This window comes from Acanthopagrus latus, chromosome 5, assembly GCF_904848185.1.
Source record: "Acanthopagrus latus isolate v.2019 chromosome 5, fAcaLat1.1, whole genome shotgun sequence".
NCBI lineage: Eukaryota > Metazoa > Chordata > Actinopteri > Spariformes > Sparidae > Acanthopagrus > Acanthopagrus latus.
In genome coordinates, this window is record NC_051043.1 from 2002281 (window position 1) to 2139505 (window position 137225).

Genomic DNA, 137225 nt, shown 5'->3' on the forward strand with positions numbered 1-137225 from the left:
CTTCTGTGCCACAAACAAGTGTTGAATTAGACCCACTGGGACTGGAAGCTACATACGCTAACATCACCCTGATCCTGTTAAAATGGCTGTTGTACACCAGGACTCAGCATCTGGGACTGCTCAAACGTAGCATGGAAAGAGTACTGGAATAGTATTTTATTACAGTATTTTAGTGCAGTTTTATTACAGTAAAAATACAGTTAAATAAATTGTACTTGAGTAAAAGTAATAATACTTGTGTATAAATATACTTAGATAAAGGTAAATAGTAGGTAAGTTGTCATATGCTGATACTAATAATAATACTACTGTTGAATTAAAGAACAGCTTTCCCAAAGACATACTCATAAAGGTGCTGCCTCAAAAACACCTTGGAAAAACGTGAGACAACAGTATGATGCACCTGTAGAGTGGAGCTTCATGCACGCATTGTTAGGTACAAAATAAATCACTTAATATCCTTGATGTTCAACTCTACAATAAATTCAATCTCTAAAGAGGCACTTTGTAGCCTGTTCATACAACCAATTATCAGTAATACAAAAACAACCATCTTTATGTGTAGCTTCATCTGAATTAACTAGACCTGGGGCTAAACTTGAACAATATTTTTGCTTATTTTAAGATTTTTCATGTTTGACTAATTTTTTTTAGTATTGATTCAATACATACTGAAAACAATTTCTACACATTACACAATTAAGCACTCCTTGGTAAGAAGTTTTTCCATTTTTGTTGTTTTAATAAGTCATGGTGAAATTAGTTCAGAATATGAGTCTAGCAGCCTAAAGCTCCATTAGCCTCTTTCAGTCTCTTTTGACTGGCAAGCGGCTGAAACACACACACACACACACACACACACACACACACACACACACACACACACACACACACACACACACACACACACACACACACACACAGGAGCTCACCCTCACAAGCCTGTACATTAATAGAAATGATATCTCTTCATTAAAGAATCATCTTTCTGAATGGACAATCCCAGGCTTTGTGAATAGGTCTCCTCATGACCAAAACCACACCAATGCAATGAAAGAGAAAAAAAAAATGAAACATCCAAATTGCTACTTCAATCTCCAAGAGCTTTGAAGTGCTGTTTTCATCCCATTTTGACCAAAATAAATGTGTATATTTATTATAGCATGTGTCGGGAGGTTGCTAATGGGTTTGGAATAAAAGACAACATTCTGATTCAGCTGGGCGCTGGTGGCACGGAGACCCTTTTTACTTCAGCTCATTTTAAAACCAGTGCGCCGCTGCTCCCCTATCATTGGTTGATGAAGTCAAAGATGATGACCCACTCAGTGTTAATGCTTGTCTGCAGTTAGAAGTGATCCCCATGAACCAAATCAAAAGCCCGGCTCCCTGCTGAATGGATGCAGTGTCTTGCTTGGCTGCATCCAGTTAGGGATCACAGAAACATGGCCATGTGAAAGGCTGAGGGCGGCCGGCCAAGGCTGCTTTCTCCTCCTCATGAGCAGACTTCACTGTTACTGAGGGCAAGCTTATTCAAAAGCTGGGTAAAGTCAAAGCAGCTGAACAAAGCTGAGGAGCCAGGAAGGGCTATTGCTAGCTTAAAGACATTCTGTACTAATGCTGCTAAAAATGTCATGATGTTTTATTGAGGCTTTGAAACAAACTTGTAATCTCTTATTTACTTTAAGGATAACTTTTTAATTGAAAAGAAAAAACCCTGTCTGCACTTGGAAATGTAACTTGTTTTAGTTATGAGACCTTTAGAATAAACAACCACTGATTTCCAAATATATTAGATTCTAAATTACCAACAAAACAAATAATAATAAAAAAAAAAAAGAATCAAGTGAGCACAACACACTGAGGTCATGATTTAAAAGCTAACAAAAACATTATGTTTATACCACTGGATTTAGTCTAGTGTCCCAGTTTTGACAATATTATATCAAGATATGTTTATACAGAACATAAGAAATCTGGCTCTTTACCTCCCTTTGTATGATTTTATCAGCATCCAGGCTTCTGATAAACAGGAATCATCATTATGTGTTTCTCTTTTTTTTGCTGTTTATTTTATTTATTTTTATCATGTCTTCATTGAGAATAGCCTGCCATTCATGATAACAACTTGAAATCATTTGAATATTTCTCTGGTCTCTATGTTTGGTAACTGGAAAATAAGACAACCAGTAAATTAAATATGGCTGAATATCCTTAATAAGACTGGTACTGGTATTACCTACAGGCTTTTAGCTTAATTCTCCAAATAGATATGAATTACTTTGTTTATCATTATAATATTTCACTATATTGTTCTGAAAATCAATTGATGAGTATTTACAGGCCACAGCTAGAACAAAAAACTGTAACTTGTTCTGTCTGACAGGTTCTGGTTCCACCTCGCTCCAGGTGTATCTGTGAAGCATGGACAAAGACAACTTGTTTCCCATCAAGCCTTTAATGAGCTTGAGCAACAGTATGAAACTATAGTCAGGTAGTATATATATATATAATATATATTATATATACATCCTTCTCACCATTATTGGCACCCATGAAGTTTAAGTACATGATGTGGAATATCTTCTGAAAAAAATTCAAGTGAAACTTTTCTTTTCTACAGGGAACTTGTGTTTGATACAAAAGAGCAGATGATAAACAACAATTTAAAACAATAAATGATGGGAGGAAAAAATAACAAAAACTTAAAGCTTGCTGTGTCACTGGTATTGGACCCTTTGCTGTAAATCAATATGGAAACACATTGTGACTCATCTGCTGTAAATCACAAATGAGAATCACCTGTGATAAATTGTCTGTGCCCATGTGACATGAATTAGCCAATGAATGATGACTTCCATGTTTTAAAAAGCCATCTGTTATCCCCTGTTCCTTTGTCACAATGGTGAAGACAAAGGAGCTGTCTGAGGACATCAGAAGTGCAATAATTAGCAAACACAAGACCTCCAAAGGGTATAAGGCCATCTCCAAAGCCCTTGGTGTCGTATGTTGAGCTGTAAAATAAATAAACTAGGTCTTGAGCCATGGTTTTTATTGCTGCTAATGATCAGCACGCCGCACTCCCCGCGGACACACCCTCAGGCCCACTGTGCTGCTCGATGGGCTGCCCAAACTCATGCCTTTTTGCCATTTGTTCAAAAGTTACATCCTCCTCTTTTTGAAAGAAACCAACAATGGCTAGATTTGTGCATGAACCAATTAAGAATACTGCAGAAACTAGCGTATCAATGAGGTAAGTACACCTGGTATACTTCAAACTGGATCTTGAAATAAATGCTTTTTGAATAACCATAGTGTCAATTCCGAATGCTGCATCAGCACAACTTTCAACAAGATACAAATAATATACAATACTATTGTGACAATATGATGTCATTACTTCCTGGGTCAGACAACACTGACGTTAACATTAATATGATGATCTATACACACTATGAGATAACTTCAGTTTTAACCTCATCTCTCTTTCTTGGAAACGTATTACATGAACAGCTATATTATCAGTTAACATATTCCATGAACATTCTTTTATATAGATAGATAGATAGATAGATTGTGTCTTGACCTCTCAGCCTGACTTGGTGTGGTATGAAGCTGTTGGGCCTGGTTAAGGAGTGTTTATGCAACAACAAAAGGGAAATTTAGGTTAAATTTGGCTTGCTATCTAATGTTAGCGTCATAATTTGGGATAATTATTAATTATGATAAATAATATGATCCAATTTGCATTAGATCACCTCAGGGCACCAACCTTGAAGAAGGGAACAGATAGCGAGTTCTTGAGTTCTTGACAGTGTAGAGGTTGGCAACATTCACTCTTGTACGATATTAAATAGACAGCAAGAAGGTTCAAAATCTTTTATCTAACATGTTACAAGTGTGTGTGTGTGTGTGTGTGTGTGTGTGTGTGTGTGTGTGTGTGTGTGTGTGTCTGTTACTCTTCCACCGTCGTCCTGCCTTCAACTTCCCCTGTTTCCCAGCAAATCAGGTGGTTTGCCATATAATTTTGTGATTGGTTGGTGTGGTGTCTTTTTTCACCAATCGGAACGTGTTTTCTTGCTTGCAAACACTTCCTGGTTGCGGACGTTTTCGTGACAAAATTCAGTTTTTACCGTTTCTTCCTGCACCAGACACAAAGCAAACGTGATGGAAATGTTCGCAAAAAAGCGCGGCGGACATTATTTATCGTAAGTCCGGTTTTGGACGTGCCAGCGCATGTGTCGAGTCAGGAGGTGGGCCGTGTGGGGGTGGGCTAGCAGCTAGCTACACACGAACATCCACAGATTCAGATTCCATTTTGTTGTCCTCATGTATCTGGATCTCCTCAGACCGGAACAGACTCGGTCCGGACTCGTTTAGTCTCATTAATCCACAACAGTCAGTTTAGATGCACAGAACAGAACAGGACCGAACCGCCGGCAAAATCCCGGTCCAGCTCGCACAGTTGGAGGTATAAATCCGCTTGTTTCTTAAGGTATGTTATGGAAGTGAGCTCTGCAGTTATTGGCTCTGGTGCACACGTGGTGGCTATGGTTGACAATGCTAACGGAACTGGTAAAGCATTTATGAAATATTGATATAAAATATAAATATAAAAAGTCTTCATATCTGACAATATATACACTGATACCGATATATATATACTGATACGATATAAATACAAATAAGTCGGTCGGGCTCTATTTTGCACAATGTTCATTGTGTGTCCTTTAAGGAATTTAGATGGTACAAAATTCCAAACGGGCATGCAACTTAAAATAAGTGTATTGTGAGAAGCGTGAGAAAACCCTGCATGAATAAACTCAGTCCACTGCATACAATTTAAAGGTGGATTATTATAGTATGTAGAGAAGGAAGATAACTGGATTAAATGGAATTGTAGACTTAGAAATGTCACAGTTATGGTTAAGGTGTCCTGCTGCAATGTCCTTTGGGAGGTGTGCATAGGTGTGTTGGGCAGGGTGGTGCTCCCATTGGGCCATCCCCACCTGTTAAGAATTAACAAATCACATACTGACTACAACAATATTAAATTAAGTGAAACATAAATGGTACGACTTATAGATCTCAAGGATGCATGCACTCTCAGTATACATTGCTGATAGCCAGCTTTTTGTGTTATCCAGTTTACAATGTTAACATTGACATAAGTCTGGATTTTTGAGTTCTTCAGAGCTGGTTTAAAATAATGTTAGAGCAAGGGTGGGACATTTCACTTTTTGAATGTATAACTTTTGTCTCTTTTTTATGTTTTTAGTGTGTTGTTTTTATTATTATGTTTTTATTAAGTGCCCTTGAGTACCTTGAAAAGCACTATATATAATAAATGCATTATTATTATTATTATCATTATTATTATTATTATTATTATTATTATTATTATTATTATTATTATTATTATTAGCCTTGCGTGGTCTCTCTCTCCATTGACAAACCTTGGCATGACGTGGTCATGTCCGCCATCTTGAACTCTCTGTGAGGTCATCTTCCAAGAGATCATGGCGGCCATCTTGGCTCGCTGCCATCTTGTCTCTCTCTTCATCTGCCATCTTGGCCATCTTCATGACAATGGAGTTGGATAATTAGGGTCCGGGCAGCTAAGCTGGCAGGACACTATTGTATTCCTGGGAATTCTTTCTTTCTTCTTTCTTCCGAGGAAGTCATACTCCTCAAGGGCGAAAACTCACCGATATTTATAGGGGCACAATAAGCGTTTAAATTTTAAATACTTTTAAAAATACCTACAAAATCAACAGTACATGCTACAGTTTTGAAACTTTCTCCAAACTGTAGCCCCAATACTGCTGAAACTTTAGTTTACTTAAAGTCATTACAAATTATTATCTTCTCCCACAATTGTTGCTCAGTTGTCACCAGACTTGCTAGAGAGCATCTTCAGACCATCCTCCTCAAAAGTTGTTTCTTGGATTTTTGATTTATCAAAAATTAAGCCTACAGTGCATCAAAATGTTTGACTGTAAACAGTACTATATACATACACTATCAAATTCTTGCTAAGTACATTTTCAATCTTCCTGAAAAAAAATTGAGGATATTTTGGAGTCATGGTTGATGAAGTTTGGCAAATACCAGAATTTTATTTCAAAAACTGAATTTTTGAGAACATTTTGAATTCTGCTCTCATGGGAACTACTGGAGTCAATGTAAGAGTGGCGTTTTTAAACATCAGATTTTCTCTTATGAAGCAAAAACACTTAGAGTTAAAAACAAATCACCAACATTTCCATGCTGTCAAGATGCAATTTATGTATTATCAGATTTTTGTTCAGGTAACAGAATTTCTGACATTTTGAACATTTTTGAAATCTGCCTTGACAGTAGCTGCCCGGACAGTGACTCCGAGTCGACCAATGAAGCTTCACCGAAGGTCTCGCATCCAGCCAATTAGCTCAGTGAGTTAGGAGCTGGTTCTTGGTGTCAGGGGTTGTGGGTTTGAGACCCAGCAAGGATGATGATGATGATGATGATGATGATGATGATGACAGATCAAAATGTCAGATGTTCTCAACATGAAACACAATGGTCCTGATGGTGGCATCACAGCAAGCCTCCAAATTAAATAAAAACAAATAGCTTGGACTGGATGGGTGAAAGCTAATGAAGTTTTGCCCAAAGGTCCTGTCTCATGCCAGATTACCTCAGCTGTAAACCTGATAGTGGCACTACAACATTGAAAATTCATAACAAATCAACCATAGCTTCCAAACTTTCATCAAACTGTAGCTTCAATATTAAAGAAACTTTTCTACATTTAAACCTATTAAAAATTATGAAGTCCATCACTCAGTTTTTTTTTCAAAAGCTGTAAAACTTGTTAAACCTATTTCCTCTCTCCTCCTCTGATTTATCAAAAATTGAGCCTCAAAAACTGAATTTTTCACAGCATTTTAAATGTTTCTTTCATGTGAACAATTGGAGTCAATGCAATAATGACATAGCTAAACATCAGTTATTCACTTATGGAGCAAATCAATCATTTTTAAAAACAAATTACCAACATCTCCATGCTGCAATATGTGTATTTTCAGATTTTTGTCTTGATAACTGAATTTTTTACAGTGGTTTCAAATCTGCCTGCACAACAGTGAATGGCTTACTCAATTTGTGAAGCCACTGTTATATTGCCTCTTACCAATTAGCTCAGAATGCTAGATGACAGTCTTTGGTTCCAGAAGTTGTGAGTTCAAGCCTCAAGTGGTCCAAAATGAACATTATTGTCAACTGTCTTGTCTTCCTATTCTCCTGTTTGTTGCTCAGAATTGCCTAAATTTGCCAACAACAGCCTGGACCCGACCCATCGCTGCACAGCAGCTATAGTTTAAATGTATGTTTCTCAATAGACCATTTAGTTCCTACTTACCTGTTGTATTTGTGTTGACCTGCTAAAAAGAAAGTGGCAAATGCAAACATGTATTCACGGACAATAGAAGTCAGAGAGAAACATGGACATACAGAAAATGTGTATTTTAGAATATTAAAACTTTTGTACCTTCTGTTGATACTTTTGCAATAATTTCATTCTCAGTGAATGTGCCAGAGAGGAAGCATTGTGTCCTAGTGCCAGGCATCGCTAGCAGACTCGTCAAGAGCCACGATGACAGCCAGATGACAACCACTGTACAGTAGGCCAGGTGAAGCAGTGCGTCTTGCTTCTTCTGAGTGGTGAATCCGTGCTGGCCTGCAGAGTTGGCCTTCGTGGAACCAAAAAGTATTCAAAAGTCAAAAACTTATCAAAGGAATATTGTAAAATTAATGATACAACGGATCCATAAATATTAAATAAAAAGGAGTATTACAAAATAAATTATTATTCATATAGCAATCGCTGTGCTTTGCTTTTGGCTTTTAGGAATTTTTACAGTCTTTCCTCTCTTTTCAGACTTCGTTCTAGAACTTTTTTCAGCTTTCAGTATGAGGTGAAAAACATAATTCAACACCCATAAATGCTTCTTGGCTGAATGACTGACAGTGAATGATGAGCAAAATCCAATTTTCGTGGAGGTGGTGTTGCAAACTCGATGCTGCGGGTCAACAAGCTCCTGGATTCTCTGGCCACTGCTCTTTTTTGTTAAATGCTGGATTTAACCAAAGGCTACTGGTAGATTCCATTCACTCCAGAGTCTATGGAAAATGCCTTATTCACTCTGTTCAGGTTGTTCAGTGGCCCGGCCAACGTTCACCTTTGTGGAACTTGAGCTGCATATGCATCATGCTTATGCTATAGACTACTTGGATGGAATTATCATCCACAGGAACAGCGTGTCAAAGTATGTGCAGTCGACCCCAAGACTGCAGTCCTGGAGGCTGGCAGACTTCCATTTTTCACTAAACGCTTTCCTGTGAAATTATCACATTTACTAGGTAAGCAAAAGCAACACCAATTATGTCATAAGATGCATGTCAAGGACTCTTTTTTTATGTCCATACTGTTGTGCTAACAAGGCAATTGTATCACTCTTAGTAGCTTTTTAAGTCTAGTCTGTTTGGAGATAACATAATCATAACTCCAAGGAACAATGTCATCTGTGATTATTAATACATTTTCCCTGTTGAAGACAGTTATTGTGGTTGGACTCTGGGACATACAATATCGCCTATCACTGGATTTGCAATGAATTGCTATTAGGGTTAGGGTTAGGGTTATGCATACATTACTCATTTGAATTTTCCCATGGGGGATCAGACAAGGAACAGCATTGAACAAAAAAGCAATTGCCATCATCAAATTAACAAAAATATGAAGAGGCAAAACAAATCTTGGACATATGACGACAGACAACATGGATAAACACTAATGTGGATTTTCCCAAATGATAATTGGTGATGAGGTACCAAGCTTGGGGAGTAACAGAATACATGTAACAGCATTATGTAATGACAATACAATGAGAAAAGTTAACTGTGACTATCAGGTAAAGATATGGAAATGTTTATGTAATTACATTACAGATGCAGTCAGTAAAAAATGGGACTGCTAACAGAATTTAATTTTAAAATAAAGAATGTCATTCCATTCCATAACTGCATAACCTGCTCACACATTCATCTCTCACACAACATCACTCTGGTCTTGGGTGGAATCAAATGCACAAATAAAAGTCATCCTATTGGTATATATTGTCTCGTCTTTATTTGCATATGTTCAGTGTTGAGGTAATCCAAAAGTAACAGAGAGTAATCAATTTAGATTACTTTTATTTTATTACTATTTTATATTATATTCCAAATTCTTTAACAGGTAATTTGCTATTGTGGGGTTTTTGAGGGAGAATCAGTCCAAGGGTTTTTTATTTAATAGACTGTAGTAAGCAATAATTGAGGTGGGCAGGTAGGCTGAGCAGCATGGACTGGAGTCCATGGAGAAAATTTCCTGGTGGGCCTGAGACACTGAGAGCAGAGCAGATAGACACTGGAGAATCTGAACGTGGAGGAGGAAAAACACAAGCATGAGCTGTTGTGCAATCTCAGGAAAAACACTGTGGCAAAAACACTAGAAAACGTAGTGACAAATTTAACTGCATATCTCTGTTGCAGCAGACAGAGACACACACAGGGAGGGAGGTGAACGAGGATGGAGGGGGGAAACAAAAACACACAAAATCCCCAACTGCTACAGAAAGCACCATGACAACCCTCCCAACCCAGTGAGTGACAAAGGTTTTCAGAGTGATGCCAAAGTTGCATGGTTTCTGCTGCACATGTAATCAGACTACCAACACATTTTTTGTTTGATAGCTTTAGAACATGGCAAACACAAGCAACCCTGTTTTCTATGTCATCGATAAATAATATGCAATTTCTCCTATCGTACTTAAATGTCAATTTTACAGTGTTTGTTTTTAATCTGACCTAGGTCAGATAACTCTAACCCCTGCTAAAATATGATTGGCAATATAAGTAATATATAAAACAAATAAATAATATATAAACAAAAAAGCCACCACACTGCTGGTATAGTAACATCTACAATGTTACAGACACTTGGCATAAATTGTCCCAGTCTGTATGTTTCCATGCCCAAAATCATAGTTGATCTGATAGCTGTTGCACTATTCTATATGTAATTGGGCATGTTTGTCCATGCAAGCCAACACTCCCCCTGATGTAAAAGAACGTGAGGGTTGGTTTGCATGAACAAACATGGACAAAAACTGTATAATTTGCTGTTCTTATCTATTGTGCTAATATCTGCCTTTAACCCCTTTGTCATAATATTCACATAAGTGATGATTACTAAGCAAAAAATAATTGTGTTCATATTTTGTAAGAGTACTATTAGTCATTCCAACAGTATTGCAATATCGATATTAATGAATTTGCTAAAAAAAAAATATCCTGATATTTGATTTTGTCAATATCGGCAAGCCCAATTCAAGTGTATCTATATTTTCTTATAACCTATTAAAATGATCAATAATTCTGAATAGCAACAGAAATGGAAATTGTATTCTGATGTTGCCATATTGCCAGCCCAACATTAGGTTTGATGCTTTGATGATGTATATTCAGCTCTGTTAGTACTTGTAGCAACCTACTGTATGAGGCAAGGAAGGCAACTCAAAGTTCAGATATGAATGCTTTGGTCTGTCCTGGGGGATCAGGGAACTTTGTCCAATGACTGCAAACAGCAGCTGTGATGACATGCTGGTTTCTGTGGCCTGAAGAGCCATGCTGCCAATATATGAAATGCCTATAAGCTGCAAAACAGTATATGTCCATTTGTGGATACTAATTTATCTCCTGCCGTCATATCGAAGTCCTGTTACTGGGATAGGGAACATTTCCATCACATAAGAACCATATGCGATTGTAATGACAGGTTTAGCCAGCTATTAGTCAAGCCCTCCAATTAATATTTTGATTGTAAACCACATGAATATATGTGCAAATTGTCTTAATGGTTTTTCCTTGGAAGGGACTTGGAAGTGGAATAAGGCCCTTCGAGGTGTCCATTATCAGGAATTAATTGTCCTGGTGTAAATGTGGCAGATTATCTACTCAGGAAATCGGACTTGGGTAAAAGACATAAGTGTCCCAAGTTTTATTATTGTTTTTTATGTCACTCACTACTCAGGTAACTCTTTTAGTTAGTACTTTTGTATTCAAGTAGTTATTTTGAAAAGAAGCAGAACTTTTTGGCTACTCTATCCACCTCTGCTGAAGCCATGAGGGGAAAAAATGTAATTTATATCAATATAAGGCCTTCAGTGCCTTTCTTTGCTCTTCTTTTAATGAAGAAATTGTGTCAAGTTCTGAAAAAATTGCTGCCATAGCAGCAACCACTTCTTAGAGGGCCGACATTGTTTACAAGCTAGCAGATGCCTCTCACCCATAGCTGCAGCTTTTATTTTCTCAAAGAATGCTGATTGGTCCAATATTTTTTTGACGGGCCACAATTGAATAACTTGACATAATTTGGTAGTATAGATTTGCAAGATTATTTAGTGTATGATCTTGTAAGAACCACAAGATCACAGGTAAATATTAACAAGCAGATAACAGGTATATTTGTGAAGAGATTTTACTCCATTTTAACATGTATGAAACACCATGTCACATTCCTTCATACTAATATGCCTAACCTGCTGCCAACAGAGAGATGATTAACACCCGCAGCTGACAGCTTTCATGTAAACAATGTTCTCTTCTCTCACACAAAACACCTTTTTGTAGTGAGCATGGACAAGATAACTAGAGCTATTTATACTGTTCTCAAAACTTCTGATTTTATCTGTTGCAGTTTCTAAAGGGCTCTTGAACTTTCAGTGTTTGTTGAGATGAAAAATGGCAGAGTGCTGTGCCATGTTTGAGGTCTTCCTCAAGGTCTGCACTGGCTGTTTTTCAATTTGTCAATCTTGGCATCTTTATACACTATCTGAGCCCAAAACGTCAAATGTTGTTTGAAAAGTTACTTCCTCTGTTAGACCTTCATAAATTTTGTACCTTTTAGAGGGGAAACAAGAAGAGCATAAAGGACAAGCACAGCCCCCTGCTCGTTTAAGGGGCTTAATTTATTTCTGTTTCCATGGTAACTATCTCCTTGGTCTTTGCTAAAGCAGTTGCCTGACAGAGGTCCATTAGTAACTGTATCTTGTGCCTGTTAAGGAAATGTATGTGCATCAGTGCATACAGGCCAGTAGTCTAAACAGGGCATCTGTCAGATTGTCATTTTGCCACCTTTAAGTTATGGCTTTAAGTTTCCTCAGACAGAGGCTTAATTCACATGAAAAATTACTTCTCTTCAGGCTGGGGGAAACCTTTGCGTAAGTGATGAGAAGTCTGTTCAGTGTCAAAACTAGATGTCTGAAAGCTAAGTAAAACTTAGATTGTCCATGATATAGTAAACACGTAAAGTAATATCAAAGAAGTGAAAATGGGTTTTATGTCTACAGTTCTATATCCAAAATGTCATGTCTCATCAAGACCAATTCACTGGATCTGAATTGACAAGTTGAACATATTTGGTTGACTAAAAGGCTCCTACAGATCACATCTCAGGCAGAAAGTCCTAAGCATTAGGGACTACATCAACAAACCAACTGGCAACTGTATTATGTGCATCTTGTAAGAACCAAATTCAATTTGAGGTCAAACATTATTTGCCATTATTGCAGGTTGATATTTACTGATATGTGGGTTTCTATTTTTATTAACAGTTTTTTTATGTATTCCTTATCTGTTACTCTAAGACATACACTAGTCCCTTTAGGACAGATTGTTGACACTTAAGGGCACTTTTCCAACCCTGTTGTGGACCATGCAAATTGAGTTGTGGATTAATATTGTTGACTTTTGTCCCAAGATATACAGCAATATTCTATTTTTATTTTTATTTTTTTTACCAACTGTATTATGTATCAGACCAGTTAAACCTTTCTTTGGCTTTCGTCTCAAATCGGAGTACAGTCAAACTTCTTTTCTCGAACAGTTACTCAGGTAGAACTAAAGGTAGTCATTAAAATAATAAGAGTAACTTAAAATAATCAATAAAAAAATTAAGAAAATGTTTGTTTTTTGTGATGTTTCATCATTGTATATTAATAACATGTAACCTAGATGACAGGTTCTTCCTCTCTGTCAGTCAGTTTAAAATCTCGCGGGGTTAGGCCGGTTCTCGCGTGGTCCATCTGGGCCAATCACGGTGACGCTGTTCTGTGATGTCACGGGGTCACGTGGGATGGCGCGACCAACCGCGTTTAAGTATAGAGCCTGGTGTTCAGTCTCGGTAAGAGCGGTGGGGAAGCTACGGGAGAGACGAGCTACAGGGCGGATTAAACTATATTTTTCCGCTGCTTTCTAATTGTTATGATGGCCGACTGTTAAGCAGTCTGTTAACTTATAGGAGCCTCTTATATTTGCCGTGCGGAAATCCGCAACGAGCGAGCGTGTAACTTGCACGGAGACTGGTGAGGTCAATTGTTTGTAGCATTAGCATTAGCCTAGCCAACGCCATTCATTTCAATAGACGTGGTTAGCGCTTGGTTGCTAAACTTGCATGGTTTCTCCAAAAATTAAAGCTGAGGGTCCTGCAGTGAATGAATTGTGCAAAAGCACATTGCTGCAACGGAAATGAATGTGTTTTGAATTATGGCATTTGTAACGTAATGGATGTATTTTTTTAAGCTTTTGAATCATGACATTTGGATTTGTATTGATATGTGGTTGAAACACGATTGCTTTATGATATTGTAAATATGGTTTATGATTAACAAAACATGTTGTTTATTTTTCTATTGCTGAATCATGAACATTTGAAGAAATGTTCTTTAGTTCTAGTTATAGTGCTTTGGTTGAATTATGTGCGCACTGGATTAATATTTATTGATGTATAGTGTGACTTATGGAACTATGGTCCTGTTCTCCAGGCCAGATTCTGGATGGATTACTCTCCCCCTTCTGCCAGGTGGGTAGGCAGCTCCCTGTAGCCCACAATGAACTTTCACCCCACTCGCTACCCCTTGCCCTCCACACACACACACACTCTGCCCCACACACTCTCTCACCCATACTTCCCCCTGGACTCAATTTTAACCCAGACATGGGTTCTTCATGAACTGTGGGTGGGCAGCCGGGTTGTGAACTATGTTCAGTGAGCAGACCTTTTGGGTTTTTTGTCATGTTTGAATTGTCATTGACTACATATGATTGAGCGAGCAGCTACAAGAGTCATTTGGACTGGCCATCCAAAATGAGTATTCAGAAATTTTCCACTGTACACATTTAGCACTTTGCCTGTTGTTGTTTGGCCTGTTGTGGGTGTCAATGCATTTTAACCTCAGTCTCTCGTTTACTCCCTCCCAGCCCGTAGCCTGGTCTTCTGGTCGTGGGTCTATTTTGATGCTGCATTGTGGTTATTAGTCCTAGCCTCAAGCTAACTTGTTGTGGGTGCTACAAACAGCTTTGTTCACTTCTTTACATCAACCTGAAAAAAAAAACCCTGTGGTTAAAACATATCAGTCATGTCAATGTGTATTAAGTAATTTGTCTTTTCATCAGGTCACACCAATAAGCATAGCCACTGGTTATGATGGTTATGATCTACTGACTTCATACTACTGCAGCCCACTGCACTGGGTGCTGCTAATTCAACCATGAGTATTAGCAGCTAGTGCAATTTGAAAGTTGTGTCTGTGATAGGATTGATAAACAGAGCACCAGCAGACCTAGGACCAGCTGACCCTCATGGTTCTTAACGGAATGTGCATGAATGCATAAAGTAACAAATAAAAGTAGCAGCCATTGTATCCATATGTAGTGTGTTACTACACTCCTGGGTTATTTCTTCAACCCAATTTCTGGGTTATTTGTGTTGGGTTAAAATTATGGGTTATTTTTTCAGAGCAACCATTTTCTGGGTTATACGGATAATATTTTGACCCAATTCCTGGGTTGTTTGGGTTTCTGGGTTATTAACTGCTCATGAGCAGGCTGTTTATGTTTAAGTTATGGTGTACCACCCCTGTTACTATGAAAGTTAAATCTGAAATGACCTTGCTAACCCCAAATCCTGCTTCAGACTATGCACCTCAAATCCTTAATCAATTCAAGTCTTTTTAAAACTGCCCTCTGTACTCAGGCTTCTCTCTAAAGCCCCCCCCCCCCCCCCCAACCATGAACATGCACTGTCAAACAACTATCAAATACTGCTGATGGAGACTGAGTCCTCACATGTATTATTAGTGCATCATTTTCATCAAAACATCTAACTACAAGTAGCAACCTCATGTCTAATTTACCTGTTAGTAAACACCTAATATTATCATATGGAATATGAACAACAAACATAGCCATTGCTCGTACTGATAGCTGTCAAGCTAGCTTTGTTAGCATTCAGATGTTTTGAAAGTGTATTTTGACATTGTAACAGGCTATGGTAACTTTAAATATCACAAAGCCAAAACATAAAGATTAGTGGTGGGTCTGCTACATGTTTTTTTCTGTTCCCTCAGAGATTCACAGACGAACGTGAACATTGTATTGGACTCATGACAATACAATGTTTTGCATGCCACGAGTGTGCGACATGTCAAGGAGCAGTTTCTTTTCTCACAAAAGATGACATACATCAAGTACAATGATCGTAAGGCTCAAAGGATTGCACATGAGCAGTTATAGAAAGTAGAACTTGTGTTTTTTTTTTTTTTTTACATACAAACAGTGTTTGTACCGTGTATTGACCAGACATGTAACATGTAAATGCCCTAATCAGAATCACATTTTTTTGTGTTTTGGTGCATAACAATAAACACAGTAAGTAGAAAAATGCAAAGAAGGATGGTCGAGCTCTTATCCATAAAAATATCTAATTATGTTGCTCATCTGTTGCTTTACAGGCCAGAATTCAAGGACTATGTTTAGAGCAATCACATCAAGTGCTGAACTCTTCTGTATTTAATCCTTATTTTGCCTTATATCAAAATCTTTTGTATAAAAAGTCTTGAAAATGATGAACAGCATGAGCGGCATGAGCAGACCTGAAGCCTGCCTGACTGGGGTCAAAGAGGTTGTTTTGTGAGAGACAGGAGGACAGTTGGTTGTAGACGGCGTGTTCCAGCACAGCAAATTGAGAAGAGTTGAATTCTTGGTGTTCACAGGCTGTAAATTGACATTAACTGCCAAAAATTAAAGATGATCTGAAATTAGGTCAAAAATGCCCACATTATAAGAATCAGTATCTGCAATCACCACTACTTTATATTTGATATGTGTGCATGCATGCAGGAACACTACTATGATCCTCAGGCCAACACTGGCTATCTTGCATGAAGACTCAAGACAGTACAAGGCAACACCCATGATGCCTTCCATGAGTGTTCCAGGCCTGATTTCCAGGACAGTCCGACAACCCAACGAGACTCTCTTTTAACTGGTGATCAGCTCCTTGGTGAGGAGTGCAGGGGGGCTCTCTCCATAATGAGACACTCAATGGACACATCTGTGGTTAGAGAGAAGATGAGAGCCACCTTTGACTACAGACAGAAGAATATTATTTTTATTATAAATTATTTGAAAACTGACTCCTTCTAATGCAAAGTGCATTTTAGTAAGCTGTATATGGACATTTTTCCATTATGTTCAGGGACCATGTATCTGAAAGGTTTCTTGCGAGGTGGTCGTCAGATTTCAAGCACAGAATCATCACAGAATGCCAGAGTCTTCCCTCAAGTCCTTATACTGACGAGCTGCTGGCTGCCTCTGATCTTGAGGTCTAGAATGACTGTGGTAAATATAAAGTTTTTCTGTATCCAACATACAATCTGTTGTCCATTTCAATAATTTAAATATGCAACAGCCACCCAACACTAAATTTGTGGTCCTGAAATAAATTGATCTCTGTTGTCGTTTTAATAATGACGAATATGAAGTTGAGTTTTGTCATTCAAAAAAAACAATCATTTTAATTAAATGGTAAATGGTATCTGTAGTTAGCAAGAAATAATGTTTTACAATGCTTTTGTTGTCTGCTCTTCTGTTCCTGTTACATCTCCTGCCCCCTAAATCAAAAGGCCAGAAAAAAAAAACTCCCAAGATGAGCTCAGCACAGGCAGCCAATCATGTTGTCAGATTCATTAAGGTATGTACCATCAGCTTTTTGTACCACTGTGTAAGAAGTGTGAGGTGCAGATTGGACCGTAAGAGTAATTCTTGCTGTGTATCTAGTATGTTAAGCTAAGTATATGCATAATGTGTCATTCACTACATTCCTGGATAAAGTTGAGGCAAGGCAGCCTTTCCTCCTTTGCATCGGAGAGCAAAAGAAGAAAATCGCAAGGTTCTTCATTGTTGTGGACCAGAAAGCTATCCCATGCAACTCTCACACATCGGCGGCTGCTTTTGATGTGCTGTTCAAGACTAACTATGTCTTCAGCCTCTCCTATAATGAAGCACTTTCTGCAGTCTACACTTTCATCCAAACAACGATATACAGCATCGATGTTGGAACCACAAAGGAAACTAAAGACTGTTCATAAGAACCGTGATGAACTGGTCGATACTAACCAGGAAGTGGCCACACAAAGACATTTTGAGTTTGAATCTTTAAGTGAACAGCCAACAATTTCTGCTGCATCCATGTTACAGGTTCCCCCTGTAATTACACAGAACTCACTTGAAAGAATGTACAGTTCAGTTGTTTCACACTCTGGTTGTTCTCAAAGCACTATCCAAACAATAGTTTGTAGATGGAGGAAGTCATTAGTGATTAGTGAAAGTAGAGCATTGTTTAAATCAATTAGACAATCCCTTTTCAAAATTTAACACAGATGAAGAGACAAAAATCTGATGATGAAAAATGGGAAATAGTTGAGCCTAAAGAATTTGTCCTTGGTGTGAGAATGGATACACATAGAAAAGAACTACAGGTGTATATAGTCAGATTCCTGTAGGACAAGTGATTGTATGTACCCATTTTAGGTACACAGAAATCCATTTTCAAAAACAGTGAGATAAGAAACCAGGGCCACCAGAACTCCAAACACTGGCCAGTGAAAAATAATGCCTTGAAAATAGATAACAAGTAAAAAATGTTATAAATCTAATTGCACGTTAATTCCCTGTAGTTTGAAATGATTTCTGTGAAATCGTCTCGGTAGCTAATTACCGCTAATAGTGTTAGGAGATCCCGACCCGATCAAAGACAGAGACATCTACTGTGTGTGTGCGCAGCAACGCTGTGCCCTGGGACGTCAGCACACCACCTGCAAGCAGCTGCAGCGTGCACAGCTCTCTCGCTCCTGCGGAACGCGTGCCGCTCGCCCACTGCTGCTGATTGAAGGTTGTCACTAGAGTCGATAAGAACCTTTTTTTTTTTTTTTTGTTCCGTCGTGTCGAGTCCTGTTGGGACCGATGCGGACGTTGCACGCGGGCCAGAGCACGCGCTGGGTGTCGGTGCGGCTGCAGTCGCGGTCCGTTTATGTGAACGCGGCCGGTCCTCGCGCCGCTCCAGCTGCTCGGCGGTTAGACGTTAATACATCCATGGTTTGGAGCAGAGGAAAAAACAAACGCGTGGAAACACAAAATGGAGCTGAAAAATGAAACAATGATTAGTTTTGCATCAGTCTGTGGAAGCAGCCTTAGTCAATGAATGAGTGAGAACAACAGCTCCATCATATAACTACTGGAAGATAAAAGTAATGACTACATGACTACATGACTTTCCGTTTGTGTTGAGGCATATTTACCATTTGAACTTTTTTTTTTTTTTTACTTCATTGTTAAAGCACAGTGGGGCTTAAATAAAAGTTTGATGTGAAATTGTGTGTGTTATTTATTAAATAAAGTAGCCTAATGATTTTTTTTTTCTTAAATCATGGTATCGAATAAGTATCAGGAATCATGGAAATTTACTAGTATTGGTATCGTAGAAAGTTCCAGCCTTGATGGCTAGACTGCAGGAATTGACTGGGATATGATTGATACCTGACATTATCCTGGGCCAGTAGTTACAATGGCCCGCAGGGCAAATTTCCCTTATTGTCTACCCCTGGCCTCTAATTTGCAATTTAAAAATTTTAGAAACTGAAGGAATCCAACTTCCATTTATTGATGAACGAGTGTTTGGCTCTGTAATTCAAGTCACAGGAGATAATCTTGCTTTAAATAGTCTGCTCGGCTTTGTTGAATCTTTCAGTGCAACATACTGTCGGACAAATAAGGAAGAAATTCAGTCTGTTTTTTTCTGAGGACAATCCAGGACTTACTCTGCGCTCCAGAGAGCTTCATATTGAACATTGTAATGCACTAAGTGAAGATTCCGCTCTACCTACTGTTTATGGTGTTAAAAAACCTTGTGTGCTTGATTCATTACAGTATTTGCAGTGTACTAATTATTTTGCAGTTGATATAATGCATGATTTGTTGGAGGGTGTCATACAGTATGAGCTCAAGCTGTTTTTCCTGTACCTGCATAAAAATGGTTACATCTCTATGAACATGTTGTCAGATAGGATACAGAGTTTTAATTATGGACACATGGAATGTAAAAACAAACCGAGTCACTTAAAAATTGAGGACAACTTAAACTTAGGTTTAAATGCAGTTTAGTCATGGTGTATTCTACGCAATACCCCACTTATTTTTGGTGATGTGGTTGAAAGGGACAATAATCACTGGAACTTATTGCTCCTCTTGATACAGATCGTTGATAGTCTTCTCCCCTATCCTTACTGATGGGATGATATGTTACCTAAAACATTCCCTCTGTGACCACCATAACATGTTCAAAACTTTGTTCCATGATAAGAAATTGATTCCCAAACACCACTTAATGATACATTATCCAAGGAGTATAAAGAAATTGGCCCTCTTATACATATGTGGTGTATGCCATTTGAAGCAAAACACAACTTTTTTTTAAGAAGTCTGTAAAAAAAATGTAAAAACCTTACTAAATCTCTAGTAAAGCAACACCAGCGTCAACTGGCATTTTACTATGAAAATTATTATTTTAAGCGGTTTGAGATTGGTCCTTTAAAAATTAAAAGCAATGATAGCTTGGAAGGTGGAGAATTACTCTGTCATACATTATAATTAGATCCATGTTTAGATGTTTCAACTACATGTTGGGTCAGAAATTATGGCACAGAGTACCAGGTTGACTTGTTGGTATGCACTGGAACATCCCATGATGACCTACATGATGATATATATATATATATATATATATATATATATATATATATATATATATATATATATATATATATATATATATATATATATATATATTTTATACCATACCATTGAATCTTTAAGCCCAGGCTCAGAGTAAAGTAGGTGTAAAGTGTTTTTAGCTGATCTCACAGCATGGCTCCACGCATGGAAGTGGCTCTCCAGCTTTTAAATCCTGTGACATACTGGATTGAGCCATAGCACATTGTTTATGTACGCAGAGTTTAATAAGAAGGACTTGGAACAACTTTTAGTAAACTCTGTGTACACGGACGATGTTCTCAGTGCTCATGCTCATGTGTAGAGACCCTGGTGATACTACGAGCAAAGTTTCATGTTGTGTCAACTCTTCTTAGTGTTATAGCAAAAAATAGCAATTTTGATGCTGTCGTAAAAGTGCCCGTAGCACTCCCACCAAAAATTAGCTTGCCCAAAAATGACACTACAGTAAATCTTAAAAGTGCCTCTTTTGTCGTAATTATGATTTCATACAAAGGTTTGACTCATATTCAATCACAACAGCCTCGGTTGCTTTTTGGTGAGAGTTTCACTTTAAGAAATGCAACAGTAATTGTTGGTTGTATTTTGTATTATTATTGTTATTACTATTGTTGTTGTTTTGCTGCCCACTGCTATTATAGCTAATGTATTGCTGTGACACAGCTATGCATGCAGATGCGTCAGTCAAGCATCAGAGATAAGTTCTCTCTACGAAGCCTTGTTCTGATAAATTTCCAGTTGTGGGAGAGTAGAATTGATGAGGTGCGACGTCTCATAACGTCCCAGATCCAGCCATTGAACTTAATGAACTTGAGGGACGTCAACACCAACATTACAAAAAAAATGTGGCAGCCGAATCAAAATGTCACAGGCTGCAAAAGCAGGGGCGCCCCCATCATGTGCGATGCCATGCTGCCGGACAAGAAGAACACAATTTATCATTTTATGCTCAAGTTTATCTCCCTAACAAAGACTCAGCTGTGAAGTCTACTTTGCTTCCAGCATACCGGCACTGTCATTAACCACAGAGAGACAAAATCCTGCAGAGTGAATATAAATTAGGCTGCTGGTCCAGATCATATTCCTGTCTAAAATGTGTTCCGATCAGCCAGCTGATGTTATGCCGCCCTGTGCACATCAAAGACAACATCCCTGCCAGCCTGGACCCTCACCTCTACGCTTTCAGATCCAACAGATCCACAGAGGATGCCTCATCTACTGCCCTTTACTCAGTCTTCACACAACTGGAGAATAAGAACAGCAACATCAGGAAGCTGTTGACATCAGCTCAGGACTCAACACAATCTCACTCATGAAGCTAAACAAGAAAACTAAACACTCTGGGCTTGAACATAACGCTCTGCAACTGGATATTGGACTTCCTCACGAGCAGACCCCAAAGAGTTTGGATTGGCAGCCACACATCTTTTAGATTAGTGCTCTACACTAGAGCCCCCCAGAGCCATGTGGTCACATCCATGTCTGTACTCCCAGATATCAGGAGAAGCCTGTTGACACCACATTCATCGAGCCTTGTTATGAATAACAATGAGAGTTCCTATCGGAAGGAAATCAACATCAGCACAATGGCAGAATTGGCAGAGTTAAAAGAAATCCTGAAGCTCACAAAATTCAAATGTGGTGGAAATTTAAGCCTATAATAGGTTGTGGCAATTGATTTGGCTCGCTGGTGCCCCTTAAGCTCAGCCCCTGGGAATACTTTCACTTGCACGTGTGAAATTTGCACTAAACTTAACACATCTGATAAAAGTCCCGGCCTGAACACATTTATGCAAATTCTCAGTTACAGTCAAAGCACTTCCTAGTGACTGCAGAAAATGTCATTTTTAAACACTGTGGTTCCCCTCCTAGCCAGATTACCACGTCCAGCTCAAATATGGTCAGAAAACTCCTAAGACCTTGATGATCTTGTACTGTTAAGATTGTGAGCTTTCATTGAGGGGCGTTGCCATGGAGGGGCCGCGAAAGACAGTGTGTCATTGCGATATAGAAAATTGTTCTAGCTCTCCTGAACATGTTCAAATCCACTCCAAATTCCACACCTGAACATGCTGTTATGCCAATATACAAGTACAGTCATAGCGCCTGGTGGCAACAGGAATCGAGACATTTCTCTACTTCCAGGAACTCTTAAAATACAAGAATTATTCTTCCTTTCTTTCCCCCAAATAAATTGCTATTTTGAGCGCCTTATCACAAACTTGAAATTTTGCACCGAAATTAAATTGTGGTGCAAAACGCAGCCTGGGAATGCTTTCATACATGTGTGAGATGTAGTACACATGTGCATCACCCTTAGATGTACAAAAAACTCTCTGGTGCCATGACCTGAACCCAACAGGAAACTGGTCATTTTGAATTTTTGTGCTCATTAATGGTGATTATTAATTGTTCTTTTTGTTATCATTATTAGCAGTAGTAGTAGCAGAAATAATACTAGTAGTATTTACTATCATACATCTTTGACCTTAGTATTTCTACTGCATAACTGCTGCACTGCACTGGCTGGGGTGGAAGAGGGAATAAGAAGAGATGGAAAAAAAATATATATATCCCTACGTGATCAAGGGGGGCAGATGTGGGGCAACCTCGACTTTAAATAAAAGATGCTGCATGTGCTTGTGTAACATAAATTATCCTAATAATGGCATTTCTGTATATGTTATTTACATCCTTACCCGTAAACTAAAGCACTAGTATTAGAAATGAAATACATTTAAATACATCTGAATTAAAAAAGAAAAAAATAGCACCCCTGCCAACAACACCCTGCCTGCCCATGGCTCATAATCTATGTCGCTCCTTGTTTACTGTCATTCCCCTGCTGGGGCCCAACCTTCCAGCTGCTCTCAATCAAACACAGACAGCGATACACCCCTAAAGCCACAGAGGGCAAAAAGAGCATTTGTGTCACATTTTTTTTCTTTTTAATAACAATGAAAGGTTAACATTTTTTGGGACAAAACATTTCGGTTGGAATTTAAGTAAATACCATAAACTACTGTGAAACTGATGTCGATTTATCATGGAGGAGATCAAGTTAAAGGATTATATCTCTCTACAAGGACAGATGCTCAGTTTGATCAAGGCATACTGCACAGGCCTATCAGTGTTTCAGTCCGGGAAGTGATGAGCTTCATGTCATACAGCAGATCTGGAATCAGCCGTTGTCTGATTTGTGATTCTAGCATGGCCATGTGATTTGGTGAGAGGGCATGAAGTTTGAAAAACATGTACAAGCACTCATGTGGCCCACATTGCAAACAAACACCCATACAACATTAATTAGTACTCTATGAGTATGAGTTAATGAGCAACTCTGAGATAAAGAGCACAGCCACACTTCAGAATAATGGCTGCTGCTTGCAGCAACAAATTCAAAGCAGAGGATTTAGCCAACACACATACAATGGCTTAAATACATTTGAATTAGGCTTAATAACCACTTAAATTGTTATAAGGAGGATGGAAATATTAAATACTAAATTGATATTGTAAACTACTGCAAAACGTCATTTGGAGCTCCAGACCAATGTAAACAGAAGTGAGACCACAGCTGGCTTTCCATTTGGTGAGCAAAATAAATAAAAGGAATATTACAATAATTTTCAGTGCGTTACAGCTCCTTATTTACAGAAAGCTAACATAGTCCGCAGCTCGAAGACAACGTTAAACTCCTGTTGAACTCTCAGTCAAATGGTAATTGTGTTTTACAAACACAAAATCATATTAAATTAAACGTATCAATTATTCATACCCCAGAACTATGATCCATATGTCTTGCTAGACATCCGTCACAGGCAGAACAACTGTATACAAATGTTAAACAAATAATAAATTACAATTAAACAATTAAATGATTATGTTGCCATAATAAATGGTCTGCAGCCCTCTGCAGCATTAGACCACCAGATGAGCGAAATGAACAGGGGGTCCAGTATTTTTCCGTGAGTAAGACTATCATCATGTTTGAAGCATGATGCCTGCATGTCCCTGCTCCCCGCTCACAGAGCTTCCTGGATGTGACGGGCTGGAGGAGGTGCGATCTGCAGCAGGTCGGCCGGCGCGCAGCTCGACCTTCAGCCCCGAGGATGACGCGCTTTGACAGGCAGCTCTGACACGGTATCACCCTCCGACTGCACTGCTGATATAAAGGCCATTTACTGCGCCGCGATTCAACACATTCAGTACATTTCCATTCAAAATTGATTCAACAAAATGACAGAAGAATGTGTCCGTCCCTGTCGTAGGCCTGCTCCTCAAAACGGTCGCATATTGATCTTGTTCGTGCTATCCATGGCGCTTTGGAGGCGTTGTTTTGCTTCCATCTGACTTCTCTGATCAGATTAGAAACTGGATATAATCCTCGCTCACAGAGCGATTTTCAATATGACTAAAGTATATTCTATTGGGCGAATTTGACAGATGTCTAAACCTTGTCAATCTGAGCCGCGTGATGCTCGGACTGCTGTTAGAGCTCACAGTGTGGATGTGATCCACAGACAACATGTTCGCACACGAGAACGGTAAATTCGGGTCATAGCCTACATTTCCCCCTCCGTCACAGGGCCTATATGTTAGGATGTAATAATAACTATTTTAAAAAGGCCTTACGAATAAAGGAACATTCTGATACACATTTTAAAACAAAATTAATGATATGCGTCAATTTAAAACATGTTCACAATTAATGAATTATTAATCAATAATCTAATAATATTTAAACAAACTGCAATGCCTTTGAAATCCTACACGCATTACTGAGCGGGTTATGTGTCGCACGAGTGTATTCTCTTGCCATAATAATTTACCATTATAACAGCACATATGTTCACCGTGTTCTCATATTTCTGTCATCATCATCATCATCATCATCATCTCTCTCTCTCTCTCTCTCTCTCTCTCTCTCTCTCTCTCTCTCTCTCTCTCTCTCTCTCTCTCTCTCAAGGCTTATTTATGCTCGGGAATCTTCCGCTTCTCAGTGAGACATCTTCCCTTCACACACACCCAGCAGACAGTCCAAACACTCCGGGCTGCGTTTAAACACAACACCAACTTGGCAAATCCTGTTCAAAAGTCTACAGAGCATGTATAATAGCGAAGTAAGCAGGCCTGTGTAAGCAGCATGAGAGGCAAATTACAACGATCTTGAGCTTCAATTCCTAATCAGTCATCTGCTTGTCCTTCATGGGGTCGCTGTCCTCTGTCCGTACAGACTGTATTTAGGTCGGGATGGCTGAGAGTCTGCAGCGGCTGGACCGACTATCACCTCAGATAACTGATGAAAAGTCAGCGGAGAGACACCGACGGGGCAGCCGCCCTTCAAGACCCAATGAGCTCCCTATACAGCCTGTTCTACCAGCTGAGAGTCCAATTAACGACCGTACAGAGAAGACGCACAGTTAGGCAAACACAACGCGCCTCGCAGAAAGACCCAGCTGTTCTCATCAGGAGCAGCATCACAGCGGAGGAAGCGCTGGCAGACCGAACGCGCTCATGTGTGGAGCTTCACTGCCCTCTGCTGGACACGCTGCAGCGAGCAGCGGGACGCTGTCTGCAGACACTTGGCTTCTATGCGCTTTGAATGCAATGCAAAAGTCCGTATTTCTTAACATTACTGTGCGGATTTCACCCGTTTACCGCGTTTGGGTGCAGATGACACAAACATCTTTGGCTTGACTTTCTTGACCTGCTTTCCAGAAAATAAAGTGAAATAAGGCTGAAAATATTCTAGCTGCGTTTGTGGTAGGTCGCTTTGATTTATCTCACGGAAGAATTAGGAAAACGGTGAGTGAATTTGCAAAACCAGCAGTGGAACAAGGCTGTACAGAGATTTTGCTTAACATACAAACAAGGGCATTTCAGATGGCTATGATTCCCCTCTTTGACCTTATAACCAGCAGCAATAATATTGGCTATTTCTGCATGTGTACTAGTTGCCTATACTTGACTTCGGAAAACACAAATTATTTGTCAAAATACAGAGAGATGGATGAAAAAAAGACAACACTAGGTTACCAGATGTTTTGTGTCCTGCTACATTCTTTTTCAATAGATGTTATTTTAAGAATCTTCACATCTTCGCCCTGACTCTAAAAATCACTGTCACAGAGTAAAATGATCACACCGTATGCATGGCTGTGAGAGCTGTAATATAATGAAGTCCCCTCACCCATACAACATTTATTCTGATAACAAAAAAACAAAAAACTTTGATAGTGCTCAACCCACATCATCAAATCAAAATGTCTCAAGCAAAACTGAGCAAAAAAAGAAACATTTTGTTGATCCAAAATCTGAGCCAAGCATTTTCTCATCGTGCTTTTACAGTCAGTGGGAAACAGATGCAGTTCCCGGCTCAAAAAACTGACTTCCTGGCTCAGATTTTGGATCCACAAAGTGTTTCTCTGGGATTTGGATTTACCCAAACCATGGAAGGATGGTGCAAAGTCATGATTATTAATGATGAGAATATTGTCAATACTGTCTACTGTGTATATTGGTTCAATAAAGACAAAACTGCGTAAAATAAAGGCAGTTGCAATTCTTGAATGTAAAATGCAATTCTAACATGTCATTGAGTGTATACACTCCTTTTGTTTTATGTAATTTTAGAAAGTTACTCAAACACAGAATCTCAAAGGGAAAAAGAATAACATAAATCCAACAAGCACTTTTTGTGTGCATGCATATAATGAGAACTGAAATCCCATATTCATTTTTTCAAAGCCTCCACTTGATATCATGGTCCCCAGCTGTTATAAAAAACTCAAGTAAACACTCAAGTCAATTCTGACGAAATAAACAAAACCAGCTTTAAATGAGAATTTGCCAACAACCCCCTGAAAATGCAAAATATTTTGCGTCCAACAAAAGCCCATCTTGAAACCAAAGAAGCCTGAATTAGCCGGTTGCCAAACACATCATATCAACCTTAACTCTAATTTCCACTGTTGACACTGCACTCACACTGTGAACAACAGTACGGACTGAAGCCTTTCCTACAAAAATTCAAGGAACAAACAATGTGTCAATAAAAAAAAATCAGTCAATAAGCTCATCTCTGACATTTAGCAGACTCGTTTGTCCAAAGCATCTTACAATAATTCATACACTGACGGCGGCTGAACAGCACATCAGGAGCAGTTTGGGGTTCAGTATTTTGCCCAAGGACACATAAACATGCAGACCAGGGGAACTGAACCAGCAACCTTCCGAAAAACAAGACACTGGCTCTACCCATGAGCCACAGCCGCCCTAACAACCAAGTGCTTTGTGTGCTTTTGTAACCAGAACATAAGTACAGCAAGGTCACAGTGTAAAACTGGATCAACCTGAAGACAACATAGACAAACGTAAAGTAGTTTACAGAAAAATACACTGCTGAATTGTATAGAGCGTGTGTGTCTTAAAAACGGTTGCTGCTAACAAGTGTCTGAATGAGACCACAGCAATTGTTGGGGACAATAAATCTCATCGTGCTGAACAAGGAGGCTTTTATCCAGGAAACCAGGATAATGTTAACTCTGTAGTTATCCTCCACAAACACATCCTCCCGACACCACTCTACTGTGGATCCCACTCATCAGTACATCCATTAATAAATGTTTGTCCATAAGTTTGTTGTCCTGGTTTTCTGTAATATGACATTCATTTGCTCATCACGTTCCAGCTCTGCTTTACCTAAACTAGACCCTCACCTGTCTAATCAACAAGAGGTTTTAATGATGCTATAATTATGACTGTGAATTATATTGCTGGTCTAATGATTAAAAGCAGCTGTGTTCATAGCTTTCATTTATGGTTTATCATTATACATATAGTATAGTGTATATTATAACATTCAATGTTTGATTTGATTTGATTAATATTAATATCTTCCAACAATATGGATTATAATGCCCCTACATCTTTTCTACATCTACATGTGATACTGCTTTGAACATTTTCACACAAAAAGCCAGATGTGGCGTTTTCGTGTAATTATATTTCAATTATAGGTCATTTTATACCCACAAAGTTGCTCCATGTTTTTTGGAATTTAAAAATACAATTTAAATCAAAAGGTTTTTTTTTCTTGTTTTGTTTTTTTGTTTTGTTTTGTTTTGTTTTGTTTTGTTTTGTTTTGTTTTGTTTTGTTTTGTTTAAAATGCATTGAGACTTTCGAAATTACTTGTTATCTATTGATTTAAACCTTCTTAAACTGAATTAACTTTTTTTTTGCAGAGTTTTTGCCGGTTGATTATTTCTTTTGCTGTTTGGACTAACTGCCAAGTGCGTTTAACAGTAATATCGCCTGCTTGTTATTTGAAAATGTTTAATAAAGGTTCCTTACTGAAAATGAAAACTGTGGCTGTCGTTTAGTGGGTCACCAACAGGGGTCGCTAAAAGACACGGAGTGAACACTGACGACAACGTGAACAAGAAAGTGAAACTAGAGAGCAGACGGACAAGAAGTGCAGAATGGAGGTAGGTTCCGAATACATTCACATTGAAAACACGTTGTTAAACGAAAGGAAATGTGATCCGTGAGAGCAGGGCTAGATTTTATACTCGCTGTAGGTTTGGTTTGGTAGTTTAAGCCGACTAGGTTTGCGTTTGAGATTTGGCTGAATGGTGTTCTCGGGAAGACGGCAGGTTTATTTTGTTCAAGGTAATGGTGTATTTCTTCGATGACCTGAGTCAGAGTGAGGAGGTAAGAGCCCTGGCCGTTTCTGCCCGGGTCAGGTACTTTCTCCTCGGCACTGGTGGCTGTTCGACAAGACAACATGAAGACAACAAACGTGTGGAGCAGCAGGCGTTACTGCGTGCTCACAGCTGTTGGTGTCGTTTAGTTGAAAAAAGACGTGAGGAAATCTTCGGTTAAACCTCCGGTTTGGGTGCCTTAACTTAGAAACTTCAAGACTTCAAAATAAAATACAAATAATGCTCGCAGATCTAAATAAACAATCAGAATGAGTTTCCTGGGCCCTCCTGTTGTCTTTTTATCAAGAGATGCAGTGTGATGACAGATGGTAAGTGCAAACAGAGAATAAGACAAAAGAAATGAAATAAATATCAACAGACAACAGTGGGGATACTGTGTGTGTGTGTGTGTGTGTGTGTGTGTGTGTGTATTTGAAGGTTTGTTGAAAAGCTGACGGCAAACTGAATTGTTGGCATTGTAATATGTGAAGTAGTATTTTTTTGTTTGAGGATTTGAAATATGCTCTGGCTGCAAGCTAACCTACATTGAAATTGCATTGCATTGACATACCACATGCAGTCTACAAGCTTGCTGATTTAATTTCCAAATCATGATTAAAAAAATTAAAAAAAAACAGAAGACATCAACCTTAAGAATTTAACAAGAGCCTTTTCTTATAATAGTGTATAGTACTGTCATATTTTGTTGTCATACTTGAGAGATACAGACTGGGAATATTGTTCTGGTGTACTTGTGGCAGATTATTGAATCAGGAGATGATGGTTTTTTTTGTTGTGTCACAAATATAAACAGATGTCTGTTGTTTGCCCAGGTAACTTTGTTAGTCACTACTTTTGCACTCTTACTGAAGAAGAGTATTTTAAGTGCATATTAACTTATCCTGATGACTTTTACCTATACTGGAGTAACTCTGTACATTTACTTAGTGCAGTTTTTGGCTACTCTACCCACCTCTGTCCATCATCCATCAAGAACAGCCCCCAGACCTAAAGGGAGGGGTGGGTGGATGGGTGGGTGGATGGATGGATGGATGGATGGATGGAAGAAAGAAAGAGCGACTGTGGCTCAGTGTTAGAGCCAGTGCCTTGTTATCGGAAGGCTGCTGGTTCAATTCCCCTGTTCTGCATCTCAGAGTGTCCTTGGGCAAGATACTGAACCCCAAACTGCCCACCATTTGATGCAGCAGAGCGAAGTGTTCGCACTTGGGCATCTGGTCCGACCAGTGTTTGGAGGTAGATGGGTGTAGTTCTTTTGAAGGCTTTGAAGGCCATCATCTTGAATCAGATTCGGGCTGCAGCCATGTATTTGTTACCGATTGAATGAATGAAAATAGGGCACTATTTTCAATCTTTTGCTCCAGTGTATTGTGTGCTGAATCTTTAATTGGTGTCCTTAATCTGCTGAATTCCAATATGAGAGTAAACACTGTGCAGCCTTTTTATTTAAAAAAGTTAATAGCATTACTTAATTAATATTTAATTTGAACATTTGCATTCATGTTTGTGGACATACTGTAAATATAAGGTGGTGTGCTCTGCTGTGTTATTAACGTTGGAGTCAAGCAGCAGGAGCAGTCTCTCTGTTAGCTCCAGAGGGCCATTGTTGTACAAGATGCTGAGCAGAAGCAGAGTTTGTTCAACATATTGAATGCTGTGGTGTTTGTTTGTTTGCTTGTTAGCAGGTGTCAGCTAGTCTCGTTTGCTATGGCTGACCACTGCTCTACTCCATTAACATCAAATTTTAACATCTTTGATGGCAAAAAACTTCAAACAAATGTGATCAGCTCAGTGTTCGGCCTGCAGAGGTGATTACTAGACACTAGACAAAATACATGCTTGCAACTGCTGCCTTATCTGAAGATGAACTTCAAGATAATTTCAACATGATCTCTAATGTAAATTGTCCAGTGTCAATTTTTGATGTCTGTGAATAGATTCTGAATTGTGGGAGCCCAGATTTTGATGAAGGCACCTGGACTTGTTTCAGTTTCTTGAATATGTTTCACCTCTCATCCAGTCTAACTGGATAGGAGTTGCAGGCTATACCCCGTGTGGAAGTCAATTCCAATGTGAATACTCACCCCTTCTTTATACGTTTTGTGGGAGTAGTAACTGACAGCCTGTACAGGTCCAGAACAGTATTCTTGCATTGTTCCTCACAAACTCTGACAGACTGGCAGAGTAGATGAGTAGAGGGAGAGTGAGTGGGTAAAGGTGGTAAGAGGGAGAAAGGACATTAATTGAGGCCATAATACGAGAAAGAAAAAGGATGGAGATAAGGTGTCCTGGAAAATGAGCATGAGGAGAGGGACCAGAATGCAGCATGGCTGAATGTTATGGTGAGATTTGAGATATGGAGATTTACTGAAGAGCAGATGCAGAAGGCAAAGAGAATAAGTACTGTTGAAAAATGAAAGCATCCAAAGTTGTGAGAGTGAGGAGCAGAGGGGCTGGTGAACGCAGCAGGGTAATTGTTGGACGGCTTCTCACGGTTGGTGTGCAGAAGCTGGTGGTTTGAGAGGGCGGAATAGGGTATAAGAAAGTGCTTAAAGAATGATGGGGAGCTGAGAAAAAAAGACTGAACCATTTGACTTTGAAACAAAGGGCCTCCCAGAGTAAGTACACTACAGTGAGAGTTTGTAATTGTGATGTAATTTCAGGTCCAAGCAGCTAAATCATTCACTGCCAGAGATATAGACCCAGGAACAGTGCTAATCACAAGTCAGTCAGTCTTGGTTTTATTTCAGTAGCACCTTGCTATACTGCATATAAATCTGGTAAATTAAATATTTTTCTCAGTAAACTGCTACATTTTTATGAATAAAGTAAGGTCTTAGGCCTAAATGAATAGAGACCCTGAATGTTAAATGATATTAATTGAAAGGCTCACACTTGTGCTGTACGCAGTAGACGGCACACAAAAAATGATTAACAATACGATGAATAAAATGTATACTTTGTACTGTACATGTAATAATTATAGCTGCAAGCAGGCCACGTGCATCGGTGCATGCTGCTGTCATGGTGTGCTGCGTAGATGTATTCAGGGCAATACCCTGTACCAGTGGCGAACCGTCGCTATGGACAGCACTATGAAATCATGGTGCATTACAAATCTTTCAGACATTGACAAATAAATGCATGAGCATCATCAATCTACAATACAGTTTCAAAAGTTACACAAAGCTGGTAATACAAGGATTTTTTTAAGTTGCAATGAAGTGCAAATGCCTCTCTATGAGCAATTATGCATGGTGCAATGAATACCTATGTCAAATAAATTGACGTCACAATTTTTATTTCTAGGTTGTACTATACCTCCTTAATTCTCCACAGGAAAAGGGACAGACAAGTGAACATGGGGGGAATAAAAACTTCTGATACACACTTCTGATACGTTTGATACATTGATTGATTGATTACATATTGAATTAAAGGCAAATTGCGCTGGGACAACCTCTGCAATACAAACTAATTCCTGAATGCCCACTTGGCCAGTAATCTTGACATAATAATCAAGGTGTCTTATAACATAGGCCTACCTAACATGAACACGAAGTCCGTTCATCGGTCTGTCTTTGTGAAGTGGGCGATGGCGGCGTCGTCAAATTTGTCCTTTGATTTGAGCTCCAAAAGAAGTCCTTTCTCTATGGACATCAGTGCCAAAGCTCCCAGGCGATCCTGTCCAGTACTGTTCCTGGAGTGCGTCTTGATGCGCTTCAGAGCCGAGAAAGACCGCTCCATGGAGGAGGTGGACACGGGGACGGTCAGCACCAGGCAGGTGAGGTGATACAGCTGCGGCATGCTCTCAGTCGGCTCTGTAAGAGTCAGAAAGAGCAGCAGGTCTGGTGGGCTCCTCACCTCAAAGTTTTCCATGTTGTACATGACCGTCAGTTCAGTCTTGAGCCTGGGGAGGTCAAAATGCAGCCCCTAGTTTTCTGCGAGACTCTGAAACTCAGAGGCAGGGAAGTTTTCTATGTATGCGGCAAACTTCTTGGGGTCCAGAAGGGCAACGAATATGAGTTTTTCATGATCCTTGAACCTGTTCCTTAGCTGAGTGAGGATGTTGTCCAGGATTTCACTGTGCAGCTGCTGGTACGCTGCGTGCACATCTCCAACTCTCCGTGCCCTGCGCCCGCTGGGAACCCCAACTTCACGCACAGCGTCCTCATAGATGGAGTCAAATTTTGCCTTTTCTCTCTCAGTGGTGCTGCAAAAGTCCTTGATGCTGGACAAACAGAACTGCATGTCACACTCCTTATTCTGCAAGATCCCAAAGAGCATGTCAAAGTAGGTGAACACGGAGTTGAATGTGGCGAGGAGAGAGCAGAACTCGAAGCCCATCAGCAGTGCAGTGTATCCATCAGCGCTGTGTACAGCATCAGCATCAAAATCATTGTGGATGTCAACAATGAATTCAAAGAGCTCCAAGAGTTCTTCTCTCCACTCATACACAGTGCAAACCAAACGTGATGAAAAGTTCCACCATGTTGGAGTCACTCTGGGCAGTCTTCGCTGGCATATTTCATCCAGGAGTTTCGTGCGTTTGGCTGACCTTGTGAAAACGGCAGCGAGGCCACTTAGGTGGGAGAAAAAATGTTTGCACTCTTTGATTTTGGCTGCACTCTGAGACATGATGAGGTTCAGAGAGTGCGCATAACAGTGAACAACGAGAGCTCGTGGTATTTCCTCCTTTATTTTAGCTTAGACCCCATTCAGTCCAGAGGCCATGACTGCAGCTCCATCGTAACACTGGGACCTTATTGGTGCAGGCACAGTCCTCCAGAAACTCCAAAACTTGACGAGCTATGGCTTCTGCGCGCTTATCACCACTGACATCACCAAACTGGAAAAAGCGCTCCTTGACACCACCGTCAGTGGTGTAACACAGGACATATGACATACTGAGCAGTGTTACTTATGTCAGTTGTCTCGTCTACCATAATGGAGACAAAAGGCGTGTTCCTCACCTCCTCCCTCGTTGCTTTGGTCATTATATCTGCCACCGATTGAATCAGGTCGTTCTGAATTTTGCTGGAGGCGCCAATGAAAACAGTGGCTGAATCCAGATGACAGTGCAGAGGGCCCCGCCAAAAACTACAGAAGCTCCAAATAGTTTTCGGAATCTTTACTCTCATCATGTCCTCGAAATGCCAGTTCTTGCTTTCCAAGAAATGTGACGACATTGATGAGACGTTTCAGGATCTCTCTGTTCTGCCTGACCTTGTTGTTGTGGGCTGTAGTATGATTACAGCAGTGTTCATCGAGCTGAAGATCTCTTGTGTCCCCAAAAGTTTTCAAAATGACCGTTGTTTGCAGGTGTGCCGCAGAATCTTGATGTCGTAAGGCTGACAAATCCACCTCTGACCCAGGTGGATGACTTACCACAGTTGTAAAAAGTAAACAGCGGTACAGCCTGTTTGTTTTCTTAAAGCCCATCATCCATGGATATCACTGATAATTTTCTTGAATTGTCTTGAAATGCCTTTCCACTTTCTTAACTTTCTTTTTTTTTTTTAATTCCAGTTCTGGAGTTGGTCTTCCGTTATTTATCATTTGAAGTTTTTCTGTGAAAGGCTGCCTTGAAAAAGGTGATGCTATCAAGCTAGCCACAACGTCGCTCTCGTCTTCCACCATTTAACTCTCTCACCCGCTTTCACTACTCTGCAGAGATTTGATGTTCTGACTTAATGAAGGCCTACGATCTTTTGTTTTATTCCTGCCCACTTGAAATCAAATCGTGATTGGTCGATTTGCCCATCACTCTCCACACCAAAACACATAGCTTGGCCTTCCCCCGGGAAGTCCCAACCAATGAATGAGCCAGCTAACCAGGCCTTAATAGAGACAAATGATTCTGATTGGATAACAGGTTTTCAGGACATGAACTTGACAGTAAGAAAAAACATATTTTTATTGAATACTATTATAATAATAATAATAATAACAATAATAATAATCATAATCATAATCATAATCATAATCATAATCATAATAATACATTTATTATTATTTCTCTTTTTTTAGGCCTTCTCTGAAGGCATAGAAGGCCCTGAAGGTTCCTCACTGCCCTCTACAGATGCTACTTGCAAAGTTTGTTGTAAATGGGTCAAATGGCCTAGGAGGAGTTGGAAAAAGTAAGTTTATCATTTTTTCACACTGCCTTAGTGGCTCATGGGAAAGTAGTCACCTGGGTTTCATGTCATTCGGACAGACCAATGTGGAGACACGCAACACCTGTGTTTTGAGCAAAATGGACAGGAAATTGAATAACTTCAGTATTGTTTGGAATATCAAAATTCTTTTAATAACTTTTTGTCAAGAGAGTCCACAGGTGCCATTTGCAAAGTTTGGAAATGGGTGAAATCACCAGGGAGAAGTTGGGAAAAAGTAGGTTTGCGACATTTCGCGAATTTGCGTGGAATTTGCATGAATTTTTGCGTGTGCGACAAAGTATATGTGAGTTAGAAGCTAAAACGCACTTTCCTCGATTGTAGCACCACCTAGTGGTGGAAGTCGATGATGACAATAGTGGCAGGTGTGACGTATATTCCAGCTTTGGTGAGTTTTGGGGTATGTTCAGGCAGTGAAAAATGTGATCATTTGGGACAAAAAAAAATCGGCATTGGAAAAACAGTCAAGACCTGCTCAGGCCCTAATAAAAAAGCAAAACATTAACTGTGTACTGTATCTCTCGTGGGATGCAAATTTTCCACTCTGTAACTGGTCATAAGCTCTGAAGCTTTTTCCCCCCAAAACTTTATTTACAATAAGTAATAAAACTGCAGAGTAGCAGATTGAATTAATCATCCAAAGTCAGCAGTTCTGTGTTTCCAGAACATAATAAATACCACTTATGCCTGCGAATACGAGCACACATGTTGTTTTTATGTTAACTTTGTGGATTAAAACATATTATTTATAAATATACTTATCACAGCAGCACCACACTTTGAAGGTTTCAGACATACTTAAAAACATACAGTTTTAGTAGACAGTATAAGAGATGGTAACAGAGTGTGAGATTGACGTAAATGACCCTCACAAACCGTCACGCCACACCTACTGATCAATTTATCACATCAGAAAAATAATATGTTTTTTGATTACATCTAGAGGATAAAAAATATAGGCTAGATATCATTTTCATATTATTTGTCTACATATGATCTACTTTTGTTATAATATTCCAGCAGGTCGGACTGTTTCATTTCAGCTTGTCAACACAGAAAACCTTTCATGTTTTGACATTTATTACAGCATTTACAAAATATACAAAAATATCAGTGCAATAGTGAACATTAAAAGGCCAATCCATTTTTAGGGGAAAGAATATTCCATGGTGTTTTGTGCATACAAAATGAAGGCTAATTACTGAAACCATAGAGAACAATACAAAAATTACAGCAAGTGTAACAAATACTATAGCAAGTATTTATTATTAGACTCACAATTAACTGGGGGGTCTTGTTGATGACACCAGCTGCAGATGGGTATAAAGGTCATTGTTTGAATTCATCACTGGGGTGGCTGGACTGGAATTGCGGTCCTAAAAAGACAAAGGTGTGGCAGGATAATTAGTTTAGTTCAGACACATTGTTGACTGTTTATTATACAGTGTGAACAGTGACATGAACAGGCTAAGATCTATACAGTGTGTACTCTTCAGTGTTTTGATTTTCTTTTTGACAAGCCCTCTGTACTTATGACTAATAGGATGATGAATTTTAATATTGCAGACAGGATTTATTCATTATTTCACTCAGATGATGTCAGCACTCATAATTCATACAGCACAGTGCCATCTGCTCTCTTCCAAGAAGAAAGTAGGAAATAGTTGTGTACAAAACTGATGAGAGAGTGATTTTTGACTTATGCCAGAGAGAAGGGAGTTGCAGTCATCTAATCTTGAAAAGATGAATGTGTGAATGACTTTTTCTAGATTGGGGGGTGTGAGCATGTGTTTTATTCTAGAAATGGGTCGTAGTTGACAGAAGCAGGACTGGACCAGTTTATTGACATGAGGGATGAATGCCAGCTCTGAGTCAAAATGTACACCTAGGTTTCTTGCAGTGGGTTTTATGTTGACGGAGAGGGGACCAAGGGCTTTCTGATAGTGACTAATATGGTTTGGAGGGCTGAACAATATGATTTCTGTTTTTGTGTTGTTTAGCTGTAAGAAATTTCGGGCCATCCAACAGTTTAATATCTTTAAGACACTCTTAAACATCAGCTAGGCTTCCAGGGTCACTGGGCCTCAGCGTAAGGTATATTTGTGTGCCATCTGCATAGCAATGGAACAATACATTATGGTGTTTTATAATCTGGCCAAGTGGGAGCATATAAATAGATTGTAAAATCGGACCTAAAATAGAAGCTTGCAGTACACCACGGGTAATGGGAGTTGCAGTTGAGGAATAATTACCTGTGGTGAGCGAGAAGGTTCTGTCTAAAAGGTAAGAATAAAACCAACTAGAACCAGTATCCTCGATGCCATTCAGGTAGTCTAATAAAATTGCATGATGTTTGCACTTGGTATGACCCAAGAGGTTTTAAATGCCCATTTTTACCTGAGTGAGAGTATGAGTGTGTGATTGGTTGCAGGTGTGTTTGAGTGGTTGTAGGATGTCCCTGGGAGCTGATTGGTTCCTGCCAGGAAGACGAGGGTTTAAAGGCTGGCTCCTCTCCAGTTCCTGGAGGCTCTCCTCTGCTCTTCCAGACTGCCAGCATTGTGTGTTTGTGAAAAATATGTTTGTTGATAAAACTGTTGAAAAAGGCTTTGCTGCTGGTGGTGCTTGGAGGAAGAGGCGAGTCTCACACTCTCGTTGCACCAGGGTTTCCCCTAGGCCCTGGTCGTAACAGCACTTAAATCTAAAAGAATTAAAATTTGAATTACATTTTTAAATTGTCACATAGCAGAAACATGGAGTGCAAAGAAAAAACATGTTCACCAGACAGCCACATGGTTTTCACAGGGCACATGGTTTACAATACAATAAGTACAATAAGTGAAATCTTCAGCCACTTTAGACCACAATGTCTTCAGTTAAATGGGTGTGCTGATCTCCGTTTATATTACCTGTGTGTTCTGATGAACCAACATTTTGATTAATAAGGGATGGGATGTGTGTGTGTATGAAATAACTGATATTTAATGAGGAACATATTAATAACATAACCTGCAGTGATTCCAGCATCAGGGCATCTTTTTGCCGGCTGAAGCCTAAGTGTCGTTGTTAGTTTTAGACTGACAGTATCACAGTGAGATGAGATCAGGTGCTTTGCTGGCGCATCTTTGAGCACCAGAAAGTATTGCAGTAATTAAAGTCAATGATATAAAGTCAATGTCACAGTGTTTTACCTGTTATATAGAGGGCTCAGTATTTATATAAGTTGCATCTTACTATTTATTTAGTAAGGCCTGAGATAAGATTTTTCGAAAACTTCTCCCCTCCAGCTAGTAATGAGAAAATGTCTTTGATTTGTGACAGAGGATACTGTATACTGCAGCACCGGATTTATGTTCACTTTGAAATCGCCACATATGCGAACACCTCCACTTTTCACTTTTATAAACACTGGAACAATGGGTGTGGCCCAGTCACTCCAGTCAACCTTGGAGAGAATGTTAGATTTCTCCAGGCTTTGAAGTTCTGCATCAATTTTCGGACACAGTGCATATGGCACTGGACATGCCTTGTGAAATCTCGGTGTTGCATTGTCATCCAATTCAATCTTTGCTTTTATGTGTTTCAGCTTGACAATGCCTTTCTCGAACACTTTCGTATGATCTTGTAAGAGCTGAGACAGTCTTTGTTTAGAGCTACAGCTGTGGCTCTTAAGGTTTGTAGATATATTGAGGTCTTTAATTGCATGCCAATCAAGCTGGATCAAAAAGAGCTGGTCTATGGGTATAGAATACTGCCATAAATCACGCGTGCAAATCAAACATCCACGCGTGCATTTTTTTCCCCCCCGAACTCTTTTCCATGCACTCACAAGCTATTTTTTATCCTGCATCTCTGCCCCGTAGAGCAATATTGTGGCCTGCCAGGAGAAAAACAGCTCGCGCATGCGCAGACTGCTCACTCGTGAAAGCCTCCTCTCCTCGCTCGGAAAACTTTCCCCCTGCTCCAGCGCAAGTGAATTTTTTTTAGTGGGCGGTTTTTGTCAGTAAGTGGGCGGGCCTGGGGGCATGCCAATCACCACTGTATCCCCGAATATAATTGGTTGAGCGTATTCACCAATCGGACAGCAGGGTATGGCAACACCACTAGGTCAAACGGGACAAACCACACAGCCCTGAATGCCTGAATGACATGTATTGTGATTGCCTCTCGATATGAGAGCAGCACATAAGCCTATAGGAAGTACTGCAATATGTATTTAAGTATCTGTATTGTCTGTCAATCAAAGTAAATGATAAGGCAAGCTATGCTTTTTTTGGATACGAAGTTAACGTTACCTCCTTGCAGTCGGCCATGGTTACTGACAGTACAGGCGGAACACGAACAATTGCCACCACGTGCTGTACGACAATCTCATCATTTTACATTATTTCTTATTCTGCACATCAATCTTGTGTCTCTTTAAAAGAGTGTCCATGGCCATCTTTGCCTAACTAGTCTTTTGTTGTGTAGAACTGTAGTAGGCTAATCGTTGCCCCATTTACTGCATGAACTATGTTTTTCCCCTGACTGGGCTACACAACAGCTTATATGAAATCTCAGTGCCTGGTTCTGTTTTAATGCATGGATGAGTAGTTCATTTGATGTCACTTCTCCCGTCTTCTTTAATGCTATAAGAGAAATACAAACAGCATATAATACTGATCCCAGTCAGCGACGCTGTCTCCTACTGGACCAGGTCTGGATACAAGTTTGAGTAAATAAAAGCCGGCCTCAATTAGAAGTTTTCGATCTGAATCGCTGCTTGGCTGCATGTTCTTGATGAAATGCTTATTTATGTTTGGAAACATGTTGCTGTGTTTGCTGACAGCACTCGCTGCCAGTTCACACCTTTTTTTTCTTAACCCAGCACATCTGGACAGAGCTGTTCTGGCCTGACCACTGAGAGCTCGGACTGACCCAAGGAAAGAGCTGGAGCCTGTATGGCTACAGTCTTTGGCCGGAGCAACACATTCATTTATAAGTTTAATCGCTAGTAAACTTAAATGAATGTGTGCTCCAGATCCAGCTCTTTCTCTCTATACCTTTTTCAAACAGTAATGAGTTGGTTATATTATATTTTTCCATCTTTGCTGAGCATAACATTTTTTCAGAGTTTAATAAAAGCCTCCCATATAGAGAAATACCCTACAATATTGACACCTATCTGCATCTGGACATTGGCTTATGCAGTTGTGTTGCTAGGAGTGCAAAACATCCGGGGCTTTAGCTCCGCAGACAGTGTTGCCTCAGTTACCTTGAAAAAGTAATCTGATTACTGATTAATCCTTTAAACTCATCTGAAGCTTGATAGTACTTTGTCACCAGCACACAGCACAACCTTAATGTTCTCATCTTTAGCTGACAAACTCAAAATAATGACTGTATTTCCAGCTAGAAAACGCGCATCTCTCTCCTCCCTCCATTGTTGTTTGTGTTTGTGCGTGGTGTTACACGTGAGTTGTCCTCGTGCTGAAAACGTGACTTGTCGCAGACGTGACATCACTCCCCAAGATGCGAGAAGAAAGCAAAAATATATATTTTTACTAAGGAGAATGACAAAAATAATAGTAACGCACAGTGACTTGAATACGTAGCTTTAATCTGATTACTGGTTTTGAAATACTAACGTGTTAGATTACTCATTACTGGAAAAGTGGTCTGATACCGGCATCACTGCCCAGATAGTCTTTTTTTAACGGGGTTCAGGGGATTTTTTGAAAATTGGGTTGTTAAAGATGCAATTTCAACGTAGTTTGTGAGGGAACAGAAGACCAATAGTTGAGGTCCTCATCGTCATATTTTAATCACAAATAAATCAAATTTTCCCTCACTAGGCCTACTGAGTAAAGTTTTCATTAAAGATATTATAGCCTGTAATAAGACCTTTGTGCATAGGCTATTAGAGCAGGTAGAACATTCTCAGTTATAATGTATTGGCTTCATTGCCTAGCTACATTAGGCCTACAGCAGGTTTTGCATATATACAGCCGGCTCAGCTCAGAGCAGCTAGCAGAGTCCAAGTGAAGGTTTGCCAGCATGAGAGCGGCCAAGACGGTCATTTTGACTGTTTTCAAACTTATATGTGCAATAACTTTGGCTGTATTTTAATCTGGAATAGTTTTTTATATAAACTACATAAAAGACAAAGAAAATATGATACGTTTTACCCATTTCGGCCATAAGCGGTCATGATGACCGCACATCATTTCGCAGGGTTTCATTGTTACATTTTTTGAGCTTATTTGTGAATTTACTTGTAAGTTAATTATTATATAGTTGCATTATATAGCCTGGTTGGCACCATGGACAAACACAAACTGGAGTTCCCACCTCCGTGAAACAGCAAGCGGAGCTGTTCAAGGTGCTGAAGTGACGCGACTCTGACTGTGTATCAGGGAAAGCCGAGGAAGAATGTCTGCATCCTGAGCACCGTGTACGCAGGTGTGGACACCTTTAGTGGGGCGAAGGCAAAACCAGGGTCTGTGATGTACTACAACAACACCAAGTACGGCGAGGACATTCCGGACCAGATGGCGAGGGCGTACTCCGTCAAAAGCTGTACCCAAAGATGGCCAGTGTCTTCTATAACATCCTTGACCTGGCTGGGATCAATGCCCGCATCTTATTCAAGGAGCAGCAGCAGCAGGAGAGCCCGGAGGAAAGTTATGATTCAGTTATGCGTTTTGTTTTTTCAGAACTAGTAGGTAGTTTGTACAGTGTCTGCCGGCTCGCTGCTACGCAACATTTGGCTATTAGCTCTGCATTTACCTCAGGATAGTGTCTTGCCAGGTGGGCAGTAAGGTTTGTCATGTTGCAGCAGGCGAGTTTACAAATAGCTTTTGACATGTCCAGCTCTGCTTTTCCATTCAAAGCAAAACATCTTAAATGTGTCCACAATTTTGACTTAAAATGAGATTGTGGCGGTTTTATCTCTGTGCAAGTAATCTGCGATTCTCTGCTTGCTGTTTAAATTTTTTCCGCAAACAGATATGACATCACGTTACTAGATAGTTGAAGAAAAACATTTCACCATCTGCTGGAGAAAAGTGGTAACATCTTTCCACCTCGGCTTATAGACGTAGGCGAAAATGAAACATTAATTTGTTTTGTTTTTCTCTCTACCATTCAAGGCTTTAAAAACAAGCAGTTAAATCTTAAAATCAATTCGAAAACTCACAGGTAACCAGTGAAGGGCAGCCAGTGAAGATTGGTGTAATGTGGTCACATCTCTTAGTACCTGTTAAAAATCAAGCAGCAGCGTTTTGTGTCAGCTGCAGTCTTTGGATGTTTCGCCTGCTGATACCAGAATAGAGTGCATTACAGTTTAAAATAGAAGTGGAAAGTACCAGTAGACAAAGAGCAGTTGATAATGATGTCTGGACCAACCGTCTAAAATACAGCTTTTAAAAAACACGTGGGAATGCAGTGTGAAAGGCAGGTGGATGATTTTCCAAGTGCAATAGTACGTTCCAGGGTAGACAGAGAGAGAAGTTTCACTGAAATGGGTTAACATTGAGAGTGGGCAGGAGTCTACCATCTCTCTGAAATCAGTGTTAAAATGCTGCCAAATCTCCACTATTTTGTTAAAAAAAATGAAATTCTTCACATTTGTCTGGGGGAGGTTCAGCTGGCTGGCTGGGAAGAGGACCAACCACAGAAATAACAGATTTAAAAAAATGTTGGGACTATGTCCCTGTTTAGCAACCAGTTCAGAAAAAAATAGTTGTTTCATGCTTCTCTGATTGTACTCGGCGTGAGCGTCACTGCTCACAGGACGGGGAAGAGTCGAAGTTCGTTCGGTGAGTTGACCATTTTATTAGAGGCTCAGGCAGAAAATGTGGCTCAACACAATGCCAAAAGGGAACAGAAATGAACAGCCCTCACTCTGACAGCTGAGGGTCAGGTGCATCTACTGCCTCTGCTGCTGTCGCCGCTCCGGTCCTCTCACAGGACCCAGCCTACTGCAAGAGACCAGAACCAGGTTACAAGCGTACTTGTATAGCTGACTGATTACGTGATTCTGTCCAGCTGTCCGAACACCAGCTGAGCCACACCCCACTGCCACACTCTGATTTGTGAACATTTGCTCTTTTAGAGAAGCAAGGGAGACACTGAGTTGATCCTTTTTCTCTTCCATCCTGCATCATCTCTTTAAAAACCTTAGTTCTTTGTTCAGCCATGGCAGAGAATGATTTTTCAGCTTTTTAAGTCTGACTGGAGCTATAGAGTCTGTAATATTTGTGAGCTGTTAAAACCACTGACAAGTTCTACAGTGAGGCCATGTAGTTCACCTGTATTAAGAACCATGCTTGAGGACATAAAAGCTTGGCAGAAGTGAGGAATGGAGAGTGAATTTAGGGGGCAGGAGTGAATCAGTGTGGGGGATTTGGGGTCAGGAGAGAGGAGCAGAACCTGGAAAGCATTGCCTTGTGATTGGAGACTGCAAAATCAGCCAAGGTCAAGTATGTGCCCTTTGTCATGGCTAGGCTGCTACACATTGGGTCAAACTGAAAGAATCTAAAAGTTTCATAAAATCAGAGGTAAATGAGGAGGAAGAAGGGCAACAGACATGGATATTAAAGTTACCAGTAATGAGAACTCTGTCATATTGTAACATGATGACTGATAAAAGGTCTGAAAGTTCCATCCATCCATCCATCCATCCATTTTCGTCCGCTTATCCACCTACCCTCACCTATGGTCATGAACTTTGGGTCATGACCGAAAGAATAAGGATATAAGCGGCTCAAATGAGGTCTGAAAATTCCTGAATAAAACCAGAAATGGGTTTAGGGGATTTGTAAATTAAAACATATAAAAAAGGGAATTTGTTCTTTTAAATACAGCGAAGACTCTCAAAGGTAGAGAAGCAACCAAGCAGGACTTGAGAACAGTTAAAATCATTTCTGTAATTCTTGGCTTGGGGGAAGACTCAATGAGAGGGGCACATTCATCAGGATTAATCCAGGACTCTGTTATGATAAAAACAGTCAATGTTGTTTGTCATAATAAAATCCTGGCAGATAAAAGACTTATTTGCAAGGGACCTTACATTGAGTAAGCAGAAATTAGCAGTAAAAAATCAAACCCATCCTGTTTTTTCTTCAGACACATTCAGTGTCAGATTGTTCTGTTTGGTTGTAAACTCTCAGGCGGTTGGGTAGGGGCTGGGCAGTGGTGTGCAATGTGGCCTATTTCCCCACATCTGTAACAGCCTTCCAGGAACTGTCCAGGCAGCCTCCTGGTTCCACACTGTGGTTGTAGTGTGACGAGAACTCCCTTCCTCGTCACTTTCCCCATAATCAGTCCATCTCACCCGGTGTCTCATGGAGGAGGTATGATCCCCTGTGTTCAACACATGTTCAACCCACTCACCTTCCGCTATAGATATTACGGTAATATAGTGCCAGAACAACAACAAACAATTAATTCATTGATTAATGAAATAATTAATTAATTGAGCAATTAAATAATTAATTCATTGATTATTCACTTCATTTTACCATCCTAATTCTGATCGCATTGAAGCCTTAGAAAATCCATAGCGTTTCATCTGTCTGAATAATTAGTCCAACATAAAAATAAAAACAATATCTGGAGTTTCTGATGAGCAATTTCAAAACAAAAGCCCACTGAATAGTCAATATTTCCCTCTCTGAGGTGGTGTACTACTATCATCTCCACTTTACATCGCATTCAGAGATCGATACTTCTCACTGGAAGGATGGCAGCGAGCGGAGGAAACATCTGCTAACATGAGTTGTCCAAGAACTCTCTTTTCAGTAAACTCTGTGTACACAAACGATGTTCTCAGTGCTGGTGTTCATGTGTAGAGACCCTGGTGATACTACCAGCAAAGTTTCATGTTGTGTCGAGCCTTCTTACTGTTTTAAAAATAGCGATTTTGATGCTTTCATTTGATGCATGTCCCTTGCACTGAGAAGATGAGCTTGACCCAAAAATGAAGTGCCTCTTTTGTTGTAATTATGCTTTTACATGAAGGTTTGACTTATATACATTCACAAAAAAAGCCTTGGTTCCATTTTCACTTTAATGTATATCTTAATTCGAGGGAAATGTTGAACATATTTCAAATTTCAGAGGGCTTCAATTTTGAAATTCCACATCAGAACTTCTTATACCTACTATATACAGGCACCAGATAATAACTGGGGGCTAGTTTGACCAGGGATTGACGGAGTGGAGGCTGGCTTCACTGTAAACAGAGACATCCATCCATTGTTTTATGGGGTTATGGGAATTTTTGCTGGAGCCAATCCCAGCTGTCTCTGGGCGAGTGCAGGTTACACCCTGCCACCCTTGCCAGCTTATCACAGGGCCCTAACTGATGGCAGAGGATGCCATACAAGGTGCCAACTGCACATTAGGAGCAATTTGGGGTTCAGTATCTTGCTCAAGGACACTTCGACATGCAGCTCAGCTCAGCCCGGAGCTGGGATTTGAACAAGCAACCTTCCAATCACTAGCCAACCTGCTCTACCTGCTCAGCTACAGCCGCTGACAGAGACATGGTGAATGAAATTGCATGTTTTATGTCCTCACATTATGTGTGTGTGTAGCAGACAGGCCAGGAGGGTTACAGTGACTACACACCTAATTAGCTTTACATGGGACCTTTATGTTTACTTAATGGGCCATCGTCTATCAGATCACCCAGCCCCAACAAAGTGCATTGTCTCACTAGCCCCATTCATACTGCCCTTTGAGTGCAGAGATCCTGTGCCAATTCTCTGCATCCTCCTCAGTGTCAAAGTGCTGCTAGGGTTGAAATTTCACTGCGCCTCTGTTGTGCCTCCGGAGGTAGTATCAGAGGCACAGCATTGGCAGTGTGGAGCAGGGGCGTGTCGGTCTGATGGTGTTCACAGTGTGATAACTAAACAGATCTTTCACTTCACAAAATAAATAGAATTGTTGCTAATAATTCAGAACTAAACAACAGTAATGTAGTGACTGTCTTTGGCAGCTTATATGAGTAAAAAAATACTGCAGTTATTTGTGCAAAAGTGTCTGTCATCCTGTCTGTCCTACCAACTCTGTCACATTTCTGCCTGAAAACCAGCGTCTGTCCCCAAAAGCAGAGCCAGGCAGCTCTAGTAGTTGACTGACAGTGATTATGTAGCATGATTCAGAGCAAAAAAACTTTAACTCATTGTGTTTTTGTCTCCATTCGTTACTGTTGTTGTAGTTACTGTCTTTAAAAAAAATCCCCACGTAAATTTTACACTGGTGTGTCTTTACACCGGAGCTGCTTGGCTCTGTGTGAACAAACAATGGCGGAGAATTGGCAAACCACCACTGTGGAGATAATGTGCCATCTCTGTGTGAAAAGTGTGACTGAGAGGAAGAGTCTTGCATACTGTGCTGAATACAAGGGATTTTCTCTGTATTTACAATGTAGCCAGGATCTGCCCTCACCAGTATTCACATTGCATGATGTTTACCATTGCTATGGCAACAAGTGGCATCTGCCTTTTGTGCATATTAGCTAGTTTAGCCCCATTGTCTGTGGAGCAATAACACGTAACAAAAAATTACAATTTGGCTTATTTGAACAAAATTAATTACAGCTACCAACAGCCATAGTCCTTAAAACCTCTAAGGGGTTGACTTGGGTTAGACTGTCAAAATAGAAATAACAGCTTAAATCCCCCTTGTAGCAACATTATCATTAGTGACAGACAGTGTCAAGTATACAGTTACTCAAACAATGTAATGAAGATGCGCATCAGAGGGAATTTGGAAGTGGTTAAAAGCAAACTAAAAAATGTGTTATATACCGTATGCCTGTGCCTCTGGTTAAAGTTATACTCTGCCGCAGCTAATTATCAGGGATCTCAAAGAAAACATATACTTCAGGCTGTGTGTTTCACGATGTTTTTAGTGCAAAAAAACGGAACCGGCTGTCTGATAAAACCTTTCGAGAGACTGCTCATGTGTCTTGTCAACAAGTGATTCTGTGATTCGGTGTTAGTGCCTCTGAAGTTCCTGTGATGTTGACCAAAAATGTCAGTGTTTGTTCTTTAAAAAATAAAACTGGAGTTGAGAGGCATATCTCTGCTGGCATGTGAATTTTTTGTAGGCTATTATAGTTTGTTTCATATACACCATATGTTGATTGATATTCACTATGCTGGGTTAAATAGGTATAATGAGGAGTTGCTAAAGCTATTTTTTTAGCAGTAGTTTTACAAACTGCCAGGATGAACCACATGTAGTTTTACAAGCTATGCTTGCAAAGTAGCTTCCCCAACACTGGTGGCTAATAGCTAACTTCATCTGTCTTCTCTTGTTGCAGTTTTTCAAAGACATCACCATCACCATTGATGAAGCTGATTTCAAAGACCATGGTAGATTAATGAAGGTTCTTCAATCACATAGTCCAAAGAAAAATGGTTCCTGCTACCAAGTGAGAGGATCCTATGAAGAACTAGAGAACCTTTCAATCGAACTGTCAGCAGTGAGGGGTCGATTCATTCCTTCCAGACATGCACAAATCAGTCATCAGTATGAACAGGCATCAACTCCTGTCAAATCTGTGAATGTAAATGCTGTTGTTATGCTCTACATTGAGCAAAGGTGTGCAGAACAGCTTAACAAAATTTGTGGGAACACTTTTTCTATTGAAACACAGCCAGGCCTTGGAGCAGTGCACAATAACCCAAGTAGCACAGTACAGGTGACTTTCAAACCACAGCATTCCTCCATACTCCCTGTCCGTGCTGATTTTGTCAGACAGCAATTCATCACATTGTACCAGAGAACTGCTTCTGACCTGCAGGTTACATCTGTCTCTGTAAGTCCACGTGACCACAAAGACCTGCAGAGGAGATTTCCACTTCTCCTTCTTAGTCCCAGGCACAACAGACATGAAGTAACAGTGACTGGACCTTTTGTGTACATTGTTAAATTGAAAGAGTTTCTTCTACAAAATATAAAAAGCTCAAGCATGTGTCCCAGCAAAAGTCTAGCAGACACTCCAAACAGCACAGCTGGTCCTTCACACAGCAACAATCCTGAGGAAGAATCGTGTCCAATCTGTATGGAACCCATATTACCAATGAAGAAAAAAACTCTTCAGTGCAAGCATTCATTCTGCAGAGATTGCCTGACACAAGCCTTTGACCACAAGCCAGTATGCCCAACATGTGGAAAGTTATATGGCATTTTGAAAGGCACACAACCTGTCGGAGGCAAAATGCGTGTCACCAGAAATTCTTCATCTTTGCCTGGATATGAGAACTATGGAACAATTATCATCCATTATGATATTCCAAGTGGCATCCAAAAGGTAAGATTGCAAATATGACACTCTACAATTCCAATGTCTCTTTTGTCTTTCGCAACCAGTACTTGACATTGTAATCCAACTCAAGGTTAATTTACCAGGTTTGCTAACAGTCTTAAGGCATATTAGGAACTTTGGTTACGTGATGACAGAGGAAGTTCAGGAATCTACTGGGATCAACAGTCCCAGTAATGTCTACTGGGACTATTCACTTGAACAGTAAACAATAATAGTAAAAAATAAACAATATAATAAAAAGGTAAGAAATAGAAACAGACTTGTATATAAATAATATGTACACAGAGACAATCAAGATGGACGTAATCATACTAAAATGTCCCTTGAGACTGAAACGAGCTATTACGGACATAAAAGACCAGATCGGTGAAGATGAAGATAGAATCGGACATGTAGAGGAAAGAATTTGCATGGCTGAGGATACAGCCATATGACAGCAGCTGACGCTACAATAGCTGTTATGCCGAGATATTAACATTTTAAATTTAGGACATGTAGCAGATGCTTTTGTCCAAACCGATTTAAAGGAGAACTTCGGTCGATTTAATCACGCAGCTTCATTGCTCGAGCTCCCGTTGACTTGCCAGAAGACACGAACACATTTGGTCCAACCATTACAGGGCTCCGTGAACGGAGAGTTAGCATTGACAGCTAACAGCATGGGGTCAGAACATTTACACTGTGTCTTAACATGCTCCACATCTCACCCGAAAAGTCATGCAACATCAGCAGACACCTTACAACACAGCACTGTAGCGTGTATGACTCAAAATGAATTTAAAAAAGTAGTTAAAACAGTGTGTTTGTGCAAGGAGCTACATACCGGTTTGTTGACATCCATGTCTTCCAGGAGCTAGACCAAACTAGTATATCCATCGAGCGTGCGCTTAACAGGCTATTGTAAGGTTCATGGCTCATGACAGGCTGTAACATGGACATGTACATTATGAACAAAAAACGAAAATGTTTCTGTCTGCAAAATTCAAGTTTTCATCTCTGCCAGTGAGGGAGTAAGCGTACGCTCGACGGACAGCAATGAAGCTGCATGTTTAAATCGACCGAAGTTTTCCTTTAAGTAATTTCTACACACATTCACACACTGATGGTGGTGGCTGCCATGTAAGGTGCCGACCAGCACATCAGGAGCAGTTTGGGGTTCAGTATCTTGCCCAAGGACACTTCAGGAGGATGTGACCTCTCAGTGACTTTGATGACCTATTAGATTAGACTGAGGCAGACAATAGACATGGCTGTTTTTTATGAAAGATCTACTACACAAGCTATTCAAACTACCGCCAGTAATTAGGGCTGCATGTATCAATGCGGAGGTTATAAGCAGTACTACTGCATGCTTCCACACTTGAAGCTAAAGAGTATTATTCAGCAGGACTACATGAAAAAAAACAACTTTCAAGTAAAAAATAGTGAAATGGGGAAAAAAACAAAACAATACCAGTTCCCATTCAAAAGTCTTAATGCCAGCAAGTCTGGTAGTGCAAAAGATAAGATAGGAACAACAGAGCTGCATCAGAAACAACATGCCCAGCATGACAGTATGGAGCTGTGCACATGCCGCTGTTGCATTATGGCCCAAGTTCACCAGTTTACCTGAAATAAGAGGCCATCGTTTTGGGGTGAATTGCCCCTTTTAGTTGTTCACTTTAAAGTGTACTACTCCATTCTACTTTAGTCCAGCTATTTAGTCTCCTGAAACCTGTAGGTTTTAATTGGCACAAGATTTGGAAGAATATAACTCGGTACACCCAAACATCAATTACTCTCAGAATGTATTCAAAATTATTCCTTGTAAATATTCTCTTTTTGTAGAGAAAGATAGGTTTAAACTCAGGATTCTGTGGAAAATAATTACATTGTCTGAATTTATTCTGTTCTCAGAATTGTCCTTGCTTTATGTTGAAGGAATTGTAGCAGCATGACTCTCCTGCCACCTCAAGATTGACATTATTTTTTTTTTTTTTTTTTTCTGGCTTCTGTGTGAGTGTGCGTCTGTGTATGTTATGTGATGTCCTTATAAAGAATTTAATAAATAAGTTGTCACAAAAAAAAAAAAAAAACAACTGTTGTCTGAAAGCTTTGGAGTCACTTGAAAATATTCACATTAAGCAGGGAAACCTTGACTGTGTGTCTGCAGGAGGAGCATCCTAACCCTGGTCAGCCATATGAAGGTGCATCCCGTACAGCATATCTCCCTGACTCCCCAGATGGCAGAAGCATCCTGATACTGCTGAGGCAAGCCTTTGATCAGAGACTCATCTTCACTGTTGGTCGGTCCACCACCAGTGGCAGGAACAATATTGTGACATGGAATGATATTCATCACAAAACCTCAACACATGGAGGGCCAACACAGTAAGGACTTTTATTTGGTCAAATTGAACGGTATTGATGTGCATTACATACCATTAGAATGTCCCTGTTCCAGTGTCCATCAGCTTATCATTTCCACATTAGAAACTATAATTATAATTGTGTTCAAGTCACAGACATAAACCATTATGCCACCAAACCATTCAGCAGGATGTGTGACAGCATGGTTGACATGTTCACATCCTTCTGTCATAAACCCCTGCATTCAGTCTGTTTTTTCTTCTTACATCTTTGTATTGATGGCAAGAGACAGTTATTAATGTGACCTAAATTTGATCATGAGTACAGCAGTGTGATGTCATAAGAGGCACACTTTTTTCATTTTCATTGCGACTATTAAAATGTCCATGTGAAGTCACTGAATCGCTGTCCTTGTGTTTTCAGCTTTGGTTACCCGGATCCTGATTATCTCAGCCGAGTTCGAGATGAACTGACAGTCAAAGGAATTGAATGAGTTAGTCGAATGTGCTTGTCATCTGGGTAGTGTGTACAGTCAGATGACAATTCGCACAACACATACACTCGACACTGCTTGAACTCTCTGATTGAATTGTTGGCCACCACCACTTGCGACTTTTGCTGAAAAATAGTTGTATTGTATGATTTATGGCACAGAGGACTACAAATCATGTCATTTTAATGTACAAATTAATAATGTAGCATGGTCTTAGCCTTAGGTTGATTTTCCATAAAGTTCCCTTGACCAAAGGCTGGAGTTAGTCCTCAGGAACGTCCATGTACACTGCTCCCTTGGGATGGGTTAAATGCAGAGTACCAGCTGTACGTTGTATGAAATGTCAATGGTTCCGTCCTAATCTCAGTTTGTTTATCTTCTGTCCATCTTTTTAAATCCCAAATCAGATTAGTCAACCACAGATAGTCTTTTTCTATTTGTAATTCCTATTTTTTGTGGATTTATTTTATTTCATTCTCGTTTGAAATGGTCTTGTTTGTAAAAAAAAAAAAAAAAAAAAAAAAAATGTATATTTACAAAATAAACACTCACTTTGTATTGGTCTGTTCAATGTTTTTAAACCTGATGATGTGTTGGTGGTCTAATCTGGTGGGGACACAAAGAGTTGAATGGGCTATCTTAGGAGTAGCTTTTCAGCAGTGCAAGTTATCCGCGGACCTCAACATGAAGTGAATGCCTTGAAGGATGCAGGCCTTAAACCAGTCTCCTGCAGGGACACTCGTTCCTCTGTGTGATTGGTTCTTTTCTGCAGTTGCCAGCTGTCCAGTGACCTACAGGAGTATCAGTCATCTACTTGAATTTTTGTGCAAAAATAACAAATGGTGACCATTGATAAACTTTATTTTTTTTATACTCTTTCATGTGTGCTCCTTTCAAAACTCTTGTGTCATGTAACTTTCAACAGTGGCACTGAAAATTGGCGGTGTTAACAATAATCGATTCGGTGATGCATCGCAATGCGGGGCATGCACGATTCAGCATCGGTGTGGCAACGTGCCATAATCGGTTATGTCACTGTTTATTTTCTGACCTCGAGTGGACAATAAAGTTGTGAAGTTCCAATTACTTCCGGGGGCATTTCCGGAGCAGCATTAGGCAAGTTGCAATAGGCAAGTTCAGGATCAAGCTGCCTCAATCGTGATGCATGCTGGTTAAAATGTGTCCACGATGACCTTGATGGGAGTGGTTTCTGCTCCACATCCGATGTCACATGACCTTAAGTTATCACGGGAGCAAGGCGGCTGCAGTGCAGTTGCTCTATTGCTCTCCAGGTACTGCATGACCCTAGACCATCATGACGTCAGGACTTTGCCCTAATTGGCTCTCATCTATGTTGACGTATATGACGTGTGTTTCGATAAATTTCCATATCCATAAGCGCCTGTCCCTCTTTTCTACACAAGTTTCACATACTTTAAGATAAGTTGAAGCCGTGTGGCCACACCTATGGGGTAGTCAGCATGAAGAAAACTATAAAATCCTTCATGTAACACAACAACTGCTCAGTTCTGTCACTCTACTTGTGGTGATGATGGAGAAGTGGTTAACTGCTGTGTCCAGTGTTATATGTACTATCAAATGTATTTTATTCACTGTGAATTGTGTGGCTATAAGAAAATGCATCATCTTTTGTGTCTTTATGCTTATTGGTTAAATGTAGTCAGCAAATTCCCCTCAGCTGTGATATAATCATGCACCTAAGCACAGTTGTCATCATAATAATTGATAACTGTTGTAACTGTATTGTATTGTTATTGGGCAAGACTTACTATAATGTACCAGACAGACAAAGTTCAAATTTATTTAATGGTGACATTACAAGGAAAACAGAACATGATTATTTACAGTAAGACATTTAGGCTTTTCATCTACTCTTGATAACCCTGGACCATTAATATCCAAATTTGAAGTTGCTATTGTGACAAAGCTGTCACATTCTGTTGTCTCTAAATATGAACTGTCTGTATATATATATATATATATATATATATATATATATATATATATATATATATATATATATATATATATATATATATATATATATATATATATAATAAACTAATCAGATGAATACATCCTCTGCAAAAGACAGGCTTGACAGGGGTCTTGATCCCCGGTCGTTTGCATGTAACACTGCAGCAGTTCCACTGCTTTGATGGACTACTATTTTGAACATCTCAGACTGAATAATTTCCGAAGATAAATATGAGAAAAAGGCCAGCAAAGTTCTCATAGCATCAGGTAAGAAAGCTCATCGCCGTCGTTGTTGATTTTATTCAAACAATAATGGAATTTAAATTTTGGCCACTTCTTCCCAGGCGAGGAAGGCAAACACCGCAAGCTCAGCCAAGTCTTGTCACATCTACGGGAAGAGAGAGTGTCCGACTTCATAGCAGCGTTTGTAGCCCCGCCCCTGCAGTCGCCAGCGGATCTCGCTGATGCCATCTATGGCTGATGCAGTCAGTCAGCAGGAGTTCAACTTGAACGCGCCGAATTACATGTGCGGCCTGTAGCTAGATGCTAAGCGGCAGCACTAGACTCACTCAGAATTCCAGGAAGTTCTGATGTGGATTTTCAAAATAAAAGCCGTCTAAAATGTGACATGGTTGCTGATATTTACCTTTGATTTCAGATATACTTTAAAATAAAACTGCCTGTTTCCACAGACTCATTTCACTTCAGACTGATAGTAGTCAATGTCCAAGTTGCACTCAGATAATTCCAGGAGGATCTGATGTGGATTTTCGAAATAAAAGCCCTGTCAAATCTGTCACTTTTGCTAATATTTCCCTTGGATTTCAGATTTACATTAAAAGAAAACTACCCGTTTCCACAGACTCATTTCACATCAGACTGATAGAACCCATTTTCAGAGTTGCACTCAGATAATTCCAGGAGGACCTGTTTTGGATTTTCAAAATTAAAGCACTCTGAAAATTGAGATTTTTGATAATGTTTCCTTTTGATTCCGGATTTACTTTAAAAGAACACTAGCTGTTTCCACAGACTCGTTTCACTTCAGACTGATAGAACCCATTTTCAGAGTTGCACTCAGATAATTCCAGGAAGATCTGATGTGGATTTTCAAAATTTTCCAAATCCCAATAAAATGCATTTACATTTGTGGTGAAAATGTGACAACGTGTGGAAAAGTTCAAGGGGGATGAATACTTTTAGAATGAACTGTATATAGACAATATCATTTAAATTCAAATGAACAAATCCACATATATAATAGGCTAACTAAAGAATTTAGACAACGAAGCAAACTCTTTAAAGGAAGAGGGACTAGCACTGGTTAAAGACTGTAAAACTATAAGCACACAAGGCAGAAGATAAAAATCTGGCCAACACAGGCCAGGTGAGGGAGCACATGTGGCAGACAGACAAGGAAGAAACACTTTGCGACTGAAACAACAGGACATGGTAGTCTTCCGGGGTGGTTGGGTTGGTGAAATCGGCCCTGCTGAGAGGTGTTTGTGTCAGTCTGAATTTGGAGGGAAAATAATGCTTGAATAATTTGAGGTCAACTCTGAGGTTGAGTACCATCAGTCTGAAGTGAACACAGGCAGATTCCCTGCAATATCAATCTGTATTTGAGGGAAATATTATAAATATTTTGCATTTCACAGGGCTTAAATTTTGAAAATCCACATCAGATCTTCCTGGAATTATCTGCGTGCAACTCTGACATTGAGTACTATCAATCTGAAGAAAAATGAGTCTGTGGAAACAGGTACTGTTCTTTAAAGTAAATCTGAAATCAAAGGAAAATATCAGCAACAAAGCCACATTTTAGAGGGATTTATTTTTGAAAATCCACATCAGAACTTCCTGGAATTCTGAGTGAGTCTCTGAGGTTGAGTTCTATCAGTCTGAAGTGAAATGAATCTGTGGAAACTGGTAGTTATATCGTCTACAGAACTACATGAGTGACACTCTGAGTTGGAGTACTATAAGTCTGAGGTGAAATTTGTCTATGGAAACAGGTAGAGTTCTTTTAAAGTAAATCTGAAATTATAAGGAAATATTATCAACAATCTCCATTTTCAGAGTGCTTTAATTTTGACAGGGCTTTAATTTTGGAAAATCCACATCAGAACTTCCTGGAATTATCTGAGTGCAACTCTGGTTGGGTTCTATCAGTCTGAAGTGAAATTAGTCTGTGGAAACTGGTAGTTGTCTTTTAAAGTAAATCTGAAATCAAAAGGAAATATTGTCAACAAAATCCACATCAGACCATTCTGGAATTACACTAATGACTCTCTAAGGTGGAGAACTATCAATGTGAACAGAAATGAGTCTGCGGAAACAGGTAGTTTTCTTTTAAAGTAAATCTGAAGTCAAAGGGAAATATTAGCAAAAATGTCAGATTTTAGAGGGCTTTAATTTTGAAAATCCACATCAGATCTTCCTGGAATTACCTGAGTGCAACTCTGACATTGAGTACTATCGGTCAGAAGTGAAATTAGTCTGTGGAAACAGGTAGTGTTCTTTTAAAGTAAATCTGAAATCAAAGGGAAATGTTAGCAAAGATTACACATTTGACAGGGCTTTAATTTTGAAAATCCACATCAGAACTTCCTGGAATTATCTGAGTGTGACTCTTAATTGTGAATTTTCCCTTGACTCTGAGAACTTGCAACACACGGAAATAGAGTGGAACATTGTGCCTCTAAATAGAGAAGAAGATGACAGGATCATTATCTTGTTGACTGGAGGCATGTTATATAATGATTTATATGATCCTTTAAAGGGTAGGGTGCACTTCACATCTCCTGTTCCCCAAAATGGTGATGCTTCATTAACCATCAACGACCTGAGGCTGACAGATACAGGGACTTACCAATGCAAGGTGAAAAAGTACATCAGAAACATTATCCGGATTGTAATGGAAAGGCCAAGCAAGCCAGTATGTTACATGGAATGTGAAGCTACAGCTGGTAAGCGCATTGTGCTGAAATGTGGATCGTCACAAGGTACCCCCCCTTCTGAGATACAGATGGTCAGAGACAAGTGGAAACTAGATGTTGCATCGAGATGCCTTTGGTAACACTATTGATGGTACCTTGTATTTACTTAAGATCACAGAGCAGGACTGTGGAACTTACCACTGTACGGTTCAAAATCTTGTCGGTATGGAGGATTGTGAGGTTACAGTCAGTATTACATCACCACAGATCATAAGCTATGGACATGAAGCTATGGCAGCAGCTGTTCCTACCATGGTTGCGGTCATCATCGCTGCCATTACCCTGATTTGCTTCTGCCGCAGAAAGAAACAGAATGAAGAGTTAGTTAGCATTACTAACTTGCCTGCATAAATTACGTAGGCGAGAACGTAGGTGCTGAAGAGGAGTCCTGGTTATCTGCGCTCGATTGCTCTTCCTCAGCTACCCGGATGTCAGTCACAGTAAACTGAATTTGAATTTTGAGAACCAAATTTGAATTTTGAGAACTGAATTTGAATTATGTGAACTGAATGTGAAAATATATGGAGAGCTGAATTTTCCAAACTAATAAATTGAATTTCAAATAATGATATTCAGATTTTATTTTTTTTTTCAAATTAAATACAAATTCAAATTATTAGATTCAAATTCAGTTTTTAATGCATTCATTCAAGTTTAGCTATTCAATTTCAAATATTGACAAGTCAAATTCAGTATCTAGTGGCACATATTTCAGCCTAGTGGCTCGCACAGTGTTGATAGGAGATTTTTTCCCCCACTTTTCCTGGATCATTTTGTTTCCCATAATGTTTAATGATTGCATAACTAAATAATGACAAAAAGTACCTGTAAGACTATTTGTATTATTTATTCAAGAACCTTTAATAATACTGAACAAACTGAGCCATCCAGTGAACAGTATTTTGGTCAAAGATGTGATGATGACAAAAAAGTGATGTAACTAACAGCAAGATATAGTCAACTTGCAGTACTGCAGCAGGTATTCTTCTGGAAAAGAACTACAAAAACAAAACAATAATAACAATACAAATGTAGTCGAAAGTTTCTTAAGAATATAAATGGCTATATCAAAACCTAGATACAATCAGATTAGACTTTTTGTTTCCCCTTCAAAACAAAACATTTCCATTGTTCTCATACTGTTGCGCTGCCAGAACACCCCAGTAGTGCAAACCTGAGTGGGCAGGTTCTTCTTACAAGCGGAGAGAAATCTCTCAAAAGAGAGGGGTAAAAAAAAAAGAAGAAAAAAAAAAGATACATAGCTGACCTTCCCTTTATTGCTGTATTTTAATTAACGTATACATTATTTGATAACTACGTGTTAAATAGATTTTTTTTTTTTTAAAAAAACATATGAAAACTAAATTGGTATCTCCAGGACCACATTTTGCCAGTCAACCAGTCAGCTGAACAGTCATGTCTCCTCCACATCAGTGCTGCATCTTTCCTGGATACCACAGTGTGCAGAGTAACAACACTGTTAGCTTATTTAAGTTTCCTAAGGATGACAACATAAGGAAACGGTGGATCGTCAAAAGGAGCGACTGTGGAGAGTTAGAAATCACCACCAACACCTGTCTCTGCAGTGTCCACTTAGTTATATAGAGTTACAGACTGTCACCAGGTAAAGTCTGGATATCTGAAGAGTCTGTTGACGCTGGTCAGTGGAGCCGAACCGACCCTCTCCGTCTGGGCTTGCGTTCTCCCATCCCGCCGACAGCGCATGCTGTCATCTCCGCTGCCGGCATTATGTGCCTGCCTGCGACCGTCCCGCCGACAGCAGGTGCTCTCACCCCCGCCACCGGCCAGACTTGAGATTCTCTGCGCTGACCCGAACCGGACCGCGGGACGGGTCGGGCCGACATTTCCCATCAATAACCCTTGGGGCGGGTCGGGCCGGCACTTGATCAAGCATTTGTGTGTATGTGTGTTTTGTTATAACTCAAAATAATGACGGTACTTCCAGCTACAAAACGCGCATCTCTCTCCTCCCTCCACGTTGTTTGTGTTGCTGCGTGGTTTTACACGTGAGTGTCCTCGTGCAGAACGTGTGACTTGTCGCGCACGTGACGTCACTCCCCGAGATGCAAGAAGAAAAGCTAAAATAAATATTTTTGCTGAGGAAAATGACAAAAATAACAGTAAGGCACAGTGTAAGTGCACCATGGAGCTTGAGAACGTCCGTTATAACAGCCCACAAAAGGCAATCTCAAAAGTGTCTCCTAAACGCAATCAGCTGGGCTTACGTGAAAGAGTTTGGTTATAGTTAGAAACCAACAAGCACCACTGTGGCATTATTTCATAGAAAACCCCCTAAATTCAAGCCAATTGCTGGCCCTGTGGATCCAGAGGGATTACATCTTCAGTTGTTCGCTATTGTTTTAGTTGGGCTGTGGATTCCAGCATCCACATGAGTTTCTTATTTTTTTTTTTTAATTGAGAACAATTTAAATGTATATATTCATACTGAAGTATGTAGTTATTGGTCTTGGTGTGGACGACCCATTTTAGTATCAATTGAATGAAAGGTAACCTTCTGGTCTTGACTTGAATGACTTGACTTGAATGAAAGATCAGAGGTGTGGAAACTTAAAATGTTTTATATTCAGAAATGCATCCAGCTTCTATTTCAACACCATTTCTCATTTGTGCAAATGTCTTGATCAAGAATCTGCCTTTCTTTCTTGATCTAATCTCACAGACACTCCCCATCTTAGTGATGATGAAGAGAAGCAGCCTCCATCCTGTAAGGGAGGTCAAATTCAGCAGCATTAGTTTGATTGAATCCAAGTCCCTGAAGAAAGCCAAGAGGGTGCAGCAGAGAAACAGACCACACAGTTGTTAGAAAAAGGTAAACAAAGTACACAACTTCGAGCAGGCGTTTGTGCTCAGCCACAGCATCCAAAATGTGCGATCCACTCCAAATTATGAAAGTGATTTCATCAGCATTTGGTAGACGCTCCTATTCATTTTCTGTTCTTGACTAAATCACTAATAGTAATTTTATTAATTTAATCTAAATGATTCTCATCAAATTAGCCTTTGGAATGTTTGTGTATTTTTGGGACATTGTAGTTTCAACTTGTCCCTAAAGCAGCAAAATGTGACTTTCTGCAGAAAGCGATCTGATGGAGCCTCATCCCCAGAACACTTCGGCAGTTAACTAGCGTTACTGTTAATGCTCCTCCATGAACATATTTGTACACTGTAAACAAAGCACAAGTTCAACCTCGGGTGTAAATTTTAAGAGCTTAAACTGCAGAGCTTCTTTTGAACCACTAGATGGGAGCATTGTGCAACTAATATAAAGAGAACAGCTTGTTATTTGATTAGGATGACAGCACTACCAGTGGAAGTGGAGGTGAGTCTGGCATGGAGCAAGCCTAAAATGAGTGAAGTATATGCTTTCAATCTTTCAAAGAAAGATTTGCAAAAGCCTTTACTGAAATGACTACACTGTTGGTCTAACATACTAACATCTGGCTAAACTACCTCATCATCAGGGATTCAAAATACTTTGATTCATTAAGCCAATCAAGCAAATACTGAATGAAACATCATGGATATTATCACTGTGTTACAGTGCAGAGGACCAATTAATTTTTAGACCCCGTGAATTTAATGTTTCCAATGTATTTAAAGAATATTTTCATTTTGCAGTCACAGTTTGGTAAGGTTATGCAACATAAAAGTAAGAATAAGAGATAAACCTTAGGTATTTACATCACGCAACTTGTTAACATTTTCAAAATTCGTTAGATAGTCACAACATCAGTCCAGCTTCATATACCCGCCCATCTCCCATTGCACTATTGCATGCTGATGCATGATTATAGTCACCTGATTAAGGACTGAAATAGAACTGGGTTTGGTGAAACCATCTATAGTAGATAACTGTTACTACCGGACTGAAGACTGTCTTTAAGGTAAGAAAAATGAAAAGGGGGTTTTCGACTGAGATGGTATGAACCTTTTTTAGTGTGGTGTCTTGGACAACGTTGTGGATCTAGGGCATTATGTGACTCAGTGACATGACTTATTTTCTGTAAAGACTGGAGACCATTTTCTCTGCTGTTATCAGGAACGAGGCTGAACGATGGGGCTCATCCAGACAGTTCTAAACATGCTCAGTGTTTGAATGAATGGCACAACCATGTGCCTCAGGATCCTCTACTGCTTTCAGTTTTTATGATTCTCTTTGGTTCTTGCTCAGCTTGTTTTTGTCAGTTTTGTTGCTAAATCACTTTTGGACAGCAGCTTCATTACTCTAGCTCTAGCTTTTTATTTTTCAATCTGCCTGCCTATGTGTCTTGCATTTGGGTCCTCATTATAAAAGCTGTAATAATTGAATCATCATAGACTCTTATGACAGTAGGGTTGGGTACTGAACCCTGTATTTCTAATGGTACTGGCCAAAATACATCAGTACTACCAACTACCAAGTCATATCAAGTCGATCTGTGACAGGTATGTTATAGCACATCTTTACGTTAACATTATAGAGAGAAAGGCTGTGTGAGATGTCTCCCCAGAACTCAGCCAATATGCTGTGGACTTCACTATAACCAATTGTAGGCTATGTGAACTGCATACTTTCAATGAAGAAATATTACAAAATGCATTTTTTGATTCCAAAATAATTTTTATATAACACAGGCTTAGTTCCCTAGCTTGATGTTAACACAAAATGGGAATACTCATTAACACGCTAACAGAGGTTAGCATCGCTGATGAAAATCTACAGATTGTTTACAATGATGTTCACTGACATAAATGTTTAATTCACATACATACCTAAAGCAACATGTGTGCTTATATTTCCTGGTATATAATGTATTATTTATACTTTGAAAACAAGCTTATAGCTGCACACTTCACATTGTTAATTCAATTTTCTGCTGTAGCACTGTGACACTGAGCCTCTACAGCAAGCTCAGGGGGTTTGACTGAATTCAAAATGCCAAATTTAAAAATAAATTTGGTTTTAAAAATACAGCCACCACTAGTGGAGACGCTGTTAGCCAGGAGAGGGCAGCACATATAGAGCGTATATCCTGATGTTTTCTCATGTGTTTTCTATTGTATTTGTTTTTGTAGCAGTAGTTTGATGAGCAAGAACAGCTACAGTGCTCAGCGTAAATGAGTACACCCCCTTCGAAAAGTAATATTTTAAACAATATCTCAATGCACACAAAAACCATTTCCAAAACATTGACAAGACTAAGTTTTATATAACATCTGTTTAATTAACTTATAACATGAAAGTAAAGTTAATAATATAACTTAGAGAACAAAATTTTCAAGTTTACTCAGATGAGGGTGATGCAAAAATGAGTACACCCCACTGAGAGTCTCTGGAGCAAGGCTAAATTTTAGACTACAAATGTCTAATTTAACAATAATCAACCACAGGTGAGTCTAATTATTCATTACACAGGTGTCCAGCAGACAGTTGACTCCTTGAACCCCTTCCCATTTCATGCTGTTAGCAATGGTGCCACGTGGAAGAGAAATGTTTCAAGACCTGAGAAAGAAAATAACTTTTTTCACCGCAAAGGTGAAGGCTACAAGAAGATCAGCAAAGCTTTACTTATCAGTCAGAATACTGTAGCAAACATGGTACAGAAACTTAAAAAGATGGAACTGCAAGCATCTCACAGAGATGTCCAGGTCGTCCACAGAAGTTAACACCTCGACAGGAGCCTCTTCTGATAAGGAGGGTCGAAGAAAATCGGCATGCAAGTTCACTGCAGTTATCCAAGGAAGTAGAAAGCCAAACTGGGGTGACTATTTCCCATGACACAATACGGCGTACACTGCAGAGGAATGGCATGCATGGGTGCTGTCACCTAAAGCCCAGGCACAAAAAAGCCCACCTGGAGTTTGCCAGGGCCCATGTTGACAAAGATGAGGACTACTGGGACTCTATACTTTGGAATGATGAGTCCAAGATAAATGTTTTTGAAACTGATGGCTTCAAAACTGTACGGTGTCGCAACGGTGAGGAATACAAAGAAACATGCATAGTGCCTACAGTGAAACATGGTGGTGGCAGTGTCCTTATGTGGGGTTGCATGAGTGTTGCTGGTGTTGGGGAGCTGCGTTTCATTGATGGCATCATGAATTCACAGATGTATTGCTCTGTACTGAAAGAAAAGATGCTACCATCACTCCTTGCCCTTGGTTGTCGTGCACTTTTCCAACATGACAGTGATCCTAAACACACATCTAAGGCCACTGTTGGATTTCTGAAGAAGAACAGGGAGAACGTGATTCAGTGGCCAAGTATGTCTCCTGATCTGAACCCAATTGAACACCTATGGAGAATTCTGAGGAGACAAGTTGAGCATCACTCTCCATCCAGCATCCAGTCTCTGAAAGAGATAATTCTTGAAGAATGGAAAAAGATTGATGTAGCAAAATGTTTCCAACTTGTTCATTCCATGCCTAGAAGACTTGGTGCTGTCATTAAAAATCATGGAGCCCATACAAAGTACTAGATTTAGTAGTTTTTGTTGTGGGGTGTACTCATTTTTGCATCGCCCTTATTTAAGTAAAACTGAAAAATGTGTAATCTAAGTTATGTTATTGACCTTACTTTCATGTTATAAGTTTAACAGATGTTATATTAAACTTATGTATTCAACATTTTGGAAATTGTTTGTGTTTATTGAGATATTGTTTAAAATGGTACTTTTCAAAGGGGGTGTACTCATTTACGCTGAGCACTGTATATGTAGGAGTTTAGTTCACAAAGTACATATTTTATTCACACTATTATACATTTTATTTTCCACTTTTATGAGGTCAGACCATTGAGTTTAAAAGGACAGTTTAAGTTTATTTAAGGTGAAGGATGATTATTTAAAGGCTCAGTGCATGCCACATGTGTGAGCCTTTATATTAACATCATTTAATATTCAGGGTCTCTATTCATTTAAGCCTAAGATCTCATTTCACTTATTTTATCAATGCAGCAGGAACAGCAAAATGTAGCAGTTTACTAGAAAAGTATTTTATTTACCAGATTTATATGCAGTGTAGCAAGATGCTACAGAAATGAAACTAAGACTGACTGACTTGTGATGTACACTGTTATTGTAAATATGACTCATGATATATTGACTAGAAGTGGATGGTTTTACTGGTTAGAATTTAAATAACTTATTAGTAAAAAAAAAAAAAAAAGTTTGGTAAGAGTATGGAAGTAATACCAGGTGCTGGTATGGTTTCAGATGTGAATGGTACCCAACACAATATGGCAGCAGCACAGAGCAGCGCAGACTTTCACGCTGTGTTTATGTCAGAAACAATGGAGGTTTAATGTCTGAAAGCCCTGTCAGAGTCATGGAATTGGATCTATGGGGCTAATGCCTACAATGCCTACAACATTTTATGGAAGTCTATCCCATGGGCTCTACGTGGTCTTTGTTGCAATCATTCGCATCACTGCTTTGTTTCAACCATAATAATGCATAATGTGCGTTTCATTTAGCCTCATTTGCTAACTCTCTTCTTCACTCTGACTCTGCCAGAAGTTAGAGTGACAGGTGGCCAAATGAAACGCACATTACCTTGAGTAAACTTGAGGAATTCTTTTGGTCTGAACATTTTTAGGTTTTAGGAAAATTGGGACAACTCATCAAAATACATGACAAAGGTGTAGGTGTATAAAAACATTTTACTACAAATATTTTACATGTTAAATTGTTAAATTTGAGAGAGGGAAAGTCAAACCCAGTTTAATTTATTTACAGAAGTAGCTGCTAAATATATCCACAATGTGACATGAGGACTGCAGTAGGTCCAGTAGGACCCACTACCACTGACTTTGGACCACTTGGTCTTCCATTGTCTTACATGTCTCATTTAACTAGAAATGAAGGGATGAAAGCCAGATACTTAGCATTGCAGCTATCCTCTAACACATACGTAGCCCTTTCCTTTCAAATGACATTTTTTTCTTCTCCACCCTTGGCACTCCTACTCCTCTCAGAGCTTCCGTGTCATCCATTTTTAACGTAAAACAAAGCAGGTCACACAGGTAAGTAGGTCACTGCACAGCTGGAGTTCTTGGTCCATCTGGCTTCAGCACATGGTTATGTACTAATTGTATTTCCACTGTGCCAATCGCTCACCTCAGACACCTGGCATGTGCAGACAAGGCACGTTTCCCTGTGGGAAATTGGATCAATGTGCCAAGTTGCCTGTATGTTCTTTGACGCCATCATATCATATTTTAACATTTTCATCACTGGAAAAATTCAAGTCTTACTCATTGCAGGACTATTGCACTTCTTTTTTTAATTATATAACTTCTCTGGCTGCATAGCATCCAAGTCTTTTTTTTCTGTTATCTTGGACTCCTATTTGTCAGTCTTTGGCCTGATCAAGTTGTGTTGCATTTATTTCTCTGTGACTGTGTCTCAAGCTCTATGGAACTGTGGTATTTTGTGACTAATCCATGCAGTCACTGTTTTCACTGTAATGAGTTCTGTTAAGAGATCTATCCATATTAAGATATTTAGTTTGGTCCTGCTTTTCCAGTTTAGGAGGATGGTCCTCTTGGTGACAATCAGGGCGATAAGTTCTAATTTAATACCTTGGTTTGGAAGTGTGACATAAGATGGGCCACCTACTATCATTGGGCAGTGCCAGAGGGAAGCAGATTGAGCCATTACCTGTGTCTGAATGGCGAAAAGTATTTTTGGGTATTATTGTACCGATTAGTACATTCTTTAAAGAGAATGGAAAGCCAAGTTTTGGATTATGTCTTGGAATTGTGTGATAATTCAGTATTTTATGGTTTTGTTAAAAATCAGGGTTGTTCCGAACTGGTGTGTATTTACAAGTTGTTCATGTAGTTAGTGTGCAATATAAAATCTTATGGCCAGTTAAACACCATTAAAGAAGACTTTACTGTTTGTTTAGGGTTGATGATCATAACTGTTTGCATGTAACTCAGGTTCTATTAGTTCAGGCATCTTATTGTATTGAATAGACAATGTGTAGTTACAGCCACTAGAGCGCTCGCTATTAAAATACAACATAAGATGTTTGCAGACAGTGTTGCCAACTTGGCGACTTTGTGACTTTCTGTGACTCTTTTTGAAAAAAGCGACTAGTGACAAATATAGCATCTTTTTCTGGTGTTGTTGGAGACTTTTGAAGACTCTGACGTGAAAGCATGTATCATTTTTACACTTCTTAGCGCGCAGCAGATGCTGCTGCCATGGCCCCTTCCCCATCCCAAAGCACTCGCAGGCGGCCCAGTCCTAGCGCAACAGGACCTCCCAGCTTCAGTCAGAGCAGGAGATGTTCAGCCCTCCTATTTTAAGTGTTAAAAAAGACAGTGTTGCATTTTGACAAAAGGAAGTGAGGACCCAAACACAGATACACACAGGAGGCAGGAAATAGGGGAACAAAAAGCAAGCTCTATTAACCAAGCTGAACTACAAAAACAAGAGACCAAGGAAACCAAACAATGAGTCACTAGGGACAACAGAGAAAAGTAGCAACTAAGAGCTACACAAAGTGCAAAACTAAAGCAAAGTGCAAATCAGTGTGTCAGAGTAGCGAACAGGTAGACACATGATGATGCCGTGATGACGGCAGAACACGAAACGAAGGCCGAGCAACATGAACAACACGTGCCGAGGAAGACAAAGACAGAGGATGATGGACCAAGATGCAGTGACATGAAGACAGACATAACGCACTGACAAAAACAAGACGGAGAACAAAGCACCGACAAACCTAATGAGGGATGAGGAACAGGTGGAGAGTGGAGGGAAACAGCCAGGTAAATGAAGGAACGGAAAAACATCGGGAGGGAAAAACTCACAGAAGGAGCCAACAAGCAAGATGAGACACATGAGGGTAAAATTTCAAAATAAAACAGGAACGAGATCATAAAAACCCTGGGCTCTTAACAGACAAAGAAGCAAACATGAATAGAATCTAGTTGAAAAATCTTTCCTTTTATTATCTATGACCTAATAATTTTCCTGTGTGTAATGTATGCCTGTGTTTATACTCCTGAAAGTCCCTCTTGGAATTAAGCAGTGCTCTGGCAGACCCCCCAGAGTCCTACAACTCAGTGGTTCTCATGTTCAACAAGGGGCTCAAACAACTTCATAACACAGAGGTCAAGACAATAGAGCTGTTGTTACTTAGTCCTGTGGGCCTGAGTTTTTCTGGGGGGAGTGGTGTGATGGTGGAGGTTTTGAAGGAGTATGGCACATAGCATATTTCCAGTTAGGTGATGAAGATTTCTGTGAATGAGAGACAGCGGATTAGCAGATTTCCTCAGGGCGGATAGAGCTTTAGAGTCTGGCCGAGCTGCTTTACCAGGTGCTTGCAGATGGTTCCACTGAGGTGGGCAGTGGAGGTGGAGGAGCCCAGGCCCCTGCTGAGCTGAGGGAGGTGGAGCTGGTGAGCTGCAGCTGGAGAAAACAGTCACAGGGGATGGTGTCAGGACTGTCCCTTCATCTCTTAAAATGACTGGTGAAGAGAAATGGCAAATGCATAGAAAAATAAATATACATTTCATTCCATATCATGTTTCTGGAAAACCCTTAAGTGAATCCATTGATTGCAATTCCAAATTGTTGAAGCTTGTCAAATCCATCAAATGTGGCAGACATAGATTGGACCGTGGCTGCCGTACCCACGCCTTCACTGTCTGTTTCTTGTCCTCAGATTAACACCTTCGCCATCCACCCATTCTTCTGTGAAACACAATTCCAAGCAACCAACATTTTTGGTGCATCCATCTATAACCATGAGACTGAGCAGATGATTCCAGTTGCTGCTCAGTGTGCTCACAATCAATCTCCACGTTAAACTGAAAAGAGGCGATCAAGCAATGAACTGCTATTTTTCGTCTTGTGTTAAAGTACCTCATAATTATGACTTTTTTTTATATCACAGCTCTGACTTTTAATTTCATATCGTTATTCTTATTATTTTTAGGGGGCCAAGCCCAAGGGGCCGAGGGAATGCATATGCAAGCATACACGTTTCCTAGGACCAGCGGTGCTAGGAACCCTATTGTAATTTTTATTTTTCTCCGGCTAAAAGTGGTGCTGCAGGCTAAACTGTGCAAGTGGGTGTAATGCGGAAGACGTAGCTGGCCGCTGGAGCCACGTCAAACCAACCAATAGAAACTCTTCTCTCATCCACCCAGCGTAGGCCCCGCCCATCAAGTGCAGTTTAATTCGCGAGCAAAACTTTAGAACTTGAAAGCAAAGAGGACTGAATTGCAAGCAAGACGGTCATATGTTTTTACTTACAAACATTAGTTTTGATTAAAGTTGAAGAAATATGTTCTCTCATATTTTTTTTGTTCAAATTGCAACCTATTCTGTTTTGACCTAAGAAAAAAAAATATGATTGCCACTTACGCTTTTTTGCTCTCAAATCTCTTTTTTGGTTTCACATCTATTTTATTTGATTGAAGAATAAAGGAACAAAATTCCCTCCATAGATATTCCGGTGTAACCTTGACACCGAGTACGACCCCCCCAGAGATAAAGTTTGCAGACCGCTAGCTTACGTAGTTTTAGCATCCTCGGAAAGGTCCGCACAATACACTGCTGTAAATGGGTCCAAGTATAAATCGCTAACAAACAGGGTCCCAGCACATATTTGTAGGTATCAAACATTTGAGATCGTTGCTGGCTTTGTCGGAAAAAATACTCTGTGTCAAGGTGCGTTAGAACATGCTTACACCGGAATATCCCTTCAAGATTATGGACTCATGTGTCCACACCTGCTTCTTTTCAATATACAACCCATATAATGAGCCATCATGTTTATCCTATTCTTGCCCATCACGCACCTGTGCGGGCGGTGCGTGAGGCAGGCGGGCTGCCATCCTTGTATGGTCCGCGGTTCCTTCCTGGCAGCCTCAGTCTGGAGAGGACAGCAGCACGCAGCGCGGCTCGCTCCGCTCGTCCTCCGGCAGTGCCGCTGCGCTCCACGCTCAGCCTGCTTTTTTCTGGAACACTCCGTTTTTAACCGACACAAATACTCGTCGTCGGTACCGGCTGGAGGATTGTTTTTTTTTTTCTTTATGTCCTCCTCTGATGTTTTTCTACCTCGCGCGTTTCCCTCGCCAGTCAGTCGGTGGAATGGTCTGCGTTTTCTCTCCTGAGTCGTTTCCCCTTCAGCATGGGAACTGCGGTGTCTAAAAGGAAGAATCTGAGGAGTGATGCCATATCGTCCGTGGCCGCTAAAGTTCGGTGAGTAGCTTCGTCCGGGGTTCGCGGTGGCCGGGGTCGAAGCCCTCGAAAACCGCAAGGAGCAAATGTGCGCAATGGAGAAGTCTGCTCCGTCTCTCTGACTTTCTGCCATTTGTTCCATTTATTACTATGAAGTGATTATTCTTTATGTTTACATAGGCGTTTCAAATAGATCTTTTTCTCCTTTTTTTTTTTTTTAATACACTTTGACGAAGGATGAACTCCTCATGAATCCAGCTGATAAAAGAAACAGAAAACCTTGGATTCATTATTAATTGTTATTAAACCTTTTGGCTGTGATCTGGCTTTCATATATCTGTTTCTCCCATATTAACCGGCATTATGGTATGGTATTATAATAGCCTACACTATTGTGCACAGTGGCACATATAGACATAATTATGACTTATAAGGAAAGGCTTCGTTTGAGAGCTGAAACCATTATGTGTTTACTCTGTTCGTCTCTGTTTGACATCTTTAAACTGTCTAAGTGTGTTTTGGACTGTTCACTGTTTCACTATTGACTGATTTTTGTAGACAAAGTGATTAATAACATCTATTAATGGCCTGTTCGAAAAGATGTCAAAAATAATGATAATGGTAATAAGTAAAAAGGCTGCCAAAGTGAAAAGAATTCAAGTGAATAATTGATTTAATGAATCAACACAATGACCCGCATATTAAACACCATACTTAGCAAAAAATACAAAAAAAAAAAACCAACAACAACAACTTAGAATTAAGTAAAAGTGATTTCTGGCAGTCTTACACTCAGTTGTAGACTACTTCAGATTGATCTTTATATCTCTGCCTAACCATGTTAACATAATCAAAACATCATTACCACCAAAAATATCAGGAGCAAACCCCTCCATCTGACCCCTGTTCCGACTGTATTTTCTTTGTTTAATGACATACTTATGGACCTGGATTCACTGGACTTGTGACTGATTGTGACATTTAACTCTGAGTTTATGAGTCATGCAGTGAAAAGGATTGGTGTCATGTGGGTATTGTGTGTGTTCTCAGTCTGAAGGCAGGATGACTAATGTTCTGTGGTAGGAGATGTGGTCTGTGTTGCCCACTTACTGACCTCGGGAGGGAGAACACAGACGAATGAAGTATTTCTGCTCTCAGAAGTAGATCTGCTCGTGCACACAACGTATGACCTTTCCATCTACTTACACACTCAGCACCACACTGCCTTATGCATATATTCTAAAACTCTTTTTTTTTATTTCTTTATTTTCACATTAATCTCACAGTAACTCTCAGTAAATCACGATGGCTGCAGCTAGTGCCCTGAACACAAGGCAGCCTCGCTGCTGCACTCTCTGGTACTCTCTCTGCCTTTGTTCATTTGTTGTGTTTAAAGCTGCTCCTCGAGAAGATATTCGTTCAGTTGTTGTCCTTGTTTGTGGCTGTTTGTCTATTTGAGCACAAATACACTGAAAGCAATGTAAAACTGGAGTCAAATGACTTGTACGTATACACGGTACTTAGCCAATAAAGCAGATTTTGATTCTGTTCCTCTGTGTTCAGGCAGCAGTGAGTGCACTATTCAGTAAGTGCTGAGACTGAAAGAGAACTAGTTCCTCTACCACTGTCAGAACATTGTTAATGACAGACCAACCAGGGCTTTGTTGCTCGGTAAAGTTTTCTGATTTGGGATTTGTTATTAATGGAGACCTGTGAATCAGCATGTAAGAGCTAAACCATGGGCACCGCACATACATCTGACAATGCATAGGATTCAGGACACACCAGGTAAATTGGGACATCTATTCATCTAAGTGTTTGCAGGGATGTTAATATGTTCAAAGTGTGCATGCAAAAGAAGCTAAATTGCACTGACGTTAGCATCAAAGATCTCACTAACCATAGCATGCATACATTAAAAAAATCAATAACTTGAAACAATATTAAAATGGGATCTCTGATGAATTTTAACTTGCTTAGTCTTACATGCTCCATGATTCAGGCAACTGTCTGTCTTCCACTGTGTCAGTGATCAAACCAAACAGCCAATTAAAAGTTCATGGTTAGCATTCAAATGACAAGAGGAAAGAATGTATCAGCCACTGCCTATTTTATCCCTTTGTGGACTCGCATCATGTGCGTCTAGATTTCATGTGCACGAGTATTGACACATATTAAACATCTCTCTATAAAAACAAGGAATCTCTGTCTGTCTGTCGGCGTGTGTTTTCCTCAGATATCTCTGCGGATCAGAATCAGACTGACCTGAGAGTTTCCACAGGGCTGCTGCGTGGTTCAAGGGTGTGCACCGTCTCATTGCTTTACCAATTCCGCTATTATTGTCAACTGTAGCCACCATAGCCACATGTGCACCAGAGCCAATCACTGCAGAGCTCACTTCCACGACATACCTTAAGAAACAAGCGGATTTATACCTGCAGCAGTACGAGCTGGACTGGGATTTTGCCGGCGGTTCGGTCCCGTTCTGTGCATCTAAAGTGACTGTTGTGTATTAATGAGACTAAACGAGTCCGGACCGAGTCTGTTCCGGTCTGAGGAGATCTGGATACGCGAGGACAACAAAGTGATATCAGAATCTGTGGATGTTTGTGTGTAGCTAGCTGCTAGCCCACCCCCACACGGCCCACCTCCCGAGTCGACGGACGCACCGGCAGGTCCAAAACTGGACTTAGGGTAAATAATGTCCACCACGCTTTTTCGCGAACATTGCCATCATGTTTGCTTTGTGTCTGATGCAGGAAGAAACGGTAAAAACAGGCTTTTGTCACAAAAGTGTCTGCAAGCAGCAAGTTTGGTTGCTGAGGAACTGAGGAAGTTGTGTGAGGGACGCCGGCGGTGATACATGATGCGACAGAGATGGAAAGTTTTGAGAGTTGAGAGATTTGTGACATATAGCGTGTATGGAGTGTATAGTTAGTATGTTATATGATGTTTAGTGTGTAGTGTGTTTAGTGTGTAGTGTTGTCATTTTTTTGTGTTGTGAGTCAAAACAAGAAGGAGACGGCTGAATGTGGAACAGGCAGACCTTCAAACACAACCTCATTTGGCATTCATCCATGAAAAAGCTACATAATCTCCCACTTTTCTATAGGAATATATGCAAGTAGAGCAGCCACACTAGATCAAGTTGAGCAATTAGAAATAAGAATCCCTTTGCTTTTTTTTCCACTGAAAAGGTAGAAGACATATATTCATTTTACTTGATGGACCACATCCACATAATTATGAATCCAAGAGACAGGAACCGGCAAGAATGAGAAAAATAAGAGCCATGTGTAAGAGAAGAACCTGTGGAGAACTGGTCAGGTGATTGGTGATTGACGTTAGCTGATGACTGTGTCGCTTTATTTCTTAGTGTTTTAACATTTATTACATTCCAGGCCGTACCAAAACAAGCAACCATTATTCTACACTTGGACCATCACTTGTTTAATTGTCAGACCAAACCGTAATTTTGTTTATGGTATTCTACCACAGAGGGAATGGAAAGTGAGGGAGAGAGGGGCAGTGTTTCCTAAAATTTGAGACTATATTTTTGCATCAGTTATGCAAGAGTAAACACAAGCATGAAGTCCTGTGGACTTGTTATCCTCACAGGCCTGCACAATGTAATAATATGTACATAACTGTATGACATCTGTGTGGACTGACTGTCAACACTGCCTCATGTGACTGGAAAAAGCGTGGAGAATTTTTTTCCAAACTGAATTTCCCCCCAAAATTTTACTTGCATGTGGCAAAAAGTCATGTATTTACTTTTCAACCTACACACTGTTCCTCAACCTTGTTTGTCCAGACTTGGTATAAGTGTGCGCACTGGTGAACGACCTCAGCATGAGAAGTCACAAGCGGGCCTGTAGCTACCATTGGACACACCAAGATCATGTCCTTGGTATTTTTTCTGGGTCTTTGTTGAAAATGTAAATATATCCATTTCCAAAAATGTTAAATTAACGGGGCACTATGTAGTTTTGGAGAAGAAATTCAAACTTAGAATTTGAATATCTAAAATATCAATGAGGTAATAATACAAACAAAATGAATCTGTACTTTTCCATAATTGATTTAACAAACTGTTCCCAGGTCCCAGAACACTGTTTGAGGTGGCAGGGTCCAACACAGGTGCTTTATAGCTACGCAATGGGGCGTGGCCGGGCAAGCCGGTGGGTCTTAAAGAAATATCCAAGTACCCTGACAAGCAGCGGGGTCACATCCCCGTACATATGGAATATGTAACGGAGTGGAGAGATAGTCTCGAGACGATAGAGAACAGCCACTGCAGCTGTGCTCCTCTGCTCTGTCTGACAGTGGAAGTGATTTCCCTGCAAAAAAACAAAAATAATTAAGAATAATTAACTGAAAAATCCCATTATATCTTCAGTAATTCTAACTCTCAAAATGCATTAAGACTTCAAATAATTGCCCTCACACTCTCCTAGCAGAGCTAGAGGATATGACCTCAGTATTTCTTCAGTCCAGGCCCTGGTCAGAAGTGCAGCATAAAGTGTCTCTTCAACATCAGGGAGCTCTCTGTCCTGAGAAAGCTGAGTGTAAGCCAGGTTTGATTGTTTCCCTCTCTCATCCCTTTCCTGTTTTGTCTCTGCTCGAATGAATCGCACACCAGCCAGGTGGACAAACATAAATATGCTGTGAAGAATTTAAGACCAGCATGCAGGATTTTGGCCATATTCAGAATGTTGTCATTAACTTGAAGTTAAACATGGAACTAATTATTATACCTACAGTCAGGCCATCCAGTTATTTTCCATCACAGTATAAAAGAAGACATGTATTGTACAGTGTGAATTGCTCAACACTGCTTTTTAATACACCCAAGGGTTGTGCAGGGAAAAGATGAGAAAGGTCAAAAAGTTTTATGAGCATCAGCAGGGTCTCTTTGTCTTTTACTGTGCACTTAATTTTGCATTTAATATCTATGTTTTGTTTTGTTTTTTTGTCTCTGAAGTGGGTGAAAATGTGTTTTCCTTTATGCACTGTGTCTGAAGCACTTAGTGATGGCCCAAACTGCTTCTCTGTCCTATTTATTATTAATATTTCTAGAACAACACACCAAAACCAGGCCGTCTGCTTTGATCAGCCACTTGAAAGGAAACATAGGGAGCACTTTAGGGATAATGTTGGTTTTAATATTTCAAGAATGTTTGTCACGTCTGAAAGGAATCGCACAGCAAAGGTTTTCTGGCAGTAATTGTTTCCATTTTGGTGAAAATATGACTTCATGGTCTCTTCTACAAGTCTGAGTCAGCCTGTCCTCATCACTGCACAGATTAGCTTCAGCCATGAGTCAGTGTGGCTATTAGCTATAGAACATCTGGGTCCCCTCTCCAAAACATAAAAATGTTAGAAACATGTGTGGAAAGGCCATAGACCTCACAATTTTAACACTGACAGTGCTGAAACACAGTATTTAGCATCTATAAGTACAGTATGTTAGATTTATTGCAGTACTAATTGCCCATACAAGTAAGAATTCACTTCATGATCCTGGTTATAGAGCCTTGCATGATGAGGCACCAGCCTCCATTCAATAGATCCCAATGTCTTATGATCAAGTAGGACTCTGAGGTCCACTCACCAAGGTTTGCCAACTTTTCCTAACTCCAGGCAAAAGGCAAAAGGTGTTGCTCCCTCTGCAACAATGAAGTTAAAATGACCATAGACTTGTGTGATGAACTGCTGGGAAGGATTCTCTATTGTCTGCACGTCATAAGATAAGCTGTACCTTTATTGAGCCCCCATAGGAGAGAGTTCCATTTGGCATTGCAGCAGAAGGGAACGAACACTGAAAACTATACAATATTAAAAGTAGCAACATGAGGTAGCAGTTGACTAGGACATATATAAACTAATATAATATAAAATAAAAATATAATCAAATAAATAGATTAAGTACAATAAAATAGAAATGTTATATACTGTACACTTGTGCTCTGTGTGCATATAACTGGGCAATATTTACATAAATATGCAATTTGCAAAAAAAATCTTGAGGTATAAATATAGAAAGTACACTCATACAGGCAGGTTATATATGTGTAATATTCGTCAATAACTGTGACCCCCAGATTCCAGCTGGCTGTGGAATTTGTCATGGCTATGATGCGATACCCAGAGTTGATCATGGTCGTCCTACGCAAAGCTAATGTTTCCACCGGCCGGGACACAGCAGGGTCCAAGAAGTTCTCCACTCTGCACCACAAAGTCTCCGTATCATCTGTGATGCGGCCAACAATTGAGGAGTCGTCTGTAAAGCCTGCAAACTTCCCAAGCTGAAGCAGAACAATGGGTAGAGGGTACAATTGTCCCTGGAGTGAACCGGACAACTAGCCTTGCAGCCTAACATACTGTCAAGTACTTCATAATTCATATCACATCCTGGTCCACCTGCATCCCTTAGATTTTCCCTAGATTTTTTCAGGGACACTGTCCAGCCACTGTGTGTGTGTGTGTATATATAGTGAGGTGACATTGAAACCGTTTCAGTTATTCAATAGTGGTATGTATCAATATTTTGATTTCTTTCACAACAGTAGTGGGCACCATTTGGGCTGGGCTTTTTACATGTCATGCCAGGTTGGAATGTCCACTCAGAATGACTGTTTTGCCTGTGTAAGTGTCAACAATAACTTGGCATGGAAATTTTGTAATCTGAAGTTTTCCTCAAGAAGTACAGTCGTACTCCACCAGTCGTACTCCACCAGTCGTACTCCACCAGGGTGGAGATGTGTGAATTCTATAGCAGGTTCTCTGTGATTCACAATTGAGTATTAGGATGAACTAATTATAGTCAGGATGTCACTATTTCACTGATTAAGAGTGATTGGAGAGAATATATTTTTCATTAAGGAACAATTAAGAAATGTGTAAGCTTAATTAAAGTTATTGTTGTTTTTTATCTGTTTTGTGTTCACTACATATCAATAGTTGTGATTCAATTAATTTGTCATGCTTTTTAAACAGAGTAGATCAGTATTAGACAGGTAAAAATACTTTGTCATTTCTCTGTATAAAGGCTGTGACTTGGCTGGCAGTAAAGGGCCAAGAAGAAACGTCTTGCTTAAGAGTTCGACCAAATGACTTAAGTCACATGACTGTGTAAAGACAGTTCCCACCACATCGTATGTGTGTAGCATAAATTGACAACAATTTGCAACACTTAAATGTTGAACAACCACTTATTAACTCTGATTCCAATCCTCAGAAGTACACTCATGCTGTAATAAATAGACAAGTGCTTGAGGTAACTATGCGCTCAAACAATACTTGTCATGCACTGTGTGCACAAAGGTCTTTACATGCAGAAAACACATGTCAAGACACATGGACAAAAGCAAAACCACTCAGTCAAACTAGCAGAGGACCTTCTTTGCAGTGTGCCAGCTCTATCCCTTTCATCACTATGCCATTAGAGGTTAACATCTCCCAAGGCATCCATTTACTGCACTATCCATATGTGCTCCATATATACTGTACATTTCATCTCCCTCCTTCACATACTGAGTGAAGAAATGGGAGAAGTCTGGAATATGACCAGCTCATAAGGGAATAATATTATCTAATTTCGTAATAATATGTCTCCTCTCTGACCCCCCTCCACTCCTTATTTATTACTCTTTCCTTCCTAGTATGCCTCCTTTCTTCCTCCCACTTCCCACTCCCTTCTTACTTTCTATTTTGGTCTTATAAACACATCTTCCTTTTGTCACCATGTTCTTCCTCCTCCCCCTCCTCATGTCACATGTCTGAAAACATGCAGTAGCATAAAACTCTAAAAGCACAGAGCAAAGCGGCTGGTGCAGCTGCATGGGGTCATGACAATATGGTGCATAGCTGGATGGAGGCCAACTGTGATGTATTATTAAAAACTCTCTGACACGTGTTATATATTTGGTCTCTGAAAACATGTAACAGCCGGTAAGGGTAAGAAATAAATGGATGCTTTTAAAAACTGAGCTGAATGCCATCATAAAGCTTGTTAGATGAATATGTCCTGAGGAGCATGTTGAGCCTTTGCTGTGGTGAAATTTCACGAGAGCCACTGTGAGAATGAATATGTGTGTACTATATGAACGTGTGTTGGCATGTGTGTGTAACCTTTCTCCAGTCCTTGTAAGAACTCAGTCTCATCACATGCTGTACAGTGTGCCAGGCCTTTATATGAAGCAGGTTTGTATCGGAGGATAGCTTTTATTCTCTCTGATAAGTTTCTGTATAATTGGTCATTGGTACGAACCCTAGTTTAGATCAACTCCTGTTTGCTTTGTTGAAGTTACTGCATTCTGTTGCTAAAACAAACTCATACAGATGAATGACATGCTGGAAAAAAAAACAAAAAAAACTGCAATTATTTCAAAGATATTTCAATCTGATTCAAGATACATGGGAATGATCATTTATGCATCACAGTTTCCCTTTTTATTGAAAAAATCTATACCAGACAAATCTATGATGTACTTCATTATCATTTTTGTCACAAGTTTATATTTCTACAAAAAAAACTAAAGCTTCTGTGAGAGAAATAACAAGAAATAACAATAACCTCAATGGATTTACAAAGATAATATTACAATGGAGGATGTTTAAAGGACTTCCCAAACTTAAATAAATTCAAATATTGTTTTGGTATTATAAAATCCATTAACTGATATGAAACTGAATGAAGCTATGCAAGTAGCTAATAAAACAAAATGTTTATTCAACACATTAAAATGATATTAGTTTCTTGTAATGTACAACTGTGGACCACAGCTAATTTCTTTAAACATGAGTTTCAAGCAGAAGTGCAGTATAATATCAGTCTTGATAAGACTTCCATGCTCTTTCTTAAAAAAAATGTTTTCTGCACTTTGTCCACTGAACTCTGGCGTGTTTTGACATCCCATGTTTCTCAGTGCAGCATACAGAATTTATTTTAGAACAGAGCGAGGAGTCAAGTACATACAGCAGAGATGATTTCATTTACTTCTTGTCCCCTCCATCCTCCTTCTCTCCCATCATCCATGCTGGGAGGGGAGTGTTCAACGGGAGAATTGCTGCTGCACGTGCCACCTCATTTAATTACTCAGAGTGATGTAGCACGGAGGCGTGCAAGCTACAGCAACAACACAGCATCCCATTTCACAGCAGCTCCCTTGAGATTTAGCTCAGTGCATGAAGAAAAATATATATTATATGCATGTGCCCTATTTATTTTTCTACATGCTGGTCCTTGTGCAGTGTGTGTGTGTGTGTGTGTGTGTGTGTGTGTGTGTGTTGTGTGTGTGTGTTCGTGTGGAGCAGCAGGGATGCCAAGTTGCAGTGAGTGATTGACTTGAATGTTTTGCTAATGTGTGTGTGTGTGTGTGTGTGTGTGTGTGTGTGTGTGTGTGTGTGTGTGTGTGTGTGTGTGTGTGTGTGTGGCCTATGTCTTCTCTGATGTATACTATAAGGTGTTCATTTGGCCTATATCCTTATGACCCGTATTAATTAAAACATTCATTATTATGTAGGTGTTTCAGCATGAGATCTGACCATAAAACTAACCATTATATCTTACTATCCTTATTTAGTGTCATAACTTAGGAACATAGATCAGTGTCAGTAGCTGATGTGAGTGGCACTTGCCTGAGCATGTCCATTATCTTGGACATTAGGTATGACATCACACAGGAGACAGTCACTGACCTTCCTTCATAATGCAGCCCATACTGACATTCACACGGCCTTCAGCTTGTGAAGTAACTGGAACAGACAGTAAAACACACTCACACAATTCCCTAGTTTTCCAGTTTTGGGGACATTATATAAAATGTCCATCAAAACCATACAGACATTTGACTTAAGGACACCAAAAAAAGCAATGTATATAACAAAGGATGCCAGAACTCAGAGTCACAGAGAAAGTGGATGCAATATGTACATGCCATTCATTCATTGTCAGAGATAGTCCATGTGACCATAATCAAGTAAGGTGATGGGAGGACGGTGGCCAGAGACCAGAGGCCCAGACGGGTTGAGTTACAGAAGAATAAAATACAACACAGTAGATTATAGTCTGATACAATCAGTCTCCATGTTGATAGCTCTCCCTCTTAATATGTTGAATAAAGGGTCCCCAGATGTTGTGAAACGTAATGTGGGCATCATAGAAAGTGCACCAGATTTTTTAAGTTATAAAGACGTCACTATGTCATTGAGCAGCATGCAAGAAAATCACGCCCCGTAAAAGTTGCTGTCTGCAGCCCCCAGCATCATGGCCCATGTTTTAGGCTCTGCTTCAGCTCATTGCAGCATTAACTGCACCATGTGTGGCTTCATACAACCAGTCCAAGTCCACAGCTGAAGTTTGTCATTTGCAGGGTAACTCAGCAGTGAGTGGATCTGAGTATTATACAGTATGTGAGAGAGAATGTTCTGCCACATTCTGCATGACATGCCAGTTCCACACTGTTCCTGCCAGTATGTGTACTTTGTATACATGCCTGCATTTATTTCCTGGTTTTATTGCTGGCACGTGCAATGTCACAAGCCTGTATCTGGCCTATCAGCTGCGTAGGGGAGGTGAGCTGTAGTTTTCAAGCTGTTTTCCAGTCCTCCACTCTTTATGCAAGAATACTGAGAGGCAGCTCTTGAAGAGCATGCATTCAGCTTGAGACACAGATACGCTTACAGCAGCAGGCTGTCCAGGGATTACATGGGAACATTGCTGGCTGGCCACACTGGCTTCTTGTGTAGTGTGTGGTGACTGTGGGGGGGCGTCTAAGAAAAAATACTAATTCTTTTCAAGACTGTTTGACACAATTGTCCAACAGCAATATTAATAAATCTAGGAAAAATAAATGATTCCCTTTAAACTAATCATGGAACTCATTTTCTTGCAGCACCGCACTTTGAAGGGCAAATATTGACAGCGATACTATGTCCGTCCAGTGTACAGACTCAGCAAAGATACGGGGCACACGTTGGAGGTCAAAATGTCAGAAGTAAAGCTGATTGCCTGCATGTCCTTCAGCCGACTTGAAACGTGTTCCGTTACTGTCGCATAATGTTTGGGGAGAGCATTTTTGCCATGCTTTTTTTTTTTTTTTTTTTTCCCTGTGTTGGCTTTTAGAGAAACGAAGAAGAATAGATTTCTGGTGTGTAACATTAAGCAGAGCTAACGGAGCTAACTGCGAAGTAGCAGTGTGCTGTTTCTAACTCACGTGGTATCAGATCAGTAAATAGACTCCAAACTTGCCTATATCGATACCTGCAGTATCGGCAGCATTTCTGATACTGGTATTGGAATCAGAACAACTCTGTATTTTGAGAACCACACCATACGCATGTCACAATGAGGATATCCAAGACTCCGAATCTGTAGAGGAAGTGACGCAGCATCTTCTACAAGTTAACAAGCTCAACCACAGTCAGAAAAGAAACCACTTTGATTTTGTTCTAAGCCCGCTCACTGTCCTAAGATATCTGACTGAAGTTGCTTGAATCCCTCAGTTGGACACTCACTCACTAATTGCTCTCCCAGTGCTGCAGTGTGTGTTGCTCAACCAAACTCACTTGTCACGGTCTGTTGCTTTGCTCTACACTCTGTCTGATGTCAAAGAATTTCTAATATAAACCACATTTGCCTGATAAGGATTAATATTCAGTTATTACGTGCCTACAACTACTTGATTTTTTAAAGATAAACTACCCATTTGTAAATCAGTTCAGAAGTGCAGGAGGCATGTAATCTGTTTCTCTGTGAGTGTGAGAGAGAGAGAGAGATGGTCTCTTGAGCTCAGTGTGTGAGTGAGTAGGGACTGAGAGTGGGTGGCACTCGCTGATTTAGTGCAGCATGGGCAAGTGAGTGACTGGATGTCCTGATACCTGGCTGCCAACAGTTGTAGGAGTGCTTCGCTGCCAGCCTCCTGGAAAAGTGTGAGGCTTGGAAACCATGTTGACACAGCTATCAAACATTGTAATAACAGATTCCCTGTCCCACAGGAGCCCAAAAAAGGTTCCCCAGCACACAATAATGGAAGAAGGACCAGCTGTTAAACAGTGGATTTAGGGGTGTGCGATATGACGATATTAGATCGTGAAGGATTGGAACGTGTAGACAATCTGCCAAAGTGCAGAGATCGCAGGGATCGTCTAGTGCACATTCTATAAATTGCAGTTCTATGTTGATGCACCGACGCACCAGACGTATTACACTGTCAACTGACCAATCATAGCAAATTACAGGCAGTGACGCGCTTTCTTACCCACCCCCTTGTTTATGTGTGAAGCATGGAGAGGCATGGCTGACATCCAAATGGAGGAGTTGGTCTCTAAAAGAAATTCCACCTCCATTATATGGATTGATTCGGCTTTTCCCCAAGTGACAAAGTGCAAAGGTAATTTGCAAAGTTTGCACAGAGACGGTTCGCACGTCGGATGGCAACATGATGAACTTGTTTAATCACTCTAAGAGAAAGCATCCCAAACTGTATGATGAGAGCCAAACGACAAGGGGCCAGACAGCAACGCAGCCAGAGGCAGCAGGTAGCGTAAGACCAAAACAGACAACATTAACACAGGCATTTGATAAAGGCACTCCGCATGAGAAGACAAGCAAGAGGTGGAAAGAGTTCAAATAACTGTTGAGTAAAACAAACAAACTTTCATGTTTATGGAAAGCTGCTTTAACAGTCAATCAGTGTGACTTGTCTCACCTACGCTTTGTGTCAACGCCACACAAGGCAGATCAGTGGTGGTGGTTTTTCACAGTGACAGAGAACATTAACTGTTGTGCTTAAACAGGCACATATGAATGACGCCATTTCATGGAATTAGATTAATATGATTCAAATATGAACAAACCATTTACAAGAAATTAAACCAAACTCAACTGATTGTCTTAACTCATTCCTTCCTCATGGTCCACATGGATTTAAAATCATTCATTAGGCTGTATAACTTTGCCTTGAACAGATGACTTGTTGTGGCTTATGATTTTATTTTTTCTGAACCTGCACTCTCCTGCCACAATGGAGACTGGAAGTACCAGCACAACTTCAGTCAAAACTTTAAAGCTGATTCTGCGAGCGCTTGATTCACTGGGGGTAAAAAATCCCGCAACGTGCAGAACAGGGCTGACCTGTAATGGTCACAGAGACATTCCAAGGGCTCCGGTTTAAAGTGCTGTCAGCACCCAGATTGAGGGTGTTCTTCCACAAGTGGTCTAAATGTGATTAATGACGGTGTTGCATGTGAATTACTTGCGCTACTGTTGTACACCAACAGATTGTTATTCCTATTATTGCTGACTTGTGTTGCAAAAGCACTTCGAGACCTCTTACAGCCTTCTGTGGGGGTGTAAACTACTAGACTGGTAGTATATAATGACAGTCACCAATAAAGATAAAAGCCAGACTGCTCAGACAAGATTTTATATAGAAAGAGTCCACTGACATTTTGACTCTGTGTGTCTCTTCTCTATGTTTGACAATAGTGCTCATACGATAGTGCTGAGGGTTAACTGCTGCACTTGTTGTGTCTCTACAGAGCAGCCAGAGCATTCGGAGAGTATCTGTCCAATACCAATCCAGAGAACCGCAACAGAGCAGGTAGGTGGCACATGCACACACAAACACACGCACACACACACACACACACACACACACACACACACACACACACACACACACACACACACACACACACACGCACACATACAAAATCATTATCTAGCAGCTTAAACCAAAATCAGCAAGGAACACTAAAACTAAGTTATAGGTTATATAGGTTATAGAATAAATTAATGTAGAAATAAATTAAATTAGAATAGACACATTAACCGTACATCAGGAAGAAAAATAAAACATCTACTCCACGACTATCAATGAGATGCAGACTAGATTTGCATTTAGATGCATGTTACACATTTGTTTTTGTCAGTTGTCTGTTATAAAGCTTCCATTATGTCAAACGTATAGCCACTGTTTGTATTTTAGCAGCAGAAAATGCCTTCAACTGGTTGTTGGTCTCAATTCCATGTACTGGGATAGTAAATATCAAGGACTTAGCATGAAAATATGCACACAGCAGCATTTAAAACAGCATCATCACTGCATGAAAAGTGGGATTTTCGTCAGGATGCGGCACAGTAGATTAACATGGAATTTCAGGTTTGGGACTGCACGCAGCAATTTGCAGGCAACGCCGAAAACTGCTGTGAATTGTCGGAAATTGACGTGGGCCTTGCTTGGCAGTTGTCCCTCCATGACCCCCCTCCCCCTGATTCTAGGGGAGGCTTTAACATGTGAACGAAAATGCTGTCAGCTATACAAATGCAAATCAGGGTAGCAGGGGGAGTTTTACCCCAGGTGACCTTTTTCTAAAAGGTGTTAACTTCATTTTAAGAAAACCTCTGGTATTAATAGATCAGGCTCAGTATAGCCTGATTATAGATCCTTATATTTTAGCTTGAATTGATTTATTTAATGAAAGTATGCTGGATTAATTACTGTGTATGCCATTAGCAATGGCCAATGTTATGTAAAAAAGATTATTCATTCTTTTTCTCTCTCTCTCTCCTGGGAACAAGTTAAAGATAAAATGACATTTGTGAAGAAGTTAAAATTTGCATTAAATATTTTGAGATAACTAAGGTATTAATGTGTAGGTATTTCTATAATTTTAAGGGTTCTGAATGTTTTAAAAGAAGCTGAAAAGTAATTCTTATTACGTGTGAGAGTTAGTGACCTTTAAGAGTCTTACACTTCCGGGTAGACCGGAGCGTAAGTGACGAGGAAGAAGGAGCGGAGAGTTAATGGCGTCGAGCAGCTGATGGAGGACTGTGTGTGTCGTCAGTGTCGTGTTTTTAACGGACTGTGAACTGTTGTTGGACGTCGTGCTGTGAGCGTGTGAGTTGGACTCTCCATCGCAGTCGAAGTGTTTGTGTTTTATCGGACACCAAGCAAGTTCAGCCAAGCTAGCTAGCAGAAGCTAGGCTAGCGGCACGGCCTTTGTCAAGGAGGCCTGCGCTGACGGGAGGAGCTTTGCCGGGTCGCCACGGAGAGTGTCGCCGACGGCGGGTGCTTCGCTGCTGCAGAGGGACACGGAGGTTTATCGCTGCGAGCATTTTGTTTTCACAGACTAACCTCGCCTCACAACAAGGCCGTGACCTCCTATTAGCTCGGAGCTATGTTCGCAAGTCAAGATTTACATGACGCCATTGTAAGTAACTGTTACTGATTTGTCCCTCGTTTAATTCTACTGTGACTTACTGGGACCTTTGGAAGTGCGCCGCCATAGACTTGATGTCTGAAGAGGAAGACGGCACAAGATGGCGGGGTGTCAGGATGGATTGTGCGACCTCCATCCTTTCGCAGACGGGAGCTCACCGAGCTCTGCGCCACGCTGCAGACACATGAGAGGCGATTCCGAAGTACAGGGCAGCGCACTGCAGATGTCTGCAAAAACAGACAGTTCATGGTGCTGTAGGATTTTGGGCTTCTCGTGAGCTTCGTGTTTGTTGTGTGAGCTGATTGTGCTTTGTACATGCTGTGTGTTTGTGCTAATAAAGCTCTTTCTTTGAATAAACAACACCTTCCTGGCAAATGTTCCTTTCCTCAATAAATTCATTCATGTCCTTGATGATATCTATCTATCTATTAATTTTTACATTTTATAATAATCCAGGGTGACCAATCACAAGTGATTTTGCTTGTTTATGACGTGGTTTAAGGCGTGTATTAGTAGTAGTAGTAGTAGTAGTAGTAGTGGTGGTTTCATCCAATACTGAGTGAGGATATTCAAGCCAGCCCACACATTCTCTGGAAAGGCGGAGTTTCACTGCTATTCTTATGCTAATTAGAGCCGTTCGCACCTCCAGGAGCTCCACATACGTCGTGGTTTGTTTCCGTCAGTATGTGGCACAGACGAACGCGACGTTTGCTGGCTGTAAATTGTCGTTAACTGCCGAAAATTAGGGAGATTTTTGGGCGTTTATGGGGACGAAAATCCACTTTCCATGCAGTGTATGTTGCAATGAAATCAGTCAGTTTCAGTGGAATTATCACAATAAGACACCTGACAGCCTGTATTCTAGCTTGATAGGGAAGCTCTAGTGACTATATCTCTAGCATGTTCCCTGTGAGCTAGCATGCAGAAATGAGCTCTCAATCTAAATCAGTTCACCATCCAGCCCTGTGAGTTGTCACACAGATTAACTTCACCTCAAAGTATAGATCAATGTTGAAATTAAAAAAGTATTAATCTATCGCCACAACAATGATGTCCCATGTTTTGTTTATCCACAGCACAAACGTCATCACAAAACTTTCCCATTCCAGTGAGCTTACACTTTACAAACAGCTTACTGTGTTAATATGGTCATTGATTCTTCCCTGACCATCCTGGTCCCTCATGCATTGTACCAACTCATGTTTCCAAATCTTTCATCATCTCTCCCATTGTTTTTTTCAATGACTCAGCCAGCTCTCTTCTTTCCATTCTTGTCCACCGAAAAGGTTTGTTTGCTCACAAGTATTTACAACTCCAATCCCAAAGCTACATCCCAGAACACAGCAAACAATCTCTATGTTCATTTGTATTAACTGCACATTTTAGCTGAGCTAAAATGAATAAATCATGGATCATTATCAGCAGTCTCTCCTCTTTTTCTGCCGTATTTTTCTCCAGATCATCTGTTGTCTGACACCTTCCCTGGCCAGGATTGCGACTCCCCAGTCGTCAGCCAATTGCATTTCAACAATCTGCCACCACAGAGCCACTGTTTGCCCATAGCTAATCCAAACCTGTCTAGCGAAACCAATCCCAGTGCTCATCCAGAGTGTCAGCCTCAAATCAGCACTCTCCAGGCTCAAGCACCTTTGGGCACCTCCAAACGTCGACTGTCTGTTGAGCGCAGCCTTTCCACAGAGGAACCACCAGGTGCCAGAGTTAGAGAGAGGAGCGTAGTTGTGATGCCAGCCAAGGTGTACACAATTACCAGGGAGGCAGGGATGACCCTTGGGGACAATGGCAGCGAGGAGAGCCTTGAGCTGGAGGTGCTGAAATGCTCCGGGGAGAAGCCTCTGTCCCAGGATTCCGCCAACCACAACCCATCCTGCACCAGCCAGCCTTCCACCACAGCACCTCGGAATAGCCATCACCGTAGTAGCCATCACCGCAGCAACCATCACCATGCCCACCAGCACCACAGAGGCCAGCCGTCATCCTCACAGCCACTGCAGAGCTCAGGGAGTACCAGTAACATCCGGGACTGGGGGATGAGGAGAGGGGGGTCACGAGATGACAACACCCCAGACTGTGTGGCCTGCATTCGGGCTCCGTGTCAAAGCCAGCGCTCTTTGGACCTGGACACCTCACCATGGGATGGCGGGAAGCACCACAAGAAACTGGAGAGGATGTACAGCGAGGACAGAGCATCAACTGATGACAGGGGTAAAGTGTATATATTTGACATGTCAATGGCTTTATGGATCATGTGTTCACCTATGCTGCAATTTCTGAAATAATATTTTGAAAAATATTAATAATACGAAAGTTACCCTAAACTGCGCGTGAATAATGCAAACTATATTTCACCCGACTCACCCTCAAAGGTTCACTTCATCATGTATTCACTAGTAGCCTGCTCTAACTGTCAGGCCCTCGTTTGAATATTCTGCTGGCTGACAACACGCCTTCCTTTTGTTTTCTGTGTTTGCAGAGGACAATCCTAATAGCTGGTTCCCCAAAGAGAACATGTTCAGCTTTCAGACAGCTACTACCACCATGCAGGCGTGAGTATGGCATGGAAATCCATGTTCACGCCCACTCTGTAGATCACTGTGTCTTACTGCACCACCACTGGGTTGGCAGGAACGGATCAGACTTTTTGTTCCAAGACTTAAAACATAAATGTAGTGTTTTTTTTGTTTTGTTTTTTGAAAAAAAAAAAAAAAAAACAGTTTCCAAGAATACTTGATAATAATGATCAATAATTCAGGAATGGGCCTTGGAGAGGATGTTGGTCAGTTCACACACGCACACACACACACACACACACACGCTCACGCACACACACACACACACACACACACACACACACACACACACACACACACACACACACACACACACAGTGTGTCACTCTTCGTGACCAGTTAACTATCACCTATCACCCTGATCTTATAATTATGACCCTCAAACAGACAAAGCTCACCCACCATAATCTTTCCCCTCGTCTCTCCCACGCTCCCTCTTCTGTCTTTTCTCTCCATGCAACAGTGTTTCTTTCTTAGTTTCTTTCTCCCTTTTTCCATGTTCTTTTTTTTCATGTCAAATTAAAGGGACCTGACACTGGTGTGTTAAACCTCTAATATGATGGGTTTGTTTCAGTAAGTTGTAAGTGGGCAGGTAGATATGTGCATTTTCATCTGTCCTGTACCGACCCACACTTCTTCAAATGGTTATGTCTTGATTAGACTGACAAAGATTCTCTTCTTGCTTACTGATACTTGAAGCTTATAGTCAGGACTTTTCCAGTCAAGTTGAGTTGTTTTGTTCACTGTATCTACTGTGAAAGTGAGAGCTGCGACACTGCAGTCTCTGATGTGTAAATGTGTGGAGCATTTGGCTGGCCCTGTTTCTAACTTCTCTTTCTTTTTGTGCTATTCTCTTCCTGTCCTCTCCATGTGGCGGTCTTCCAAACTGTGACTAGAATATCGTGAGTAACTCTGTCAGCCGCCCCCACTGTTCTCCTTTAATTTCATTTATTCATTTATAAGGATAACACACATTTAACAACATTACTGTAAATGTGCCAGTGTTAGCCATCTGGCTAATTCTTAAATGCACTCCCTTCTTCACATTCTGTCAGTTAGCATGTCTTCAGCCCATTTCTTTTAATTTTTTGTTCTGCAATTCAGTCTGCTGTGTCCTTTTCCCCTTCAGAAGTATTGGTGTACCTCAAATGTACAGTAAAAATTGTTTTGTTTTCTCATGTATTACATAGCATAACAGTGCAATGACGATGACTTACACACACACACACACACACACACACTTAACTTGTCCGTCTAAAACCATTAGTTTACGTAACCATCATGAAAAGCATGTTGGCCAGAGCAAAGTATTGCCCCTTAGCCTTTTTCCTTGTGGTTAAATCCAAAGATAGACATTTATCACGCTGATGAATGACACATATAACAAAGTTCATACACAGGCTGTTCATTATGAAAGACATAAAAACAGCCACATGTAGAACAGGATAAGAGGGCGCTAAATAGCTCTGAAAAAGTATTCATTTTTAAAATTAAGTTTTATTGTCCTTCACAAGCTTTGAGAGGTGAAAGTCTTTTAGGCGACTGTAAGTGTTCGCTAGCTGATTGCTAAATTTACTAAGCTGTACCTACTTAATTCTCTGAGTCTAGAGCAGATGTGTGTACTACTAACTCTGAAGCAAAGCTGGTTTCTTTAGAAAATGATGGCCCTCTCTCTTTATCATTTAAAATCCTGAAACGATAGAATATTGTATAAAATATTGTCATTTTATTAAAGAAATCAGGCAATAGTTGGCCTCTCTCCATCATCCTGAGAGCAAATGAATTTACCGCGTGGAGCAGTTGGAAGTGTGCAGCCTGCAGTTCTTCATAACAGCTCAGTGTGGCTGCCCCTTGTTGATTCATTTCTCTGCGCAGTAATTGAAACTGATCTGTTTTGAAAATGGCCAGAGGTGGAAAAAGTACTAAAATATTGTACTCAAGTAAAAATACCAATACTTTCATGAAATATTACTCAAGTACAAGTGAAAATACCTGTCACAAGTAAACAACTAAAAGTAGTTCATTTAAAATCCATTTTAAGTTAAATTTACTTAATTACATTTAAAAAACAATAAAACCAGGGTATGTGGTTTTAACAGGATAAGGGGTCATAAATCCAAAACTGTTGTGTTTTTAATTAAAGGTCCCATATTATACTGTTTTTCATCAATTTCACACAGCTGTCAGAGGTCCAAAAACTCTGTATTCGATATGCATTGCCCCAAACCCATGCCTGGTCCTGAATTTTAGCTGTCTAAAAGTCGCTCTACAGAGCTCTATTCAGAGCAGTCTGTTTCTGTGCCTGCACCTGTAAATGCTAATGATCTCCGTCTGTCAACCCTACTTGGAGAGCCCTGCCTGCTACATCACTCTCAGGGAGACAATTCCAGTTGCGTAGCAGTAGCATGCGCTGATGTTTACGGTGGATATAGGGCTATGGCTCGCGGTGATTTTGTCGTTCAACCATACCAGTTTGAACCAGAATCGGACCCAGAGGGAGAGGCTCCTGAAGAAGTACAGATTGTGTGGCTGCAGCAGGATGTTTCAGAATGATTAGTGTGCCTGAATAATGTTAGTTTGTTCGTATGTGTTGTTACTGTTTCCACCATGTAGCTAATGGCTAACTGTGGCTAAACTGTGTTTGTCGCCAACAGTTTCCAAACTCGTGGTCACTGTTCGCATCGTCTCTGTCTCCAGTCTGTTAGTTTCCAGATATTTTACTATGACAACCAAGCCCCATCGTAATATTATTAACATCAAACTCGCTTCAAATGCCATTGCATAGGTGACCGAAGTGGAGCTAACTGGTTAGCCGATTTCCAGCAGACTTCTCCATACTCGTAGGCAACTGTAAATACTATCAAACCGCGGCGACGCTTTTCGGTGGCTCAGGTGCAGTTGCTGGGTCCCGTATGGGTGGGACTGATCCTTTTACGAGGGTCAGCGTTGAGGCAAAGCCAGCTTTGTACTGACCCTCATCACTGAAGCAGTTTAATGTGAAGTGGTTAGCACACACATATAAGCTCACACACACATATGAATCCTAGCCAGCACGTTGTCGTTAAAAAATGAAACGCAACCACTGTTTCTTCTGTTGTTCTGCAGCTGGAACAGAATATAGGCACTTATGTTGATTTTTACAACCAACCCTAGAACTACTTGCGTGTCCTGCTTTGAGTGATGACATTGCGAAACACTGCTGTCTCACTGCTGGACACACCAAACTTCACCTTGGGGATGAACGCCCCCCTCTCAGATATCTCCTATCACCGCGCAGAGGAGGTCGGCCTATGATAATGACTCCTTTCGTTACGTTACAACAGGAGCAGAATCTGAACAGCCTGTATGAGTGCCGTTTTATCAGTGGGTGGGCTGCAGAGACCATGCAGGAATCACTTGTTTTACTCATTCTGGGAGTTGGCAGGCTCAGGGAGGACCAGCTTATATATGTAGAGACCAGAGAAAATGTGTTTTTCATAATATGGGGCCTTTAAAGAAAGTCTAATACACATGTAAGTGCAGTGACAACAGAAAACAAGTCAAGTTGTCAACACAGGACATTCAAGACACTTGGAAAAGTACAATGTGCAACTTTTAGTTCAGACCATCCCATAAAACATTTTCAAACAATACATCAGTTGAAAGTGCCATAAATTGTTCTTCTTTTCTTCAAACACATCAACTTTGATAAAAATCAAGGCCAAATCAAGTCATCAAATCAAATCAAATGTAGTGAAGTCATCATAAATTATGTAGTGTAAAATAACCATAGTAAGTAGATAGTGGTCAGTATGATCAAAGCTGCTACAGTCAGATAATGTCAAGTGTGAAAATGTAACCACAAAACTAAGAATAACATCATATAACCAAATATGTAACAATTTCATTAAGTTTAAAAATACAGTGCAAAGAGTGATCAGATATAATGGGATGCATCAAGAAAGAGAGTTAACCGGAGGCCTGAAGGCCAGAGTTTCTAAGAGCCAGTGATAAGGACACAGGGAGAGCACCTTCTTAAAAAAAACCAAAGCGAGGCGAAGAGCAACTGGTCGACATGCATCATGTCTGATCCCGTTCTGTTTTGCCGGCAAATGAAGTCCAACTGCACTCAGCCTTGAAGACTCCTGGTGACTTTTTTGATCTTTGAAATCTTTTGGATCAACCGAGACAAGAGAAGTCGTTTATACAACAATTACCAAAATAAAACTAAATCGTATTTGTCAGGGACACATTCTGATGGCAGGCTGCGCGCTTCTACTGAAAAAGCATGTTTAAATAAACTCCTAACTTGTTATGAGCTCAGTGGCAGCAGCTATAAACTTAAAAACTTAAAATGGCCCTGTCCCACTGTATGTCTGCATAAAAGATATTTGCTTAAGAGCATTAGTCTACAAAGATCGTGTTTGAGGTTTGAGCAACAGTTGATTTTCAAAGTTAGTTGCGCTCATCCTCGCTCGCTTTGCAGTGAACAGTTATCCAGCACAACCGAAAAGCTGCTCACAAGCAGCTGAAGCAAGCAGGTGACATCTTGTACTGCATGACATTAGGATCGTTTTATCTGGTAGCAGATGGTATTTTTAATGTAGCAAATTGCAATACTTCACTCAAAACATAATCAAGTAAGAATAAAATTAGGCTACCTATTTTAAAGACTACTTCTACAAAATAGGCAAAAAACTAACTAAAAAAAAACTACTCAATACAGTAGCTTGAGTAAATGTATTTCATTACTTTCCACCTCTGGCTGTTCCATAAATGCATGTATGATGTGCAGTAGCATAAGCTAACTGACACACATAGTAAAACTAAAACATTTCAACATTTAAATGCTTCTAACAAGTAGCTGTGATAGTATTCTGTGATAATGACAAAATGAACATTTGTAAGATAATCACAATTTTTTCCTCAAAAGAGCATTCCCTTATATATATATATTTGGAAGAAAAAAAAAAAAAAAATATATATATATATATATATATATATATATATATATATATATATATATGTATATATTTATATTAAATAAACAAACAGAATGTTTTTTTCCTGAATGCTTACCTACACTGTAGCCTAAATTTCTCAGGTTGAATTTGGCAGAAATCTGTTGTATAAGGAGTTTCTGTTGATGGCAGACTGTGGAAGGAGTGACAGGCCGAGGAGGAGTCACTTCCAGCATGTTCAGGTTTTCAGGGAGAGGGAACAGAAATTGATGGAGGGGAAGAAACGATGTATTAGCAGTGCCGAAGCAGAGCCAAGAGCTTTTGGATTATAAGCAATGATAGTGACTGAGGCCCATTGTTCATCACCCCTGGATTCATCAGTTGTCTGTCTGTTTGTCAGTCAAATGACAATGACTGCAGGACATGACCTCATTTCTGACATACGTTTTCACAGAAGATTCTCATTCGTCTGACATTCTGTCAAAACCATTATGTCCTCTTTGTGAAAGGCACATCCAAGCTGACCAACACACTAACAGGATGAGAAATAATAGACATCAAGCCAGAAACACATCAGTAATGATGGTTTAAAATCATTTCAATTAAAATTATAATAAAGATTCTTAAGCGTTGTAGTTCTGGGATGGCTAATACTGGTAACTCACATTAGACGAGTGGATTTCCTGGCTTCTCTTCAGTGTTTTTTCTTGTAGATCCCTATCTTTTATTGCGGTCGTGTTTGTGTGTGTGTGTGTGTGTGTGTGCGTGTGTGTGTGTGTGTGTGTGTGTGTGTGTGTGTTTCAGTGTTTGTGTGCGTGCTACTTGAAAATATCCACAATGTTTCACTCCCCCTGGTGAATAAAACTTCCCTGTGCTGCTAACTCTTATTCTCTTAACTTTAATCTAACCAAACCCCTCACTAACCCTTAATTACTAAAAATCCCTTTATCTGTCACCCCACCCCACCCTGACTGGAACCTTTTTCATGCCCGAACCCAAATAGACCCAAAGGGCTTAAATCTGGTCAATTTCTCTCTCCTCCACTCACATTTCAGTCAGCCCTGTTCCAAAAAAATATTGCTCAAAACCAAAACTATTAGGACCATAATGGACAACAACAACAACAACAACAACAATTTAGATCTGATGAGTTCTTTAAAGGTTATTTAGCCCCTGGGTCAGTTTGGGTTCAGACAAAAACTCCTTGTTGATAGGTCAGGAGAGCTGAAACATTAGATTTAATTCCCCCTTAAAACCACTAAATGCTTTGACGTCCTGGCAGGGCTTTCCGTGGCAATGCTGAGAGAAAGAGGCGGAAAAGAGAGCAGGAGGCAGCCATCATGATGGAGAGGTACCGTGACCTGGCTGTTCCATCCTGTATTGTGCTAACCTCCCTGTTCAATCCCTTTATATTGCAAATAAATGCCCTTCTTAACTAGTTTTATCAACAGTCTGAGATTGGAAACATTTTTTTTATTGATCTATTGTTGTTTAACCTCCACCATCTCTATGACTACTGTACATTTTAAACAGTGCCTTGGGCCTGTATTTACCTTAAATACAAAGAGAGCCAGGCTTTCTACTGTCACTGAAAGTCAACACTTCCAGCACAGATGTTTCACAGTAAAAGACTTCCAGCAGATCATAATCCATCCTGTTGCTGGAATGCTTTCCATTTGAAACTTGCAGTAGTTTTAGTTTTAATATTTGGTATTTATTGACAGTAATTTAGCATCTCGACACCTGACACTGTTGCACTCACTGAATTAGTGCTGTGAAAATGTACATCCTGGTGAATTTACCCTGTGTGCTAAAGTACAGGTAATTCCACCACTCAGTGTTTTTACCTGCACTTTATAAGCAACCTGACTTTGCCATTATTTAAACAACAGCTGTATATTGAGCATTTATGTGGAGTTTTTGTACATGCACTATTCACCAGTCTGGGACTGGAAAGCCTTCTGCACAGTCCACTGTCACAACATTCCCACTTTTAGTTTATATGTATCATCTCCCAACAGCCAGTCATCACATACAGAAACAAATATCCATTTGTGCAGCAGAAAAAAGAATATTAAACACTTTTGTAAATTAAGATGTAAAGACTAGACTTTGTTGTACCCTCTAGTGGAGGCAGCCTTAGTTCAGGAGGTAGAGAGGGTTGTCTAGTAATTGGAAGGTTGTTGGTTTGAATCTTGGCTCTCCCCAGCTGCATGTCGAAGTGTCCTTGAGCAAGACACTGAACCCCAAATTGCTCTTGATGAGTAATTGGCACCTTGCACGGCAGCTTCTGCCATCAGTGTATGAATGTGTAGCTGAATGTGGCAAGTGTTGTAAAGCGCATTGAGTGGTCAGTAGACTGGGAAAGCGCTATAAAAAGGCAAGACCATTTAGTAGTGTGTTCTCAAGCAAAGCAAAGTGAGGGGAAAGCAAAGTGATTTTTCAATGTGTATAATTTGTAAAAGGTTAACCATGTGATGATGTGTGTTTATCCTTTTCAAACAGCCAGACTAGCTTACCTTACATGTGTCAGGTCTGTTTTTGCTGAGAACCGGGGGCATGTTGCAGTAAAAATAGATGAGGCTCTCTAGATGGCTTGCAGCTGCAGTCTTACTCGACACGCACGTGAGCTACGCTACTCACACAGGCAGTGTGGCCAGTCTCTAATGTGAACACTGAAATGAAAAGCAAGATGTTCCACCATGTACATGCGCTGCTCATACGGGCCATGTGTTCAGCCTGTGTATATTGGCTTCAAGATAGCAAGCCAGGGCAAGGATTGAGGGTGTGTGAGTGATTATATGTTTACGTCCAGTTCAGCCTCTGACTAAATTCAGACACCAGGCTGGTTCTTTCAGTAATTTTGCTCTAGCCTCTTTTTCCTCACTCCTCTCGATCCTCTCCTCTCCTTCTCTGAGTACATTTCTCCTCCTGTTAGATTTCAACATGAATTAAGAGAGACAAGTTACAATACATCGACTTTACAAATGCATTGTTAAAGGAGAACTTCAGTCAGTTGACTTGCCAGTACCGAAGACGCGAACACATTTGGTCCAACCATTACAGGGCTCTGTGAATGGAGAGTTAGCATTGACAGCTAACAGCATGGGGTCAGAACTTTACACTGGGTTTCTGTTCATAATGTACATGTCCATGTTACAGCCTGTCATGAGCCATGAGCCTTACAATAGCCTGTTAAGCCTGTTAAGCACACGCTCGACGGATTGACTAGTTTGGTCTAGGACACGGATGTCAACAAACCGGTATGTAGCTCTCCTGTATCTGGTATGTAGCTCTGTCTGTAGTTCTCCTTTAATCCTGATCAATTTATGAATAATAAACAAATATTGTAGTTTAATAAATGAGACCAGCTAACTAACACACACTGCAGCACAACACAATGTAAACCAACTCTGTCATGAAGAAAATTATTTTCTACTCAGTCTGGTTCCGTGCCTGCCCTGAGTCACAGACATTGATGCTTTACTCAGAGGTAATGGTGCAGCAGACACTGTTATCTACTGCCTGAAGACCCAATGTTAACAACATGGCAGTGCACTTTGTCCCTTCAGTTAGTTATTCTCATACAGTCAGGAGAGTGAAAGATGCTTTCAAATAATTAATTCATTAAGTAATGAAGTATTTAAGAAATAAGAGGAGAAGCAAGGAACTGAATTTTTAAATTTCTAATCATTAAATCAATAATTGAATCATAAGATATCAAAGGATTACCAACATTGTTTTCGTTGTGCGGGGGCCCGTCTCTAGTCAGTCTTCCTGTTTCTGCTTGATTTCATTTGTGATTTATTCTGGATGCATTGTGACTTGAAATGAAAGGGCGCCACATAAGCTGATCCAGACCCAGGGGGGTTTCCGCGGGTTATGGGTCGCCCCGTCACCATCATCAATACCCATCTAAAGAGCATCTATGAAGTGAGGTATCTGCATGGAGGCTAATGGATACTAAAAGACCCCAGCCACAGTCTGTTCAGCCTGCTGCCATCTGACTAAAGATACAGTATCTGCTGATGTACTATCAGACTACAGAGCAGCTTCATTCCACCCAATTAATCACTAACAAGCCCCTCTTTAAAGTAGTTTGTTGGTTGTTGTTTTTTTTTTTTTGTTGTCATGTGGCATAAACCTCATAACGCCAAAGATGAGACATGCCATCACGTTTTTAAATCTGTGTGTTTATTGCAAGAGTTATTTTTCTTTGCGTGTGTTTGCCTGTGTACATGGCTCTGTCACATACTTTTAAAATGCTGTGTTTTTACAGAAAGGTACATCTTAGTTACTTTCACAGATTAAATCGTGCATGTTTTAAAAAGCAAGGCACTCTGCAAAGTGCACAGAAAAGTCAAAGCCTGATTGAGAGGGTTGGGTGAGATAGTTGCAGACACACACACCAATACGAATTTGACTCAGTAGTCTTGATGTGTGGGTGAATGAAAATAAACACTGGCTGATTGACTGTCTCCTCTGAGTCATCCCTCTATTTTAGGCACTGTCTTCACCTCTTCAGCAGACAACACTGATATGTGAACATTTTCTTGGAATGCCTTGAAACTGCAAGCTAGATACAAAATAACTTGACATTTTACAAAATTAATGTGGGAGCGGGTGTGCTTTGCATTTTACTGTGACAGATTAGTTTAAACAGAGTCAAACAGCAGTGATGTTCATCTTGATATGAGGTTAATATTGGCCTTCTATTGACTGATGTTTAGTGTAAAGTGGTGGCACAATTAATATAGCATTAACTGACTATAGAGGGTGTGGTAAAAATAATGAGCTGTGGGCTTGTGGACCAGCCACATAGGTTGGCACGAACTATATCATAGTGCCACGTAGTTTTGTTCCTCATCGCTTTTTAGATCAGCACACAGATCCATAAGCCTGTGAATTTAACAACACGTTTAATTGGACTGAAATCATCTTCACAACAAGAGAAGCTGAGAAAAATAATGTCTCAGAACATCAGAAAACATAAAAGTTCTGCATTCTTACCGGATGAACGACCTCAGGTAATAATACAACCTGGTGAAAGGGTATGTGCGTTAGCCAGACTGGCGTTTATTCTTTGCCTGTCCAAAACGGCAAAGTTGCTGTTCAAAGCATTTTGGATTTGCCAACCCCCTAAATTTAGATCACTTTCTAAATCATCCACCTGTTGTCAGGCTCGGACAAAGGAGAGAGGACTCAGATACAGAATGGCAGAAGTAATGTCAGGTTTTATTGACTGGTCGCAACTCTTCAGCGTGAATGACAAACAAATGGCTATGAAATGCTATGAGACAAACAGGACACACAGACATAAAACACAAAGAACGGAAGGCGCTCCCGAAGGAGGAATCCCACGCTGAACTGAAAACTTTAGCTATGAAACGTAAATAGAAAACAAAATCGCTCTGAAGAGGTCAGCACACAGGCTATGAAATTCACTACTCCGAATACTATAAAAGCTACAACAAAAAGCGTTCCACGAGGAGGAAAACAAAAGGCTATCAAAAATCAAATCTATGAAATCATACACTAACCAGAAATTTACAAAATCAAAATCACTCATCCAAAGAGGCACAAAACAGAAAATAAAACTTGACAATACTTAACTGAGATAATGGCAAGACTGTGAAACAAGGCTTCAGTACACGACAGAGGATGAAATACTTTGGCGATGCAGACAGGGGAAGACAAAGACTTTGTACACATGGGGGAGGGGAACACAGGTGAAAACAATCAAGGATCAGGGATGACTCAGACCAGGGACACAAGAGGAAGGGCAAGTGACCTGAAACGAGAGGAGAGTTACCTTTCAAAATAAAACATGAAATTCACAAGACAAAAACCCAAGACAGGACATCCCTCACCGCGATGTGACACCTGTCTTTCTGCCTGCATTCCCACTCAGTTTTTAACATCTGTGTTTCAGCTGGTTGGTTCAGTTATTTTAGCCATTGTTAACTGCTCTCTATCGACTGGTATTTTCCATGCTGCCGTTGATGCTGTTTTAAAGAATCCCTATCTAGATCACTGTGTTTGAAGGAATTGTAGACCCATTTCCAAGCTGCCATTTTTATGGAAAAAGCTGTCTCCAATCACTCGTTAATTTTCTGAATACCAATCAAATCTTTGAAAAAATTCACTCTGTTTTCTGGATGTATTTTGGTCCTCTCTTGATCACCATATTATTGCCATCCCTGGGGCAAAGCTTGAACAGGTATGCAATTCATTTCCATTGCTATGTGGATGATACCCACCTGTACATCCTGAAGCCTGGCACCATAGCTGCATTGTGCATTACACCTTGTCACCCCTGTACTGGCAGCACTTGGAAATGTTCCTCTGGTGTGGGTGCCCTGTGTAGTCAGGTTCCAATTTATGCCCGCATACCTTAGTGTTATCTTTGACTCAGAATTGCCTTTTGATGCTCAGGTGACTGAAGTAGTTTGGTAATTCATGCTTTTTTATCTTCCATGTTCAAGTGTTCCAATACACCTTATTTTGGAAATACCAAGTGTGCCTATTTGCAGGCATACAAAATGCTGCTGCCAGGCTTGTAAATGCATTTAGTGAAGTGACAGCATTACACCAATTTTTGTCGATATACCTGTCACGCATTACCTGTGAAGGTTTTGATTGATTTTAAGCTTTTGCTGCTTGCTTTTAAAATCTTGAATGATCTGGTTCCTGCCTATATCTGTGAGTTGCTTACTCACTATGAGATATTTCTGCAGGGCCCTAATAATAGTTCCAAAAACATATTAGCATATCTTTCTTTGAACCACTCTGCCTGGTTAAGTCGACAGGTCATACTAAGATCGGTTCTAAAGCCCCTAATGAAGAAATTAACAATGAGGAAGCGTACGTCGCCCGGAATGGCGTCAATGGGGCTCCATCTTGGAGCCAGACCTGGGGTTGGGGCTCACAGGCAAGCGTCTGGTGGTTGGGTCTTTGCCAACGGGACCTGGCCGGGCGCAGCCCGAACGAGTGACTTGGGCTGGCCCTCCATTAGGCTCACCACCCGCAGGAGGGTTCAGAGGGGGGCCCCATGCCAGATTTACTTAATTCCAAGGACATGTCAATATTCCTCCCTGGGGGGAAACAATAAGCGTTTCAATTTTAAAAACTTTAAAAATACCTTCAAAATCAACAGTACATGCTACAGTTTTCAAACTTTCACCAAACTGTAGCCCCAATACTGCTGAAACTTTAGTCCACTTAAACTCATTACAAATTATGAAATTATGAATTATTATTTCAAAACCTGTAAATCTCCTCCCACAATCTTTGCTCAATTGTCACCAAACTTGCTAGAGAGCATCTTCAGACCGTCCTCCACAAAACTTGTTTCTCGGATTTTTGATTTATCAAAAAATTAAGCCTACAGTGCATCAAAATGTTTGACGGGTGCGGGGGGAGGCGCACTTTACGCTGCAGCTGCACGCGGCATGAGGGACCTCTACTTTCTCTCTGACAAGATATCACGTCACATTAATAAAACAAAACAAAAACACTCATACAGCAGGAATGGTATGAAGGAAAATTTTAGTGGTTTTGGAACCGTGACTTTTTCATACCATGAAACCAGTAACCGGCTCATGCCTATTTTGGAGTCATGGTTGATGAAGTTTGGCAAATATCAGAATTTTATCTCAAAAACTGAATTTTTGAGAACATTTTGAATTCTGCTCTCATGGGAACAACTGGAGTCAATGTAAGAGTGGCATTTTTTTTGTTCAGGTAACAGAATTTCTGACATTTTGACCATTTTTGAAATCTGCCTTGACAACAGCTGCCGGACAGTGACTCCCCGAGTCGACAAATGAAGCTACACAGGAGGTCTCGCTTCCAGCCAATTAGCTCACTGTGTTAGGAGCTGGTTCTTGGTGTCAGGGGTTGTGGGTTCAAGACCCAGCAAAGATGATGATGACGGCAGATCATAATGTTAGATGTCCTCAACATGAAACACAAGACAAGGCTCTAAATTGAATAAAACAAATAGCTTTGACCAGACCATGGGTGAAAGCTAACCAGTTTTTGCAGTTATTGCCACCTGTCAATTAGCTCAGAATGCTAGATGATGGTCTTTGGTTCCAGAAGTTGTGAGTTCAAGCCTCAGTTGGTCTAAAATGAACATTATTGTCAACTGTCTTGTCTTCCCATTCTCCTGTTTATTGCTCAGAATTGCCTAAATTTGCCAAAAATAGCCCGGACCTGACCCACCCAGCTATAGTTTTATTTTTATTTTTTATCCTAGTTTATAAAGAGTCACTGGGAATCTTGAAAGCTGCACTATAAATCCAAGCCATTATTATTATTATTATTATTATTATTATTATTATTATTATTATTATAAGGGCTGAGATGACTTGTGAATAACTTTTTTTTCTTTAACAGCAACTAGTCTTAATTTTAAGGAAAAATTCTTAAAAAACATCATAATTCTAACAATTTTATTTGTTAGAATAGAATAACATTTATTTGCTTTAGGAATATGGCCCCAGGACTTTAAGGCACTTGTTATTATAATCTGTGCTAATTTAAAAATGAGCTGCCTACTGGAGACTGGAGCTGATCTTGGTACCAGTATTCTCTTCTCTATATTATTTAGTCCTGGCAAGGATTTGTACATTGTCTACATTCTTTTTGTCCTCTGAAGCTCTTACTATTATCTGTTCCTTAATATTGATGTGTCTGTCTCTTTCTCTTTCTTAAAATGGTAGAAATTTCCGCAAACACCTCAGGATGGTGGGCAGCCGCAGGATTAAGGTCCAGAGTAAGTCTTTTAGTATCTGCTATGAATGTATTCAGCGTATTTGCATGCATATATGCACTAATGCATTCATGCTCCACATTGTGTACCATCATAATATCAGTGCTGAGGTTCCCGAGAAATAATTTGGCTTTATTGAGTATGAGTCTTATTATAATTTTGATTCTTTCATCTGAAGTGTGCATGCATCGATGTACATTGGCTCCTGCTATCCCATCAATAGAATATATATATGAAATATGAAATATATATATATATATATATATATATATATATATATATATATATATATATATATATATATATATATATATATATATATATATATGAAGAATATATATATTTGGACATTAATGAATTAATCATGTAATCATGTAATGTAAACTCGAACCCTGGAGACTGAGATGAACTGATGAAGATTCTCATTGAGATTTGATAAACTTTCTACAAACAATAACATATACCATCAATATATTTTTATAGCTGCCATAATAACTTTAATTTCTGCATATTAGCAACTTTTATGGTGCAATAACAGATCCAAGTATAATTTCCAGGTTGTCAAGTAAAAGTGCCAAACATCCACACGTTCCAGATTTATAACTGTGAGACTTTGCTGCTTTTCTTATTTGATAGCAGATAAAATATCTCTGGGTTTTGGACAAGTTATTTGAAGACGTTACCTTGGGCTTTGAGAAGTTGCAATGGGTTTATTCCTATTAATATTAGTCGAGAGAATATAATAAGCTGTAGTTTTCATTAGAAGTGTGCTTTGTTGCACCTTTAACCACACCCAAAAATAATGTCTTCTGCACACTGCAAAGACATGGGAAGACAAACCTCTGGAAGCCAGCAAAATTCTAATATTTATCTTTGTTTTATTTTGATTCATAATTTGCTCTGAATCAAAAATTTGGACAACAATATGGTGTAATGTTAAAAGAAGGATAACATGAATAAGCCCTTTGTTAACAGAAAGCGTTAGACCAACTCTCTTGTAGGGACACTTGAATGACTTTACAAACACGAGACAAAACCCTTGATTTCCTGGACTGATGATCCCTCAGAGGGTCTAAGTGTTTGTGAGTGACTCTCTTCCCCCCTAACTCCATCAGCCTTCGCTGACCGCAGAGCCAAGAGTTTCAGCCGCTCATGGAGTGACCCGACCCCCATCAAGCCTGACTCGCTGCATGACTCCAGAGACAGTGAGTCACACACATCAACAAAAACACGAACGCCAAATATATGCAACATTTTTATACAGACACATAAACTGAGCAGCTCACAACTCCAGAGACTGATCAGCTCTGCTTACACACTAAATACTGCATACTGATATCCATGGTCAAAAATGCACATAGAAACTAAGGGTGGGTGACATGACGTAACATTTATGTGACGTCATTATTTGAAAGTATTGCAGAAATAAAAGGCATGTGTGCTTATTGTCTTACAATGGGAATAGAAATGAGGTGTAGGTAGCTCATTTTACATCTTAATAGCTACTAATATGTTTTGAGGATAGTAGCTTGATAACATAGGTTTATTAGTATGTAATGTGATTCATCCAACGACAAAAGGTAGGATTAGGCATCACAACAGAATTTATTTGTAGAAAACCCAAAGTGTATTTATGGAAGATTAACAGTCAGTTTACAATGAGGCTCATCTATCAGGTACATTTAGATACAGCAGCAACAGACAGATTGGAGAGAATCACGGAGCAGAGGGATCCTTCATGTAACATTAACAGCAAAGCGAGCTGAGCTTCTGTTGCAGTATTAAGTTCCACAAAGAACTATGTGGCAAAACTCTGCTCACCACTAGAATCAGCTTCAGATTAAGCTTAATGTTTCAACTATCTCTTAATACTAAATACTTAAACATTGCTTTAGTGTGCTACAATGGACGCTAGCCACATTAACTGTGGGACGTGCTTATATCAACAGGCTAAACCGCAAATTAAATGGCATCCTACAGCAAACGCTAAAACATTTGTTTTTATCCAGGCCTTTATACGGTTTTATGGACAGGACGTATATGACAGGAAATAGGATGAGAGCAAAGGGGAGTGACACACAGCAAAGGGCCCCAACACTCAGACATTTATGGCGGTATTGCACCATGTTGTGGTTGAACGTGACCACGGTGCTGGTGATGAAACTGGGATACCACCCACCACAACAGAAACACATGCATACTGTTTTACCGAGAGATACATGAACACTGGCACACAGGCTGATTGATTGACAGATGTATTCTGACAAACTATCTTATTGTAGTTTTTCTCTGTTTATAGTGTGTGTTGCCTGTATTCCCAATCTGTGCTTCTGCCCAACATTTGCTGTTCATCTGCACACACACATCCTCATCTTTTAACCTGTTGTCCATCTGCCTGTTGCTTTGTGTTGTAGCTATCTGCGTCTGGCCCGGTGCATGAAAAGAGTGTTATTGTGCTGTTTTCTTTGTCTGCTGTCTGATTTAACTCATCTGTTCCTCCCCTCTGTGCTGGAAAAATAGTATAACAGGTGCACTGCTTTTAAATGGAGCACCCTCCTTTAATCTTGCTCACGTGTTGTCCTTTCATCTTGTCCTTTGTTTGTATGTGCATGTGTGTGTGTGTGTGTGTGTGTGTGTGTGTGTGTGTGTGTGTGTGTGTGTGTGTGCCAGGTGGTGAGATTCAGACCTCCTCAGGCACACTAGATGAAGGCCTGAACGAGGATGCCGAGTGGGAGGAGGAGAGGGATATGGAGAGAGTGGCCTGTAAAGGAGAGGACTTCATCCCACCTAAAATTATGGTAAGGATCCCATCAATCAACATCAAATTTGTGACTGAAACTAAACTGCATATTTCCATACTGATGCTGCCATAGGTAATGACGTTTGATGTTTCCTGTCTTCTTTCCTATTTATACAGCTGATATCCTCCAAGGTCCCAAAGGCCGAATATGTTCCCAACATCATTCGGAGGGACGACCCATCCATCATTCCCATTCTTTATGTGAGTAGCAGCCATCAAGAGCTTCACCACAGTATTTAGGTTTGAGCAGTATATATTTATTAAATCATCACTGGTTGTGAAGAAATAAAGAGAAACACTTTCAACCATCAAGTAAAGATAAAACTTTGAATTTTTTTTACATCCTTAAAATGACATTCCAGCCATGCGTCATTGTGGCACCAGATGAACACAGAGACCATTTGAGGGCAGCTCGAACTGACTGCCAGGCTGAGCTCCGTATTGTCACTTGATTGAATTTTAGATGTCTGAGCAGCACATGTCAACTGCAGCTTTGTGTAGCTGAGGCTTTTGGTGATTAGACTGGTTTTAGAGATTTAGATTCCTTGAGTTTTCCGGGTACTAATAGATGCTTCATAAAAAAACTACTCTAGCGCAGTGAAACCCCTCACTGATCTGACTTCAGATTACCCACCTCTGTGCAAGAGTACCAAGCGAAAGGAAAAGACTCAACAGGTCACCGTTGTAACCGACAGTAACCCTGTGAAACATGTTCTATCTACAGCAAAACTGGATGCTTTGAGCTACAGATGGCTGGCAGCTCTCTCTACATTCACCTTCAAGCTCCAGTATTGAGCAGGCAAATGTAGTTGACGTAACATCACTGGAAAAACAAGCATCTCCATTAAACTTGAACAGTGAACAGAGAGTAACACCAAAGATGTGCTGACAGGTCATTGTACTAGTAGTATTATTAGTATACAGAGGTCCTTTCAGGTGACGCCATTACTGTAGTGCTAAAAAGGTGTCACAACATGGCAGAAAAGAGAGGGACTTCTGTTTTATCCAGCTTACAGAGCCCGTCTGTGGTCACACGGTAGAAAGAAAGCCGGATGTGGCAATCTGTGTGCATCTATTTTGCCTTCTCCTCATTAATCAGCACAGCTGATCTATTTAACTTGAGGAGGAGGAGTGCTTGGGTGTGTCTTTGTGTGCGTAAAATCACAGTAAAAACCACAGAAAGGCACAGTATTTAAAATCCCAAAGAATTATTCATTCTACTATATCAAAAGGTATTTTTGATTTAATATCTACTAAAATCCTGCATACTACCTGCTGAATACAAGAGATCTCATTTGTATGTGTAGTGTACTGAATCTGCACTCCATAATAGTATTCAAATAACGTGATACTTATCGTTGCTATGGCAATAATTAGCAACTACTCAAAGCACATATTAACTACCTTAGCCCCATCGTCTGAAAAACAGTAACGCATACAATTAAAATTGTGTCAGCTTGGGTTAGATTATCAACATTTGAAAAAATAGCAGTTTTAATCCCTGAGGATATACATTAGCACTAGTGATGGTTGTATCCACAACTACGCAGTTACCTATTCTTCCCTCAAACAGTGTAACAAAGATGGGCATCAGAGGGGAGAGGTGGGTATAAGCAACTACAACATTTTGTTCCATGCTGTATGCCTGCACCTCTGGTTAAAGCTCTGGAAAAAGTTCTTAATTTCCTCCACTGGGAATATCAAAGGACTCCCCTGAAATGTTCCTTAGTTGACACTATAAATGCCATGTTGGTGAAATTTTGTAGATGATTCTCTAGATGTCTGCTTCCACAATGGCAGCATGGAGCTGTGCAACAGAAAGCTTGCAAGCGTCTTCTTAACAGACAGGGAGGATTCTGAAACTAATGCAGGGGTCTGTGGGCCCTCCCCCTCTGACTGTTTCCTGCTTTCTGTTGGCTTTTAAGAGATGAAATAACAAAATAATAATGCAAGTTTACCAAGTCTCTTGATTGTGATTGATGTGGTGGGACCCCCGTGGTCAATAGGAATATTGATGTGGCAGATTTTACAAAATGTGTGCCCCTTTCCTTTAAAACTTTTCCTAAGAAACCAGATATCTTCTCTTCAGAACATCCAAATTTGCATGAGTATCTCTTTTCTCTTCTCAATTTCTCTGCGCAACTCTTACTCACTGAGGAGGATGAGGCACAATAGAACAGTTGACTCCATGCTGTGCAGTGCCAAAAACAGGTTATGAATTACTACTATAGACCAATTCATCGCCTGATCCCTGGAAGTGAATGGAAGTGTTGAGATTACAGGCAAGCACAATATGTAACCTGAATCTTTTTGCTCTTCACCATTGACATTCACTGCAACTTTACTATAGAGATCGTGCGAATTGGTACTTACAGTATAATTTCATGTTTAGTCTCCAGTCCATCTACTGCTACAACAGGTTACTTTGATTTAACTTCTGTTCAATAAGATTTAATAAAAAAAAAAATATCTGTTTTTATCTTTCATTTAAAGGACCATGAACATGCCACGTTTGATGACATCCTTGGTGAGTGTGGCATGTGTTGTTGTTTTCAAATATTAGCTTTCAAGTGAAAATTACTCTGGCAGTGTAAATGTGGAAAAGATAAGGGATGGGTAAGTTTCAGCTTGCTGGAGAGCAGAGATGACTCATTGTTTCTGTACGTGTGTGTGTCTTGAGGGACAGCCAATTTATGTGTCTCACCATTACAGCTGAGTGGGAAAAGTGTCACCTCTCTCCCCCTTTCTCTTACTGTCACCCAGAGGAGATAGAGAAGAAGCTGACTGCATACAGAAAAGGCTGTAAAATCTGGAATATGCTCATTTTTTGCCAGGTGAGTGACAGGAGAGACAGAGAAACATTGGGAAATGATTGGGTTTAGGTTTAGTGTTAGGATGCAATACGTCAGGATAGTCTTCTAATTAGTATTGATTTAAGGATAAGCTGATATCAGCTGCTTATGATAATGAAGTTCAAACTATTTGAAGTTATAAAGTTTTCAATAATATTTTGTGACAAATATTGGCAGCTTAGAATAAAAAAAGGTGGAATTTTTACTTTACAAATTACAGATATGGCAGATTGACACAGGATTAAGATGACAGCTGAACTCAATAATAATTACAAATGAATAGAGATCCCCAGGTAATACTAGTCACATTTGAATAGGGTTTAGGATAGCTGTAGGTAAAGTCAGAAAGTATAAATGACTATGAATATAATCTTCCATCCTGTTGAATGCTTTTCAGAATTTAGTAACACGAGATTCTTTTCTGCAGGGAGGTCCAGGACATGTGTACCTGCTGAAGAATAAGGTTGCCACCTTTGCAAAGGTGGAGAAGGAAGAAGACATGATCCAGTAAGACCTACTTTGTCTTGTAGGTGTAACCAAACACAAGAGTTAAATTACTGTGGCAATTGTTATGTGCTCTTTGTAACTCTCATAAAATTATGCAATTGAAATAGCCAATCATCACATAGCTACGTCCAAACTGTGTTAATAATAGTAACTATTCAGTTACTCATATCCTTCATCGAAACTTTAAACTGTGACCCTCTCTCAAACTCGCTCTTCTTATTGTCTCTGCTCAGCTTGTTTTTGATATTCATAACCTCTGTAACACCTGTCCTCTCCAGGTTTTGGCGGCGGCTAAGCAAATCGATGAGTAAGCTAAACCCTGAGCCCAATGTCATCCACATCATGGGCTGCTATGTGCTGGGGAGCGCCAATGGAGAAAAGGTGGTTGTCTTTGTATTTGAGTCATGCCAAATGCCAGGAACAAATAAGATCCTCACACAGTCCACTAGAGAGTGCTTACATGTACTTTAAATGTCTGCTTCAAATTGGGACAATGATGAGGACATGCACAACAATTTCAAATGACACCCACTCAATTAGGACACACACACGCGCACACACACACACACACACACACACACACACACACACACACACACACACACACAGGCACCCACTCATCCCTGCAGTAATTAGACACTCACACGTACTCACACAAAAACTCCACAACCCCTGCCACGACACATCCACCCCCTCAGAGACTGAGACACACATGCAAAATGCAGACTCATTCACATACAGCATATGCACATGAACAAGCCTACACACTAAAATATTCATGGCTCACTGTAATGGTCCCAAGAAGCCGCATCTTGAACCGCTGTACTACTGCTTTTTTGATTGCTTACTGTAATATGAGTCATTGTTGCACTTTGGTGAAAAAAATGCAGCTGGAGCTTCTCCTGTCGCTTTGGTTACATCTTGACTTTAATACTTAGAAATGAAGCTATGAAGGCAGTCAAATAATAACTATCAATCACAGCAGCCACAGTACTAATAACAGCTTTACTAATTGGGCATGGGCAATCTGAGCATCATTCTTCTTCTTCATCTTCTTATTCTTCTTCTTATTATTATTACTGGGGCAGCTGTGGCTCAGTCGGTAGAGCAGGTCGCTAGTGATCAGAAGGTCACTGGTTCGAGTCCCGCTCTGCTGGGGCGCTGAGGTATCTTTGAGTAAGATACCCAGCACCTTGTGTGGCAGCCTCTGCCATCAGCAAGGGTCCCTGCGATGTGCTGGCGACTCACCCAGGCTGATTCTGCCGAGCCGTCTGATCACCAGCTGAGCCTCTCCTCCCCCCTAATTTTAGCTATGCTGCGCAGGTAGTATGCCGAAGTAACACCAAGGTTATTGACAGTTGAACTTTGAGAAATAACACAGTTGTCAAGAGTTTCCGTCACCTCTTCAATGTGGTATCTTTGTCGAGCAGGGCCAGTGACCAACATCTCAGTTTTATTTCATGTCATTTATTTCATATTTCGTTCATTTAGGAGCAAGAAGTAATATACATATACATATATTTGGCATACAGATGAAATACAGAGAAGAGCAAAGCGCCAAGAACAGACCCTGGGGAACTCCATACTTCACATCAGTAAATATTGATGTCGTATTGTTGTAAGAAACATATCATGTTCTTTCTGATATTTAAGACTGTAGCCAAGCGAGAGCCAGGCCAGAGATGTCGGTCTGATCTAAGGTATCAAATGCTGCGCTGAGATCCAGTAACAGATACACTGAGGTAGAATTGAGTCCAAAGTAAGTAGAATGTCATTAACCACTTTAGTAGCTCTTAAAGCAGAAGCAGAAGATTCCTATTAGTAGGTAGCCTGAAAGTTACTGGGAAACAACTCTTTCCAAGATATTAGAGAAGAATCGTTAAAAGCTGAGACTAACTGAGAATCAGCAAGAGGATGTTTTATAATCAACTTTGCAGAGGAAACCAGAGATGAAGAGTTAATTTTGGTTCTAATCTTATCAATTTATTTCAAAAGAAATCTGAGAAATAATTTGCATTAAGTTGTTTTGCACAGTTCACAGACTGTGTTTTTTGAGTAAGTTTAGCCACAGTGTCTGTGTTTATTATTGTTTATTAAATATGCTGTTCCCGCAGCATTAAGAGTATGCTTATAATTAGCATACTATCACGCCATGCAAGATAGAAAATGTCAAATTTAGATTTTGGCCATGCACGTTCCAATTTGCTGGAGGCCTGCTTGAGTTCTCGGGTTTCATCTGTAAACCAGGAAGTAGATTTCTTTGGTTGTCTTGAGACAGGCGGCGAAAGCTAGCATCTACAATCCTGGAGAGCTAGTAAGCGAGCTAGCAAGATTTGACTGTGGCACCTCCTCTAAGTTCCATCCTGTCAGTGCTCCTACCAAAGCCACGCCCCCACAAACTTGAACGTGCATCTGGCAGTGGGACTCAGCAGGGAGAAGGAGATGCCGGAGCACGATGCAGCAATTCAGCTGAATTTAGCACGGAGCAAACAGGAAGTAAAGCACCGAAATAACAAACAACGTCCGCTTACTTTTCAAAATATAACACTCTGTGTTGACACCAGCACACGTCTTGAGGCCAGCTGTCTACCGTACAGCACCATGGCAGATTCAAACCGCAGCCGGTGGAGACTGCCGGAAGCGGAGCAAAACCGGATCGGACCCGTATCCAGTGGAAACTGGGCTGACTCATTAGCCATTCTCATGGCTAAACACAACACACATAGAAGCTAACGTTAGCGTTGGGCTAATACGAGCTACAAACCTTACATGAACGAGCAAACCTTACATGAACGAGCTACAAACCTTGCATATTTCATGAACGAGCTACAAATCTTACATATTTCATGAAAATAACAAATCCCCCCGAAACAAAACAAATCATTACCTGTCCAACAGAGAGAGATCAACCTCTGCATCACTGTTTGGGCCCTTCACATGCACCAGTTCTCTCCACCGCTAAAACGCCACACCAATGTCGACTCAGGTCTGACTTCTTTCTTTATCCAGAGCCTATTTCGTCGCAGCCATTTCTGCCTCAGGCTTTCACATTTAATCCATGGGAAAGGATCAAGTACAGAGGGTTACCACTGGAATGAGTAGGTTCATGAACAAGCTTAATGAAGCCAGAAATATCAAGAAGTCCCTGAAGGCTTATTTAAGTGGATATTGAAGTCTCCAATAATTAGGATCTTATCTGAACGAGTCAGAAGAGCTGCAAGGAATTCACCAAATTCTTCTAGGAAATGGGAGTAAGGCCCTTGAGGTCTGTAGGTTACCACCAGGTGAAAGCCTGTTCCATGGACGAGGCTGTTGCTACTTGATGTCGATGGTTTAAAAAACAGAGCCTCAAACGATCTTAATTTAATAATCCTGGTTTGTGGTTGAACTGAAAATAGATTTGTAGATTTAAGCAACACCTCCCCCCGTTTAGAGGCCTGAGCAACATGGGCATAGTTATAGTCAAGGATGCAGTAGTCACAAGCTTTGGTATTTTATTATTCAAGACTGTGTAAGATGCTTGCTGAGACATTTCCCACCATCAGAGTTGGAAATCCAAATTAGATCATTGTGACTTACACATTTAGAGGATGATACAGTGAGAAAGTGGCGAGCGAAGGTGACAATCTCAGTGTTATAAATTAAGCAATCAGTCTCATCATTCTGCCCTATATTAGGGATATTGGGCAGAATGATGAGACTAATAGCCATATTTGCTAGGCTAGAAGACGCCATACCAGAACTAACTGAATTACTAGCAGGCTCTCTAGTCACCTGTGACCTGCAAAGTGCTACATCCCTAGTGTTAAACCTGCATCAAATATCTGTCTGTATTGCTAGACAAAACAGCAGCACCAAGTAGGATGACTCCAGGTCGGGGCATCCCCAGATAGAGGGACAGTTATCCACAAACATATATTCCTGCTCCCTACAGTGATGCGCCAGCCAGTGATTCATAGCTATAAGCCTACGGTACGTCTCATCATTAACCCACTTGGGTAAGGGACCAGAGACAATTAATCAATGCCAACACATCTCTCTAGCAACCTGAAAAGTCCTTGCTAAGCTACCTTTTGTGATCTCAGATTGCTTCAGATGGATATTCCCTGATTCCTTACTGTGGTGCTGAAGGCCAGAGTAATGCCATCCATGCCATGTCTTCTATTCCTATAAAAACATCTTTACTGCATTCACATACATACAGAACATCACACTACAAAAACACGGCAAATACATAACTCATTAGCAAATGGCTAACACTAAGCTACACAGCTAAGGTGAAAAATGTTGAAAAACTAAAAGAAACATTGTTAACATTCTTGCAAGCTTCATCAAACTCATTGATATGTAACACAAATTTGACCTGGCGAAAAATTTCCTGAATTTCCACCACTAGGTGGCGCTGTTATTAAGGAAAGTGTGTTTTGGCTAATAACTCCCATATACTTTGTCGCACATTCAAAAACCTTATATCCACGCGTTCAGTGAATTGTGCTGAGTCTCCTGGTATAGGCCATGCCCATTTCCATCTACTGTTTTTTTTTTAACTCTACGTTGCAAAATGTCGAAAACCTACTTTTTCGAACTCCTCCCAGGCGATTTCACCGATTTGCATGAAACCCTCCTGACAAAAAGTTATTAAAAGAATTTCGATAGGCCAAACAATACTCAAGTTATTAAATATAAACTTCCTGCAGATTTCCTTCCAAACAGGAAATGTTGCATATCTCCACAACGGTGTGTCAAAATGGCATGAAACTTAAGATAATACTTTGACATGAGTTCCTGAGGATGTGTCCAAAAGTTTAGGCGATGAAAGGTGAGGCTTTGTGTAAAATTTGGTGCAAATCGGCCAATAGGTGGCGATCTGGTCGTAGTCTAATTAGTTTGAATAGAAAGTAAACGGGAAAATCTTAAAATCCTCTTCAAAACTCATCGACTTTCAACCTCTTCTTGTGCTTCATGCTTTGAGCTACAGATACAATTCCATCTTTTAAAGAGTCAGAAGACCTTGAACTGTTGGGCATGTTACGGTTTTCAAATCATCACAGTTTTAGTTTTAAGGATTTTAAGGCCTTCTTCTAATTTTGTAATGGGTGTGTATTGCGTGAGCTAGAGGGTGTGACATCATCACTAGAGTGTAGAGCAGCTGGAAGAACTGGAGAAAATATTCTCCTCAGCTTGATTTGGATCCCACATCTTTTACTTCACATAGACACTATATACAAAGAAATGTAGGACATCTTGTTGGCTTTCAGCTGATGGTCCTGTTTCAGATGTAGGACTTACACTTTTGGCTCAGCTGCCGTCATTTTTCACTCTCCAGAAATAAAAAATGACATCACAGATTTCACCAATGTCTCCTGTTACTCAATATATGAATATTTTTGTGATACCAATGACCTTTTTTTTCGAAACTGTTCACCTTTTAAAGCTCTTTCAGCCCTCTTACTTTTTAGCTTTCATCATGCAGCACACCCCATTAGTTAATCAGTTCTTCTCTGATCTGGCTGGATTTTCTGGATTTTTTTCAAGATCTCCCAAGAGAACCAGTGTGATTGATAGAGTGGTGGCACACAGACTCCCAAGAGCAAGCACAGTTAGATGGAACTTTTTTGAACCAGTATTTCTCGACCCGCTCTCTTTCCACGTCGATCATGGCTGATGTCACCACCGTTGCTGCACTGTACCTGCTGTACAAGTCCCAGAAACGCCGGAAAACCACCCGCCGTCGTATCTGGGTTCATAAAGTCCTCCGGAGACGCACGGAGCTGTGGGAATTTCACTGTCTCCTCCAGGAGCTCCGTCTGGATGAAGAGCGGTTCCAGCGGTACCTCAGGCTGACCGGAGCCCAGTTCGAGGACCTTTTAGCTCGGGTCAGTGCCAGGAACTCCCGCCTGGACACCAACTACAGGCGCTCCATCTCAGCTGCGGAGCGCCTGTCCATCTGTCTGAGGTGAGTTGCAGTTTCATACTAATTCATACTAATTACAGTAGACTACTGCAAAATGAACATATAAAATATTATAGGCTACATTATATAAAGTATGCCACTAATTTTACCCACTGTACAGGAGCCTACGTGATGTGATAAACGCATATCACCCTATAAACCTCTCCCACTCCCACTCAACCTATAAACCTGTATAAACAAACCTTTTTCATTTTCACTTCGTTTTTTTCAGTCAAATACAGTATTTATTAACTCTTTATTTGTTTATGTTATCAGTTTTCCTTATTAATATTTGAAAATGGTTCTTATTTCTGAATGAGATTACACAGATATACCTAATCTTTTACGTATGGATAATATACATTGACTTTTTTCTTAATAACAAAGCTTGCAGTTTCCAATAAATGAATAATAAAGTGTAAACATTGTTAAATGTTTGGAGAATTTTTAAGTGATATTCTATGGGCCTGACCCATTATCTATTCTATGTTGCAGGTTCCTGGCCACAGGAGACTCCTACAGGAGCATTGCCAACAGTTTCCGTGTGGGAATTTCTACGGTTTCTGACAGTGTTCCTGCAGTGGTCAGGGCCATCTGGGACTGCCTGGTCGAGGACTTCATGGTTGTTCCCACCACAGAAACCTGGAGGTCCATTGCAGAGCAGTTTGCAGAGAGATGGAACTTTCCTCTCTGCTGTGGAGCTCTGGATGGAAAGCATGTGGTATTGAAGGCCCCTCCCAACTCTGGATCCCAGTTTTTTAACTACAAGGAGACATTCTCGATTCTCCTCTTGGCCGTGGTTGATGGCAGTTACCGGTTCAGGGTGATTGATGTCGGGGGCTTCGGGAGAACCAGTGATGGAGGTATCCTGGCTAACTCTGCCTTTGGCCAGGCGCTTTGTGCTGGAAACCTCCACTTGCCAGCGGACCAGCCTCTAACAGCCGCAGAACACAGAGCATCCCAGCCTCATTGTTTTGTGGCTGATGAAGCATTCCCACTCTGGAGGAACCCCATGAAGCCATTCCCTGGGTGCATACTACCCAGAGACAAGAGGATATTCAATTACCGTCTGTCCCGGGCCTGGTTGGTGGTGGAGAATGCCTTTGGTATCCTGGTGGCTCAGTGGAGGATGTACCACCATGTCCTCGAGGTCCAGCCTGAAGTGGCAGAGAAGTGCGTGAAGGCGACTTGTGTTCTTCACAACTTCCTGCGCATGACAGCCCAGACACCGGGAGTTGGAGGAAGCGTCACGAGGACTGAGGTGGAGCCACTGCCAGGTCTGGGAAGAGTTGGGGTGAACAACTCGGCGAGAGAGGCTATCAGGGTTCGGGAGACCTTCTCAGCCTTCTTCTCCACGGAGCGAGTGGTCCCGTGGCAGCATAATGTTTAGTGCACAAGCACACCAAAAACGGCTCTTTTAAGAGCCACCCATATAAAAGTATTGAGCAGTTATCCTGCAATATAACTACCACAATTCATGTATACCAGTCACTGTGCATGTAACATCAATTCATACAATACTGACCCCTCTGATATTACACCATTAAACTTTTTCTTTACTTTAATTATCATTTTGAAACTGGCCAGTCTACAATCTCATTGCACTTGAAAGAATGTGAAAGAATGACATGACAAATAGTAGTCATTAAGAAATATATACAGTATATTTTTAATTCGAAAACAAAATATATATTTATAGAGATTAAATTCAATACAAAAATAAAATAACAAAAAAAAAAACCCAAAGTGATTAATAGAAAAAGAACAGAACAAATATAACTAGGCTTAAAGAACAAAAACTTACCAGCCTGGCTTGTTCCCTGCAGAGGCTGCCACTCCAGCTACTCCAGAGGGTGCAAATTAAAGGTCACAAATGTGTTCTCATATATGAGCTTGTGAATTTGGAATTTCACAAACATCCCTTTGCTGGGGTGGCAGCCTATGGAGGGAAGGAGCCATGCTTGCTAAAAATCTCTCCTCCTTAATCCACGCAGGTGGAGGTGGCAGGGGGGCAGGTGGCCTCTGCAGGCTCTGAATGAGGAGGTCTTCAATCATCTCCTCCCTTCCAGCCGCATCAACCCCACTCCCTCTCTTCCTCTGTAATAAACACAATAATCACAATCCTGCTTCTGTAAAGTACACAACACTGGTCGAAGCAGCAGCAGCAGGAGCAGCAGCAGGAGCTGTGCCCTCGCTGTCACTTGATCTATAGAGAAATTATTATTATTATATGATCCAAACGTATTCTGCAGTAGGGGAACACATAATTTGAGATTTAATGGAAACAAATGTGAGAGAAACAATACACATATAAACTGCTCTTTTGCCTACTGAATTTGAAAGCGTTTTAACATTACTTTACTATGTGTATGTCTTTACTTAACCAACCATCATTAACTAATGGTCCTGATGATGGCCCTGCTTCTGCTTCTCCTGATCACAGTTCTCCTGACGGCCTCATCACCCAAGCTCTCTTCGTAGTTCGAGTTCTGTACAGTCCAGCCTTCCTCGACCCCCTGACCCATGTTGCCACTGGTTTCCCTGGGCGTGGTGAAGGGGTCGAGGAAAGACAGGACCAGAGAACCGCCACTTTTGTTCCGGTAGAACACTGCAGTGGTGTTGTGCAGCACCGGGTGCCCACACACAGCTATACTGAGCTTTTCCTCCAACGTTGCTCTGAGCGACCGTAAACAACCGTATGTGAAGGAAGCGACGTCGTCGGCTTGAATTCGTCGCTGATTGGATGTTGCGGCGCAATGCCGCCTGAAAAGTTGGATATTTTCAACTTTATTTGCGCCGCCCCAGACGCTTCAGGCGCTCCAGAAGCTTCATTCACGCCGCCGCTGCCTGACTCGCATGTCATCACACCATTTTCAATGTAGAGTGGCCGGTCCATTTGCGTCTATCGCTTTCGGTCTGAGTGCCCCATTGGGGTATGTAGTGGTACTGTTTTTTTAGGTGTTCCAGCAGCACAATAATTAATAATTAGCATAGACATAGAACCAAACATGAAATGTATGGTGGATAAGAATACAAGTACAGAATAATACAACAGAAAAACAAAAAAGAGCAGTGCAATAAAGTCAAAAGTAAATGATAATGAAAAGGCAGTGAAGTATTGTATATACTGTATAGAACACAATAAAATGTATAGCTTATGAATATCAGTAATGACTTTAAAGAAAATGTTGTGCACTGAGCAGTGTTGTTCCTGCCCTCCGTTGTTTTCACTGATAAGCTATTTGACCTACTCTGTTCAAGATCCTCAGCTTATAGTAGGCTACAAATAGACAGTTGAGCCCAGAGTCATATCAACCACTTGTTTTTCGTAATGACTAAGTTGTAAAATCACGCTGTGTATATTAGTCTACATATACGGCAATCATTAATGACAAGTGTTTTGAAAAAGACAAAGGCTAATGCATCAATTGTCCAAATCAAAAGCTTTTTTTTCTTTTTCTTTGAATTAATACAGGTTATGGATGACTTTTTGTCCTAGATTTGGACAGAATAAATCAAAATGCCCACGTTGGGGCTCATGCGCAATATAAGGAAAACACAGAACAAAAATGACAAACAAAATAAAAGTTTACTATATAAATAAAAACGTTATCTACTATAGACAAGGAATTGATAGATTTTACATCATATTGTTTACTAATTAATGCATTTGTGAGGAAAATGATTCAACCGGAAGTGCATTCACAATTTTAATTTTGAAATGTTTCCCATGCATTTCCGGTCCTGACAGTGGAGGTGGCCTGAGAGTGGAGCCTGCGGCAGTAGTGACCTCACAGTGGAGGTCTGCAGCCAGGACCTGTTTTTTTTGTTTTTTTCTGTGGGGGGGGGCATGTGGAGTATTACTCTTGGACTATTTTAGATAACCAAGATCTTTATCCCATAGATGCCATAAATTAGTACAGAACATGTAATAATGACAAGGGAGAAAGTTGTTCAAAAGAAGGCACACATCATAATTCATGCTTTGGGGTTAGTATTTACGGTACTTATCACTGAAAATAATCTCCCAGCTCAACAAGTTGTATCAAAACCTCTTCTGCACTATGAGCTGCACAAGGCTTCAATGACTCAAAGACTCTGAAATATGTTCATAGCCTGTTAAATCTCGAAACCACCTGGGCATGCTACTGTAAACACAAGATTTCAAAACATAATTTGTGTTTGATAAAAAGAAACTGTGTTCTTCATAATGTGTTGAATCATGGTACCATCAGTCCCACCATCACCATATCTCTTTAAGGCATAGATCAGTCATCACCATATTTTGTTGGAACTTTTACACATAAATCATGAACACTGCAATGAATGTGAGGTCATTTATCCCAAGGTTCCAATACAGAGAGAGAATGCGAGAGAGAGAGAGGGAGATACAGAAATGTAATACTTTCAGAAGAAAATAAAGGTAGAAACAGTCTGACACAAGCGGAAATGAATCAAAATGCTATTTTCATGTTTCAGACACACAACACATTTACAAGATTCATTAGACACTTGCGCCTTTGGCCTGTACCTGATAGATATGATGGGCCCTGCAGTGCACTCTGACAGTCACTGTGACATTTGGCATCTTCTCCACAGTGATTCAGTATGAGTCACAAGAGGAGGGGGGTGAACAGGGACAATTTTCTCACTGCCTATGTGCACTCCTGCAAGCTCAGCTGGAGAGCCACTATTTATAGACTGACTGACTGAGCGACTTTCAGGTGATGCTCAGTCCACGCAGCACCACTCCTTATAGCACCCTTACCAGCCTTCTTTCACAGCTGATGTCATACATGAGAGAAGAAATTGCCATAAGTAAATCTCTGGAGTAAAGTAACATTGTCTCAAATTTCCTATTTATGTGTTAGAAACCCTCCACAGAATGCAGCTGAAGCACAGGCTACACCCTGTTCGAGCTGGCATCTCCCTGTGTGTGTAGCTTAGCCCCGCCCTCAGTCAGATGGACAGACGGACCTGTAGCTCCATGACAGGCCTAGAGGAGGGGCAGAGACAGTGCCTGTCATCTGGTTGCTATGTTTATATAGAGCTCTGACTTCACACCCTGCTGGAGGCTACACAGCCACTCCCCAAAGGCTGATATCCCGACACTTCCACTCTCTTCCAGTGATCAGACTCAAGTGTTGATTGAAGGAAATAATTTGTCTATGCCTGCCCACTACATCTTTCTATAACTACATAATATGAAAAATAACAGGTTGATTTTGTCTGAATGACAACAAGCCGTCACAGATGGATGAAGTCAACAGTGTTAGGATTCCATGTCTGAGAATGGCTTGAAAATGAAAGTCTCTATTTCCAGAGAGGCCTACATGAGTGCATGCCACCTTTTAAAGAATGCTTTTCATTTCTTAAAGAGTGAGTTATGTTCTATGAGTTATTTAAGCATCCTGGGATCATAAATATGTATGTGACCTTGCATTGCCAGCCCTTTAGCCCACCATAGATCCACTCAGACAGTTGTGTCTATATGGAGAGAGAACAGACCCAGAAGTGTCTTTTACTTAGATTATTGCAATGTTATTGGCATATTGACCTTTTCATATACATGAAAAGTGCGGAAGGGCTTCTTCCTCCTGCTCTCTGCGTACAGTCATATCTCTGCATCATCACTGGTTTATTTGCATTTGTTTTAAACTCCCTGTTGACATCTGGAATGAAGCATTTGCCCTCTCTAACTACTCCTCTCTGTCTCCTTCTCCTTCTTTGCCTCCAGCTGATTCAGACTCTGAAGAAGCTGATGCGACCCTCCTCAGTCGAATTCAAGTCCCCTCTAGAGCTGTCCGCCCAGGGTGAGAGTAATCTTATATTGTACACACATTTGCAAATAGTTGCAAACTAAAACATGCTATATTCTTTGCTGTCTTTATTCTGTCTATTTCACCTGCGACACAAAAAAAGATAGTCAGTCGGTGTATCGATAGTGCTGCAGCTGTACACCCAGTAAATGTTAATAGTGGGCATTAATCAATGCCAGTAAGGAAGTATGAACGAACATACAGGCATGAAGTCTTTTGAGCTCTCACTGCATCCCTCATCAATCATTTTCCTGACGTCTGTTCATGCAATTCTAATTATTTTCCTTACGACATCATTATTGCCTCTGTGTATTTTCCCATGCTCTCTTGTCCCACCACACGCTGCTTTGTTAGCACCTTTCTTTTTCCCTCCATATGTACAACCTGTAATGCTATGAAGAATCACGCAGCAATCAATGTACTTTATTATGACTGGACTGAATGCAAAGACACAAGAACAAATGTCAAACCAAATACACTGAAATCAACATGTCAGAGATAAGCCCTAAAACATAGTGCCTGATGGAAGTCAGAAGCTGAGATGTTACTTTCCGCCTCCACTGCATTTCAGTTTTTCAGTGCAATTTGCATATAAGGTCATCTTTCACAGTGCATATTGCTTTTAACCATTTGAATAGCTAAGTACAGATACTGTATATTGTCATTAGAAAAGTGAGTAGTAGTTTAATAGGCTAAATGCCTCCTCAAATTATAGAGTTGTTTTAATGTCTAACCAAACTCAACATCGTAGGTGGCTGTGGTTAAGTGGGGTCAGCACACCTCAACAGTTTTTGTCAGCTGGATCACTGTATCAAGGTGATGAGCACTGAATGTAAAAACAGTTCACAGAGTCACAGTGACAACACTCATATGTTTCTGAAGAGCCAAAATGTAGCACATAGTGAGTGGTATGTGTCATCGTCATGGCAGTAGCCTAATCAAAAACTGAACAAAACCAGGGAGTGTAGGTTTGAGATGACGCCTAGTTAAACAAGCCCACCTAGCTGGAAGCTACCAAGCTAGCTAAGGCCAACAAGCTATCTACTTTACTGTTCACTTGCTACAAGGTAGCAAGCAACACCCAGCACTGAATGTGTGTGTGTGCGTGTTTGTGATAAATCTGACCAAATAAGCACCCACTAGCACTGTTTCTTCCTGCTATTCTGCAGTGTCTTTTCTTTCTTTTCTCCGTACATTCATGAAGCAAGTACATTTCCCCTCCATTCAGTAATCAAATAAGAGAGAGAGTTCCTGCACAGTACAGTGGAATTGAACACCACCAGAGGTAGTGTTTTCAAACAAAAGTTTGAAAAACAATCTCTGTGCTCTCCTCGCCTCAGTGTGTTCATTCTTCCAGAAGCTCTGGGCTCTGCCCACAGCTGTATCTTCCAGAGCTCACTAGCTCCAGCAGCTGTCCACCAGTTAACATAAGCCGTTTTTATACTGGGCAGCAAGCCACCAGTTTGGCTGTCCTTTTTGTGGCTAGGTCACTGTTCACGCCGAACTTTGTGCTTCCCGTCACGTCACATGTTTATGCCTACCCCAGTAGCTCCCTTATAGACAGAAAAGGTGGCACATTGCAGCCTTTACCTTGCTGCAAATGTGCCACCTTTTCTATCTAAAAGGGGCCAGAATTGCTTGTTCATCCAAAACACCAGTGTTTTCCCACTTTGGCCTGTTAGTCCTATTTACTGCACAGCAACCATATTGTTGGTCCAATATTTGGAGTCATATAAAGTACATATCTATAGTCAGTCTGTTCTCTACCGTAATCACTGATCAGTGCAGCCTCAGTTTGGAGAAGCAGAGAGCCGCTCCAGCCCAGACGCTCAGCTTTGTACTGCAGTGAACGGAGTCCAGAGAAAAAGAGAAATAAACCACCTAAAACAAGGCTGACCTTAAAAAATCTATAACAGTTCAAGTGTACTTCGTAAAGGGAAAATTCACACCACTTTACATCGCAGTCAGACCAGCCTTTCTTTTGGCACTACATTTTCTCAACCGTAGAACCTCCGTATCCCTTGATACAGTTCAAATTGAACTGTAACAACCGTTAAAACAAATGTAATGGTCTCTGTGGACGTGATGTAATTGAGACATGTTTCCTTATCTCTGTTGGGGTAAATGGCTTGCATGAAAAATAACTGATGTGGTCCTTGTAATGAGCCTATAATGCACAAAAGTAAGTAAAATATAATAGTATATAAGAATATTCCAGAGTTGCTTGGGGTGATGCAGCCTGAATCAGGTTGTTCCAGCAGTGTACAGTATTGTAATGTTAACCTTGTTTCCTTTGTGTTGACTTCTTGTTGCAGGCAAAGAGATGATTGAGATGTACTTTGACTTCCGTCTGTTTCGCCTGTGGAAAAGCCGTCAGCACTCAAAGCTGCTGGATTACGACAACGTCTTGTGACTTTGCCCACCTTTGGCTTATCAACTGGTATCTTGCGTCTGAACCAAATGTGTGGTGACAGGGCAGTTGTTTGAAGGGCCCCTGTAATGCTCCTGGACCGGCTCTGTGGTAGAGCTCGAGTAGCAGCACAGTTGGGTTGTTTTTTTCCCTTCTGAGGAGACAGAGAGGCCCTGTAGATTCAGCCAGTGGTGTAATTTTTCTCCCTTACTCGTTTTACACTTTTTGCCTATCTCTCTGAGAAAGGAGAAAGAAGGGGACACGAAAAGGAGGAGAAGCTTGGGAATCGTCATTCTAGCCTCAATGTGTCAGAAGATGCTTACTAGCATTGGATTCCTGAGTTCAGTGAGAATGTTAGATAAAGGAGTGACAGCAGAGACCAGAAAACTAAAACTCCTTTCCGAGTTTAGTGGGAGACAGACTTTCTTTTCTTTTGCCTTAACCAACCTATTTGCTCTTTTAAGATGGAGGCTTGTAAGGATGGAAGTATTTGAAAGTTTTTGAGGATCTCTCTCCATGCTGTCATGTGAAAATAGACATTTAATTAGTCTTCTTAAAATTGTGATTTGTCTATTTAACACAGATTTTTTAAATTTAAGATAAATGTATTAGTATTTCGTACAGACTGTTGTTTTAACTCAGGTTAAATTACTCGTTTGATACTAAGATACTTGTTTGTACTCACTGTAGATCAGAATCCAAGGCCTTCATGCTCCACACAGTTAACTTTAGTGGATCATTATGACTGTCAGGGATCTCATAAGTCAATGTGTGTGTGTGTGTGTGTCTGTGTGTGTGTGAAAGATGGAGGTTTTCTTCATCTTTCTTCATCTTTTAAGTCAAATGCAGATGTATCCGTGCATGTTCCATAACATTACAACATTACAGCACAAGCTTTTCTTTCTTGAGCAGCTCATCCCTGTTACGTATTGCATGTGTGTGTTCATATCTTGTATCCGGTCACTCTGTAAATGTCATGTCTCCTGTTTTGTTCTTGTTTCTGGTTTTTGGTTTCTTGTTCATGATTTACATCCTTGTATCTTGTCTTGTGTTATGTTTTGCTTTCCCCATGTCTTGTGTCTCGTTTTGCCTTCTCCATGTCTTGTGTCTCTTGTTTTGATCTTCCATGCCCTCATGTGTCCTTTAAGTTCTCCCCTCTGGCTCCCTCTGTCTGTTGTCTTGTTCCCTCCTGGTCTGTTCCTCTGTGCTCCTCCCCCTCGTTATCTCACCTGGTTTCCTTCCTCCTCTCTCCTCACCTGTGCCTCATCATGTCATTAGTGTGTGTATTTAGTCTCTGTGTTTCCTTCACTCCTCGCCCAGTCATTGTATTCTTGTGCTTTTTGGATTCTGTCTTGTGCTTTTTGGATTCTGTCTTGTGGATTTTGTCTTGTGTGTTATGCTCCATGCTCCATGCTCCATGCTCCATGCTCCATGCTCCAGTCTTCAGTCCCGTTTTGGTATGTCTTGGTTTTGAGTTTTTTTTCATGTTTATGTTGAACTTTGAATTTTGGTTTGAACTTTGTCTTGATCTTTTGTTTGCTACTTTGCCTTTTGCTCTTTTGGTCTGCTTTTGGTTTTTTTGTAACAGCTTTAAATAAAAGCTCGCTTTTTGTTCTCCTGATTTTGCCTCCGGTGTCACTGCATTTGGATCCACCTTTCCCTTTCATAGTTTTCCCTTTACCCCAACCTGACAGAATGACTAACCAAAATTCAAAGTTCAACATAAACATGAAAAAAAACTCAAAACCAAGACATACCAAAACGGGACTGAAGACTGGAGCATGGAGCATGGAGCATGGAGCATGGAGCATGGAGCATGGAGCATAACACACAAGACAAAATCCACAAGACAGAATCCAAAAAGCACAAGACAGAATCCAAAAAGCACAAGAATACAATGACTGGGCGAGGAGTGAAGGAAACACAGAGACTAAATACACACACTAATGACATGATGAGGCACAGGTGAGGAGAGAGGAGGAAGGAAACCAGGTGAGATAACGAGGGGGAGGAGCACAGAGGAACAGACCAGGAGGGAACAAGACAACAGACAGAGGGAGCCAGAGGGGAGAACTTAAAGGACACATGAGGGCATGGAAGATCAAAACAAGAGACACAAGACATGGAGAAGGCAAAACGAGACACAAGACATGGGGAAAGCAAAACATAACACAAGACAAGATACAAGGATGTAAATCATGAACAAGAAACCAAAAACCAGAAACAAGAACAAAACAGGAGACATGACAGTAAACAGTAGGTTGCAGTCGGAGAATATACCACAAAACCGTGGCGGTGACTTTGAGAAGTAGACAAAAATAAATACTGATATAACTACAGTTTATTAATTTCACACTTCATTTACAATTTCATTTAGTCACTTTTACTGACTCTTCTCTATATAAGACTTAACTTGACTCACTTAAATAGCAATAGAGTGGTAATTATTTTTTGTCTATCCTTGGCACCAAATTGTTGTTTCTGTGCTATTATACTCTTACAGCCAATGAACTTGCACAGTCATTTCAGTGAAAATCACAATAAAGGTCTGTGTCTCAAAACAGAGTTATTGCTATTAAGGGCATTAACATCCAATTGAAAACAAGATTTGGGCTGGTTTTGAAATGACATGTACATTTTGGTTAGAAGACTGATAAGAGAAGGATTGTTAAAATCCTTGAAGCGTAAGTCACAATATACTGGCTTCTAAGGTTCAAACTCAAAAACACTGGAAAATGGCCAAAACGCCAAACATCAGCTTCAGTGGCAGACAGAGTTTTTCTTCTGTTTAACATCTGGGGCTCTATCTTATGCTTGGCATAGCGCAGTGCAAAGTGCAGGGTAAGTGTCATTGCTGGTTTCAGATAGACACAGTTTTCACACCCATTTTGTCTAAATAGCAAATGTACTTGCACCCACCTGTGCGTCTCTTGGTGTGTTGGTCTTAAAATGAGGCGTTATCAGGTGCACTGCTATCTTGAGGCCGGAGTAAGTGACTGATCAGAAGTCAGTACTGCAGTATTTTTCTGCTTTTTAAAGGATGCATTAGTCAGACTAATTCACCTACACAGGCAGGTTCACAACCTGCGTACACTGTGCTTTTATCATTAGAGAGGCTGCTTTCAGTCATTTTAAACAATATCATGGCATACTTAAGCAGCAACACTAAAGGGAAACTTCCCAGAGGAAACAGAATGAAACTTCAAGCTTCTGAATTAGATATTTTTAGACTCAGAATTTATCAGGAGCAAACTATGTTATTGTATAAATCTGAACTGTGTGTGACTTTTTGATGTGTAGAAGAACACAGAACATTGTGTAAAGTAATGAAATACTAACTGATTCTGTCAGTCATTGAAGTTTATGCATAAATATGCTTGTTAAGAGAGAAATATTTATGTTGTTTCTGCTTCTGGGGGATCGCTGGTAATGTCATTTATATTTTTTAAGACAAATGTCCCCCACCTTCATCCCACAACATTCACCTTACTTTAAAAGTTAAGGATTTTGGAGAGAGTGGCATTTACGTCGCTCCATCTTAAGCTTTTGCTGAGGTATGTCCAATATTATAGTATGTCCACTTGCAAAGATGCAGCTTCATCATTTGATAAAACTCATTTCACGCGTGTGTTCTTGGTATTACTCTCAGCAGACCAAATGTCCTCACAGGGATATGATAGAATGAGGATAAAGTTAATAAAAGTAACCTCTTCATTAACTTGGTTATATGATCAATGTCAGAATAAGTTTTAAGATTCATGTTAAGTATGGTACCATGATATGTGTCATCTATCAACATATGCTTCCTAACTTTATATCCATGTCAAAATATGTGTCATGACCATGGGTGATTATTAATGTGTATATATATTCCAACATTGGAGAGTTTGAGAAGCTCGTAGCTTCCAGGCTGATCCAGATAGCAACACTGTCCCTTTTAATGTTGGTCCAAAATGGGATTTGAGGTTGTAAAATGCTATATGTTAGCAATGTAACTTAAGCTAGAATCTTTCTTAAGAACAGTGTTTTGTACTTTTGCAATAATCACTACTTTGGATATTGGTCAAATGAAACGTGTGTTTTGAAATGGCCGGCAAGGGTTTTGGATGGATGCCCTTTTAACGGCCAGTGTGTGGGACTTAGCGCCATCTAGCGGTGAGGTTGCAAATTGCACACAACAAAATACCCCTCGCCTCAATCTCCCCCATGGTGGCAGCAAAAATGTTAAAGGCCCTCTCCAGATTCTGTTGGAGAGGACCTGCTACTTCCCCCTTATGCACTAGTTAAAAAAAAAAAACAAACATGATATGATATGATGAATATAAAAATCAATGTCTGCCAATAGATCCTTCCAATTCCTACATCTTTAAGTGGATGAGAGCTATGTTGATTTTCCTCAGTAACATTGATACTGTCTTTTGCATTATACATGTCCTGTAAGAGTGATGTGTTTCTTTATGTAATTCATTCATGTATTACTGTAAATTATGATTGATGTATGTGCTGTTGTTAAATAAGACTGCTTATACTACCTATACTGCTGTAAATTTATTGTTATGCCATGAAGTAGCATGTATCACTAGATCACTGAGGATTTAGTATAACTACTGAAAGAAACTGGTAAACATTATGTCAGACAAGACAAAAACTCTGTTGATACTGCTGCCATGGGCTCAGCTTGTTAACAGTTCACTAACAGATTCCAATGGCAACACAGGTTTTAGTGCTTTAAGAATAGTGCCATTGTCCTGCTTTGAGCAATAAAGCGAACCAACGTATTAAGACTGGGCCATTATTTCTAATTTCTATATTTATCATACTTTGGTGAGACGCCATTCTAGTTTGTTGCTGATACTTTCAAAATTTGTTGCATCTTTAACTGCTGTCTTGATAAATTCATTATATATTTCACTGCTGCTCTAAGTTGCTCTTTTTTAACATAAAAATTACTTTCATTTACTGAATATTTCCAGTGGCTTTTCCATTTTTTTAGATCAGCACCTCCTTGGAAATATACAAAATGCTGAATTTATCCTGTCAACTAGCACAAATAATTATATCCCCCCTCCCTATGTAATATTTTTGCATTAATGTGTCTACAAACTACTAGACCTTAAATATTAAATATTTTAATATTTTTGGAGGTATATTATTCCAAATGTTTCAAACAATGTTGTAAACAAAGAGGTCACAGTGAAAGAAACTGGTGAATGAAACTAAACCTAACCTGAATAAATCTTCACAAACATTACCTTGTCTGCAAACATTTGGGCCTGAGTCATGTCAGATAGATTTTCATGAGCAGTGATAGTTGTTTAATGGTGTCTTGACCAGATACAGCGCCATGATTTCAGTTTTGAGTGAGCCACCATAAATTTGGCTGGAGCTCAATTATACAGTCTATGTTAATATTGTTGGCCTTTTTTTTCTTTTTAGAGTTTTCCTATCCATTTTGTTTATTTTTTGCTGTGGATTTTGTAGATTATCTGACTGGAAAATCATTTAAGTTTACTGAAGGGAGAGAAAGAGAGCGTGAAGGCTGAATGAGCTAGATTGACTTTTAACAAGAGATAGAGCACTGCACCGTGCTGTCAATTGAAACAGTCTACAGATGCTTTCAAACCAACATAAGGACAGTCTGTCTTGCAGGGGTCCTCAGCTCAATCCTGTCTTACCTACATTGTTTTCTAACTTCTTCTGGTCTAGAGAAAAGTGATCAGAACTCATTATGTTGCAAAAGAGTGTGTGAGACCCCTTAAACAGAAGAAGAGAAAGAAACCTCTTTGTTAAACCGTGACAGTATCTTTCTACCGACTTACCTTCCCTAATTTCAACAGGTGAGTAGTTGAAATAACAGTAAAGGCTGTTTGGAGATGGGCATGCTATGTAATAATGTATTAATCACTACTGAGTAGTCATGCTGTATAGACATTTGATCTATCAGGCCAGGTGGGGTTCTTTGCAGTGGCAAGTAAGTTCTGGCGTGAGGGGGTCCTTTAAGAAGACTTTAGGCTCGGGAACAGTTCCTAATAGAAAGGGCTTGTCTCCCTAGCCAAGATGGTCCTCGTCTTGGTCCACACCGTGAAACCACAGCTGTCTTTTTAACAAATCTGATAGGTAGTTGAAGCTGTCAATAATATGGGTGGGTAAATCACAGATCACAGTTTTCATCAAGTCTAAAAGAAGGCATAGCTCTCTGACCACTCTAGTCTCTCTTTGGACATACATGAACTTCAAGGACAAACTGGCAGGTATTGCTCTCCTGTTTTTATTGCTTTTTAGAAGTTCAAATGTATCCTATTTATTCATCAGTGACATTGGCATGTGTTACCATTCATTTGTTTACCCCACATGACAGTCTAAACAACACGATCTTTGGATTTATACTGCACTAGTTGATTAACAATGCTTTCAAGTGAGGTGCCCTTGTACTTAACAACCCTGTTAAATCTACTACCTGTTATATATCTCACTCTGTTCATTTTCAGTGCTGTGCACTTTGCCTGGTCTTTAATCACATCCTGTAAATCTTCCAGTCTGTCAGCTGCACAATGCATGGTCATTTCACCATAACCTATTTTGAAGCTGTTGAGGTTAAAGGACTTCATTTTTCTGTTTCTGATGCTGTATCAGTGCCTGAGGCAGCAGCTGTGTTGATGGACGCACACACACACAGCCGCATTTGCACATATTGTGGACATTTTCATTTGTAATTGCTGTGTGTAGGATCACATGAAAGGGAGTTATTTACAACTCTTTTTTTTTTAATTTTATTTAGTAAATCTAATGAAATGATTAAGATCTTGAATCATATTTTTAATAACATTCTAATTGGTTTTCATTTCCTGGAAAGGAGAAGGATCAGGTAATTCCTCTCCATTACTCAGAACTAATTTGTTGATGTAGTTAACATGCTCCGGGCTACTTAGGCTTACAATGTAATCTGTGCCAGCCATCTCCTCATTGTCCCATATCTCACAAACATAGATGTCATAGATGTTTCATGTCTTCAACAGTTGCCTGTGTTTTTGAAAGGTGGCAGGTCTTGCTGTAAACAGTTTACTCATAAACAAGCATACAGGCCCAGAGACTAAAACCAGGTCAACTGACTGAAATTCTGAGGACATGTCACTATCACAGTGCTAACACTTTTACCATGTTCACCATTCTTAGTTGTCTCAGTAGCAGCAAACACAAACTACAGCGGAGGTTGATGGAAATGTCAGTTTTACACTAATGTGTTACTAATATGCTCAGTACTGAATTCATGTTTACTTCAACTCTAGATGTTAAATAATATGTTTGAGTCACTAAAATGATTATTTTTCCTGGCTTTACCCTGGTTCTTTTAAGGGTTTGTTGTGCTATGTCATTGCTTTATAAAAATGTAAAGTTGAGTATTTAATCTAGTATAATATTATCTCTAGGGCATTCAATGCCAGTGAGGATCATCTCTCTATAAAAGTAAGGAATCTCTGTCTGTCTGTGTGTGTCTGTCTGTGTGTGTGTGTGTGTGTGTGTCTGTCTGTCTGTGTGTTCCTCAAATATCTCTGCAGATCAGGATCAGACTGATCTGAGAGTTTCAACATGGCTGCTGCCTGGTTCAAGGGTGTGCAACGTTGGATTTGTTTGGACTACAATGATACCGTTAATAAATTATTTCATAAATGCTTTAGGAATTCCTCTAGCATTGTCAACCATAGCAACCACAATCATGTGCGCCAGAGCCAATCACTGCAGAGCTCACTTCCATCACATACCTTAATAAAAAAGCTGGAGCGCGATCTAGACTGGGATTTTGCTGGTGGTTCGGTCCCGTTCTGTGCATCTAAACTGACTGTTGTGGATTAATGAGACTAAATCAGTCTGAACCGAGTCTGTTCCGGTCTGAGGAGATCCGGATACGTGAGGACAACAAAGTGGAATCGGACTCTGTGGATGTTTGTGTGTAGCTCGCTGCTAGCTCCTCCCCCAGGCCCACCTCCCGAGTCGACGGACGCACCGGCTGGTTCAAAACCGGACTTAGGGTAAATAATGTCCGTCACGCTTTTTCGTGAACAGTGCCGTCACGTTTGTGTCTGGTGCAAGAAGAAACGGTAAAAACGGACTTTTGTCACAAAAGTGTTCGCAAGCAGCAAGTTTGGTTGCTGAGGAACTGCCCTCACTGGAGACACTAAACAGTACGATAAAAATCTTCTTAACACTTCTCTGTTCTTCCGTCTTCTGCTGGTAACTGACGGAGCGCACTGTAAAGCTCTCGAACATAGCACAATAACGTCCAGATTTTTCTTTCAAAATAAAATTTCCATCTCAAAATAAAATGTCAAAAATACATACAAATAGAAAAAAAAACTAATAAAATCAGAGGCAACACAAAGAATCCTAAAATAGAGTCATTTACACTCCCACCAAATCATGAGTGATTAACAGAACAGCACAATGTTCACTAAATTACAAATGATTTTTACATCTTCGGTGAAACCAACAGGTAAATACAGTTATATGAAACAGTGCGCATAAACGCATTTCGAAATGTTTGAATTAGAACTAGGGACAATTAGTTTTAGACAGCTGCAAAAGATAGAAAGGGTGGACTTTAAGAAGCTTCCAGCAGTGAAACCAGTTTTTGGACTGGGCGCTCTATTACAGTAACCTTGTTGCAGCGTTCACTCTTGCTACTAAGGTTACGATCACCGACACACAGTTTGACCTTCCTGACAAGTCCATCTTTACTAACAGTGGCTTCTGTAACTCTACCTAACCTCCACTCATTTCTTGGCAAATCATCACTCCTCTCCAACACTATGTCATCAACCTTCAAGTTTCTCCTTGGATCATGCCAACGCTGTCTGACAGCTATGTTGGAAAGGTACTCTTTGCGCCAGCAACTCCAAAACTGCCCTGCAAGGAACTGTATCTGATGCCACCTTTTTCGAGCATGCATATCCTCCTCTATATACTTCCCAGGTGGTGGTAGGGTGGTTACAGACTTCATAGTGAGCAGGTGATTTGGGGTAAGTGGGTCATATAGGTTATTAACAGTTAGTGGGCGGCTGTTTACAATTGCTATTGCTTCAAAAAAAGAAGGTTCTCAGGGAAGCATCATTTAGCCTGCCTGACTGTTCATATCTGCCTTTCCCATACTCCACCAACATGACTGGAATGTGCTGCATTCACAATGAAGTCACACTGCTACCGCGTGTGGCGATGAAACACCGTAAACCATTTATGAAGGAGTCTGTAGACAGGTCGTCAAGCATCTCGATGTGAATTGCCTGAGAGCAGAAGCAGGTGAAGAGAAGACCATATCTTTTGTGCTCCTTCCTTCCTTGTTTGGTGAAAAATGGGCCAAAACAGTCCATTCCTGTATATACAAATGGCGGTGAAGGCTCTTTACGCTCTGGTGGAAGATCAGCCATTCTTTGTATCTCTACAGACCTCCTCAGCCTCCTGCATGTCACACACTGCCAAATATAGGATGATACTACTCGGTTCATCCCGAGATCCAGTAACCTTTTGACCATATTTCATTGACTGTAAGTCCTTTGCCTTGGTGCTTGACTTTCTCATGACAGTGTGCAATTATCAGTCTGGTGATGTGGTGATCATTTGGAAATATTGCGAGTGACTTCCAGAGGAAGACGCAGCGCCAAACAGATGGACATTCATGTGGTACTCCTGTGGCTGGGCACTGAGGTCTCCATCTTTCCACCAGAGAAAGCGCAAGTAGTCTCGATCTCTCTCATGTACCTGAAACTGATGAAACATCTTCTCGATGTCACATATCAGTGCACAATGGCGGAAGTGTAATAGGACACCTGTCAAGTTGTTTGTTAAATCTGGCCGTGTGAGAAGATGATCATTCAGGCTGGTTCCCTTACATTTAGCAGAGCAGTCAAACACTACCCGGAGTTTTTCTGGTTTCCGTTGATGGAAGACGCTGTGATGGGGGATACACCATCTCTCTCCTTCAATTCCATCATCCTTAACTTCCTCTGCATCTCCCCTTTCAATGACTTCAGCCATGAAATCCATATACTGTTCTTTGTACCTTTCATCCTCTGACAGTTTTCTTTTGAGGTGGCTGAGTCAAACAACAGCGGAGTGTTTGTTGTCTGGCAGGTAAGGTCTTTCCTTAAAAGGAAGGGGCATTTCATAGTGTCCATCACAGGTTTTCTTTACAGCCTTTTCAAGAATGTTGAGGAAGGGGATATATTCCTGAGTAACTTTCATCATGGAGACAAGTCGGATGCTTTCTTTTGCAAATTTCGCAGGAATGGCGATGATGGGCAGTCTTTTGTATTATGACCAATTTTCATGCATCCGTAGCACAGTCTGTTTTCTTTGACATATCGTCGTCGTTCCTTCAGAGACTTTGTCCTGAACTCAGAGCAGTTATAGAGCTGATGGTTATTGCTCTGACAAAAAAAACATTGAGGTCTTGCACTTTGTTTAGTCAATTTTGGACTTTCACTCTGTGTCACTGTTTGAGTGTTAAGAACACTGGCTTTGTTCCTTTCATGTCCCTTTGATTTCGTTTTTCTGTGAGTATATTAGATGAATGGAGTGCATGGTAGGATGTTATTGGGTTGCAAGCGATATCTGCCTCTGTTGACATGAAGTCTGTGAAATCCTGGAAACTTGGATACTCTGTCTTGTCATTCAATGTTTGTGTTACCTGGCGGTTCCAATGGGATGCTAGCCAATCTGGCAATTTTTGGGTGAGTTTTTGATTTTCTTCACAGTCATTTAATATTTGCAGGCCTGACACGTGAGGGATGGCTTCCTGACCAGAAGTCTGCGAAATTTCTCAGTTCTTCCACATCCTTTGACTTAAATTTAGGCCAGCTGGTAAGTTTATCTCTGAAGGACCTCTGGATAACAAATGACTGTCCATATCTTTGATTCAGTTTTTTCCAGGCATCCTGATATGCTTCATCATCATTCCTGTGAAAAACTCCATCTAGAGTTTTGCAAGCTGCACCACCAACATATTTTCTGAGGTAATAAAGCATATAAGCAGCAGAAGTCTTGTGTTGATCGATGAGAGACATGAACAGTGCCTTCCACTCAACAAAATGAAGAGGGTTACCGTCAAATACAGATGGCTCTGGTGCTGGGAGTCTGTTAACCACTATACTATCTTGAATAGCTTGAGCAAGAAGAGCTGCATCTGAATGTAGTGATGTGTATGCTGGTGCCATGACATTGAGAAGAGAAGGAGTGGCATGTGTCAACATGTAATTCTGATCTGTGGTATCTCAGACCAGGGATTGGGTGAGAGACTCTCTTGCTGCCTCCTGTTCATAGGCTTGTAGCCTGGCTCGGGCTGCCCTTGAGTCTTTCTCTGCATATATTCGCTGTAACTCACGCCTTTGAACTCCAAGTCCTGTTCTGTTCTGTATTTTTTCCTTCAGTTTTTCCTCTTCAAGCAGCACCTTATAATCTTTAGCTGCTAGACTGGCTGCTGCTTCTGCACGTTTGGCTACCACTGATGAGGCTCTGCTGTGATAGCTAGAGTGGATACTGTCATGTGAGGCAGAGGATCCATATATGGACAAAGCATGATCATGGTGAAGCAGCTCATGAAGGCATTGTTTTTCTCCTCCACAATCAAAATCAAGTTAATGCCTAATATTCTTTCATAGGCAATTTTTAGAATGTCTCTCGTCACTGCTTCACATGCATCAATCCGTCGCCTTGTCTCTGTTCATGGTGTGACATACATGCTTAAAACATTCTCCTTTGCCTTTTCTATTGCTTCAACTAGAGATGCTAGCTGGCTTTCTGGAATGTCAGCTTTTAGCTGATTTCATGCTTTGTGGGCTTGTATTTTCCACTGGTCATACAAACATGAAAGTTTCCTTTCCCTTTTTTGTGCTTCATCCTTTTGAAGTTCAAGCATTTTTACAGTTGGGTTGCGTGATCGACATGAGTGCCTGGGCTCTTCTGGATTCTCTTGAATTTGGTCCTCACACTGTACACCCTTTTGACAGCTATGAACTTGTTTGCCTGATGTACTCATTTTAATATTTGAGATAGCTGGGTGTTCTATTTTCAGTTAGTAATTAGTTGTAATGTGAGCTTATGCACATAACAGTAAAAAACTTTCTCAGATTTCTCAGAGGGAAAATCAATATCAGTTCAATTTCAAGGAAGCTGGATGAGCTATATAACCTTATGTCAAATAGCACATTTCTCACACCACTGAAGAAGACATTAATACCTTAATAAAGCCCCATCCTTATAGTCCTTAAAGCAGTGGCAAAGCTGCTATACTGTTCAGTTCATGTGGTAATCTGTTCAACTCGTTGATGTTGATGAACCGTTGGGACTGCACAGACTGGCCTGATGACTTCAGTTTAGACAGGCGAAGCAGTCTGGCACCGTAAATATCATCAGACACCAGGATGCAGCAGGATGGCAGGGCCGATGAAGGTCAAGCTCTTACTCTAGTAGCCCCAGAAGTTTGATGGTCTGACTCTTTAACTGCTGTTTCATGGCCTTTAATTTTCACACCGCAAGAGCTGTACATAGAAACAGCAAAACATTTCTTTTCAATCAACTGTCAATCAAAAAACAAACAAAATATTTACACATTTTAGTTGACTTGAATTAAACCAACAACAAATACACAACAGATCTTATACCTTGTTCCCTCTCTGGAGACACTAAACAGTACGATAAAAATCTTCCTAACGCTTCTCTGTTCATCCGTCCTCTGCTGGTAACTGATGGAGCGCACTGTAAAGCTCTCGAACATAGGACCATAACATCCGGATTTTTCTTTCAAAATAAAATTTCCATTTCAAAATAAAATGTCAAAAATGCATACAAATAGAAAAAAAAACTGATAAAATCAAAGGCAACACAAAGAATACTAAAATAGAGTCCTTTAGTATGTTATATAATGTTTAGTGTAGTGTGGAGGAGACTGCTGAATGTGGAACAGGGTGGAATGAGCTGAGGAGCCCTGAGCCTGAGGTACTGCCTGCATTTAAATGTAAACAGTTACATATAACTTTGCTAAATTTGTGCATCCTTTTTTTAAATTTACAAACAACAATTTTTATTTGCAGTATAACTAATGCAATTGGTTCATTAAACATATTTGTGGTTTTCACAGTAAAAAATCTAACTTTTTCCTACTCTGATTTTATGTTATTTTGTGATTTTAGGCCCATTGTGTTAATACAATATGTCAAAATGAAAAAAAAATACTGTACAGTCACACATGTGAGGTCGTGCTGAAAATAATGACACCAAACAAGGCAAGGTAAGTGGTTTTTAAGGTGAAATATAATGGTATAATCAAAAGTAGTCAAAAACAGCCAAGAGAGAGCAAACTGGAAAAATACTGCCCTACACCTGTTGCTATGATGTTGTCCACTGATCATCAGTTGCATTTTAGCAAAGAAACGCATGTTGTGGAAAAACTGGGTGAAGCTCTGGTGTGTGTGAGCTGCTCATACCAGGTGTGTGGCCGCAGTAACCTGTTGACATAATCTCTGAAATGAAAAGATGTTCCACCATGCATACACACCGCTCACCCAGGATATGTTTCCCAGCCACAAACTTTTTATGAATTCACTGCATGCTTTTATACAATACTAGACCGCCAAAACACAGACATACAGGGACACTAGCCCACAGGAGTCGGCAGCCTGACAGTAACCAGCCTGAGATGAATAATTGAAGAGAGGAGGATGAAGTGAACCAGGCCACACCAGAACAGGAACAAACCAGAACAGACTCAACACCCCTGGGATGATCTGAGCAAGTGAGGACATCTTACGCCTGACAGAGGATGGTTAGAAGAGAACCTGTGTGAAAGAGCCCAGGAGAGAAGCAGCAGGGAGGGAAGATGGAGGGAAATTTTGACCATCTCTCATGGCCAGGCACACTAAACTACTTCTAATCTCAAAAATGGGTAAAGAGTTGGAGCCGAGTGAAGACTGGTTATTAAAACAGGCCCACTTAGCTGGAAGTTGCCAAGCTAGGTACCGCTGAGAAACTTGCTGCATTCACACAGAAAGAAAAGTAAATCACAAATCACAATTGCATTTTTGCCATCAGTTTGATCGCAGGATCTTATGTGTTCAACATCCGGTTACTTTTCAATATTAAACACTCCGTGTTGACACCAGCACACGTCTTGAGGCCAGCTGTCTACCGTACTGCGCCATGGCAGATTCAAACCGCAGCTGGTGGAGACTGCTGGAAGGCGGAGCAAAACTGGGTCGGAGCCGCAACGCAGCGGACCATATCCAGTGGAAACTGGGCCGACTCATTAGCCATTCTCATGGCTAAACACAACACACAAAGAAGCTAATGTTAGCTTTGGGATAATACAAGTTACAAGCGTAGCCAAGGTGGCAAACCTTACATATTTCATGAAAACAACAAATCCCCCTGAAACAAAACAAATCATTACCTGTCCAACAGAGAGAGATCAACCTCTGCATCACTGTTTGGGCCCTTCACATGCACCAGTTCTCTCCACCACTCAAACGCCGCACCGACGTTTAAGCGATCCGACTTCTTTCTTTATCCAGAGCCTATTTCGTCGCAGCCATTTCTGCCTCAGGCTTTCTTTTCCTTGCCTGTTTAGCAGGGTGAGCTGGTACAAGTAACGCTGGCTGCATTTTCTCTGCCATTGTAACCAAATGAATGTCTTCTCCTGCAACTGCAGAGGACCGTGCTGAATATTTCCGGCATCAGTGAAACGTGGCGTGGCGTGGGTTGTTGCTGTGTGTGTGTCGGATCGTGTTTTCTCACTGAGATCATAAGGTAAACTCTTTACCTACAGACAGCTCTAACTGCATAAACCTGCTTGGTCTGTTCAGGCTGTGAAACATTCTCTGAGGCAGGACTTCACACCATAGCACACTGTAAGAACCTGGCTTCTGTGCAACCCAGCTGAAAGAAATTTACTCAAATTAGGGCTTTATGACCACTTCAGTGTTTGGCAGTCACCAACTCTTTTACTTACCATGCTGGCAAAACTCTAAATGAGTTATTCTTTGCTTTTTATGGTTTCTGTTAATGTGATGTTGAACTGAACATCTGAATTGTAGAGAATCGAACTGAGAATTTAACTGATCCAACAATTCCACATTGACCATTTAAACAAGATGTTTTGGTAGACCTGTTCCCAGCAATGGCCTGAAGATATCTACAGTTTTTGGATGATTGGACGAAATGAAACAAACAAAAAATAGAACATTTATTGAGTTAATGTACATTTATACATGGCGGTGGGGAGTGAATTGCCAGCTGACTTTCCCCTTTTAAGTTAGTTATTCCAAAAACAAAAAAAAAGTAATGGTCAAACAACAAGAACATATGTTTAAAAACTGCAGTCAGGTTACAGCATACACTGTAATCACTACAGAAAAACTGACTTGAGTCATTTTAATACATTTGCACAATAAAACTAGATAGCAAAAGGAAACTATTTCATCTGGAATTCTATCCTATAAAAAGGTTAAAAAAAAACAAACTCTTGTCAATGTTGGAAAGAAATTCCTTTAAATCATGAAATATGAAAACTAATTGGTCAATTTGATGTAAACACAGTATGATATTGTCAGGCTGAAACACCTAAAACATTCGTAAAAACAAAGACTAGACAGAGAAAGAAAGACAATCAGGCGATTAATTTCACTTGCAAGGAGAACAGAGTGTGCGTACTGCTTCACGCTCCAAACTGCTCTGCTGCGCTCTCTGTTCTCCTATCTTTTATTACCTCAGTGTGGTTACAAAAGGTTATAGGGAGTAGCTCTTGCACATCTTATTTTCTTCAGTGTAGACATGTTAGTATGCTTTCCTTCTTTGAAGCAGAACATAATGAAAGTTTCTCTGATCTGGTTACGAACCAGCTGCACAGCGGGGTCGTGAACCAACTGTCACGACATGTATGTTATTTCTCTTCACAGGCAGAAAGCTGATTTAGCAACAGTTACTCTTTGCAAAACATTCAATAAGCGAGTGATAATATGTACAGTGATTCCAACAGATATTTAGTTACACCAATACACCTCCTTAAGGACATAGCTCTGAACTTAAAACTAGAGTTAAAATAGAGTTTTAAGACACACCCACAAGCTTTCCTCCTCACAGTCTGAGACTTTCCTCTGTAACAAACCTGTGTTGGTGCTCTGTGATTGCTCCTGTTGTACAACATTGAACTTTGTTCATTTTGAGCTGGCTCCGATCTCCTGCTCCAGTTTTGAATTGTCTAAGAATTATTTGAACACTTTTACCTCTGGATTTTACTCATCAGACACTGTTGCCTCCTCTCTCTTGTACTATTCCTGGAGTCACTGAGGAGACGTTGAGTAGATAGCCCCACAGCTGGGCTTTCAGCACCAGATAGCTGCTAAGCGGAGCTAGCAAATTATCTTTGAACACTGGTGTCTTATGTTTTATATTGTGTTACCTAGTGTTACGTGTTGGCTTGGTCCAGAAAGGGGATCTAGAATTTTCAATTCATTCTCTGCAGCTAAATTTAAAAATGCCTTCAACTTCCACTTTAGTCAATCTGACCTGACTTTTTCTGCAAGTGAACCGCTAAATAATTGTAACAAATCATGTTGTGTATTAGCAGTCGCCTGTGAGCAAGATTTTAGATGTCACCCCTAAGAAATATGAATAATGTCTTTCCTTCTTCACTTAGAAAATCCCCAATATCAGACGGTGCATCTCTCCTCCAGATTCCCCAATCTTAGTTGAGAAGCCATGTTCAGTCACCCCGTTTATTTGATCCTATTTCATTAACCTCTTAAACTGATCTGTTAATGAAGATAACACCCTGTCATTTAGATATTCCCCCTGTGAAATTTTGAATGTTCATGT

The 137225-nt window shown here is 40.3% G+C and overlaps 2 protein-coding genes and 2 long non-coding RNA genes across 15 annotated transcripts; 3 read left to right on the plus strand and 1 right to left on the minus strand.

The window, feature by feature from the left end:
* Window positions 1-13270: 13270 nt before the first annotated feature.
* On the plus strand, window positions 13271-26653 carry LOC119020308. 7 transcript variants are annotated; one of them, XR_005075279.1, is made up of 7 exons: window positions 13271-13445; window positions 13905-13942; window positions 15489-16761; window positions 17046-17113; window positions 24240-24351; window positions 25178-25331; window positions 25445-26653. It is a non-coding gene; the product is annotated as an uncharacterized LOC119020308 (long non-coding RNA). The 7 variants fall into 7 exon arrangements; XR_005075277.1 differs by lacking the exon at window positions 24240-24351; XR_005075280.1 differs by lacking the exons at window positions 24240-24351; window positions 25178-25331; window positions 25445-26653 and adding an exon at window positions 17254-18754 and having other exon boundaries at window positions 15489-16423; window positions 16619-16761.
* A 1829-nt stretch (window positions 26654-28482) lies between these two features.
* On the plus strand, window positions 28483-51818 carry LOC119020116 (probable E3 ubiquitin-protein ligase DTX3). 3 transcript variants are annotated; one of them, XM_037099240.1, is made up of 5 exons: window positions 28483-28503; window positions 28594-28698; window positions 47422-48414; window positions 50582-50799; window positions 51202-51818. In XM_037099240.1, the coding sequence occupies exons 2-5, from the start codon at window positions 28693-28695 to the stop codon at window positions 51269-51271; spliced, it is 1287 nt and encodes a 428-aa protein (XP_036955135.1). In that variant the 5' UTR covers window positions 28483-28503; window positions 28594-28692; the 3' UTR covers window positions 51272-51818. The 3 variants fall into 3 exon arrangements, with proteins under 3 accessions (XP_036955135.1, XP_036955136.1, XP_036955137.1); XM_037099241.1 differs by lacking the exon at window positions 28483-28503 and having other exon boundaries at window positions 28575-28698; XM_037099242.1 differs by lacking the exons at window positions 28483-28503; window positions 47422-48414 and having other exon boundaries at window positions 28602-28698.
* A 13864-nt stretch (window positions 51819-65682) lies between these two features.
* On the minus strand, window positions 65683-68246 carry LOC119020089. The gene is made up of 3 exons (XR_005075232.1): window positions 68111-68246; window positions 66619-66771; window positions 65683-66542 (listed from the first exon to the last, which is right to left on the minus strand). It is a non-coding gene; the product is annotated as an uncharacterized LOC119020089 (long non-coding RNA).
* Window positions 68247-68382: 136 nt separating this feature from the next.
* nsmfb (NMDA receptor synaptonuclear signaling and neuronal migration factor b) lies at window positions 68383-121339 on the plus strand. 4 transcript variants are annotated; one of them, XM_037099186.1, is made up of 16 exons: window positions 68383-68513; window positions 82041-82102; window positions 85182-85946; window positions 86215-86287; window positions 87208-87213; window positions 92534-92602; window positions 99978-100030; window positions 101143-101232; window positions 102698-102825; window positions 102945-103028; window positions 105321-105354; window positions 105591-105661; window positions 106107-106186; window positions 106465-106567; window positions 117877-117952; window positions 120274-121339. In XM_037099186.1, the coding sequence occupies exons 1-16, from the start codon at window positions 68443-68445 to the stop codon at window positions 120369-120371; spliced, it is 1863 nt and encodes a 620-aa protein (XP_036955081.1). In that variant the 5' UTR covers window positions 68383-68442; the 3' UTR covers window positions 120372-121339. The 4 variants fall into 4 exon arrangements, with proteins under 4 accessions (XP_036955081.1, XP_036955084.1, XP_036955082.1 ...); XM_037099189.1 differs by lacking the exon at window positions 92534-92602; XM_037099187.1 differs by lacking the exon at window positions 87208-87213.
* Window positions 121340-137225: the final 15886 nt, after the last annotated feature.

Bases quoted from the DNA above. Each gene is read 5' to 3' on its own strand.
- LOC119020116 (XM_037099240.1), top strand. The intron at 48,415-50,581 runs GTAAGATTGCAA...GTGTGTCTGCAG, and splicing joins TTCCAAGTGGCATCCAAAAG to GAGGAGCATCCTAACCCTGG. The intron at 50,800-51,201 runs GTAAGGACTTTT...TTGTGTTTTCAG, and splicing joins ACACATGGAGGGCCAACACA to CTTTGGTTACCCGGATCCTG.
- nsmfb (XM_037099186.1), top strand. From the start codon at position 68,443: ATGGGAACTGCGGTGTCTAAAAGGAAGAATCTGAGGAGTGATGCCATA. The intron at 106,568-117,876 runs GTGGTTGTCTTT...CTTTGCCTCCAG, and splicing joins GGAGCGCCAATGGAGAAAAG to CTGATTCAGACTCTGAAGAA. The intron at 117,953-120,273 runs GTGAGAGTAATC...TTCTTGTTGCAG, and splicing joins TCTAGAGCTGTCCGCCCAGG to GCAAAGAGATGATTGAGATG.